General features: G+C 46.5%; 1 protein-coding gene across 7 annotated transcripts; it reads left to right on the plus strand.

Annotated features, from left to right (window-relative positions):
- Positions 1 to 19,142: 19,142 nt before the first annotated feature.
- ADCYAP1R1 (ADCYAP receptor type I) lies at positions 19,143 to 119,548 on the plus strand. Of its 7 annotated transcripts, none has more exons than XM_083406557.1 (17): positions 19,143 to 19,296; positions 47,477 to 47,582; positions 64,090 to 64,197; positions 73,931 to 73,966; positions 75,281 to 75,319; positions 77,668 to 77,792; positions 78,671 to 78,768; positions 79,904 to 80,036; positions 83,552 to 83,705; positions 83,837 to 83,897; positions 84,531 to 84,600; positions 86,899 to 86,990; positions 95,113 to 95,154; positions 102,422 to 102,505; positions 113,789 to 113,918; positions 116,700 to 116,741; positions 119,072 to 119,307. In XM_083406557.1, exons 1-17 carry the CDS (start codon positions 19,216 to 19,218, stop codon positions 119,279 to 119,281), a joined length of 1,611 nt encoding a protein of 536 aa, XP_083262683.1. In that variant the 5' UTR covers positions 19,143 to 19,215; the 3' UTR covers positions 119,282 to 119,307. The 7 variants fall into 7 exon arrangements, with proteins under 7 accessions (XP_083262683.1, XP_083262684.1, XP_083262686.1 ...); XM_083406558.1 differs by having other exon boundaries at positions 119,085 to 119,307; XM_083406560.1 differs by lacking the exon at positions 102,422 to 102,505.
- Positions 119,549 to 122,053: the final 2,505 nt, after the last annotated feature.

Here is a 122,053-nt window from a genome sequence, read left to right on the forward strand (position 1 = left end):
AAATTCAGGAATGGCCCTCGAGAAGACATGACCCTTGCAGGCCACCATACTTCCATGGGAAAAAAACATTCTGTGGCAGAATCAGCCAACATGGTGCCTTTCCGATGTTGCTAGACTTCAACTCCCAATAGCCCCCGCCACCATGGCCAATGGCAAGGGATGCTGGGAGTTGTAGTCCAACAGTGTCTGGAGGGCACCCTGTTGAGCTACCCTAGATCTATTGCTGCTCTGGCCTGCTGGAAGCCTGCTGTTATCCTTGCACCAGCCTTCACAAACCTTCATGCCACCTCGAAGGAGCTAGGCCATTTTTAGCCCATAAATCACAGCATTTTATTTTTAAAAATCTCTTCAGTGAGATAATTTATTAGTTCCACGTTCTGCGACATTGAGGAACCGCCTAAGCATTAAGTGTTTTAAAAGTTTATCCTCTGACGACTTGTCGGTTTCCGTTCTGTAATGAGTTGGGTAATTATCTATGCCTCTTCTCTGGTGACTCTTTCATTATATAATTATCATATAATGGCTTAAAATTTGACGGCGCCTGGTACTCTGAGCCATCTTTTCTCCATTTTGTTCCTCTTCAGGATTGGACTTTTACCTGCTTAAATGCACTTTAGAGTAGCCCACAGAGAAGGAGAATTAAGATGACATTTGATGCACAAATATGAATGAAAATTGAATTTACTTTTTTTTTAGTATCTCTTTTGTGAAAAATTGATCTAGCTTCTAGTTTTCCATATTGACTGAATATGTTTCAGTTTTGCATTTGATTTTCTTCCGTGAAAATGTATCCCACTGCAATGAGGCCATATCTGAAGAGCTGAAGAAGGCCTATTTCATACCCTCTAACATTTCCCCGATGAAAACAGGGATGTCATATTCCATAATAATAATAATAATAATAATAATAATAATAATAATAATAATAATTTATTATTTGTACCCCGCCCTTCTGGCTGGGTTTCCCCAGCCACTCTGGGCGGCTTCCAACAAAGATGAGAAATACACTAAAATGTCACATATTAAAAACTTCCCTGAACAGGGCTGCCTTCAGATGTCTTCTGAATGTCAGGTAGTTGTTTATCGCTTTGACATCTGATGGGAGGGCGTTCCACAGGGTGGGTGCCACTACCGAGAAGGCCCTCTGCCTGGTTCCCTGTAACTTGGCTTCTCGCAGTGAGGGAACCGCCAGAAGGCCCTCGGAGCTGGACCTCAGTGTCCGGGCAGAACGATAGGGGTGGAGACGCTACTTCAGATATACTGGACCGAGGCCGTATAGGTCTTTAAAGCTCAGCACCAACACTTTGAATTGTGCTCAGAAACGTACTGGGAGCCAATGTAGGTCTTTCAAGACCGGTGTTATATGGTCTTATTATAGCATCATCATCATCATCATCATCATTATACCCACCCGTCTGAATGTGTTGCCCCAGCCACTCTGGACAGCTTCCAACATATATAAAAAATAATAATTAAACATTTAAAAACTTCCCTATACAGCCTTGCCTTCAGATGTCCAAAGGTTGGATAGGTACTTTTCCTTGGCTTGGGGGTCACATAACTCCATATCCTCCAATGTTTTGCCAATGAAAATAGGGACTGGGATGGCTTCTGAAAATCCAGGACTGTCCCTGAAAAATAGGGACATCTGGACGGTCAGCTGTTTTTTAAGGCACCCTTCCCCAACATTGTTTGGATGTTTGGATTACAAGTCCCATTGGCCTTAGCCAGCATAGGATGGCAGAATGATTCAACTTAAAAAATCTTGTTTATGCTGTTGGTGGATTATTGTCATTGTCCTGTTGGGCTGTGTATGTGATAAAGGGGAGCCATACCGGGGTGAAGGCGTCTTCTTCTGTTTGTCCCCGTGTCAGTTTCAGTTTATTAGTTAATTTTTCTAGTAGGGCTGTTTCCCATACTATTTGGTACCATTGGTCCATGCTTACTCCTGACAGGTCTCTCCAGTGTCTGGCTATGAGCCTACAAATCAATATGGCTAACCTGATCCAAAACACCCACCCACCTCACTCACACACGAAAAGAAAGATCACCACAGCCAATCACAAGCAAACAATCACACCCTAGGCCAACCCCAACCTCTCTCACCACCAAAGGAACAGAAGTGAACATCACAAACAATGCTGACACCAAACTCTACATACATTAAACATAATAGAAACACCACCACCCGACCCCACCCCCATCCATCTTCCCTTTCTCCACCCCCCTTTCTTTTTTCTTTTTTTTTCTTCTCCCCCTAATGCCTCAACAAATGAAATGGATTTGTAAAAATGTTACATGGAAAAAAAAATACGAGGCATTACACTTACTTCTGTAAAACAAGAAAATCCTTAATAAAATATCAAGATGGGGGAAAAAAACTCTTGTTTATATCCCACACTTTTTTCCTTTATGGTTCTCGAGTTGGTATACATAGTTCCCGCTTCCCCGCCACATTTAATCCCCACAACAGCCCTGTGAGGTTGGTTAGCCTGAGAGGCAAACTAGCCCAAGGTCACCCGGTGAGCTCTGTGGACAAATGGAGACTTGAACCTTGGTCTCCCATGTCCTCATCTGGCACTCTGAGCACCACACTGGATGGGTGCATGCACAAACTCCAGGGAAGAACACCTAAGAAAAACACCTAAAGACTGAGCCGTAATCTTCATAAAAGGCAACATAATTTTCTCACTGATGAGCCAACTGAAATTCGGCATTACAATAATTTTAATTGCAGGAATTTATCAAAAGATTTCAAAAGCAGAGGTGAATGTAAAAGCTGTCCAAAAGTGGAACAGACTACCTTCTTCTTTGGCGATCACTCGTAGCCGAGTAAGATTGTCTTCCATAAACACGGTTTTTACAATGAGTCCGTAAGTGACTGTGGAGGCCAATTCTGGATCCATACGTCCTTCCACAGTGGGGACATTGGTTTCCAGGCGGGCGTTGATCACGGTGTGGATTTGCCAAGCATGCCTTCCTCTTTGCACGTTTCTCCCTTGCGTCCTGAGTTTGAGCGTCTTCAAAGCCCATGGCACTTTTGGTAAAGGCTGTTCTCCAATTGGAGTGCTCTCAGGCAAGTGTTTCCCAATTGTTGGTGTTTATACTACATTTTTTTAGATTTGCCTTGACACAGTCTTTACACCTCTTTTGTTGACCACCAACATTATGCTTTCCATTTTTAAGTTCGGAATAGAGTAGTTGCTTTGGAAGACGATCATCAGGCATCTGCACAACATGACCAGTCCAACAAAATTGATGTTGAAGAATCATTGCTTCGACACTGGTGATCTTTGCTTCTTCCAGTACAAGGTGGTGGACTCTCCTTCATTGGAAGTTTTTAAGCAGAGGTTGGATGGCCATTGCCAGGGTTTTTTTGCTGTTATTCCCATATGGCTGGAAATGAATGACCCTTTAGTTCCCATCCTGCTCTATAGTTCTATGACTTCTCTCTCTCTCTCTCTCTCTCTCTCTCTTTCTCTTTGAATTTTTCATTGGCAGTTTCAGATTTAATTTGGAGACATTGTAAATCAGCTGAAATCTTGTTGACAAACTTACATTCACGGATGCTACCCTGCCCAATCCTGTACAGTGATACCTCGGGTTACAAACACCTCAGGTTACAAACACTTCGGGTTACAGACTCCGCTAACCTGGAAGTAGTACCTTGGGTTAAGAACTTTGCTTCAGGATGAGAACAGAAATCGCACGGCGGTGGCACAGTGGCAGCAGGAGGCCCCATTAGCTAAAGTGGTGTCTCAGGTTAGGAACGATTTCAGGTTAAGAACGGACCTCCAGAATGAATTAAATTCATAACCAGAGGTACCACTGTGGCCCCATTAGCTAAAGTGGTACCTCAGGTTAAGAACAGTTTCAGGTTAAGAATGGACCTCCAGAACGAATTAAGTTCATTACCCAAGGTACCACTGTACTTATAAACAAAAAAACCCCCACAACAACAGATGCACCCAGTATCGATAACTGAGAATGCCGAAGAAAGTCTGAACCGAGACAATGCGCCACTGCCTCTTTGCAATGCAAATTTTAATTAAGACAGTTTGTTTGACGATTCCCCGCCTCCTCTGAATTTACTCACCTCTGGAACCAGCTCGCAGGTTCTCGGCAGCCAACATTTCCATGTGAAGTCACTTGTCAGTGTCAGGGAGAAAATGAAAGTCATTTTTCTCTCTCCACAAACATGCCAGGGTTGAATAACGAATTGGGAATTAAAAGCTTAGTGGTGCTAAATCAGAGTCATGGAATGCTGAACGTCTGAGCATGAATGGCTGGGGCTCATCTTCCAGGGCACCCTTTGCCAACCTGCTCCTCTCCAGATATCCGGGGCTGACAGGAGTTGTCACCCAAAGCAGCTGAATGGCACCAGCTTGGCAAAAAAAAAACACCATCTCAGAGAGTTCAACAGAGGAACTAGAGTACAGCCAGGGACATAAGACGACATCATTTTCAGTCCCACCCTGGGTTTGTTGCATGCAGCGCTGCTTCCATTCTGATGCACTTTGTGTTCCACCCAAAACTAAGTTATTTGTCCAACGTGGTGTGTCAGAGAAAATTCCCTTTAGGGCAGCGGTTCTCAACCTGTGGGTCCCCAGATGTTGTTGGACTACAGCTCCCATCATCCCTGAGCTCTGATCTAGGGATGATGGGAGTTGTAGTCTAACAACATCTGGGGACCCACAGGCTGAGAACCGCTGCTTTAGGGGTTTCAATACGGAGGGTCACAACAACTCTGTATCTGCCCAATTGGGCAGATCTTTTCTTCAGTACATGCATTACAGGATAGAGTCCAGAGAGTTTTGCATTAAGATACATGCTATATAGAAGGGATGTCCAACTGGTCGACCGCCATTGACAGGTCGATTCCTAGCTGCTAGTGGTAGATTGTGGGCTCTTTTTCCTCCATGGGGGGGGGGACAGCATCCGGCCCTGCCCCCTCGCTCTTCCTTGCATTTGTGCATGATTGGAACCACGGGAGACGGAGAAATCTCTGGTGGGCTCACTACCTTGTTAGTGGTTTACTGTGCCCCCCCCCCAAATTGCAGAACTATGGTGCCCCCCACAAAAAAGCTCAACAACTTTGGCTTGCTCCCTCCTAAAAAAAAAGCTCAAAAACTTTGGGTTCATCCCTCCCCCCAAAATGGGTAGGTTACAGAATCCCCCCCCCCCCCCGGAGTAGATTGCAGTCTCTTGGGAGCTGGACATCCCTGCTATATAGGGTAGAGAATAAGCATCATCTACTGCCCCCTGGGGGCTGCTGGAATGATCCAGGGGGGCAGTAGTAGTCTTGGGTGCAATTAGGGGGCATTGAATTTAAAAAAGGGGGCAATGGAAGCATAAAGAAAGAAGAGAATAAAATTTTTGAAAAACCTTTCATACACATTCAATAATGCTGTATTTTTCAGAGTTTTGTATAACCTTCTTTTGAAAATTAATGAGGGCTGCCATACATGCTTCCTGAAGTATGGCAACCCTAAATTAATAAAGAAGTATTTTCTGGGTTTCTTATTTATTAAATTTGTTATTTGCTTTATGTTGCTCAAAGCAAACAAAAGCATTTTCAGCCAGCCACACGGATACATTAAAACTAAGAGGAAAAAGAAAAAGAAAATTTAAAAATACCTTGCCTACTTCTCAAAGGTCACAGATAAGTAAAGACAAAAGACCATATTTTGAAGAGCAAAAGAGAGGACACATTTGCCAGCTTCTGCTTTTAACTATGGATTGCTATGATGACGCTCATTTTACAGTACGTACCCATGAAAAAGAGGACGCATCTTGGAAAAAGAGGACATATGGCAACCCTTACTTTTTGGTGGCACCTAAAGATACGTAGGGACGCGGGTGGCACTGTGGGTTAAACCACAGAGCCTAGGGCTTGCCGATCAGAAGGTTGGCGGTTCGAATCCCCGCAACGGGGTGAGCTCCCGTTGCTCAGTCCCTGCTCCTGCCAACCTAGCAGTTTGAAAGCAAGTCAAAGTGCAAATAGATAAATAGGCACCTCTTCAGCGGGAAGGTAAACGGTGTTTCTGTGTGCTGCTCTGGTTCGCCAGAAACGGCTTAGTCATGCTGGCCACATGACCCAGAAGCTGTATGCCGGCTCCGTCGGCCAATAAAGCGAGATGAGCGCCACAACCCCAGAGTCATCTGCGACTGGACCTAACAGTCAGGGGCCCCTTTACCTTTAAAGATACGTAAGAAAGGCACCAGCTGAGGCTCACTGGAGAGAGCAGTCTGCACCACAAAAAAGGCCCATTCTCGTGTTGCCACCCCCCAGACCTCTGTTGGAGGATTCACACAAAGAACACCCTCAGATGATGATTTTAGGGTCCGGTTCAGTTCATATGGGAAGAGATGGTCCTTGAGGTATTGCAGTCCTGAACCGCTTAAGGCTTCATAGGTCAAAACCAGCACTTTGAATTGTGCCTGGAAACTAATTGGTAGCCAGTGCAGTCAGAACAGAATCAGTGTAATATGCTCAAACCTTCTTGCTCCGGTGAAAAACCTGGCCTCTGAATTCTGCACCAGCTGACGTTTCCAAACCATCTTCAGAGGCAGCCCTACATATAAGCCATTGCATTTTGAGCCTGGGCCAGGGCCTTCTCGGTAGTGGCACCCGCCCTGTGGAACGCCCTCCCATCAGATGTCAAAGAGATAACTACCTGACATTTAGCAAACTTCTGAAGGCAGCCCTGTTCAGGGAAGTTTTTAATGCGTGACATTTTGATGTATTTTTAATCTTTGTTGGAAGCCACCCAGAGTGACTGGGGAAACTCAGCCAGATGGGTGGGGTACAAATAATAAATTATTATTATTATTATTATTATTAGTGGAGAGGTGGGCTCTCTTGGGATTATTGAGGCTTTCCCCATGTCCTTGGCTGTACTGGGGTCCTCCCAGCAATATGAATTGTACCCAGAAACTCATTGGCAGCCAGTGCAATCAGCCAGGATTTGTGTCATACAGCGGTACCTTGGGTTTTGAGCATCTTAGAAGCCGAGCGTTTCATTTTTTCAAAGGCCAAAAACCCAGAAGTAAATGCTACCATTTTTGAACGCACCTCGGAAGTTGAATAGTCTTCCAGAATGGATTACATTATAGAACTGAGGTACCAGTGTATGTTCAAACCATCTTGCCCCAGTGAGAAACCTGATTACCGAATTCTGCCCCAGCTGAAATTTCTGAATCGTCTTCAGAGGCAACCATGCGTATAATTTTGTTGTTGTTGTTTAGTTGTGTCCGACTCTTCGTGACCCCATGGACCAGAGCACGCCAGGCACTTCTGTCCTCCACTGCCTCCTGCAGTTTGGTCAAACTCATGCTGGTAGCTTCGAGAACACCGTCCAACCATCTCGTCCTCCGTCGTCCCCTTCTCCTTGTGACCTCCATCTTTCCCAACATCAGGGTCTTTTCCAGGGAGTCTTTTCTCATGAGGTGGCCAAAGTATTGGAGCCTCAGCTTCAGGATCTGTCCCCCCAGTGAGCACTCAGGGCTGATTTCCTTCAGAATTGATAGGTTTGAACTTCTTGCAGTCCATGGGACTCTCAAGAGTCTCCTCCAACACCATAATTCAAAAGCATCAATTCTTTGGCGATCAGCCTTCTTTATGGTCCAGCTCTCACTTCCATACATCACTACTGGGAAAACCATAGCTTTTACTATACGGACCTTTGCTGGCAAGGTGATGTCTTTACTTTTTAAGATGCTGTCTAGGTTTGTCATTGCTTTTCTACCAAGAAGCAGGCGTCTTTTAATTTCGTGGCTGCTGTCACCATCTGCAGTGATCATGGAGCAAAAAACTTTAATAATAATATTGAAGTTCGGGAGCCCCTACCCTAGAACATATTTAAGGAGCACAGAGGAGAGGGAAGTCCTGATGGACAAGTTTAATTGCTTGCGCTGACAGGATGCCATGTCGAATACAACCCATCCTCTTCACTATCTTCCTCGGGAAGAGCCTTGCCTTAACGGTTCCTTCGGAGCGGACCAGGAACCTCGGAAAAGCCTTTCCTCCCTTGAGTGACATTTTGTAAAAACAAACCTTACGCCTCATTTGTTCCATCTGGCCACTCCAGACGGAGCCAGACCCCCGGGCTGTGTGAAAAGGCTTCCTGCTGAGACGAAGGCGTTGGGGGGGAGCTGTCACTGTCATCTCGGTGGGCTTGACCTGCCGCAATGGATACGGCCTAGTGCGCCTCTTGTGTGAGCCGCCCGTCGGTTCACCTGCTGAGTCAGAGAGCCGAGTGCGAGGAAGCGCCGCCGCTATACATGCTGTTGAGCATCGTAATGATGGCGCTCAGGGGTTTTTTTGTAGGGGAGCGAATCGGGTGCATAAGCAGATTCTCTGTCAGTCTTCGGGATGCGTTTTGTCAGCTTAAAGACCCAAATGCAAATCTTCTGTCTTTCCTAAATGAACGAGTAAGTGTGCTGCGAAGTCAAGTGTGGTTTGTGAGCAGCGGTTGTGGGCAGGCTGGCAAAGGACACTTCATTCTCCTGCTTTTTTCGCCTCTTATAGAGCTGCTGCCGGTCAGTGTGGGCACTATTGATCCAGATGGACCAATTTCTGCTGGCACAGGGCTAAGCCCCCCTCCAATATTGAGGGGGGCAGAGGAGGCCTAGTGGGATGTGGCCCCGGGCTCTACAGTGTTGGGAGATGCTGTGCGGAGCAACAGGGCCTGGTGTGCAAATGTCACATTGGGATGGGGGCCTGTTCAGCCCTTCCTGATGTGACAATCATCACACACGCAACATGATGTGCATGACATTAGCCACCTCCCCCATGTGGCACACAACTCAATGCCTATTACCACCTGTCATTTGACCTGATAAAGAAGGGGCCATAGCTCAGTGACAGATTGCCTGTTTCATAGGCAGGAGTTTCCTGGCTTCTTCAGGTAGGTGTGCGGTAGGTGGTGCTGTGATCTAAACTGCTGAGCCTCTTGGGCTTGCCGATCAGAAGGTCGGCAGTTCGAATCTCCATGACGGGGTGAGCTTCCGTTACTCTGTCCCAGCTCCTGCCAACCTAGCAGTTCAAAAGCACGTCAAAGTGCAAGTAGATAAATAGGTACCGCTACGGCGGAAGGGAAGGGACAGGGTGGCACTGTGGGTTAAACCACAGAGCCTAGGACTTGCTGATCAGAAGGTCGGCGGTTCAAATCCCCGCAACGGGGTGAGCTCCCGTTGCTCGGTCTCTGCTCCTGCCAACCTAACTGTTCAAAAGCACGTCAAAGTGCAAGTAGATTAATAGGTATCACTGCGGCGAGAAGGTAAACAACATTTCCATGCGCTGCTCTGGTTCACCAGAAGCGGCTTAGTCATGCTGGCCACATGACCCGGAAGCTGTACGCCGGCTCCCTCGGCCAATACAGCGAGATGAGCGCCGCAACCCCAGAGCCGGCCATGACTGGACCTAATGGTCAGGGGTCCCTTTACCTTTATCTTTTACGGCAGAAAGGTAAACAGCGTTTCCGTGCACTCTGGTTTCCGTCATGGTGTTTCGTTGTGCCAGAAGAGGTTTAGCCCCACTGGCCACATAACCCAGAAAGCCGTCTGTGGACAAACGCCGGCTTCCTCAGCCTGAAAGCGAGATGAGTGCCACAACCCCATAGTTGCCTTTGATTGGACTTAACCATCCAGGGGTCCTTTAGCTTTACCTTCTCCAGGTAGGACCAGGAAAGGCTTCTGCCCCCAATGCTTGAGAGCCACTACGTCTTTGGTGGAGATGATACTTAGCCCAATGGACCAATGATTTGACTTGGTAGAGGGCAGCTTTGCCGCTGCCCCGATGGGTCTCCATCCCTGGGTGTCTTTGGCTCATGAGGAGCATAGGAGCCAACTCCTAGGGGCCAACAGGTCTTTAGCCCCCCACCAATAAAACATTTGAGGGGGCCGGGACCCCACCAAAGTTGATGGACATTGCCATTCAAATGGTATGCGTACGCCGTGTCATGTGATCGATTATGCAGGGTGTGGCTTACCTGCTCCCTGATATTTTATTCAAGATGGCACCCCTGGAGAGGAGGGAAGACCATGAGGAGGGTGGACCCAAGGTTAAGACTGTGTCTTGTCGTATGCTGTGGTGCAATCCTACGTCTTACGACTGGGGCACTTTTCAGATGTTAATGGACTCAGGTCACCCAGCAATTTCTGGGAACATCTAGCCTAGTCCCCATAGTCCAGGGTAGGCAACCTAAGGCCCATGGGCCGGATGCGGCCCAATCGCCTTCTCAATCCGGCCAGCGGACGGTCCAGGAACCAGCGTGTTTTTACATGAGTAGAATGTGTGCTTTTATTTAAAATGCATCTCTGAGGCATAGAAATTCATTCATTTATTTATTTATTCAAAATATAGACCGGCCCACCACATGGTCTGAGGGACAGTGGACTGGCCCATGGCTGAAAAAGTTTGCTGACCCCTGCCATAGTCCACTGACCACATGCCACCACGGAGTATGGCCATGATGGCTGGTAACCAAAGATAGTCCCCTCCTCCGTAAATTTGTATTTTAAAGCCATCTAAGTTGGCCATATGCTTTCTGGCTAACCTACCTTCACGTGAAATTTAGTGGGACCTCCTTAAAACATCTCTGTACTCTCATGTATATTTTTAGGACCTGATTTCTGTGCTTGTAAGTTGTTTAAATCTGCTTCCCTTAGGTTGAAAGGCAGATAAAACACCACCATTTAATAAAATATGTTAAAGTAAAGGATTCCTTACCGTTTTTTCAATGCTAACGCCATTGTTTCACAAAAGCGACCTAATTTGTTTTTTTGTTTGCAAGTAGCATAAATGTGCTGATTATTATCATCTACGGTGCTCTCATTAGGCTAATGCTTTTAAAATGACTTGATCATTAATTGACCGGCATTTGAGCTGTGTATGGACGGAATCTAGTTTGTTTTGTTTTACTGGGCAGAGGCCTCTAACCCCTGCGCCACTTTGAGACGTGCTCCATGTTTCGGAACGGGGAGCGGTGTGCGCCATTAAGCTCGCGGTGGGATGAGGAATTTTGAGGAAACGGAACGAGGCCGTGGATGGGATTCGTGGAATTTTGTACGGGGGTGTCTTGCACGTCTGTTGACGCGAAGCGATGGAGTGTGTGCATCTGCCTCACGCATTATGAGCTTGGATGGTGCTCTGGAGAGAGAGAGCGGGAGAGAAAGAGGGAGTGAGATAATAATTGGTAACGATTTTGGACGGCTGGTGCTGAGCTGATAGAGCAACACACTTGCATGCCGCAGTGTCCTTGGGGTGTAATTAAAGAACCTTTTCTATTTTTTAGCATTCCAGTCGAGAGCGAGGGCGTTATGGGGCGGGAAGCGTTGTCGCTGCTTGTCTTTCCCCGAGGAGGGGGTGGCTCGCTAGATTCTCGTTGTTATGTCAACCACAGCACCCTTGTGGAGAGAGGGAGAGAAGAGAGAGGGCCCCCCTTTTTCATTTATCCCCATTTCAAAATGCACCCACATTCTGACTCCGTCTCTCAGCTCCTTGTTCATGTTTGCTGTGTTAAGTGGATGTGTCCCCAACTGTCTCGCTGAACACCAGGCTTTCCAGAGGAGAAGCACCCGAGCGGGGCTTTTTCAGGCTTCCGGAGAAGCGGAACGTCTGTGGGAATTTGAAAAAAATCCTGAAGAGTTATTTACTTACTTACTTACTTACTTATTTACTATGCTTACTTGTTGCTTTTTACGCAGAAGCACCTCAAAGCCACTTGCAAAGTGAGCGCAGAAATATCAAGAAACGTTGAAACCAAATACAGCCGTACCTCGGGAGTCGAAAGGAATCCGTTCCGGAAGTCCGTTCGCCTTCCAAAACATTCGGAAATCAAACCTTGGCTTCCGACTGGCTGCAGGAAGCTCCTGCAGCCAATCGGAAGCCACAGAGGTGACGTCAGATGTTCGGGTTCCAAAGAACATTCAGAAACTGGAACACTCCATTCCGGTTTTTCGATTGTTTTGCAGCCAAAATGTTCGAGTTTAAAGGCGTTCGGCTTCCGAGGTTCCACTGTACAGTGGTACCTCGGGTTAAGAACTTAATTCGTTCCGGAGGTCCGTTCCTAACCTGAAACTGTTCTTAACCTGAAGCACCACTTTAGCTAATGGGGCCTCCCACTGTGTCCGACTCTTGGTGACCCCATGGACCAGAGCACGCCAGGCACTCCTGTCTTCCACTGCCTCCTGCAGTTTGGTCAAACTCATGCTGGTAGCTTCAAGAACACTGTCCAACCATCTCATCCTCTGTCATCCCCTTCTCCTTGTGCCCTCCATCTTTCCCAACATCAGGGTCTTTTCCAGGGAGTCTTTTCTTCTCATGAGGTGGCCAAAGTATTGGAGCCTCAGCTTCAGGATCTGTCCTTCCAGTGAGCACTCAGGGCTGATTTCCTTAAGAATGGAGAGGTTTGATCTTCTTGCAGTCCATGGGACTCTCAAGAGTCTCCTCCAGCACCATAATTCAAAAGCATCAATTCTTCGGCGACCAGCCTTCTTTATAGTCCAGCTTTCACTTCCATACATCACTACTGGGAAACCATAGTTTTTACTATACGGACCTTTGTTGGCAAGTTGATGTCTCTACTTTTTGAGATGCTGTCTAGGTTTGTCATTGCTTTTCTCCCAAGAAGCAGGCGTCTTTTAATTTCATGGCTGCTGTCACCATCTGCAGTGATCATGGAGCCCAAGAAAGTAAAATCTCTCACTGCCTCCATTTCTTCCCCTTCTATTTGCCAGGAGGTGATGGGCCCAGTTGCCATGATCTTCGTTTTTTTGATGTTGAGCTTCAGACCATATTTTGCGCTTTCCTCTTTCACCCTCATTAAAGGATTCTTTAATTCCTCCTCACTTTCTGCCATCAAGGTTGCGTCATCTGCATCCCATCTTTAGGAGTCATCAACCGATTAATCTGATTCCAGGGCTGGCTTGCTTCCCCAGAATTCGAAGCATCCGGTGTTGAAAGAAACGGGAGAAAAGCACACATCTCATGACCTTTGGCTCAATGGAACTGGCGTGCTTTGCCGTGTGCTTTTACAGGAAAGATTGACAGGCATCCTCTGGAGACGCCGATCATGTCGGCTCACTCTGTCAGAGAGCCCACTGAAGTACAGGCAATTAGTGTCCAAAAGACTGAGCAGTTTGTCTGGAAAATTGTACAAGAAAGCGGGTCAGGTTTGCTGCTCCTTGTTATGCAGTTGGGATGGGAATTTGTAGACTTGCGGTCTGGCAATCGGTCAACTGGTTGTTTGCTTAAAGCTGCCCTGTTTAAGGGCTTTTAAGAAAATCCCTTTTTGCTTAGTGTTTATGATTTCCAGATGTAATTTTGAGTGCCTCCTTTTAAGAACACAAGAAGAACTTTCTGGATCAGGCCAATGAATTACAGACCAGCATCTGTTTTCAGAGTGATTAACCAGATCTCCTTGGGGAATCTAAGGAGGATTCGATCACAGAGTGACAGCAACAGCAACAACAACAACAACAACAACAACAACAACTTTATTATTTATACCCCACACATCGGGCTGGGTTTCCTCAACCACTCGGGGCGGCTTCCAGAGCATATAAAAACACAATAAAACTTCAAACATTAAAAGCTTCCCTAAACAGGGCTGACTTCAGATGATTCCTAAAAGTCAGAGAGTTGTTTATTTCCTTGACATCTGATGGGAGGGCGTTCCACGGGGCAGGCACCACCACCAAGAAGGCCCTCTGCCTGGTTCCCTGTAGCTTTACTTCTCGCAGTGAGGGAACCGCCAGAAGGCCCTTGGGGCTGGACCTCAGTGTCCGGGCTGAATGATGGGGATGGAGACGCTCCTTCAGGTATACTGGGCCAGGGTCATTTAGGGCTTTAAGTGTCAGCACCAACACTTTGAATCGTGCTTGGAAACGTACTGGGAGCCAATGTAGGTCTTTCAGAACCGGTGTTATATGGTCTCAGCGGCTGCTCCCAGTGACCAGTCTAGCTGCCGCATTCTGGATTAGTTGTAGTTTCCAGGTCACCTTCAAAGGTAGCCCCACATGGTGCAGCATATCTCAATTAATCACAATCCTAATATTTATTCATTGCTATGGTTTAGGGGGATTCCCGCCCCCCATTTATAACAATAGTTTATGTGTTGTTTTATCTTACTTCCTCCTTCAGGGACACGGGGCCAATAGTTTCAACCGACCATGTAACAGGAACTTCCCATCAAACATGTTTCACAATTCAGCAACTTGAATAGGATATTGCGTAATACAAATATTTCGCAAGAAATTTGGTGCGGCTTAGAACCGAAGCCAGCTGTAAATTAATCTTTGTGCGGGATGGATGATGCCAATCCTTAAGCATGCAGAAATCTGGTTTCTATCAGTATGGTCAGGGGGGGGGTGTTTTATGTTTGTGCTGTCTAGAAATTGGAAGCGCCGGAATATATGCATCCTGTCTCGGACTGACTGTTCAAATCTAAGAAGAAACCACTAGCTGACACTGAATTTTAACTTAAGAACTGTCTGATGGAGATCATTGGTTTCAGGTTGGCAGGGTTCGTAAATATATAAAATGAAAACTTTGCAGGCATTTTCAGGTGTGACGCATCCAGGTTTTTTAAATCAAAATCTCTCATTAAAAACTAAACACCCCCTGAGCAGAATAAGCAAAGGCACCACCCACATACAAATTTGCTTTTGCTTTCTTCTCAAGTATCTCTGACAGTTTATCTTTACGTCAGAATAGATCAGACATGCCAGGAATGAAAAAAAAAATGCTTTTCTTCTATGCCTGCTAGTTAATGGTAACAAGTATTGCAAAAATTAATTAAAACCGTTTTAGGTGTAAGCTTTCGTGTGCATGCACACTTCTTCAGATACACTTGTATAAGCACACGAAAGCTTATACCTAAAACTACACAGCTGGTCTCTAAGGTGCTACATTATAATTTTTAAATTCTTTTGGAAGGTTTCTTTCAAAGACTTTCTTAGATCATATAACTTTTTTGAAGACTTGACACTTTTAAGGGAGTTTTTAGGTTTTTAAGAAGAGTCTTTTTAACTATCTTTTTAAAGAATTGTTTTAATTTCTTTTGACTACTGCAGACCAACACGGCTACCTACTTGAATCTTGCAAAAATTAAGCTTGGGGGAGAGGTGAACTTGCATTAGGGCTGGAAATCAGGGTCCCCTTGTGTAAAATTGGGGGCATCTCAACAGCATCCCTTGAAAACAGGCATAGGCAAACTCTGGCCCTCCAGCTGTTTGGGACTACAATTCCCATCATCCCTAGCTAACAGGACCAGTGGTCAGGGATGATGGGAATTGTAGTCCCAAAATATCTGGAGGGCCGGAGTTTGCCTATACCTGCTTTAAAACAATTATATCAATCCCAAAATGTGGCTCTCTTCATATGACTGAGTTGCGCCTGCATGCATTCCATAAAAGTGCAAAGGTCAAAGGGGCATTGTATTAAGACCCTCTGTTGTTGGCCAGGAGTTACCGTAATTTGAGCTTGAGCTGCTATGTCCTGTTTGGGTCCTTTCCTGCAATCAACCAGGCTTAGAGAAATAGTGGGGCCAAGAGATGAGTGTCCAGTGTCGTAGAAGGCAGAGGTGGAAGGGACACGGAAAAGTCTAGGATATTGGCTACATTTGGATATCACAATACACTGTGGCTTATTGTGATAGAAATGTGCTGTCAGGGGCTTTGAGCTGTCATGCTCCTTTTCCTCTGGCATGGCTGTGAGGAGGTGATTTCAAACCACTTCCTTTGTTTTTTAAAACCACAGTTTACTGTGCCCTTCAAGCCCTAAACCGTGGTTGATCTTAGCTACAGTTTGTGGAGATTGGCCAGCTTTCGTAACCCGCAGTTTGGGTTGTTAAGATTAAGCATGGCTTGTTGGATTTGGACAAACGGACCAGCAGTGGTTAATCGGAAGCAGAGAGTTTCCAAATGCTTCCTCGAACCTTCCGATGTCTCATTCAGGTCACGATAAACTGTGGCTTATTGTGATGCCTAAATGCAGCCTCTCCAAGAGAGGATTGGAGAAGAGAGTGCACTCAGAGGTTTTCTGAATCACTTCCCTTCCTCCATTCATTGAGGAGATGAGTAATGCGGTGATTTTATTTTTCATTAATACAAGTCATTCTGGTTCCCAAGCATTGCTGTTTTGCCAGAAAGCAGCAGCCAAGGTTGAAGTAGGAGGGAATACTGAACAACACTTGAATAAAGAGTAGCTTCCACTATTATTTCCATTTATTTATTTATTTTCTCTCTCATTTTTTTACTTCAACATTCTCTTCCAGCCGTTCATTTCTTTATCTCTCTCGGCTCCTGTTCCTGCTTCGTCTCCAGAGACCGAGGCACTCTGTAATGTCAAATGCGCTCACACTTATCCGGTGAAAACCAGCCTGCTTTGAACTTAACCTTGGCCAAATCCATAAAACAGGACAGAGGTGGGGAAACCAAGGGCCACATGCCAGTACTGGGCAGGGCCAGAGGTAAATTGGGAGGAGTGTTGGATGTGAGTTTTTCCACTGAAACGTAGGCCGCAGCCCAGCCACACAAAGGCCAGAGGTTTCTACATAAACCGCTGGCAGTTGTAAGGGCAGGTGGGCGTGGCTTGAGCAAAATGGCGTCACAGGTGAAACGAGGAGGCCTCTCCTCTTGTGCCTTATTAGGCCTACGGACTTGAGCTTCTTCATAGTTACCTTCGATCAATGAAACAGGAGTTGAGAAAGATTGTGTGCCCCTTCTCCCTCTAACTCAAGCTCAGAGCCAGCAGATGGCTTCTCCCATGGCTTCATTGCCCCAGCAAGACCCACCCCTCCTCAAGCTGATCTTCCAAGAAATGCAATTGGAGGTCATTGAATGATCTTGGACCATTAATGGTCTTTCTGCTTTGCTGCTGCCTTTCTGCTTACCAGTCTCTTGTGGCAGTGGGGGGAGGAAATAATGTATGACAGGCATGCCCAACTTCAAGTGGGCTGTGATCTACTGTCCAGTATATAAAAAAACTGGCAGTGATCTACTGTAGCACCCTGCTTGTGGTTAATGCTTAGCTGGAATGATATATGCAACGCAGCAATAGAGAAATTAAAATAATAATTTATTTGTCAGACAAATAAATGATAGGCACAGTGGTATATGGTTACCAAAGCTCTGCACACTCCAGCCCTGATGGCCAGCACTTATATTTCCTCAGCCCAGCCCCCTTGCTCCTCCTTTGGCTGCCTCTGTCCAATCAGCCTGGTTGAAATTCCTATTGGCTGTGTGCTAGAACAAATCTTAAAAGATACACCCATTTCCTATTACCTTTTATGGGAGACAAAGAGCTATATTTCCTTCTATCCATAAATGGCAGACAAGTAGCCATATATCTTACATTTGCCTCGACAAGGCGCCTTAATTACCAGATCACCTTTTGCCCCTGTTGCCCCTGCATTCCAAAACAAATGGCTAAAACAAATGGCTCATGGTATTAAATTCTATCTAAACAGAGATCTTGGGTTCACATTCTCACACACCATCAATGAAATAAGAATCTATCATAAGAATCTATCATTTCTTACTTTCTAAATCCTTTGCATAATTACATTAAGCCAATAAATCTCATACATAACATAGATAGCTTTTTAGAAGAAAAGGCCTTTGCAAAGTAAAAAGGAACTCAATAAAAAGAAGCCTCTTCAGTTTACACCCCCCTTTCCCAGCTAGCTGCTTTTCCCATTAGCCCTTCCCAAAATTTATTGCCGTTTAACTTTCTCAGATACCTGAAACCTTGGGAAAATATGGCTAGAATCTGATGGGAGGGAGGCACATGGTATTATTTTCTGTTAAACAATAAATCTTACTATTTACCAACTCTTAATTAGTGTTTTTGCAGCTTGATTGTATTCTGCAATATGTAGGGTCAGTATAACCTTTGCTCCCAGCCTGTAATTCCCTTTTACAACTTTGAGAAACTTGTAGTGGAGCTCTATGTAAGCAGGCTGGCTGAACCCTTCAGCTCAGTTCTGTTCTGGCCTGGGAATAAACAAGAGTTGTTTGAAGAATTGCTGTGTCGTCTGATATGTTCACCCACAACTTAACACTTTATTTCACAGATACAGTAGTTATGTTTGGATATCTTCATGCCAGATCCAAATAGTTATTGGATGGAAAAGTAATTAAACAAGTGAGAAAAGTCAAACTATATATACTTATATTAGTTTACACAGATCTGAGGAGCCAGCCAGAGCGCACCAGCTACTCTCTCTCTCTCTCTCTCTCTCTCGGCATCCCCATTCCCTCTCTCCACCTCAGTCTTTCCCCTAAAAAGGTAAAGGGACCCCTGACCATTAGGTCCAGTCGCGGACGACTCTGGGGTTGCGGTGCTCATCTCGCATTATTGGCCGAGGGAGCCGGCGTACAGCTTCCGGGTCATGTGGCCAGCATGACTAAGCCGCTTCTGGCGAACCAGAGCAGCGCACGGAAACGCCGTTTACCTTCCCACCGGAATGGTACCTATTTATCTACTTGCACTTTGACGTGCTTTCGAACTGCTAGATTGGCAGGAGCTGGGACCGAACAACAGGAGCTCACCCTGTCGTGGGGATTTGAACCACCGACCTTCTGATTGGCAAGTCCTAGGCTCTGTGGTTTAACCCACAGCGCCACCCGCATCCCAGTCTTTCCCCTACTGTTGCTTTAAATCGCAGTTGGTTCCGTGCAGCCTGCGACCGACAAAAATCAGTCCGTGATCTGCGAGTTGATTGTGACTGACGTGTTGGACACGCCTGATGTATGACATCCTGAGCTTCTTGAAGGAAATGTGGGCGCAACTATGGCTGATAAAAAAAACTCCATGCCAGATAAATACGTTGCTAGGCAAGATCTGGAGGAAGCCATGAGCTACACATCTCCTCTTCCTCTTTTGATCACTGCACTTATAAGACAAAATCTTGACACCTGCATCCTTGCTTTCACACCTCTGCCCTTCCAACAGCAAGTTCCTAGACCCTGAATGCAATTTGTTCATATGGCCAAAATGACCTTTCGTTTCTCTCACGGAAACTCTGCAGTTTATCAATGTTCCGTCGCTCGCATCTTTGATTCCATTGTACCAGAACCTTTCCTCTCTCTTGCCTCCTTTATACAACGTTTTCTCTTTCTTTTCTTTTGCATAGATTTGAAGAGCTCGTGGCAAAATCTTCTGGGCTCCTCACACTCCAGTCACAGGGAAAGATCTAAATCTGTTGCATGAAGACGGCGGTTTGGTTGCTTGTCAAGATGATCGCCTGCTGGAAAACCTGTGTCTTGGCAGCCATCTTTCTTCCTTTGGTAAGTAACCCTAGGAGTGTTGCCATCACATCAAGCTACCCTCCTACAACCTGCATTCTTTTAGGGTAGATACCCTGATTGCCTATGCAACGCTCCATTCCCACAACCCAGAGGTTGTTCAAGTGTGGAAAGGGGAAAAGAAAAGGCCAGATCCTGAATGCACGTTCATGGTATTTTCAGCTGTGAGGGAGACATTTAACCTTTCAGTTTCTGGGAGTGTGGAAGCTGTTCTTAGGTGAAGGGAGCCTCATATGAATCTAACCAGACTCATGGGTGTCCACATGAATTTTTCCAGGGTGGGGGTCAAGTTTAAAGACTGAAAGGCAGGGGTGCAGACCAGGGTGTCACCCAAAAATGGAATAACGCCTGCACATTTTCTTTCATATATCAGGTTTTACAAATTCTAAAAGCCTTTTTGTAAAAGGAACGTGGAGATTGTGTTTCATGGCAGGGCTGAGGAGGGCAACTGTAAAAAAAGGTAAAAGGTAAAGGACCTCTGGATGGTCAAGTCCAGTCAAAGGGGACTATGGGGTTGTGGCACTCATCTCACTTTCAGGCCAAGGGAGCTGGTGTTTGTCCACAGACAGCTTTCTGGGTCATGTGACCAGCAGGACTAAACAGCTTCTGGTGCAACAGGACACCGTGACAGAAACCAGAGCGCATGGAAATACTGTTTACCTTCTCGCTGCAGTGGTACCTATTTATCTACTTGCATTGGCATGTTTCCGACCTGCTATGTTGGCAGGAGCTGGGACCGAGCAATGGAAGCTCACTCCATTGCGGGGATTTGAACCACCAACCTTCTGATAAGCAAGCCCAAGAGGCTCAGTGGTTTAGACCACAGTGCCACCCATGTCCCTACTGTATCTCTTCCTCGCTGCAGATGTTTATGCCCAGATCCCTCCATTGTTTGACCCCATGGTGAAGAGATTGGAGTGGAGAGTCTCTTGACATGTAGAATTGTGTCCTGAACTCGATGACCAAATTGTCTTCCGGTATAGAGATATTCAAGTGAGATATTGTCCATGGGGGCGGGGGGTGGGATGGGGATCAGGGGATTCCCTTGGCTTGGCCAAAAAACAAACAAACAAAAATCAGATAAACAGTGAGTTAAATCTTTGATTTTTGGGGCACTGTTGCTGCAAAGTCTTAGTGGTAGTAGGTTATCTTCATTTCTTTGAAGCGGATTATATGGACTGCAAACCTATCTTTTGAAGGAGGCAATAATTGTAACTTCACATTGTAAAGAGTGTCCGAGTCGGTGAGAAATGATATGAATCTTTGGAGAGAGAGAGACACACACACAGAGAGATAATGTTTTCCCATTAACACTACTTTGCCTTTTGTTCTTTCTGAGCCACTATGTTCATTACAAGAGCAATGCTGGGTCATTAATTTTCTCTAATGTTGTTCATGGCGGCCTCCAATGGTGGCATTTGCGAAGCAGTTGCTTCTGGCTTTCAAGACAGTTATTTGCCCACAATTCCAAGAGACCTATCGGGCTTGCACAGTTTTGGAAGCCCCGTGACACCTGCTGTGTTGTCATCCTCGGTTGTCCTGCCCTGTGTATTTACAAACTCAGATTAATTCTTATCCATATATAAATGAGAGCTGCAACCAAGGCCCCAAATGAGCTATACTCGTGGCTCAACCCGCCCCCCCAAGAATCCTGGGAACTGAAGAATAAGGGACATTATATAGAATCATAGAATCATAGAGTTGGAAGAGACCACGAGGGCCATCGAGTCCAACCCCCTGCCAAGCAGGAAACACCATCAGAGCACTCCTGACATATGGTTGTCAAGCCTCTGCTTAAAGACCTCCAAAGAAGGAGACTCCACCACACTCCTTGGCAGCAAATTCCACTGCCGAACAGCTCTTACTGTCAGGAAGTTCTTCCTAATGTTTAGGTGGAATCTTCTTTCTTGTAGTTTAGATCCATTGCTCCGTGTCTGCTTCTCTGGAGCAGCAGAAAACAACCTTTCTCCCTCCTCTATGTGGCATCCTTTTATATATTTGAACATGGCTATCATATCACCCCTTAACCTCCTCTTCTCCAGGCTAAACATGCCCAGCTCCCTTAGCTGTTCCTTATAAGGCATCGTTTCCAGGCCTTTGACCATTTTGGTTGCCCTCCTCTGGACATGTTCCAGTTTGTCAGTGTCCTTCTTGAACTGTGGTGCCCAGAACTGGACACAGTACTCCAGGTGAGGTCTGACCAGAGCAGAATACAGTGGCACTATTACTTCCCTTGACCTAGATGCTATACTCCTATTGATGCAGCCCAGAATTGCATTGGCTTTTTTAGCTGCCGCGTCACACTGTTGGCTCATGTCAAGTTTGTGGTCAACCAAGACTCCTAGATCCTTTTCACATGTACTGCGCTCAAGCCAGGTGTCACCCATCTTGTATTTGTGCCTCTCATTTATAGCTCGCTGAGCATCGCCTCATCCCATTCTCACACGACTTATTCAGTCTTCTGTTTAACATAAAAAGGTAATGGACCCCTGACAGTTAACTCCAGTCTTGAACGACTCTGGGGTTGCAACGCTCATCTCGCTTTACTGCTCGAGGGAGCCAACGTTACTCTGCAGACAGTTTTTCCGGGTCATGTGGCCAGCATAACTAAGCCACTTCTGACGAACCAGAGCAGCACACAGAAACGCCGTTTACCTTCCCGCCAGAGTGGTACCTATTTATCTACTTGCACTTTGACGTGCTTTTGAACTGCTAGGTTGGCAGGAGCTGGGACCGAACAATGGGAGCTCACCCCGTCACGGAGATTCGAACTGTCGACCTTCCGATCGCAAGCCCTAGGCTCTGTGGTTTAGACCATAGCGCCACCCATGTCCCTGTTTTACACACCTTTCTTTAAAAGATGATTGGATGGATTCAAGGAGGATAGGTCCACCTGCAGGTTCTTGTCATGATGACTACATTCTCCCTCCACTGTCAGAGTCAGTTTGCCCCTGAATATCATTTGCTGGGGATCTCATGGAATCTCAGTGGCTTCTCATGAAAGCTTCATCTAATGGATTTGGAAGGAACCTTGGGGATCATCTAGCACAAGCCCTTGCAATGCAGGAATATGCAGCTGTTCCATATGGAGATCGAACCTGCAACCTTGGTATTTTCAGCATCATGCTCTAACCAACCATCATAACGTGCGGCCTAGGACCTTCATACCTATGGGACCACCTCTTCTGGTATGCCCCACAGAGGACCTTAAGGCCCACAAATAACAACACTTTGGAGGTCCCAAGCCTCAAGGAGGTTAGATTGGTTTCAACTAGGGCCAGGGCCTTTTCAGCACTGGCCCCGACATGGTGGAAAGCTCTGTCACAAGAGACTAGGGCCCTGCAGGACTTGACATCTTTCCGCAGGGCCTGCAAGACAGAGCTGTTCCGCCTCGCCTTTGGTTTTGGACTCGGTCTGACCCTTATGTTTCCCTCCCCCTATGGTCTTGATTTATCAGCTACAGTGGTACCTCAGGTTACATACGCTTCAGGTTACAGACTCCACTAACCCAGAAATAGTGCTTCAGGTTAAGAACTTTGCTTCAGGATGAGAACAGAAATCGTGCTCCAGCGGCGCAGCAGCAGCAGGAGGCCCCATTAGCTAAAGTGGTGCTTCAGGTTATGAACAGTTTCAGGTTAAGAACGGACCTCCGGAATGAATTAAGTATTTAACCCGAGGTACCACTGTACTTTAAAATGAGGCTGCATTTTAAATTGCATTTTAACCTGTATTTTAAATTGGTTTCCCCCCCTTTCCCCCCTCTCTTTTTCACCTATTATGTTTTTACTGTGATTTTATTGGTGTTAGCCACCCTGAGGCTGGCTCTGGCCGGGGAGGGCGGGTATAAATAAAAAATATGATGATGATGATGATGATGATGATGATGATGATGTTGCACTCAGTCCTGGTTTGTGGGCTTCCCATGGAAATCTGGCTGGCCACCATGAGAACAGGATACTGGACTGTGTGGGCCTTTGGTCTGATCTAGCAGCCGAGCACTTACCGTATTTTTTGCTCTATAAGACTCACTTTTTCCCTCCTAAAAAGTAAGGGGAAATGTGTGTGCGTCTTACGGAGCGAATGCAGGCTGCACAGCTATCCCAGAAGCCAGAACAGCAAGAGGGATTGCTGCTTTCACTGCGCAGCGATCCCTCTTGCTGTTCTGGCTTCTGAGATTCAGAATAATTTTTTTCTTGTTTTCCTCCTAGGTGCGTCTTATATAGCGAAAAATATGGTAGATTATGGCTGCTGTCAAAGTGTATTTGCCAGGGAAACCAAGCGAAGCCTCCACTGAGGAAACGCAGGGGTAAAACCTACAGTGCACATGTCCCCTTTAAGCAGGCTACAAAAGATGCGCGGGAAACAATTTGATTTGTGAGTCACAACGTTGCCTTGAGGGCTTTGAGCTGAATTCTAAAGCCAACTGCAATGCAGGTGTTTGAATTGCCAGTAATGATTCAATCAGGTGGATTTTTGGCGCTAAGGACTGGCACTTCCTCCAGATGCCTTTGTAGCGCTTCAAGGTTGGAGTGCGCAGATAATAAATGGTTCCTGCCTTAGGCTGCGATTAGTATGATAAGGCTGGTTTTTAAGGGAAGGCGCGAGCGGCACTCTGCTGTGCTAATGACAGGGTGTGAAGGAACACTGTGAATGGCAGAGAGGTAAATACAAGCCCGGGAGAATATTGGGAAGAGGAGGGAGGATTGCTCAGTGGTGGAGCTCAGTCGTTGCATCTGCAAGGTTCAATCCCAGACATCTCCAGTTACGAAGGATCTCAAGAATAGCAGAGCTCTCCATCAGAGACCTTGGAGATTTAGGCAGCACTGCATTCCATCTTCCTGACATTTCCTTCCCTGATAACTTTCACGTTTTATGTGACCTTTCACACAATATAAAAGACACTTCTGAAAATCCAGCGGAATCTAGCAGGAGTTTGGTGCTCATTTCCATGTCAATTGCTTCCCAGTTGACCCAGAAATTGAGGGCGTTTTGTGCTGTATTTCCACCTGCCCAAGTTTTCATAGATCATACCATCGCCCCTCCCTTCCCAAATGCAAAGGAGATAAAGGTAAAGGACCCCTGACCATTAGGTCCAGTCGCAGATGACTCTGGGGTTGCGGCGCTCATCTTGCTTTACTGGCCAAGGGAACCAGCGTACAACTTCTGGGTCATGTGGCCAGCATGACTAAGCCTCTTCTGGCAAACCAGAGCAGCACACAGAAACGCCGTTTGCCTTCCCACCAGAGTGGTACCTATTTATCTAATTGCACTTCGTGCTTTCAAACTGCTAGGTTGGCAGGAGCAGGGACCAGGCAACAGGAGCTCACCCTGTTGCGGGGATTCGAACAGCTGACCTTCTGATGGGCAAGCCCTAGGCTCTGTGGCTTAACCCACAGCGCCACCCGTGTCCCCAAATCACACACGCACACACCAGACAAAATCAACGGACCCTGCAAACAGGAGGGAGAGGCAGGTAATACAATAGTTTCTGCATCCCGTTGACTTGGTCAGTGTTCTTTGCACGAGAAGCAAATAGCATTTGGGGAGAGTTGTTGATATCGGCTTCCCCATCTTCGTCAGGTTTTTGAAAAAGCTCAGCTCAGTGAGGGGCGGGGGGTGCGGGAAAGTAGAAAAAGGAAATGCTGGAAAGAAATTGCAAGGAAATAGACTTGCCTCGAGCCACTTCAGATTCGGCTATTAATAACCAGGACGGGGAAGGAGACTATTCAAGGCTTTAATAAGCGTGTTGCTGAATTTCTGCTGCTGAATCAGCAGCTTGCTTAACTGTGTTGTCAGCTTACTTAGGCCCTGGCAGGGAAGTCTACAGGGTGCATTAAAAGCTGGAGGGGAGCTGATGATATACAAATAGGAATATTGATAAAAATTGGACAGGCATCCCTTTTGTGCTGCACTCCTTGAACATACCTTCTCTCATGGACAGATCACACTGCTCTGCCATTTCTGTTTTGGACAGTCTCGTGAGTCTACGACAGGGGTCAGCAAACTTTTTCAGCAGGGGGCTGGTCCACTGTCCCTCAGACCTTGTGGGGGGCCTGGCTATATTTTGGAAAAATAATAATACAAATTGTCAGAGCTGGCTCCGGGTCCCAGCTCACCAAGGACCAACGCTAGCCGGTAGTACAGTATCAAAGTCTTTATTGAAGAATAGTCTCCATTTCCAAGCCTCAGCGTCCCAGCACTACGTCTGGACTCTAGACCGGCGAAGCTCTGTCTGAGTCTCCGCCCCCTGTGCACCAGTTTAAGACTCTAATCTTACTCCACCTCTTCCTTCTCTCTCTCTTCCTCTGGGTCTTACTACCCCCCGGGGTCTCTTCCCTCCTGGACTCTTCTGACGCAGACGTTGACCCCTCTGACTCCTCCCCCTCTCTTCGGCGGGCTTTAGGACCTGGCTCCCTACCCGGGCTGCCCACCTTGCCGCCCTCCTGTACATTTGAACTTGGCGCGCGCGCGCGTTTAACTTTCCTGATGACCGTTTCCTCGCTCCCTGACGAGGGTGTGGTCACTCCTGCCTCACGTTCTCCCTCTGCCCGCGCGCCCCCTGATCCCGATGCCTTGGACTCCTCCCCCCTACTGCTCTCTGGGGGGGACGCTGGTCCAGATTTCCAGCTGCTACTCTCTGAGTCCCCTCTGGCCCCTTCTTCCCGAGGTGTCCCCCTTGGCACTCCCCTTGCCCTGACTATGGGGGCCCCTTTCTGTGAATCCTCCGAGTCACTGGAGAGACTCAGAGACCTCGGACTGCTGTCATAGCTGACATTTCCTTCGGACTCCTCCCCCTCGCTCTCCGTTTCCTCCCTCTCCTGTGACTCTGCTCCTGAACCCCTGACACAAATGAACAAATTCCTATGCCCCACAAATAACTCAGAGATGCATTTTAAATAAAAGCACACATTCTACTCATGCAAGAATACGATAACTCCCTCACCGTCCGCGGGCCAGATTTAGAAGGCAATTGGGCCGGATCTGGCCCCTGGGCCTTAGTTTGCCTACCCATGCTCTGCAAGATTTTGGAGATGGCACTCCATGTATTCCTGTGTCTGTGTCACTGTCTGAGCTGACAAGCTGCATTCTTTCACTCTGGCTCTCTCTTTAGTTTCCCCTGTGTCCAGAGATCAGGTTATGGCTGCTCCCTGCTGTTTCTCCCTCCTCTCTGCATTTCACTCTTATCTGCTCTCTCTCTGTGCCTGTGTTCTCATTCCCTGTCAGTGAAGGAACAGAGCTGACAACATGTAAGCTTTTGCAGATACCAATACATACAAAGCATCTCCGTTGCTCCAAATAAACTCCAGCAATTCAAGACGTAACACTGGACAAGTAACACTGACTAACAGACAGGCTGACTTCAGACTCACAGAATGATACTACCGAGTTGACTGCATTAACCACAGATATAGTTGGGGCACTGGGCCCTTACCAGAGCAACTGACCTGGCTGAACAGTAAGAAAATAAGGAGAGCCTGGCGGATCAGGACAAAGGGCGTCCAGTATCCTGTTCCCACATGCCCATGGGAAACCAGCAAGAAGCATTTGAGCACAGGAACAACTTTCCTCTCTTGTGGTTTCCAGAAACTGATATTCAGAAGCGGCTGCTTCCAGCTGGTGAGGCAGGCCATAGCCATCCTGGCTAGCAGCCATTGATAGCCTCATCCTACAGTGGCTGTTAGAATTCCTGCTCCATGATTGCAGTCATGGGATTGTCTATCACACAACGGTGTATGTTTTGACTCCACAGAGTGGGAAGTGACAGAGACAGGATGTTTGTGTTCCGTGAAGTGGGACTATTGTCCTTTGTTCTTTTTCCCTTTGCTGCCTGATGCTAGAGAGAGAGGGAGGCATATTGCAGTGCTCCGTGTGTGTTTATATGTAAATAAAGTAGATTAGCCAAAATGCTGAGTTGCTGAGGTCTGTTACGCAAGCTGCGAAGACTCTGCGGATCCCTAAGTGTGTCGGTGTCTGTTGGCATTGGTCTCTGTGATGTTTGGGCTGAAGAAGGCTTTTGAAGCTCCCGAATGAATGACCAGGAGGGAGAGAACATGCCACTCGGGCATGCGTCTCTACCAGGGTTCTACTCGAGTGTAGGATGAGCTCCTGACAGTGACTGGTATAGGCGTCATTTTTCCAGTTTGTTGTCCTATCTCTTCCTCTTCCTTTTTTCCTTTATCTCTCTTCTTTTTCTCTGTTAGATATGGCAGACATTTTGTGCTATTCCATGCCCAATGCAGCCACAGCCAGCCAACCTGGCAGACATTTTGCAACTGGTGCCCACTGCACTTTTCTTAAAACTCAAAACTCTGGCCCCCAAAAGTTGGTGCTCCCATTACCTATCAAGTGTTGTGCTGAGCTCCTGACATCTTAGTGTGCATTCACGAGATATGCACTTGATTTAAGGGGCATTGGTTTAAACTCAAGAAAATTAAACCACTGGCAACTATCCCAAATGTCTGGCTTTTGCGTGCAGAAATTGGCTTGGAGACTTTAAAAAATGGACATTTCCCCCCCTCTATTATTCTTTGCCATTCAAATTTACTCGAGTCTGAGGGACGATGTTTAGCCAAGGTCACCCTTGTCTCAGTGGTAAATTTAAACCTTCCCAGCCTTCTATCAGTGATGGCTCTCTGTCCCCTTCTGCCCTTTTTAATCAACTCACCTGACTCCTTATTTGGAAGAGCAGATGTCTCTCAGTCCTTCGGGCATCTCAGCGCCTGGGCTTTTTTGCCATCTGTTGAAAACTATAACCACCACTTCTGCTTGCAGGGCACAACTTTCTCCTGTCCTTGGAAAGTCACGGAACGTAGGCAGTTGCCGTATGCCAACTCAGTACAGGCACAAGCTGGTGTAGTTGCGTGCTGAGGTCCCCCAAAACACCCTAACCCAATAACTCACACTTCACACATCATTTTTGTTTAAGGTTTTTGGCATAATTTTGGCCACAACTTTATTATCATACAAATTGTGAGTGGTTGCTTAGGCATTGGTTATGACTAGCTGTCCCCCCCCCCCGCCTTGGGGGACAGCACTGACTCCCGGACTCCGGCGGGAGCCAGTGTGGAGGAACAGGACCCAGGGATTACTGGAGCTGCGCTGTTCAGACCCTCAGTACCATCCCTGCCTGCTCCCAGGAGCTTACGCGGCCCGCACCCTGCACCAAGGGTTTGGACGAGGGGGATGGTAAGCCCCTGAATTCCTTTAACGGAATTCCCGTGCAGCAGCAGCATTGGAGGGGTAGGCACAGCCAATCCACACCCCTCCACCAACCAATTTTAACCAATGCCTAACCGCCAACCTTACAAGTTGTGACGATTTGCTACGCAGTAGGCAAAACCCAATTGGCACGCACTAATCAGCCAAAAGGTAAATTCCTACCAGGCCCCTGCACCAATGCAGGCGACCCCTAGACAGGCAGTAGCAAGGTCAAAGCGCAAGCCCAATCAAGGGCGGGCGGGCGGGTGATCCGGTGCCCACAGCGAAAGAGAAAGGAAAATGCTGTGCACCTTGTTTAAATAAGCTCTGATCCCACCCCTAAATTGGCAACATCAAATTTACCCCAGTAACACCAACCACCAATCCAGTTCCATCCCTTTGAAACTAGCCTGCCTGTTAACCTTGGGGTGCTTTGTTTGGCCCCATCCGCAACACGTGCTCTCCTTTATTGAGAACACGCTCTATAACTTAATATCATCTACACTAACTGGCAGTCGTTTCACTCAGAGAGCACCCTGGAGATTTTGGGACTTGAACCTGGGACCTTTGCATGCAACAGAAGTTGTCAGTGTGTAAGCCTGGGAGTCCCCAACTGTTTTGGGACAGTGGGCGCTTTGGGACGTTGAGAAACCGTTGTGGGTACTAGTCAGAAAATGGCTGCCTTGGGGGATGGCATTACACTAAAGGGCTGCTTTGCGTTGTGGCATAACACAAAAGAGCTGTAGGAAAAAGAGTAGAAGAGTAGAAAAAGAGTCGTCTCTGTTTAGAATGGATGGGAGAGTAGGTGTCTGATCCTGGCATCCATTGAAACTTAGGTCTGTCTAAGGAGCTTAGTTCAATGTAGTAGTAGTGGTGGTACCTCGGGTTACAGACACTTCAGGTTACAGACACTTCAGGTTACAGACTCAAGCTAGCCCAGAAATAGTACCTTGGGTTAAGAACTTTGCTTCAGGATGAGAACAGAAATCCCTCGACAGTGGCATTGCGGCAGTGGGAGGCCCCATTAGCTAAAGTGGTACCTCAGGTTAAGAACAGTTTCAGGTTAAGAATGGACCTCCAAAACAAATTAAGTTCTTAACCAGAGGTACCACTGTAATAATATTTATATCCTGCCCATCTGGCTGGGTTTCCCTAGCCACTCTGGGTGGCTTCCAGCAGATTATTAAAATATAATGATTAATCAAATATTAAAGAAGAAGAAGAGCTTGGATTTGATATCCTGCTTTATCATTACCCTAAAGAATCTCAAAGCAGCTAACAATCTCCTTTCCCTTCCTCCCCCACAACAAACACTCTGTGAGGTGAGTGGGGCTGAGAGACTTCAGAGAAGTGTGACTGGCCCAAGGTCACCCAGCAGCTGCACGTGGAGGAGCAGGGATGTGAATCCAGTTCACCAGAGTCCACCACTCTTAACCACTACACCACACTGGCTTCCCTAAACACGGCTGCCTTCAGAGGTCTCCTAAAAGTCTGATAGTTGTTTATTTCTTTGACATCTGGTGGGAGAGCATTCCACAGGTGGGGCGCCACCACCGAGAAGGCCCTCTGCCTGGTTCCCTGAAACAGCACTTCTCGCAGTGAGGGAACCACCAGAAGGCCCTCGGAGCTGGACCTCAGTGTCTGGGATGAACAATGGAGATGCTCCTTCAATGTAGGTGATGCTGAATTATTGTAGACAGCAACTGAGCAGGAAATAGATACATTCTGTTATGGATCGTGGATGTTTAGTGAGTACTGAGATCCTCTTCAGGTGCCATAGGAGTTGGGAACCTTAGTACCTGTGGGTGCCCTGTCAGAGACCCCTGGAGGGAGCAGATAGAGACATAGATTAAGAATCCATCAGGAATGGACCTCTCATTCCCATGCTTCTGCCCCCCCCCCCCAGTGGCAATTTGGTCCAAAATTGCAACCATGTAGCATGAGTGTACAGTGGTACCTCGGGTTACGGATGCTTCAGGTTACAGATGCTTCAGGTTACAGACTCTGCTAACCCAGAAATATTACCTCGGGTTAAGAACTTTGCTTCAGGATGAGAACAGAAATCGTGCTCTAGCGGCATTGCAGCAGTGGGAGGCCTCATTAGCTAAAGTGGTGCTTCAGGTTAAGAACAGTTTCAGGTTAAGAACGGACCTCCAGAACGAATTAAGTTCATAACCTGAGGTACCACTGTACCTGTCTGACTGAGAGCATCTCGATGAGAGAGAGAGCATTCCCTGGATTTGATTGTCCACCTGCAACCAAAGTGGCACACTTCAGCAGGAGACATGCCACTGAAGACATAGGATTATTTTTCTGACAAGAGAATCTGAGGAAAGGCTCGTTGGCCAACTTTGGGCAGTGATGTCATATCCCCATGGGGCACACTGCCTAGCAGGGCACAGATTCCATAGCAATATGGATGCGACAAGCAAGAGGGCATCTCGCTTGGGCTGGTGATGTCACCTGCTGACGTCATGATGCCAGCATTCACAGATGTGTGATTCACAAGTGTGGGAGGATTTGCTGCGAGTCGTGATTCCCCTTCTCTGAAATAACTGCATTTGGCCCCAGATTGCTTGCCTTCTATGAGTGCATAATGCCTTTAAAGACGTTAGTCTTGACGTGGCCATAAAGTGATTGTTTAGGATAAATAAGTGCCTTCGGTTGCTCTGGGGAGGGGAATTTGGTGAATAGAGCACATTTATTTCCTGCGCTTCTCCTTCAGTTCTTCGCATTCCCATCTAAAGGCTTCGCAGAGACCCTGGAGATCAATTAGCAATAACAAGCTAGATGGATCAGCTTTGATCAGGACACTCCCTGCATCTAACATTCCTTTAAGGCACAAGAGTGAAATGTTGCTATGCATCGTATGGAGACTGGCAGCAGATCAGAGTGACTGGGGGAACCTAGGGAGATGAGTAGGATACAAATAAGGTAAAAAGTTAAAGGACCCCTGGATGGTTAAGTCCGGTCAAAGGAGACTATGGGGTTGCAAAGTTCAGCTCGCTTTCAGGCCGAGGGAGCCGGCGTTTGACCACAGACAGCTTTCCGGGTCATGTCGCCAGCATGACTTAACCGCTTCTGGCACAACAGGACACCGTAATGAGTGCCAGAGTGCACGGAAATGCCACTTACCTTCCCGCCACAGTGGTATCTATTTATCTACTTGCACTGGTGTGCTTTCGAACTGCTAGGTTGGCAGGAGCAGGGGCAGAGCAATAGGAGCTCAATCTGTTGTGGGGATTTAGAATAGAATAGAATAGAATAGAATAGAATAGAATAGAATAGAATAGATTCTTTATTGTCATTACACAAGTGCAACATTGCACAAGTGCAACGAAATTGGATGCCATCCCTTAAAAACAACAAAAGCAAAACAACAACAACAACCAAACAAACCACATTCCAGCCACACCCACACCAACACCCATCAAACTCCCAGGTCACACTATCGAGTTACAGCATTCAAAAAGGCCACAGCTCTTGGATAGAAACTGTTTTTCAGTCTATTTGTCCTTGACTTGATGTTTCTATATCTATTTGAACAGTCGACCTTCCGATCGGCAAGCCCAAGAGGCTTGGTGGTTTAGACCACAGTGCCACCTGCATCCCTTTTATACAGGTTCAGTCCCTGTCATCTTCAGGTAAAAAAGGTAAAGGGACTCCTGACCATTAGGTCCAGTCACGGCCGACTCTGGGGCGCTCATCTAGCTTTATTGGCCGAGGGAGCTTCTGGGTCATGTGGCCAGCATGACAAAACCGCTTCTGGTGAACCAGAGCAGCGCACAGAAATGCTGTTTACCTTCCCACTGGAGTGGTACCTATTTATCTATTTGTACTTTGACGTGCTTTCGAACTGCTAGGTTGGCAGGAGCAGGGACCGAGCAACAGGAGCTCACCCTGTCGCGGGGATGTGAACCACCGACCTTCTGTTCGGCAAGTCCTAGGCTCTGTGGTTTAACCCACAGCGCCACCAGCCTCCCTTGGCATCTTCAGGTAGAGTTAGACATATCCAAAACACTAGAGAGGTGCTGTCAACCAGGGCAGACAATGCTGATCTGCTCTGTCTCAGCATAACACATCTTCCTGTGTTCCATTTCTCTTTCAAAACCAGAGCAGCGGAATCAGAAACTGCCCAAAAAATGCTGGATCCCTGCTAAAGAATAAAATCAGAATTTAAGTGCGGAGCTCATTCGGTTGTAAATGGCAGCTTTGATAGAGGCTGCCTCTCTCTCCAATTTAAGAATCAACTTCAGTTTTTGCATACAGCCTCCGCTACGCGACGAGCTGATTTTGTTGAAACGGCTTTGTGAGATCGCATTTATCATGTGTGTGTGTGTGGCTCCGAGCTTTCGAAGGCAGCTGTCCCAAGCTCATTCATCTCCTGGGCACCCATGTTCGTTTGCAATGTCTGTTATGTCACAGAGACGTGTGAGATCCTAAGAGATTTCACTGGTATTCTTGACCCACGCTTGGCTCCTCTTCTCTTGAAGACCCAGATTCTGTCTTAATCTCACTTTATTTGGCAAGTCTTCTTCCTTGGCTGGGGCAACCCAGTCAGATGGGCTGGATATAATTATTAATAATAATAATAATAATAATAATAATAATAATAATAATAATAATTTATTTGTACCCCGCCCATCTGGCTGGGTTTCCCCAGCCACTCTGGGCGGCTTCCAACAAAGATGAAAAATACACTAAAATGTCACATATTAAAAACTTCCCTGAACAGGGCTGCCTTCAGATGTCTTCTGAATGTCAGGTAGTTGTTTATTTCCTTGACATCTGGTGGGAGGGCGTTCCACAGGGCGGGCACCACTTCCGAGAAGGCCCTCTGCCTGGTTCCCTGTAACTTGGCCTCTCGCAGTGAGGGAACCGCCAGAAGGCCCTCATACCTGGACCTCAGTGTCCGGGCAGAACGATGGGGGTGGAGACGCTAGGATGTTAGGAATAGGACATCCCTGTTTGCATCAGAGAAATGTTGAAGAGGATGTGTGTGTGTGCACTTTTTCTCTTCCCAGCTCTCTGTGAATAGGGCAGGCTGATTCAGGGGGAGAGAAGTGCCCTGGTGAGATAACAGAAGTACAGATGTGCCCACAGGCCTTAAAAATACAGTGGTACCTCTGGTTGCGAGCGGGATCTGTTCCGGAGGCCCGTTCGCAACATGAAAAGAACGCAACCCGCAGCAGCACATCTGCGCACCTGCAGGTTGCAATTCACCGCTTCTCCGTATGTTTGTGACATCATTTTGCGCTACTGCGCATGCGCGAGCGGCGAAACCTGGAAGTAACCCTTTTTGGTACTTCCAGGCCGCCGTGGGATGTAACCTGAAAGAACGTAACATGAAGCGGACATAACATGAGGTATGACTGTAGCTGGTGATCATTGAAATACCTTAAGTCTTATCCATCCGATAAAATGAATTGGTAGTGATCAAACTGATTGTTTCACTTCAAAGTGTTGGTGCTCCTCTGCATAAAACATTCACTGCATGTAGGATGATGATGATGATGATGATGATGATTTATTCATACCCCACCAATCTGGCTGGCGTTCCCCAGCAACTCTGGGCGGCTTCCAACAAAATATTAAAATACCGTAACATGTCAAACATTAAAAACTTCCCTAAACAGGGCTGCCTTCAGATGTCTTCTAAAAGTCAGATAGTTGCTTATTTCCTTGATTTCTGATGGGAGGACGTTCCACAGGGCAGGCACCACTACCGAGAAGGCCCTCTGCCTGGTTCCCTGTAACCTCACTTCTCGCAGATAAGGAACCGCCAGAAAGTCATCGGCGCTAGATCTCAGTGTGTGGGCCAAACGATGGGGGTGGAGATGCTCCTTCAGGTATACTGGGCCGAGGCCGAATCTATCTCCCATGTGTATTGGTTTCCTGTTTTCAATTACCGTATTTACTTGAAACTAATGCACACCTCAAATTTTCAGAACCTTGAAACCAAGAAAAGTATTTGCTGGCGAATGTAAATGTGCCGTTGAATCTAATGTGTCCCTTAATTTTCACAACGTGATTTGGCCAAAAAAGGGTGAGCATTAGATGCGAGTAAATACGGTATTATTTTTTGTGGCACAGAGGATAGGAAACATTCAGAACTGGTCTCTACCTCCCACCCACAGCTCAATGTGGTACGGTCTTCTTTACTCCCTCAGGATTTTACCACTGTGTTTTGCTCCAAGGGTTGAGCAGCAAGGGTGCTATTCAAGAGCCCTTCCAGGAGCGTGGGAATGGTCTCACTTTAGTGGATCTGATCCAGAGAATTATGGGAATTGGCTTCAGAGGCTAAAAGCATTACTGCACATTCATTCCTAGTTGGCATGCAAAGGACGCCCTCGTTCCCGATGCTGTCTGCCATACATTGTCCGGCACTGTGGCAGCTACTGCCAAGGTTAAATATAGAGACACAGGACTTTGGCTGGGAGTCACTGAAGCTTTGAGCACATCAGCACCTGCAAGGAACCACAGTCAGCAACCCAGAATGGTTGACTCCGTTAGCCCAGTAAAGGTAAAGGGACCCCTGACCATTAGGTCCAGTCGTGGCTGACTCTGGGGTTGCGGCGCTCATCTCGCTTTATTGGCTGAGGGAGCTGGCATACAGCTTCCGGGTCATGTGGCCAGCATGACTAAGCCACTTCTGGCAAACCAGAGCAGCGCATGGAAACACCGTTTACCTTCCCGCCGGAGTGGTACCTATTTATCTACTTGCAATTTGACATGCTTTCAAACTGCTAGGTTGGCAGGAGCTGGGACCGAGCAACGGGAGCTCACCCTGTAGCGGGGATTCAAACCACCAACCTTCGACTTCCGGAGGCGGCGCGACCGGTAATGGCTGCCTTCTCCGAGTAAGGAGAAGGGAGCTCCGCTGTAAACGGGTCGTCCGCTACGGCGAAGCGGAGACCCATTTAGGAAAACCACAGGTGGCAGAAGCCTGTGGTCTCGGGACCCGGCGGGCGCCAGAAGCAGCCCCCAAAACGTTGAAGGGACCCCGTAAGGGGCTCCGGATCGCGGAGGGGGTAGCGGCGCTGTGGGTCGTTGCGCAAACAGCGAAGTGAAGCCGCGTTGCTGTTGCCGGTCAGCGCTGTCCTTTCTTCCTGCAACTTTTCTGAATTTTGGAAACTACAACCCGTGAGTAAATTTGGACATTGAAAACTCTCTGAAACTTTTGTCAACTTTCTGAAACTTTTTGAGAACTTTCTGAAACTTTTAAAACTTTTTTAAAAAAGTTGAAATTTGGCTGAAAACGGAGTGAGGATAAGCAGGAAGCCCATCTCCCGCTATACTGAACTTTAAGCAAAGAGCAGGAGGAGTGGAGACAAAAAGTTATGCGTTAACTAAATGCTGGCACCCTGTTAAAGCAGTTTTCTGAGTGAAAGACTTTGAGCTATTGACTTTTGCTGGTCATATTGGGAGTGCATTGATACTCTTCTTCTGTGGAACCAGTGGATTACAAAATAAATAAGAATCTCTGGTGCTGGAGCTGCCTGGAAGAGCACCAGTTTGCAACTTTGGATACATTGAATTCAGGTTTTGAAACATTCTGAGTTGGAACTGGATACTTTGAAACTGTTGCAGTCAAGGCACTGTAAGAAACACTGTTTTGCTTTAAGTTTTACTCTGCTAAAAATAATACATTGTGGAGGCGATGGACATGGATTTAAATTTACAAGTTTAACTTGGATTTGATCTTTTCCCTGAAGACGTACTAAGCTCCCTCTAGAGGATTTTGGATTTACAGCAGTGACTTTGTCCTACTTTCCCTTTCCCGGCCTCTGTTTGACTATTGTATCTGGGACTCTGCTTTCTCATGGGAACAACTTGGATTGACCTTGGATTACAGATAACTTTGGAATGAGTGGCGCAAGGAGAAGAGGAAGGACTAAACAAACAACTCTAACTTTATCTGCAGCCTCACAGCGCAGATCTTCTGTGCCGGCCTTGCCTTCCACTTTGCCTCCAGACATAGAGGCGGCCTCCCTAATACAGGCAGGGGAGGGAGAGACAGAGGAGCTGCACCTGGGAGATATGGCTTCAGGGACAAGTAGCTCTGTCTTGGAGAAAATTTTGGAGAAACTGGAGGCTCTGGACAAGAAGGCTGATTTGCATACAGCTAAAATTGAACAGAACACAGAAAGCTTGAATAAGCTGACTGGACAAGTTGCACGGAATGCCCAGTCTATTGGAGAATTAAAGGAGGCTGTAGGTGAAAATCGTAAACTGGCTGAAGATACTAGTCAAAGACTGGAAGAACTTGAGAAAGAAGTAAGACCACTCAGCAAACAAGTTGGAGAACATCAGATTTACTTTTCGATGACAGAACTGCGAAACAGGGAGACCAACTTGAGGATACGGTCAATACCAGAGGTGGAAGAAGATAATTTTATTGAATTTCTAACTAAGGAATTTGCCAAGTTTTGGAAGCTAGAGGAAAAAGACTTCAAAATCGTATCTGCTTTCAGGCTTGGCAGAGTCAGAAGGACAGAGAAGCCCAGAGATTGTTTGATAACACTGAGATCAAAGGAGGAAAGGGACAAGATTTTGGGCCTGCACTACGAAAAGTCACTAGACATTTTGGGCAAGAGAATTGAAATCTACAAGGACATTCCTAAGCAGTTGCTGGACCTTAGATCTAACTACACGGAATTGGCAAGACTGTTGAGAAGCAACGTAATTATCTTCAGGTGGGAGTTCCCACAAGGATTATCTTTTACCTACAGAGGGAGAAAGATCAAAATCAAAACAGTGGAAGATAGAGACAAGTTTTTGGGAGCACACGGAGAAGACCTCCACAAAGGACTTGGATTGCCAGCGCCAGAACTTCCAGGGGAGCCCGCCCCCTCGGATCCTCAAGGACCGGAGAACAAGGTACCACCCCAGAAAGAATAACCAGACCTATCCAGGATGTCTCTGCAGCTTTTGAGCTGGAACATAAATGGCTGTAACAGTCCCGAAAAAAGGTCTAAAATTTTTCATATTTTAAAAAAGGAACAATTGGACATTATATGCTTACAAGAAACACATGTGATTAGGCTCCATAGAAAGGTGTTAATAAATAAAAGGCTTGGTCAAGAATTTATATCATCGGATACAGTTAAAAAGAGAGGTGTGGTGATCTATGCAAAAGAGAGCCTTTCACCAAAATTTCTCTTTAAAGATGAAAGTGGAAGAATCCTCGCAATAGAAGTACAGTATCAAGGAGAAAAAATTTTGATATTAGGAATTTATGCTCCAAATGAAGGAAAATCGGATTTTTATAAGAAGTTGCACGAGACCATGCTGGATTATCTGGATTACAACAACGTCATCATGATGGGGGACATGAACGGGGTAGTATCAACAAATATGGATAAGTCACAGAACCAGAACATTACTAAAGAGGGAAGACTACCTAAGACCTTTTTTGAAATGACTGACAATATGGACTGGGTTGACATCTGGAGAGTTAGAAACCCCTTGGGAAGAGAAGGAACATTCTTTTCTGAAGCTCAACTGACTTGGACACGAATCGACCAAATATGGATAACTAGAAGTCTGGCACCTAAGGTGAGGAAGGTGAAAATCTGCCCTAAAACATGCTCCGACCATAACGCCTTGAGAATGGATATGACATTGATCCCAACCGGCTCCTTTAGATGGAAGATGAATGATGGCCTGTTTAGAGACCAAAGAATTGTAAAGAAGGCCCAAAAAACTTTAAAGGACTATTTTGAGATTAACTTGAACACTACGGTGGAAAAAAGAACTATCTGGGATGCAAGTAAAGCTGTGATGAGAGGGTTCTTGATTCAACAGAACTCCTTAAAGAAAAGACTGCAAAATGAAAAGAAAGATAAAATTCTGGAAAGTATCAAAGAGTTGGAGAAGAAGTTAAGATCTAACCCGAAGTCCCAACCGATTCTGAGAGAAATTAAACTTTATCAGGCACAATATTCCAAACTGATAAATCAGGAAATAGAATGGAAGATTAAAACAATGAAACAAAAAACTTTTGAATCGGCAAATAAATGTGGGAAACTGCTAGCCTGGCAGCTGAAAAGGAGACAAAGATTAAATACAGTAACAAACTTAGAGGTTGAAGGAAGGAACATTCAGAACCCGGGAGAGATTAGAAAGTGCTTCCAGAGGTATTTTAAAAAGCTATACACTCAAGGGCCACAAGATGAAATAGAGATTACACAATTTTTGGAGAGAAATGGATTAGCAAAGCTGTCAGAAGAAAATAGAACAATTTTGAATGACAAAATAACACGACAAGAGATTGAACAGGCCATCCAGAGTCTGAAACAGGGCAAATCACCAGGGCCAGACGGACTGACCTCTAACTACTATAAGACATTGAAGGATTATTTGATACAACCTTTGTTGGAGGTCAGTAATGAAATAATGGAGGGGAAGAAGGCGCCTGAATCGTGGAAAGAAGCATTTATCACATTGATTCCAAAGTCAGAAACTGAAAAGACACAACTCAAGAACTACCGTCCCATCTCCCTTTTAAATGTGGATTACAAAATATTTGCAGATGTTTTGGCACGAAGATTTAAGAAAGTTTTAAGTGAGATAATCCATAAAGACCAGGCAGGCTTTCTCCCGGGCAGACATATGTTTACTAACACAAGGAACATCATAGACATATTGGAACTTTTACAAACAAACATAAACACTAAAGCAGTTTTAATTTTTATAGACGCGGAGAAAGCCTTCGACAACATATCTTGGAAATTTATGAAGGGGAATTTAAAAGAAATGGGAGTGGGACGGGGGTTTGAGAACGGGATTGAGGCAATATATTCAGAACAAAAGGCTAAACTGATAGTTAACAATGTGGTTACAGAAGAGTTTAAAATTGAAAAAGGTACACGACAAGGCTGCCCGATTTCCCCATTACTGTTTATTTCGGTTCTGGAAGTGCTCCTGAATATGATTAGGGGGGACAGGTTGGTGGAAGGGATTCAGGTCGGAGCGAAACAATATAAACTTAAAGCTTTTGCAGATGACCTAGTTCTGACATTACAGGAGCCGGAGTCTAGTTTGAAAAGAGTACTACAACTGATTCAAAACTTTGGTCGAGTGGCAGGATTTAAGTTAAACAAGCAAAAAACTAAAGTTTTGGGGAAAAACTTGACAGATACTGAGTTGGAACAGCTTCAGAAAGAGACAGAACTAAATGTGGTTAAAAAAGTTAAATACCTAGGGGTAAACATAACAGCAAAAAATCTGAGTTTATTTAAAGATAATTATGAAAAATGTTGGTCAGAGATTAAGAGAGACTTGGATAGTTGGTCAAGACTAAAACTTTCTTTGTTGGGCCGAATAGCTGCCATCAAGATGAATGTATTGCCAAAAATGTTATTTTTGTTTCAGACACTGCAGATTGTAGACAAGACAGAGTGCTTCCGGAAGTGGCAGAAAGATATTTCTAAATTTGTCTGGCAGGGCAAAAAGCCCAGAATCAAATTTAAAATATTAACAGATGCGAAAGAAAGAGGGGGCTTTGCCCTGCCAGATTTAAAGTTGTATTATGAAGCTGCAGCTTTCTGCTGGTTAAAAGATTGGTTACTTCTTGAAGATACGGATGTCTTGGATTTGGAAGGTTTTAATAACGCGTTTGGATGGCATGCATATTTATGGTATGATAAAGCTAAGATAAATAAGGCCTTCAAGAACCATATTGTCAGAAAATCAGTTTTCAATGTCTGGACAAAATATAAAGACTTACTGGAGAATAAAACTCCGAGGTGGCTGTCACCCCTGGAGGCTAAGGCTCGGAAAAGAGCCAATATGGAGGCCAACTGGCCAAAATATTGGGAGATAATAGAAAAGGATGGTGACAACTGGAAATTGCAGAGTTTAGAAAAGATGAGAGACAAAGTGCGAGACTGGTTACAATATGCTCAGATTAAAGAAGTGTTTAAAAATGACAAAAAGCTAGGATTCCAAGTGGAAAAGTCAAAGTTAGAAACTGAACTGTTAGAACCTAAGACTAAGGTACTTTCAAGAATGTATAACTTGCTGCTGAAATGGAACACACATGACGAAATGGTAAAATCAACAATGATAAAATGGGCGCAGGACATTGGGTATAATATTATGTTTGAAGATTGGGAAAGGTTGTGGACCTCTGGGCTGAACTTCACTGCATGTAATGCGTTGAAGGAAAATGTGATGAAAATGATGTATAGATGGTACATGACCCCTGTTAAACTGGCTAAAATATACCATTCGTCTGATAGCAAATGTTGGAAATGTAAGGAAAATGAAGGAACATTTTTTCACCTCTGGTGGACCTGCCCTAGAGTGAAGGCCTTTTGGGAGAAGATATATAATGAATTAAAAAAGGTGTTTAAATACACCTTTACTAAGAAACCAGAGGCCTTTCTCCTGGGTATTGTAGGCCAGAGTGTGTTAAAAAAGGACAGAACATTCTTTATGTACGCAACAACAGCAGCAAGAATATTAATTGCCAAGAATTGGAAAACTCAGGAGCTACCCACTGTGGAAGAATGGCAGATGCAACTGATGGACTATATGCAATTAGCCGAGATGACCGGCAGAATTCGAGACCAGGGAGAAGAAAGGATGGAAGAAGACTGGAGGGAATTTAAGATTTATTTACAAAAATATTGTAATTTGGCTGAGTGTTGAATTGGATGCCAGTGCAGATAATTGTCTACCATTAAATTAGATTTAAGGCTGAATTATATGTCAAACCAAATTAAGATTATTAATTAAGATGAGTTAAATGATAATTTGTTTGAAATAAATTTAATAATGATGTAAGTGTATGCGGGAGGTGTGGGGGAGTCCCATGTAATAATTGAGAGATGTTAAATGGACAATGATAAGTTGTGCTTATCTAATATATGCTTTATTTGAAAACTTCAATAAATATATATTAAAAAAAAAAAAAAAAAAAATCAAACCACCAACCTTCTGACTGGCAAGTCCTAGGCTTTGTGGTTTAACCCACAGTGCCACCTGCGTCCCTAGCCATTAGCCCAGTAGTGAATTGGAAAGAAGCAAGCCCACCATTTTAACACAAAACTCGATGACCATCCAACATCCACATGGAACTCCCAAACCATGCACTAGTGATGGCAAGAACTATGGTTTGGGAATTTTCAATGATACCCTGGTTTTGCAGAGACGCTCCTTCTTCCTCCCACTGAACATTCTGATTTCTGCCCTGACTTCCAAGATCATAGCCAACCATAGTTTACCATTACACCATAGCTGAACAAGCTATGTTTTGCACAATCTATGGCTTCCAGCTCTGGTTTTGTATGTCAGCTCTGGTTTGTTCTGCAAACCATTGTTTCCCAAATTTGAATGCAGTGGCAATGTATAACATGCAAACGCATGTAGAGTCATACAATAGTCTATACAGCTATTTGAATTTTGTCTTTCTCAATGTATTGGGTCATTCTAGAACCCAGTGTGTTTGCTCCCATAGATTAGTGTGTGAGACACATTTTTTGGTGTGTGTTTTTTTGGTACTGAGTTTAATTCACTTGGGTTGGAATTTCCAGCCCATTCTGTTTTCATAGGTTCAAATTCCAGTCCTTTCTGCAAAGGTTTGCTTTCATCTGATCCCAAGCCTTAGGAACACACGTATTGAGAGAGTTCATTGAGAAGGACCCTAGTGTTCAGTCTACAATTTGATTCTGGGCTCTATCCTTAGAATAATTACTCTGAATGAAGATATTTTTTTCAGCTTTGCCATTTCCCCCTTTGATAGAAAACACCAGGACTGCGGTATCTTGGCTTCCATTTTAATTTTGCTTTTCTTTCTTTTAATGGCATGAATAAAAAGTTTGTTGTGGTGTTGTTGTTTTTTTGAGATTCTGATCGCCGGCTCTCTCCAAACCCTCTTTTAGACTGCCCAGTCATTCTGCTAATTTTGATCAAAATCTTCTCACTTTCAAAAAGGCCTCTGGGGACACAATTAGGAAGAGCTCTTCATAGGACGGACTGTCGGTGCCAATATGGAGAGCTTTTAAAAGCCGAGGGCAGGATAGTTTTAATTTAATTACCGATCCAATTAAAGCTTTCTCCTTGGGTGGGTTTCAGCAGTGTTCCTTGTTCAGCTCCGAGCCAGACTGTGATCAGGAAATGTTTCAACAGAGATTTCTGTTTGGAGTTCCACAGATTGAAGAGGTTGAGGGGGCATATATATGGTGTAAGGTAATCTCACAGAGCCTAGAACTTGCCGATCAGAAGGCTGGTGGTTCGAATCCCCGTGACGGGATGAGCTCCCGTTGCTCAGTCCCTGCTCCTGCCAACCTAGCAGTTCGAAAGCACGTCAAAGTGCAAGTAGATAAATAGGTATCGCTCTGGCAGGAAGGTAAACGGTGTTTCTGTGCACTGCTCTGGTTTGCCAGAAGCGGCTTAGTCATGCTGGCCACATGACCCGGAAGCTGTCTGCGGACAAATGCCAGCTCCCTCAGCCAATAAAGTGAGACGAGTGCCGCAACCCCAGAGTCGGTCACGACTGGACCTAATGGTCAGGGGTCCCTTTTAATCTCACAGTTATGGGACTCCATAATTTCCCCTTTCTTTGGAAGAATCAGCTGAGCAAAGAAAGACCCTTTCAAAGGAAAGGAAGGAAGAAGGAGCCCTGATTAATTTACAAAGACCACCACAGGTGCGTTTAGATTTGGTGCCATCCTCGTCGAATCCTTGAGGGCTGTGCTTTTCATTTCCTCCAAGGCCTTTGAAGTGTTATCGCTGCTCTGCCTCTCTCAAAAGGCATCTGAGATGGTTACAGTCCCAGAGCAAAGGTATTTCAAAACAAGTACCCTGTCGGATGCCGAGAGATGTTACATTTGTGCATTTCTTTTGAGATGTTTGATTGAATGGTTTCCCAAAAATGCTATAAAAGGAAGCCGGCTACAAACAAACAAACAAATGAAAATCTCTAAGCAACAGCATGGAAAAATCGCAGGCAGTTGATAAACTAGCACTACAAACCTAGGCAACGCTTAGGGGTTATGCAGTAAGGCCTAGGCTTGCCTATTTATTTATTTAATCATTGGGACTCAGTGGTACCTTGGGTTAAGAACTTAATTCATTCTGGAGGTCTGTTCTTTTTTTTAAAAAAAACTTTTTTATTCAAAATTAAAACAAAACATATTATCCAAAAACATATCATCCTTATTTTCCCCCCATTTATCATCCCTCCCCCCGCTCTCCCACACAAAAAGCACCCACCTCCACCCCTGACTTCCCTCAGTTCCAGTCTTTGATTTCTCTAAAAATGCTGTTTTCTGCATGTTACACAGTTGTATAGATCCTCAAACTATTTAGCTGATTATTATCAATAAAAAGTTTGTGAATGTTTATTCAAAACCTGCCAAGGAGTCCAGTTCGCTTTGTTGCGTCTTCAGATACTTTGTAAAGGGTTCCCATTCATCCTTAAAGTCACAGTTATCCTCTGGAGGTCTGTTCTTAACCTGAAACTGTTCTTAATCTGAAGCACCACTTTAGCTAATGGGGCCTCCCGCTGCCACCGCTGTGCAATTTCTGTTCTCATCCTGAAGCAAAGTTCTTAACCCGAGGTACTATTTCTGGGTTAGCAGAGTCTGTAACCTGAAGCGTCTGTGACCCGAGGTATCACTGTATTTCCAAAGAAGTGTGCAAAAGATTGGGCTGGAAGAAGAACAGCTAGTTGAAAAAAAATATTATTAATTCACCATAGAATAGTAGAGTTGGAAGAGCCAGTGTGGTGTAGTGGTTAAGAGCGGTAGTCTTGTAATCTGGGGAACCGGGTTCGCGTCCCCGCTCCTCCACATGCAGCTGCTGGGTGACCTTGGGCTAGTCATAGTTCTTTGAAGTCTCTCAGCCCCACTCACCTCACAGAGTGTTTGTTGTGGGGGAGGAAGGGAAAGGAGAATGTTAGCCGCTTTGAGACTCCTTAAAGGGAGTGAAAGGCGGGATATCAAATCCAAACTCTTCTTCTTCTTCTTCTTCTTCTTCCTCTTCTTCTTCTTCTTCTTCTTCTTCTTCTACCTCTAAGGATCATCTAGTCCAACCCTCAGCACTGCAGCAATCACAGCTAATTAATCCCTGGCAGATAGCCACCCAACCTCTGTTTAGAAACCTCAGAGTAGTACCATTGAACTTAATGGATTCAACTTAATTACTCATTAATCTCCATGGGTCTATCCTGATTAAAACTTGGTTGAACGTCACCCGTAAATGCGTGATCACGCGTCACTCGAACTCAGACCTGTCATAAGGTCTGTTATGTTGCTTATTTATCTTCACAGCCTCTGCCTGAATCTGTCCTGCCTCCCCAGGTTTTATTGCCTTCTTGATAGAATTTGCCGGGCTGTTTTTCAAGCAAGCCATTGCTCTGTGTGCAACAGAACTCTGAATGTGCTGGCATGTTCAGCCCTCTTTTCCCTTCGATTAATTCATGCTCGGTCGTTGCGCTTCCTCCTATCAGATCCTCGTGTCTCCCACCACCAGTAGCCAAGCGTGCTGCCAGTCAAACCTTTCTCAGCCTCCTTGGGAGATTGGGGGGGGGGGAGTTTGATAGTGGGCATTTGCTCAGCTTCTGTCTTCATTGCACCATCCTGCCTCATCCATCACATCGTGCCGTGTTCTGCACAGATCGCTGGTGTTCTCTCCCGGGGAAATTGAAACCGATTCATCTCAATTGGATGCAGAAAGCTGTAAACAGGATCCTCAAGGAGAAAGGAGCGAGACCGGGAGGCTCAGGCCCGAAGAAATTCACGCTCGCAGCATCATTTTATATCACACGGTGCTAAGTGGTTGTACTCAGGAACCCCAAGCCGGTATATTGTGCTGGGGAAACAAAGAACAGACCGTGGATCCGGCTTTCCAATTATTGCAATTACCGTATTTTTCGCTCCATAAGATGCACCTGACCATAAGACGCACCGAGTTTTTAGAGGGGGAATGCAAGAAAAAAAATATTCCTTAAAGGGAGCGCTGAGCAGAGCCTGTATGCATCCCAGGCTCTGCTCAGCGCTCCCTTTCACAAGCCATGTGGAGCGTGTGTGCGGTGCTAGCAGGCTTTTCCCCAGGAGGGAGGAGGAGAAGAAGAAGAAGAAGAAGAAGAAGAAGAAGAAGAAGAAGAAGAGGAGGAGGAGGAGGAGGAGTAGTAGTAGTAGTAGTTTGGATTTGATATCCCGCCTTTCACTCCCCTTCAGGAGTCTCAAAGCAGCTAACATTCTCCTTTCCCTTCCTCCCCCACAACAAACACTCTGTGAGGTGAGTGGGGCTGAGAGACTTCACAGAAGTGTGACTGGCCCACGGTCACCCAGCAGCTGCATGTGGAGGAGCGGAGACGCGAACCCGGTTCCCCAGATTACGTGACTACCGCTCTTAACCACTACACCACACTGGCTCACCACACTGGCTCAAGAAGGGCCCAAGAACACATGTTCCACGCAGCTCGTGAAAGGGAGTGCGGCTCTTAGGGGCTTTTCCGGGAGGTGGAGGAAGGGACTGACTGGCCGCGTCAGTGACGGGCTGCCCTTCTCCCTCCTCGGGGAAAAGTCCGTAAGAGCCGCGCGGAGCATGTGTGCAGCTCTTGGGGGCTTTTCCCGCCTGCCTCCTGCCTGCATTCACTCCATAACACACACACATTTCCCCTTACTTTTTAGGAGGGAAAAAGTGTGTCTTATGGAGTGAAAAATACGGTATATAAGTTTAGGGAATCGCTTTTCCCATGGAACAGCATTCAAAGCTGCATGCAGTATGGGAAAGGGAAACTTGTAAAACACAACCAGGATGAACAAAAGCTCTCGACCGTGAAAGAGCAGGAAGAAGGAGGCAGTGGAGGCAGCAGCATGCAAGGCAGATGTTTCACCCGTGGGATAGCCATCCTCATATAACCAATGTGCTTAGGTTTAATTAATGCATGAAGGCATTAATCCCATAAAGTCCTGCCAGACTTAGCCTAGGTCACTTCCCTTACTTTGGGAGGAAACAAGTAATCAAGCCTACTGTTCGTCTACATGAGAAACTCAAAAGGTGGAGATGTTGCTCCAGCTCAGACCACATGGCTTTCACAAGCCACTCTAGTTCCTGTACCAATAATTTAGGAACTTTCACTACTACTTTGTAAGCAAGCCCAATTTCATTGCCGGTGCAACTTTTTCTGAATGCTGTATCGAATAGCACATGAACCTGACCTTTGGAGAGTTTGTAAGTAAGCCATTTTAAACTTAACAAATGTGTGGTCTTTTCCTATGCTAAGGGAAGAGGGACGCTTTGGAAGGAACTTGGAAGGGCATGCATTGCTTGGCTGCATTTTTTTGTGATTTTAAATAGATATATGTGTAGATAAGCAGAACAAAGGAAAAGGAGTCTTCTTACCAGTTAGAAACTTTAATGATCACAGCAAGAGAACAAAGAATCCATTCCAAGAAATGGAGGTGCTCCCAATTAAGGGTTCCATCCACTTCCCCTCTTGTCACCCACGTCACTTCCGCATCCTGCAACCTGATCTCGTAACCACTGTGCTTTCTGTACTGCCACCTTATCAGCTCTCCTTGACCTTCGGCTGAGCGGATCAATGCTTTCCAGAGACAGTGAATCTGTTAACTCCCTCCCTCCCACTGCTTCTTCTCCTAGCTGTCCCCCATCCAGTATTTCCCAGCTTCTGCCTTCTGAACTACGTCCGTCTGCAAGCCACTGTTCCAAATCTATACTGCCCTCCGGCTCCTGGAATGATCCAGGATCTGGAGCAGGAGGAGGGGGAGGGGGAGGCTCCCACTATTCCTACTCAGTGCAGCCCTCCTCAGCACGATCCCTGACACCAACTGAGCTACAACCCACTCCCCTTGGCATAATGTTGTTCTCTAAATACAGGTGTCTTTGCCTCTCCCTCCCCCTAATACTGGAGTTCAGGCTTCCTCCAGGAGAGTGAAAATAGACCATCCGTTGCTTAAGACGAGCCTTTTTCTTCTTCGTTTTTCAGGCTACTCCAATGCATTCAGACTGTTTCATCAGGAAGGAGCAAGAGGCCTGCTTGGAGACCATCCGGAAGCTGAACGCCTTAATGCCACTGAACGAATCGGCTCCAGGTACGTTTTTAGGGCATACCCTAACTCAGCACGCACCCTTGCAGTTTTCCCAGAACTGGGAAAGGAAGGAATCACTGGGAAACACCAGAAGGTAGGTGGGGACATGCTGGTTAATGCCTCTGTCCTTTATAAATCTCTTCTTGCACTGGCTCCCAATAGAGTATCGGGTCAGGTTTAAGGTGCTGGTTTTGACCTTTAAAGCCCTTTGTGGCTTAGGGCCTTCGTATTTACGGGACCGCCTCTCCTGGTATGCCCCACAGAGGACCTTAAGGTCCATGAATAATCATAGTTTAGAGGTCCCGGGCCCTAAGGAAGTCAGATTATCCTCCACCAGGGCCAGGGCCTTCTCAGTGATGGCTCCGACCTGGTGGAATGCTCTGTCCCCTGAGACCAGGGCCCTGCAGGATTTAACTTCCTTCCGCAGGACCTGTAAGACAGAGCTATTCCGCCTGGCTTTCAACTTTAACTTAGCCTGATCTTTTATTCCCCTTCCTTCCCTCCCCCTCCCCTTTTTATGAAGATTACACGCTCTGGGATCCCACAGCTAATTCTCCCCTGGTCTCCTCACTAGCCCAAATAGGACTAATTTAGCCAGCTAGCCCTGGTGATCATCTAATGTTTATTGGATGTATTTCCCCCTATATTGATTTTTGAATTCTGAATTTATTGTTATTCACATTTTATACGGTATTTTATGCTGTTTTTTGTTGCATCAGTTAAGTGTTTTAAATTTATTGTTAGCCACCCTGAGCCTGGTTTTCTAAAGTGCGAAGTGAAAAAAATTATTTATTTATTTATTTATTTATTCATTCATTCATTTTTCAAGAGTTGGGGGTTGACTTACAAAGTTCAGAGTGAAACTGACAATACAAAGACGCAGCAGACCTCCTAAATGTACACACTTCCACTTTTCACTATGTTCCGCTGAAGGCTTTTGTTGCAACTATGTCCTGTATTTTGGTCTTCTTTGTGCTGGACGTTTGTGGTTCATTTTGACTGGCTTCTCATGGTCTTATTTGTCGTACTTATGCTATATTGTATTTTAATTGTAGCCCACCTTGGAAAGGCTCCCCCCGTGCGCACTTTAAATATTTCCTTTCTTTAGTTCCATTTATGAATCACTTTCCACAAAATATCTTGAAGCAATTTCACAAGAAAAACACATGAGCAGTGAAAACAATTTTGCAATTTCATGGGCGCAAACACTTTAAAAAGCAATTAAAAACCTTTTGTTTATATATATATATAGAAGAATTCAAGCACAGTCTCATGTGTAAAAGCAGCTTCATATCCAATACAGACTGAAGGTCCTTATTGGATTGGGACCCTCGTAATCGGTTTCTTGTTGGCAGCTCGAAGAAATAAGGCAGATTAAATGAGACGGCTGGTAGGGGAGGGGAAAGTACTGCTTGCTCGTTTTGCCTTTGGCAGAAAACGGAGCATAAAAAACATTCGAGTCAATGGCAGTGGCAGAGAAGGGAGAAACGCTGTCGGAATGCAAAAACCACCCTCCCTTGTCATTGCAGGGGAACCTCTCAATAGGACCTTTTCCTACTCCAGGGAAAGAGAAAGGAAGAGACAGTGGCGTAGCGTGGGTTGTCAGCACCCGGGGCAAGGCAAGTAATTTGCGCCCCCTAACCCGGGGCAAGGCAAGTAATTTCCGCCCCCCCCCCCGCTGCACTGTCTCTCCCCCAGATAGTCCCTCACTCTCTCTCCGCACCGCACCGCACGCCTGGCACCCTCCCCTTCACAGTGGGCGGCAACCCGGCGGCGCGGATCGGATTCGCACAGACAGCACTGCAGTGAGAGAGAGTGAGTGAGCCAGGTAGGGGCAGAGAGCTGCGAGTGCGAGCGCGCCCCCCCCCAGATGTTGCGCCCGGTGCGGCCGGCCCCCCTGCACCCCCCACGCTACACCACTGGGAAGAGAAGCCATTCCCAAGATTCTCGAATTCTCTGCTCAGTGCAAACTCTGCCAATCAAACATTTTTGCATAATAATCTCACAGCGAAGTATTATTCACACATCATACACCAGGGGCAGGGAATGTCTGGATCTGGCCCACCAGGTCTTGGAAATTGGCCTGCCAATCTTCTTCGTAGGTGCCACACACACCTTTCTGACACCTGACATCGAATATGGCATCAGGTGCCTCAAAATTCCAGCCGCAGTGGGAAGGAACATGTGCAAGCACTTTTTGTAGGAAAAATCCTGCCACTTTTAAATGCAGCACCTTTCCTTGTCCCCCTGCATGGGGACAAAGGCTGCAGAGTGACAGAAAGCAAGGGAAAGACCCATTGGATTACCCCTGCAGTGTAAGAGGGGCAGTGTGGTGTAGTGGTTAAGAGCGGTAGCCTTGCAATCTGGTGAACCGGGTTCGATTCCCTGCTCCTCCACGTGCAGCTGCTGGGTGACCTTGGGCTAGTCACACTTCTCCCAAGTCTCTCAGCCTCACTCAACTCACAGTTTGTTGTGAGGGAGAAAGGGAAAGGAGTTTGTTAGCCGCTTTGAGACTAGGGTAGTGATAAAGCAGGATATCAAATCCAATCCAAAACTCTTCTTAAGAGTTTGTTATTTTTTAGCCATTTAGTAATGTCCGACTCTTTGTGACCCCATGGACCAGAGCACACCAGGCACTCCTGTCTTCCACTGCCTCCCGCAGTTTGGTCAAACTCATGCTGGTAGCTTCGAGAACACTGTCCAACCATCTCGTCCTCTGTCGTCCCCTTCTCCTTGTGCCCTCCATCTTTCCCAGCATCAGGGTCTTTTCCAGGGAGTCTTCTCTTCTCATGAGGTGGCCAAAGTCTTGGAACCTCAGCTTCAGGATCTGTCCTTCCAGTGAGCACTCAGGGCTCTTTCGTGTCTCCGCATTGTCACATCAGGTTACATATTTATTTTTAAGAGCTGTTCACGAGGCTTTCAATTCATACGCACATTGAATACCTCTGTACGTAACACGCATAACATTGAATGAACGAATTTTATTATTTCGGTCACAGACCAGTTCCAGCACACATATAATATCAAGGAAGTCATAAACACGATAGGGATACATTTGAAATTGCAATTAGGTATAACAGGGACAATTCAGATATAGCAACAGTTAAATATATATATATATAAATTAAAACTTAGTCACTAACATATAACCTAAAATCATCGTTTAAAGCCTTACTCATTATAATAGCACAGCTTGTTCCCTAAGTTTTATGGCAATCGCATAGAATTTGGCTACCCTTAACGTGATCTCAGGATCCTTGTCCTCTACCAGGGATTTTAGACACTGAAGTCGCACAACATTGCAATGCAATTTTTCCTTGCCTAATGCATTGTTTTGGAAGGCACCTTCACTCACCTTTGCATTTTCACACACACTTTTACCCCAGTGTCTGTGTTCTTGTGTGCGTTACTTGGCTGGAGGAATTGCATTGCAAAATTCAGAGAAGTGTGGACGGCTGTGTTTCGCTTTGCCTACTGGTTTGGAAAGCAAGAAATGGGCACCTATAAAAGCGAAATGAATTGCATTTCTCTCCCCCTCCCTTCCCTGCTCCCCCCTCATGAATATGTTGCTGAGATCCAAAGTTAAAATTAGTAGGAAAGCATCTTGGGGTTGTTGTTTTTTAGCATCTGCATTCTTGAAAACCCAAAAAGGAGAAGCCCCATTCCTCTCATTCTTTCCCAAGCAAAAAGTAACAGGCAGAAGGCAGGGCTAACTGCCCATAGAAGAAGCCTGGCTAGGACTCTCGTTTCTGATTATGGCGAGCGTCTCTCTTGGGTTCCGCAGGCTCCACACTGCCCTGAACAGTCCGCCCATCGCCTCCCCCCCCCCAGCTGTAGGGAGGCTGAATGGGAGGAGGCAGGCAGACTCCTCAGAGGCCCCGCAGAGCGTCCTGCCTCGGTTCCCCCTACCGGTACCCGATCAGCTTGCTCTACTGCTGCCTGTACCCAGCTGCAAGGGCCAGGGTTGCGCATGCAGCGTGAATCATTCCACCCCACACTCCAAGCAGGGCCAGGGGAAATGAAAACAGCTTGCTGAAGAAAGCTTTGGAAAGGCGGGAGATTGATGAGGCATTGCAATGAAAGGGCCAGGCGCGGAGCATTCCCTCGCCGCTGTGGCGCAGCCGGGAGGCACCATCTTGCTGATGAGCATAAAAGAGTTTTTTTTCCCCCTTCCAAAGCGCGCATCTGTGAAATTGTCTCTCCCACAGCGCCTGGCAATGCAAAACCTAATCGCCAGCCATCTCTCTCACCAACTGCCCCAAACGCGCATACTCCCATCCTTTGCTGAGTTTATTATTCACTTTCATGTTAGCACAACAACAAAGCTCATTTGCCTTGATTGTCATCAGAAGAGGCATCACCCCCCACCACCTCTGCTTTGCACGCTGCCAGACGTCTCATCTTCCAGAGGCAGTTTAGCGTGCTCATGTCTGCGCATGATAATTGATGCGATCCTTTGTGTGGGGAAGGGGGATCGAGAGAACTTCTTCTCCAACATGCTAGAATCCAAGGGGAAACCAGTGAAATTGATGGGAGCAGGCATCAGTTCAGGAGACATCAAGCAACAGATTGATCCACACGACAAACGTACGGAATTTGCAGCTACAAGCTGTGGAAGTTGTTGTTTTTGGCTGCCAGGTGCTTTTATTTGATCAGATATAAGGCAGACAATTGGGACGCGGGTGGCGCTGTGGGTTAAACCACAGAGCCTAGGACTTGCTGAACAGAAGGTCTGCGGTTCTAATCCCCGCGAGGGGGTGAGCTCCCGTTGCTCAGTCCCTGCTCCTGCCAACCTAGGAGTTTGAAAGCATGTCAAAGTGCAAGTAGATAAATAGGTACCACTCCGGCGGGAAGGTAAACGGCGTTTCCGTGTGCTGCTCTGCTTCGCCAGAAGCAGCTTCGTCATGGTGGCCACATGACCCGGAAGCTGTACGCTGGCTCCCTCGGCCAATAAAGTGAGATGAGCGCCGCAACCCCAGAGTCTGTCACGACTAGACCTAATGGTCAGGGGTCCCATTACCTTTAAGGTAGACAATTAATCAGCCAGAGACTAAGAACGATATGATGGACCTCTGAAGAGCTCATAACTCACCTTCTTCCAAACTGGGGCAGCTAAATGAGTGCTTGTTTGCTTTGCTTTGTACCTGGACTGAGAATGTTGTTGTTGTTGTTGTTGTTGTTGTTGTTGTTGTTACCCACCTTCACCCTAAGGTCCCGGGATGGGTTACAACGCTATAACGCACAATATTGAAAACAATTAAAAGCAGAGAGGAATGGCAAGCTAAGCTTATAGACTACTCTGAAATGGCAAAGCTGACTGGAAAACTCAGGAACCAAGAGGACAAAAACTTTTAAAAAGAATGGGGGGAAAATATGTAATTTATCTTGGAAACCACTGCAAGCAGGTGGAAACATTAGCAGGATTTGAAACCAACTTGCAATGTAATAAATACTATGGATAATTTGGATTGATTTAAAATATAGAATAATATGCAGTTGTAAAATGTTGACAATAGGATCTATGGAAGGGATGCGGGGAAGTCTTGAGAGTCAGAGTAATCTCTATATATGGATATGCATTCAGAATGTTATAAATTTATATCTGTAAAGTCAAATAAAAATGATTTCACACAAGAAGAAAACAATTTAAAACAGCTTAAATTGCAAAAATGACGTGGGTCTTTAAAATATACACCTCACGTGTCAAAAGCCAGGGTGAACGAGCGGGCATCCTACACCAGGGGTCAGCAAACTTTTTCAGCAGGGGGCCGGTCCACCGTCCCTCAGACCATGTGGTGGGCTGGATTATATTTTGAATAATACAGTGATGCCCCGCAAGACGAATGCCTCGCAAGACAGAAAACCCGCTAGACGAAAGGGTTTTCCGTTTTGGAGGTGCTTCGCAAAACAAATTTGCTATGGGCTTGCTTCGCAAGACGAAAATGTCTTGCGATTCCTGGGGTCCCCCCCCCCCTTCCAGCCTTTTTCTCAAGCCCCTAAGCCGCTTAACAGCTGTTCGCTAAGCCGCTGAACAGCTGATCTAAGCCGCTTATCAGCTGATCTAAACCGCTAATAGCCTTTTAGCAGCTAATCTGCTAATCCCTTAAGCCTTTAATAGCCGCTAATAGCCTTTTAGCGCTAATCCGCTAATGGGCTTGCTTCGCAAGATGAAAAAAACCGCAAGACGAAGAGACTCGCGGAACGGATTCTTTTTGTCTTGCGAGGCACCACTGTAATAATAATAAATGAATTCCTATGCCCCACAAATAACTCAGAGACGCATTTTAAATAAAAGCACACATTCTACTCATGTAAAAACACGCTGATTCCTGGACCATCCGTGGGCTGGATTGAGAAGGCGATTGGGCTGGATCCGGCCCCTGGGCCTTAGGTTGCCTACCGCTGTCCTACACTGATCTTAGCAGCCAAGAGGGTCTGCAGGACAGAGGGCGGTCCAACAGGGATCTGAGGCCAGAGGCATTTGGGGGCATTTAGAACAACACAAGTATCTTCAACTGGGCCCAGAAATGGACCAGCAACCAAGGCAGCTATGTTTAAACAGGGGTTTGGGAAGATCTGAAAGGCACTCCAGCCAACAATGCGTCCGCTGCATCTTGGACCAACTGAAGTGTCTGAGTCATCTTCCATGCTTCCGGAAACCAGAAGAAGCCGCTCTTGTGTTTGGGTCCTGCTTGCTGTTTTGCCATCGAAGAATCTGACCATCCCCTATGAGAACAAAGTGCTGGACTAGATGAGCCATTGGGCTGATCTAGTCGACTCTTCTTACATTCTTGTGTCACTATCCTCTCGTCTCCCCAGCATTGCAGAAGCCAAACGCTTCAAAAATAAGGTGAGATGAGAGCCAACGAGCTCATCCATTGAGACAGATGATGCCGTACTAAATAATAATAATAATAATAATAATAATAATAATAATAATAATAGTAATAATTTATTATTTGTACCCCGCCCATTTGGCTGGGTTTCCCCAGCCACTCTGGGCAGCTTCCAACAACACACCAAAAATACACTAAAATGTCACACGTTAAAAACTTCCCTGAACAGGGCTGCCTTAAGATGTCTTCTGAATGTCAGGTAGTTGTTTATCGCTTTGACATCTGATGGGAGGGCGTTCCACAGGGCGGGCACCACTACCGAGAAGGCCCTCTGCCTGGTTCCCTGTAGCTTTGCTTCTCACAATGAGAGAACCGCCAGAAGGCCCTTGGAGCTGGACCTCAGTGTCCGGGCAGAACGATGGAGGTGGAGACGCTCCTTCGGGTATACTGGACCGAGGCCGTTTAGGGCTTTAAAGGTCAACACCAACACTTTGAATTGTGCTCGGAAACGTACTGGGAGCCAATGTAGGTCTTTCAAGACCGGTGCTATGTGGTCTCGGCGTCCGCCCCCAGTCACCAGTCTAGCTGCCGCATTCTGGATTAGTTGTAGTTTCCGGGTCACCTTCAAAGGTAGCCCCACGTAGACAACAGGTGGAATTTGCTCCCAGCAGAGACAATGTCTCTCCTAGCTGTTTCAGTGGGAGGCACTGGAGCTGTCCAGGGTCCTGAATGCTCTCTGCTTGACTTTGAATTGTGATGTGGTGGTACCAGCTTCCCCTATGGATTTCAAGCAGTTGCAGAAGCAGACAAGGACCCAGAGGCACAGTCTCTGGCCACTTTCAGAAGTAACCTCCAGTTGTTCATTGAACAGGCAGGGTTTTGTGCCCACCAGCCCCACCATCTTTGCCCTGGGAGCCAGTGTGGTGTAGTGGTTAAGAGCGGTAGACTCCTAATCTGGGGAACCAGGTTTGCTTCCCCGCTCCTCCACATGCAGCTGCTGGGTGACCTTGGGCCAGTCACACTTCTTTGAAGTCTCTCAGCCCCACTCACCTCACAGAGTGTTTGTTGTGGGGGAGGAAGGGAAAGGAGAATGCTAGCCGCTTTGAGACTCCTTAAAGGGAGTGAAAGGCGGGATATCAAATCCAAACTCTTCTTCTTCTTCTTCTCCTCCTCCATGTGGCCAAGATGGAGAGCTTCTCTGTGGACAACATCTTCACCACGCAATCTGGAACCCTATGTAATTTGGGTTCCTGTCTGTGCTGAGGAGTTTTCTGTGCACATTTGCACACGCAGGGTCTCAATCCACAGCTCCTAGTGAACATGTGGCTGTCAGGGGGTGGAGTCGGTAATCACATTGCCATAGGGACTGCTCTCTGCTCATTTACCTATTGCATTTATATCCCACCTTTCAGGAGCTTGAGGTGTTTCACAAGGTTCTCCCCCTCCTCATTTCATCTCCACAACCCTGTGAGGTAGGTGAGGCCGAAAGGCAGTGACTGGTCCAAGGTCACCCAGTCAACTTCATGGCCAAGTGGGGATTTGAACCCTGATCTCTCAGGTCCTAGTCTGACACTCTAACCACTATGCCACACTGGCTCAGTGAATGTGCTTCTGAAATGCCCTTCTGGCCAATGGAGACTGCGCCCAGTTGCAAACTGCTCTGGTGCTATCCTTCTCCTCGGGCTCCTTTTTTGGTTGTTGCCAAAAATATAAATGCGTCGCACACAGGGGAGATGCCATTATTCTCACCAACCACCACCATCCGGCCGCTTACCCTCTTTGGCTTCTGAAGAGCTTAAAACTCAACCACTTAAACCAATTAATTGTATGAGCTGGAATCGATTCCACGGTCAATTAAATCTGCATACTGGTAAAAAATACAAAGCACAGTGCTTTTCGGTGATGGATGAATGCATCGCAGCAGCCGCTAGCTTAGGAGAAACCTTTCCTCCCATACGGGAAGGAAATTAGGGGTGGTTCTTATGGTGCCTACCATGCATACGAGTAGGGACGCGGGTGGCGCTGTGGGTTAAACCACAGAGCCTAGGACTTGCCGATCAGAAGGTCGGCGGTTCGAATCCCCGCAGCAGGGTGAGCTCCCGTTGCTCAGTCCCTGCTCCTGCCCACCTAGCAGTTCGAAAGCACGTCAAAGTGCAAGTAAATAAATAGGTACCACTCCGGCGGGAAGGTAAACGGCATTTCCGTGCACTGCTCTGGTTCACCAGAAGCAGCTTAGTCATGCTGGCCACATGACCCAGAAGCTGTACACCGGCTCCCTCGGTCAATAAAGCGAGATGAGTGCCGCAACCCCAGAGTCGGTCACAACTGGACCTAATGGTCAGGGGTCCCTTTACCTTTACCTAGGATTAAACCTGGGACCTTCTTCCTACAAAGGATGTGCTCTACCACTGCACTAAGGGCACCACCCCAACATATACCATGTTCAAATATATAAAAGGATGTCACATAGAGGAGGGAGAAAGGTTGTTTTCTGCTGCTCCAGAGAAGCGGACACGGAGCAATGGATCCAAACTACAAGAAAGAAGATTCCACCTAAACATTAGGAAGAACTTCCTGACAGTAAGAGCTGTTCGACAGTGGAATTTGCTGCCAAGGAGTGTGGTGGAGTCTCCTTCTTTGGAGGTCTTTAAGCAGAGGCTTGACAACCATATGTCAGGAGTGCTCTGATGGTGTTTCCTGCTTGGCAGGGGGTTGGACTCGATGGCCCTTGTGGTCTCTTCCAACTCTATGATTCTATGATATACAAGCCAGTGTGGTGTAGTGGTTAGAGTGTCAGACTTGGACCAGGGTTCAAATCCCCATTCATCAGGTGACCTTGGGTAGGTCAGGTCAGCATGGTCTACCTCACAGGGTTGTTGTGGGGATTAAATGAGAAGAGGGTGTCCAAGGACACCACCGTGAGCTCTTGGAGAAAAGGTGGACTATATATGCAATAAATAAATATACAATGATTTACCCAACTTTTTTAAAAAAAAGCAAGAAAGAATATGCCTGTATTTGGAGAGGAATTCATTAGACGGTATGTTATTTTGATCTTGGAATTTCAGAAGGGTCTTGATCAGTGGCAGCGCTGAGCCAGTGGAATCCTAAATTGCATTTCCCCCCCACCCTCCGGCTGGATATGAAAGATGACAGCCTTTGAAAAATGATTTGCATGACATATCTTTCCCCAGTCCAGAACATGGATGTGTTTTATTTATTCATTCATACACAGACGAACACCTCTGGAAAGCCTGTGTTGTATAACGGCAGCACACAAGCCGCAGCTCTGGGAAACTCAGCTGAGCAGTCGCTCTGACTCACAAAGAGAATAGTAAATGTTGTTCTAAGAGCAGACTCTTGATGAGATGAGAACAGTTTGTGTGAGCCAAAAAGAGCCCTGCCTGCCTCCCAAGCCCCCGATTTAATTAGCCAAGCTTTGCAGTTAAAGCCGTCTCCAATATATCCTGTGCCATTTGTTTCCAAACAGTGTTTCTGGTTCTGTTTGTGGCCTTGCCTGAAAGCAACACCTTTCCTTTCTCAATGTTACCTTCTCTCCACGCATCTTCTCAGCTCTCTATCTGCCCCTTCCTGCGTGAGAGACCCAGGCAGTGTCAGAACCACACATGGAAAGCTGCCATACCTGTTGTCATGAAGCTTGGTCATCCCTGACTTTTACCCTCAGCCATGACTCAACCAGGATTTTTCATGTCAGGCCTTGGAGAAACCAAGGCAAGTGGCCACATTTGGCAAGTGGCTAAATACTCCATAAAAATGCAAGAGTCCTGTTGCATCAGACCCATCTAGTCCAGAACTTCCTTCCCCATAGTGATTACCGTATTTTTCGCTCCATAAGACGCACCTTTTTCTTCCTAAAAAGTAAGGGGAAATGTCTGTGCGTCTTATGGAGCGAATGTGTGGTCCCTGCAGCCGAATTGCCAAGGGGCAAAAAGCAGATCATGCTCATTTTTTTGAAAGAGGGAAGTGAAACAAAGCCGCTGATCGTTTGCCGATTGGGGAGAGAGATAAGGGACGCTAGAGATAAAGGAGGCTGCCTGGGAGCGGGGAGGTAAAGACAGCAAACTTGCAAAGGGGAAAAACAGGAAGACTAAAGCAATAAGGAGAGAAATTAGAAGACCTCTAATGGGAGGGCGTTCCACAGGGAGGGCGCCACTACCGAGAAGGCTTGTTTCCCTGTAACTTGGCTTCTCGCAGTGAGGGAACCTCCAGAAGGCCCTCGGTGCTGGACCTCAGTGTCTGGGTAGAACGATGGGGGTGGAGATGCTCCTTCAGGTATCAAGTGAAAGAGAGTCTCCATTTTATGTGAAGCAAGGTGTTTTAGAATCCACTGTGAACACTGCTAGGTTGAATAGAGTGTTGGAGTGCTCCTTCTTTGCTTGAAAGAGAGAGAGAGAGAGAGCAAAGCTACAGGAGAAGGTAAATGTGGAAATCTCTCATAGGAGCTGCAAAGCATGGCCTCACTGAGATACAGAAGGCTGAGTGCTGAGCTCTGGAAAGAGGAAAAAACAGTTGTTTGGAAGTTAAAAGAACATACTGTAAGCCCATGTTTGGATAAATCTGCGACTGTAAATACAGTATTATGTTTTAATTCATCTACAACTATAAGCTTCTGCAAGTAAAGTTTTTGAATGCTGAAGTCTGGACATTGGTTTAATTTCCAAAGAAGGGTGTCAGTCATATTGTTTATGATTTGAGCTCCTTAGCTGCATTTTCGCTACCCTTACTTCATCATGGTCTGATCTGACAGGCTCTTCTTATGGTCTTACGTTTGCCAAGGAGCCTACATTATGGAAATCAGGTTAGTATCCAGTGAACCTCACCCCTGTATTTTATCCAGTTCTGCAATTTCCCTTTTAAGCTCTCTACCCTGATCAACTAGCTCCAGTGCACTGGAAGCCATTAAAACTTCTGCATGGTTGTGTTTTGTTGTTGTTGTTGTTGTTTTAAACCCTTTACCTATTTTGTTGTTGTTAAAAGCGAGAGCAATAACAAGCAAACTGCATCTCCATGCATGAGCTCAGAATAAACTATCCAACAGGCGGGAATAATGCGAGCAACTTGGACGGAATAAAAGGTTTCTCCTTTCCCAGTTGCAGATAAGAGATCCCATCCTTTCAAAAACCCATTTTCCCATGTGTGAAATATTTTGCTATGTAAATGACTTGGCGCCGGCGTTACCTTTTGAGACGCTATTGAGAGGACTTGAAAGAGGAGCCTCTTTTCACACTTGTGTTGTGAAGGGTTAGCTTTATGAATAAGAGCCTGGGAGAAGAAAGCGCTGTTCCTAAAGCTGGCAGAGAAATGTGGTGCAAACGCAATGCGCTGGCTACCTCTTCGCTTTCCCCGTGTGTTCAATGCACCATTGACTCACAGGGGCGCATGCTCACAACCTGATTCCGTGCGCATGATCTGGAAGTCAGTCCCAGGGGTTTCAGCGGGGATGTATTGACGAGCCATTGCATGCCCATTACCAGTGGACCAAGAAGGAAATTTAGGTCATAAGGAAAGCGGCCACAGCTCAGTGGTAGAACGTCCGCTTTCCAGGCAGAAGGTCCCATGTTTGATTCCTGGCATCTCCTGGAAAATCTCCTGCTATTCAGACATGTTTCACCAATACACAAGGACCCATTATTGATGAAGGTGGCAGGTAGAATGCAATAATATAATAATAATAATAATTTATTATTTATACCCCGCCCATCTGGCTGCGTCCCCCCAGCCACTCTGGGCGGCTTCCAACAAAACACTAAAATACAATAACCTATTAAACATTAAAAGCTTCCCTAAGCAGGGCTGGCTTTAGATGTCTTCTAAAAGTCTGGTAGTTGTTGTTCTCTTTGACATCTGGTGGGAGGGCGTTCTACAGGGCGGGCGCCACTACCGAGAAGGCCCCCTGCCTAGTTCCCTGTAACCTCACTTCTTGCAATGAGGGAACCACCAGAAGGCCCTCGGCGCTGGACCTCAGTGTCCGGGCTGAATGATGGAGGTGGAGACGCTCCTTCAGGTATACTGGACCGAGGCCATTTAGGGCTTTAAAGGTCAGCACCAACCCTTTGAATTGTGCTCGGAAACGTACTGGGAGCCAATGTAGGTCTTTCAAGACTGGTGTTATATGGTCTCAGTGGCCGCTCCCAGTCACCTGTCTAGCTGCCGCATTCTGGATTAGTTGTAGCTTCCGGGTCACCTTCAAAGGTAGCCCCATGTAGAGTGCATTGCAGTAGTCCAAGCGAGAGATAACCAGAGCATGCACCACTCTGGTGAGACAGTCCGCGGCAAACCGAACGTGTCAAATTGAAATTTTCTCTCCCATTCCAGCAGCAACTTTTTAAATTATCCTAATTAAACCAGGATTTTGGAGGATTGGTATGCACAAGGCAGAGCAGATCAGAAGCACCATAAAGAAATAAGGCTGGGGATTCCTGCCCCCCTCTAATAGTAGCACCAAAAGCTTGTCTTTTATGTTATAGCCCTGATGGAAAACTCATGCATTGAAGAAGAGGCGCCCAGGGAATAGATATTATGGCAATGTGTTTTTTTAAATGCCTTACTCGCTTCAAAGAACTCCCAGACCAGAACAATCTCGAAACCTGTTTTTACAGTTTTTGTTTGCAATTATGCGCTTTTCCATTATGCGTTCTTCGCCATCTGTGCATTTGTCATTTGTGTAACATCTGTAATGATAAGGATAACCTCCTTTCATAGCAGTTTCTTCTGCATGAAATTAGACTCCTGTATAGAGAAGCTTAAGGACAAGAGTGACGCTGTGGGTTAAAACACAGAGCCTAGGACTTGCCGTTCAGAAGGTTGGCGGTTTGAATCCCCGCGACGGGGTGAGCTCCCATTGCTCGGTCCCTGCTCCTGCCAACCTGGCAGTTCGAAAGCACATCAAAGTGCAAGTAGATAAATAGGTACCGCTCTGGCGGGAAGGTAAACGGCATTTCCATGCTTCTCTGGTTTGCCAGAAGAGGCTTAGTCATGCTGGCCACATGACCCGGAAGCTGTACGCCGGCTCCCTCGGCCAGTAAAGTGAGATGAGCGCTGCAACCCCAGAGTCGGCCATGACCGGACCTAATGGTCAGGGGTCCCTTTACCTATAGAGAAGCTTATTCACAGAACCCATGGCAATACATGAGCTTATGAAGAGTCATCAAGAGTACCCTTTGCAGACAGACAGCTTCTCCTCCTCTCTCCTCCATCAACTGCATTTTTAATTGGGTTTCAAATACCTAAGTAAAAACTGTGCAAGGCCCATGATTCAGTTCAGGGCCTGGATCCATGTCAGATCAGGGCCATTCCGTTGCACCAGACTGGAGGGGATAGATGGACATTCACAGTCCCTAGTGGAAATTGTCAGCATATTGTCAATAATAATAATAATAATAATAATAATATTCCCCAGTCACTCTAGGCGGCTTCCAATGGAACACCAAAATACAATAACCTATTAAACATTAAAAGCTTCCCTAAACAGGGATGCCTTCAGATGTCTTCTAAAAATCTGGTAGTTGTTTTCCTCTTTGACATCTGGTGGGAGGACGTTCCACAGGGCGGGCGCCACTATTGAGAAGGCCCTCTGCCTGGTTTCCTGTAGCTTGGCTTCTCGCAGAGGGGAACCGCCAGAAGGCCCTCGGCACTGGACCTCAGTGTCCGGGCTGAACAATGGGGGTGGAGAAGCTCCTTCAGGTATACTGGACCAAGGCGGTTTAGGGCTTTAACGGTCAGCACCAACACTTTGAATTGTGCTCGGAAACGTACTGGATCTCAGGGATCCAGGATCGGCTGCAGCTAAGAACATCAACTTGTGGCCTCTTGTGGTTGACATCAACTGGTATTCAGAAGCATGGCTGTCTGTGGAGGCAGAGCGTAGCCATAAAGCCTAGTCGCCTTCAATAGCCCTTTCCTCCATGAATTTCTCTAATCCTCTTTTAAAGTCACCTACCTGTAGGTTGGTGGCCCTCACTTCTTCCATAGTTCTAAGCTTTAATTATGTGCTGTGTGAAGGACTTTCTTCTACGTGTACTGACAGCTACCTGACTGTGTCCTGACAGTCAAGTGTCTTGCTGCTAGGAAACCCGGGTTTCTCAGTACTGCTGCCCACGAGGCTGCCTGCCTGCATCTAATTCACTTGCCGGTAGCTCACTCTGGTAAAATTAAATCATGTTAATCCATCCCTATCATCTGAGTGCTGGAGGGGATGCTCAGAACAGACTTCCCACTTCCACATGGAGCGGTTGTGGCATTTGGGATTCGATTGTAAATCTGAGATGGCGAACCAGATGGTCCCAACACAGCCTGTGTAACTCTTATTTCTGTTTTCACTGGCTCCTTCATAAATACCTTATTCACTACCTCTTGGTTGCAGCCATATCAACAATAGCTGGAAGCTGGGGAAAAACCCCTGGTTTTTTCAACTGCAAATTGGTATGGGTGCATTGGGTGGCTGATTCTCATTGAAAGATTAATGCACAATACCCAGAAAGCGAGGGGCTAAACAACATCTAATCAATTTGACATGGTACAGTTTCCATTCCTGACATTCCTAAATGCTTCTCCCGAGGGTTTGTGACCTCCCATGACCCATCCTGAGCTTTGGAGAAGCTATATAGCTGTTTTACCCATTGCTTCCCTGATTTCCGTGCTTGATACGTCTTTCCAGATATATGGAAATAATATACTGTAATCACAGCATGTGAGAGACCTGCAATTGTTTGTTTTGTTGTTGTTGTTCTTTATTGTAATGTGATTTCCAAATTCAGCAAACAAACCATCCATCATTCTTAGTAGCCTTGGGTTTTGCCAGTAGAGAAACGGCAATGAAATAATGGTAAAAAACAGAGGTGGGGAAGAACCGCAGCTCCAGTGGCTGAATTTGGCCCTTCAAGCCCTCTTTATGTGGCCCTTGGGACTCTCCCTAGGCAGCACACCATTCCCAGCCACACATCCTGCTGGCCTTGGTTTGCATCCTCCTTGAGTGTTGTAGCCTGGATGGAATGGAGCTGGGCATGTTTAGCCTGGAGAAGAGGAGGTTAAGGGGTGATATGATAGCCATGTTCAAATATATAAAAGGATGTCACATAGAGGAGGGAGAAAGGTTGTTTTCTGCTGCTCCAGAGAAGCGGACACGGAGCAATGGATCCAAACTACAAGAAAGAAGATTCCACCTAAACATTAGGAAGAACTTCCTGACAGTAAGAGCTGTTCGACAGTGGAATTTGCTGCCAAGGAGTGTGGTGGAGTCTCCTTCTTTGGAGGTCTTTAAGCAGAGGCTTGACAACCATATGTCAGGAGTGCTCTGATGGTGTTTCCTGCTTGGCAGGGGGTTGGACTCGATGGCCCTTGTGGTCTCTTCCAACTCTATGATTCTATGATTCTATGAATGTGTCCTTGAACTATGATAATTCCTCTTGCTTTCCTGGGTGAAGGACAGAGAGGAGTTTGTCAATGTGTCTAGAAACTAGCTTGCTGTACAAAGGTGGGGTCTACATTCATTGCTGTGACCACCATTGCCTCTTCCATTATTTGTAAGCGGCCCTGGAAGTTTGTCCTTGGGCTGAGAATGGTTCTTCACCTCTGGCATATATGGAGAGCAAATGGGGCGGCTTGACTCAGCCTGCAATGCTTTTAATCACTTGACCTTTCCCCCCCTTTCACAGGATGCCCAGGGATGTGGGATAACATTACCTGTTGGAAGCCTGCCTTTGTGGGTGAGGTCGTCTTCGTCAAATGCCCAGCACTCTTCACATTGGTCAACTTCGATGACGGTAACGTTGCCTTAATCTTCATTGTTCTTGTGCCATACATTTGCTTTACCTTTCCCGCCCCGACCTGGCCACAGTGATCCATGCGACGGTCACCTCCAGGCTTGACTACTGTAATTCGCTCTACACGGGGCTGCCCTTGAAGCTGTCCCAGAAACTCCAGCGGGTGCAGAATGCTGCAGCGAGGCTCCTCACGGGGTCTCTGCCATGGGAGCATATTCACCCACTGCTTTTCAAGCTGCACTGGCTCCCGGTGGAGTACAGGGTCAGATTTAAGGTGCTGCTTTTGACCTTTAAAGCCCTTCACGGCCTAGGACCCTCGTACCTACAGGACCGCCTCTCCTGGTATGCCCCACAGAGAGCCTCAAGGTCCATAAATAACAACACCCTAGTGGTCCCAGGCCCTAAGGAAGTTAGATTAGCCTCAACCAGAGCCAGGGCCTTTTCAACACTGGCTCCGGCCTGGTGGAACGCTCTGCCTCATGAGACCAGGGCCCTGCAGGATCTGATTTCTTTCTGCAGGGCCTGTAAGACAGAGTTGTTCTGCCTGGCCTTTGGCTTGGAGCCAATTTGATTCCCTCCCCTCTTTCTTTTTTCTTTTCCTTTCTCCTCCTGCAATGAGGTTTCAATATTTTAATGTTGTGTTTTAATTTTGTTTTTAAGTTGTATTCATTCAATTTGTTTTTATTATTGCTTGTTAGCCACCTTGAGCCTGGCCTTGGCTGGGGAGGGTGGGGTATAAATAAAAATTATTATTATTATTAAATGAGAGCTTTGCTTCTTGTATGGTGGCCTGGAATGCTCAAACCAAGCAAGACGCAACTGCGCACAGGCAATAACACACCTGTCAGGGACAGGGCAGAGGAGGAATGGTAGAGACCACCTCCCCATCCTGACTCTTCCAGGGAGGAGGAAGAGGAAGACAGTATAGATTTACAACAGGGTTTGAGGGAGGTCACAGCTCAGAGGCAGAAGAGGGGGAATGCTGGGAAATCATGGGAGAGCTGGAAAAACACCCGGCTGATACATTGTCATTAGAAAGCATTCCAGACCCTCCATCTCCCATAACCCGGTGAGCCTTGAAAGTAGGAGAGCAAAGAGCTCAAAGACAGAGGGCACGTAGCAGCATCCATAGAAGTGACGAATGAGGAATTGGGAGAGATGGGGGTGGAGATTCACTCAGGACAACACCATTATCCAAGAGGCTGAGTTCTATAGCCCCTCTCTGTGAAGATTGAAATAAAAAAACTTGTCCTTGTCTTTATACTTTCCTGAGCAACCAGCCGGGACCTGCTGACAGCATCCTGACAATACCTGAAACACTAAGACAATGGTTCTCAAACAGTTGTTGTTGGACTACAACTCCCATTATACCTGACCACTGGTCCTGCTAGCTAGGGATGATGGGAGTTGTAGTCCAGCAACAGCTGGGGACCCAAGTTTGAGAAACACTGCACTAAGACCTAGGATTAATCCAAGGCCAGTATTCACAGAACGTGTCCTGGGAAAGGGCCATAGCTCAGGGGTAGAGCTTTCGATTTGCCCACAGAAGGTCTTGAATTCAGTTGCAGGGATCTCCAGGTAGAACTGGGGAAGACTCTTCCTGAAACCCTGGAGAATCACTTCCAGTCTGTGTAGACAACACTAAGCTAGATGGAGCAATGGTCTGACTCAGTATAAAGCAGGTTCCTTTGTTCCTGATCAGGAGCTTACCACAACATGGACCACTGTGATACTTCTGGCCATCTGTCATGGATGCTTTAGTTGAGATTCCTGCGTTGCAGGGGGTTGGATTAGATGACCCATGAAGTCCCTTCCAACTCTACAATTCTATGATACTTTTGCTGCTGGTGGTGGTGGGATTACAAAGCTATGGTACTACTAACCTGACTGTATGCTTGTGAAACGTTGACCACTTATAAACGCCATCTCCAACTCCTCGAAAAATTCCATCAACGGTGTCTCCAAAAAATGGTACACATCACTTGGGAAGACAGGCAAACTAATACCAGTGTACTGGAAGAAGCAAATATCACCAGCAATGATTCTTCAACATCCACTTTGTTGGACTGGTCATGTTGTGCGGATGTCTGATTGCCGTCTTCCAAAGCAACTACTCTATTCCAAACTTAAAAATGGAAAGCATAATGCTGGTGGTCAACAAAAGAGGTTTGAAGACTGTCTCAAGGCAAATCTAAAAAAATGTAGTATAAACACTGACAACTGGGAAACACTGGCCTGAGAGTGCTCCAATTGTAGAACAGCCTTCACCAAAGGTGTCATGGGCTTTGAAGACGCTCGAACTCAGGACGCAAGGGAGAAACGCGCTAAGAGGAAGGCATGCTTGGAAAATCCACACCGTGATCAACCTCTGCCTGGGAACCAATGTTCCCACTGTGGAAGGACATGTGGATCCAGAATTGGCCTCCACAGTCACTTACGGACTCATTGTTAAAACCATGTTTATGGAAGACAATCTTACTCAGCTACGAGGGATCGCCAAAGAAGAAGAAGAAGAAGAAGAAATCACCCCATCAGCTGCTTTATGGATGTGCTTATGTACAGCATTTATACCCCACCCTTCAGCCAAAAATGGGTCTCAGAGTGGCTTGCAGAAATCAATATTACGACAGTCCCTGCCCTTTGGCTGTTCATTCACACCAGGCCGAAATTCAGTTTTGGAAGGACAAGGCCAGAATCAATGGCCTCTTTTTTTCCTTTTCTTTGATGAGGGCAAATCATGAAAGAAAGTAATATTTTCTATCCCGGCCAACAGCTGGTGAGGTGGGACTGATCCGCAGATACAATCGCCAACATGTGTTACATTTTTTTCTTATCAGTTCCTCCCTGATAACCAACAGCAGGCCTGGAGTCTCCATGGCAACGGCTGGGATCTTTTGAAAGCGATGAGCAGGCTTGTTACCCATGAGGCCGGCGGCTCCGGTAACATCAATCAAAGCCTTGGAACGAAAAAGAAGCAAAATATATAGAAACTAGTCCAAGGAACAAGAGGAACTTGACGCAGAAGAGGAATTTGGTCCAGAACTAAGGCACCACATTATTTGGTGGCTTTGTCTATTTTTAAAACCAGGGGTGGCTAACCTGTGGCCATCCAACTTTGGCTGAACTACAATTCCCATAAGTCCCAGCTAGAGCATGGCACATGGTGAGGGATGATGGGAGTTGTGTGTTATGGACTGGTTGGATGCAGAGGAATGGTGGGAAGAATTAGCTGGGGAACCCCCAAGGGGAGAAGGCTCAGAGTCCAGGGACTGGGGGGTGGGACAACAGTGAGTGAACAGAGGGAGAAGACTGGGAATAGAAGGCATCAGAAGCTGACTGTGCTGGAACTGAGGGTCAACCGTATGGCGAGGTCTGAGTCCAGTCCAAGGTCAAGGGTCTGGTATGGAGGCTGTCCGTCAAAGGTGAGGCGGGGTCCAAGGCAGGGAGTCGGGCAAGGTCAGGAACTCTGGCAGAAGAGCAGGACAAGGTGCAGGCAGGAACAGGCTACCAACAATGTTGCTTCCGCAGCCTGGGACTAGGCTTTTATCTGCCCCAAGGCATAGGGCGGCCCTGGTCCACAGGTGACTCGCCTCTCCGCGCCTGGAGGCGAGCACTCCTCCTGAGAGAACTTAGTTCCCTCCGCATCTCTGCCCTGAGCCTCTGCAGCTCAGGAGAGGCTGGAGGGTTACTGGACCCAGAGGCAACCTCCTCTTCCCCTGACAGGGCTGAGAGTGGAGCACCTGCAGGCAATGGGTCCTCCATCACCTCAGGGGCCAGAGCAGACTCAGTTGGTGTCTGTACCTGAGGATCCAGCACAGGTGAGGACCCTTCAGGCTCAGGCCGCAGCCCCGGCTCAGCTGGTTCTGGAGGCGGGGACTCTTGTGCAGGCTGGGATTCTTCAGGTTCAGCCTCTGAGTCTGAATCCCAGGCCATCACACTGATGAGATGATGGGGCTTAGTGAGCAGGGAGAGTCTGTGGCAGAGAAAAGTCCAAAATCAGGAACAGAAACAGGATAGTGGGAGGCGAGGCCAAGAGGCAGAGATGAGTCAGGCTGATGAGGAAGCATGGATGTCTCCCCCTCCTGCTGCGACAAGCTCCCCTCCTCCCTGGTCTCCCAGAACCAGGAGAGGCATGAAGAGGGCGGTGGAGAAGTCAACGTCACATAGGCATAGTCTCAGATTGCTTGGGGGGAAACCCTGAAGAGGAGGAGACACAGGTAAATCTGGGGAGGTGGGGACCTTTAGTCTCTGCAACTGCTTCATGGGAGCAAGACCTGACAAAGATGAGTTGCTGTGCTCATTAGGGCTGACGCTCCTTTGTGGATCCTGTTTGGTAATAAAGAGAAACTTACTCTGTGTGATTTTCTGCTGCTCATTGTAGTCCAGGAATGTCTTGGGGCCCACAAGTCAGCCAGCTCTTTGAAAACAGCAGCAGCAGCAGCAGTAGCAGCAACCACCCATATTGGCCATCTTCCTAGAACATTCCATTTGAGGTTTAGACGTTCCAAACCCAATGAAATATTGCTGTGTGTGACCTTCAGGCCTATCTATTTTCAGGGAAGTCGTTCTTCTCTCCCTCCCACCCTTTGAGAGTTAAGAAAGATTTGCGAAAACAAGTTCTTCTTGTCAAAAAGGGATGAAGGCACATCTGTAGCTCATGACACAGGACTTGTCACCTGAATAACGCACTGTCACCGGTTCCTTTTAACAGGAGATGGCAGTCCCTGGCTCTCACTCTCTCTGTCTTGAGCAAGCGTGACAGTACCCTGGCATCTTCATCCTCATTAAAACTGCTTCGGGAGGGGTTTTTTCAGAGCGTGAGGCATCTTGGGAGAGGGAAGGCTTCGCTTCCCCGCTCCTCCACATGTAGCTGCTGGGTGACCTTGGGCTAGTCACACTTCTCCGAAGTCTCTCAGCCCCACTCACCTTACAGAGTGTTTGTTGTGGGGGAGGAAGGGAAAGAAGATTGTTAGCCGCTTTGAGACTCCTTTGGGTAGTGATAAAGCGGGATATCAAATCCAAACTCTTCTTCTTCTCCTCCTTCCTGTGTTTGATGTTTTCATTTGTTGAAAGCTACCCAGAGTGGCTGGGGCCACCCAGTCATATGGGCAGCATATAAATTATTATTACATTGTCATTATGTTGGGCACCTTGTGCACCCTTGATTCGCAGAATCATGGAACTGTAGCGTTGGAAGGGACTCAGGTGTCATCTAGTCCAACCCCCTGCAATTCAGGAATCATGGCTAAGTCATATGATAGTCATGTGTTTTAAAAAAGATTATTACATTTATATCCCACCTCTCGTCCAAGGAGCTTGTTGTCAATGGTTCTCCTCCTTCCCTTTTTATCCTCTCAGCAACCTTGTGAGGTAGATTCAGCTAAGAGACAGTGACTGGCCCAAGGCCACTCAATGAGCTCCGTGGCCAAATGGGGAGATTTGAACCCTGTCTCGCAGGACCCGACCCAAAACTTTTAACCACTACACTTCCATCGCCCATTTGTATCTGATAGTTGTCACTTGATGGTGCTTGACCCCCAACTGAGGGTTTTCTCTCTTATTCACTGGTTTCTTGGGTAAAGTGGAGGTTCTGATCCTTGACTGTAACTGCTTTGCATGGCGTGGGGTATTGCGGATGAATAACGTGGCCTCCGGGTGTGATCTTCTGTAAGCCGCATGGGAGACGTGAGTTTGTTGTTCGAAGCTGCGAAGTCAGCATGCGGTGAGCAACTCCCCAACAATTACGTCTACCAAGAGACTTCAGGCAATTGGTATTGACGTTGATGGTCAATAAAGAGTAGGGTGAATCCAATTAAACGTCCAGAGGCTTAATGTATCAACCCAAATCAGGCTGATGGAGAAATGCTAAAAGCTCCAGATACATAAGTAGCATCTTTCGGAGCACTTCCCTTCTCCGGGAACCGAAATCTGAGTGACATGGAGGAACAGACCAATGCATTGTTACCTGAGTAGCGTATTGGCCTGAATATAAGCTGCACTCCCCCCCCCCCAAAAAAAATCCCAACCGTGAAAAGTTAAAGTGAGGCTTAAATTTGCGACCTTACAAAAATTGGCTTTTACGATAACACTGCTGAAACAGACCAAAAAATGTTTTATTGCCGATTTGTGAGCTTGAGACTGTTGTGCAATCAATTCTAATGTCATTCATCACTTTCCCTGTATTTTACAGTGCAGTGTTGATTTTGTATTTGCATTTACGGTGCTACGAACAGGTGTTTAACCCATTTGCGGGTCCTCTCTAGTACCCATAAGATTTTCTTCTGCATTTGCCATTTACGGGTGTGAGTGCCTGCAGAATTTTAAGGGAGCAGCTTATATTCGGGTATTGTCTCTCTCTCTCTCTCTCTCCCCGCCCCCTGAATTTTAAAGGTGCCGCTTATTTGCGTGTGCGTCTTATATTTGGGCCAATATGGTAGAAGGGGAATGAACATGATTGAGACATAGAGATTCATTCACTTGGGGGTTTTCAAACTTCCTTCTTTCAGGGTATTTTTTCCAGTCACCTGTCTCCCAGGGAGTCCTACCACCAGTGGCATAGCAAGGTCAGGTGGTACCCGGTGTGGAAAATTTCTTGTCACCTCCCCCCCCCCCCACTGAAATCTAGTTGGACTCTCAAGAGACTGCGATCTACTCACAGTATAAGAAGACTGGCCATGATCTACCCATTGTCATTGCAAGGAGGAAGGCTTTTTTTTTAGGGTTGTAGGGTTTGTGTCCTGAGTGGAGAGAGCTTCTGCTTCTCTCCTTTCCTCCATCCTCTACTTGTTTGCTCTCCTGCCTCCTTCCCATCCCTTCCCTGCCTGCATTACTCCTCCATGAACACACAAGACGTAACCAGCTGTACTTTTGAATAAATAAGGTATACTATTCATTGTGTCAAAGCAAGACATCACCTTGCCGACAAAGGTCCATATTGTTAAAGCTATGGTTTTCCCAGTAGTGATGTATGGAAGTGAGAGCTGGACCATAAAGAAGGCTGATCGCCGAAGAATGGATGCTTTTGAATTCTGGTGCTGGAGGAGACTCTTGAGAGTCCCATGGACTGCAAGAAGATCAAACCTTGCCATTCTTAAGGAAATCAGCCCTGAGTGCTCACTGGAAGGACAGATCCTGAAGCTGAGGCTCCAATACTTTGGCCACCTCATGAGAAGAGAAGACTCCCTGGAAAAGGAAGACTCCCTGTTGGGAAAGATGGAGGGCACAAGGAGAAGGGGACGGCAGAGGATGAGATGGTTGGACAGTGTTCTCGAAGCTACTAACATGAGTTTGACCAAACTGAAGGAGGCAGTGGAAGACAGAAGTGCCTCGCGTGCTCTGGTCCAGGGGGTCACGAAGAGTCGGACACGACTAAACAACTAAACAACAACAACAACAACAACAGTGAAAATATTAGCAACTGGTGGTCAGCTCTCACTTCCATACATCACTACAGGGAAAACCATGGCTTTAACTATACGGACCTTTGTTAGTAAGGTGATGTCTCTGCTTTTCACTAAGGAGAAGCAAATAAAACCGAGTGCTTTTGGAGTAGCATGTAAGAACCACCGCCTTATGGCTGAGCCAACAAAGTTTTTTTAAAAAAATAATCATGATTTGGAGGTGAAAATGAAATGAGGATCTGAATCTACTTCGAGTGGAAGAATACTGTGTGGGGTTGGGAATTCAGGGCACCTTGAAGTCCGGACCAAACACTGGCTATTTACGAGCTCCCTGCAACACAAAACGTATCATCAGAAAATCAGAAAAGTCCACAGGGCCATCTAGCGGCTGAATTAAGCACAACAAAGAAATAGGTTCACCATTAGCATCTTGTGTGGTGCAATAAAGTTTCAATGGGATTTCGCTGGGCATTCCTTTAAAGTCTCTCATGATGAAAGCTGGGCCTATTCCATATGCCACCGCCACCTCATCTGAGTCCCGTTACATGCTCACATCCAGAGAACACAATAGAGATGTGAATTTGCAGGGTAGGGAATGGCCGCATCCATCATCTGTAGCCCTGCACACATCATTAGACTACGCCCTCCTTCATCCTTGACCATTGGGGTTGGTGGGAGTTGTCGTAGAGCAGGCAGAAAGTCACAGGTCCGATACCCAGTATTTTCAGATAAATGTAGGGAAAACTCCCAGGCTGAAATGCTGGAAATCTGCTCCCAGTCAGATAGACAATACTGAGGTAGGTGGACCAATGGTCAGATGGTGTGCAGCAGTTTCCTATGCTTCCCATCTCCCCTGGACTCAGATACCTCCTTCTCAACCTATGCCTGTGGGGTCAGAGCCAGTGTGATATAGTGGAATGGGACATGGAAGACCAGGCTTATATAATAATAATATAATTTATTATTTATACCCCGCCCATCTGGCTGGGTTTCCCCAGCCACTCTGGGCAGCTTCCAACCGAACATTAAAAACAATCCAGCATCAGACATTAAAAACTTCCCTAAACAGGGCCACCTTCAGTTATCTTTTAAAAGTAAAATAGCTGTTTATTTCCTTGACATCTGCTAGGAGGGCATTCCACAGGGTGAGTGCCACTACCAAGAAGGCCCTCTGCCTGGTTCCCTGTAACTTTGCTTCCCTCAGCGACGGAACTGCCAGAAGGCCCTCGGTACTGGACCTCAGTGTCTGGGCAGAACGATGGGGGTGGAGATGCTCCTTCAGGTGTACAGGACTGAGGCTGTTTAGGGCTTTAAAGGTCAGCATCAACACTTTAAATTGTGCTCAGAAACGTACTGGGAGCCGATGTAGGTCTTTCAGGACCGGTGTTATATGGTCTCGGTGGCCGCTCCAAGTCACCAGTCTAGCTGCCGCATTCTGGATGAATTGCAGTTTCTGAGTCACCTTCAAAGGTAGCCCCACATAGAGCGCATTGCAGTAGTCCAAGCAGGAGATAACCAGAGCATGCACCACTCTGGTGAGACAGTCTGCGGGCAGGTAGGGTCTCAGCCTGTGTACCAGACGGAGCTGGGAGACAGCTGCCCTGGACACAGAATTGACCTGCGCCTCCATGGACAGCTGTGAGTCCAAAATGACTCCCAGGCTACACACCTGGTCCTTCAGGGGCACAGTTACCCCATTCAGGACCAGGGAGCCCCCCCCCCACAGCCCGCCCCCTGTCCCCCAAGAACAGTACTTCTGTCTTGTCAGGATTCAACCTCAATTCGTTAGCTGCCATCCTTCCACCAACCGCCTCCAGACACTCACAGTTGGAGTCTTCAAATATCTGAGGATAGAGCAAGCTTGTTTTCTACTGCTCTGGAGGGCAGGACTCAAACCCACGGCTTCAAGAAAGGAGATTCCAATTAAATACCAAGAAGAACTTTCTTACAGTAAGAGCTGTTTGGCAGTGGAAGGGACTCCCATGAGAGGTGGTGGACTCTCCTTCCTTGGAGGTTTGGAAGCAGAGGTTGGATGGCCATCTGTCATGGATGCTTTAGCTGAGATTCCTGCATTGCAGGGGGTTGGAGTAGATGACCCTCAGGGTCCCTTCCAACTCTGCAATTCTCTGATTCTAATATTGGAAAGCCACAAACTGTTTACCGGGAGCCTGCCATACACACACAGTATTATTATTTATTGAAGTAATGAAGTATTTCTTAAAGTAAGGCATGGGGATTCTTGGCCATTACGATTTAACCATATGGGATTTCTTCTCTCTCTCTCTCTCTCTCTCTCTCTCCCCCTCTCCCTCTCCCTCTCCCTCCCCGTACAGGCTGGGATGTGAATAGCTTGGCCTACGCACAACCAGGTAAGGCCAAATTCTGGTATTTCAGGGGCTGAAAGAGGCATTGGCCTACTCAGATTTTTCAAATTCCATGGATGTGCTCTTTGGGGTCCAGTGCTGGTAGCTGGACTAACCCTGCAAGGAAAGCACTCTTGACCCCTCCAGGGCCTCTTACGTGCCATACCATGTTTGCATGCCCTCCCTGAACATGCTAAGAGAGAGGGCCTAGATATCCCCCTCGTGCCTTGGGCTCACCTCCTGGGCAGCCCCTCTGCAATGGGGCCCGGAGGGAGAGGGCAAATAAATGGGCCATGGGGACATCAATGAGGAGGGAGGATCTTCCAAACCTGGCACAAAAATAATGACAGATTTGAATTCCTCACACCTCAGAAAAGCCACATTTTAAAGACCTTCCATTGAAGAAATTTGCAAACATTAAGTTTCACCCCCTAAATTGGCATTCCCTAAGTGGGACCTCTGACCTTTCTGTGGCTGAAATATACCGTATTTTCCGCTCTATAACACACACCCGACCCTAAGACGCACAAAGATTTAGAGGAGAACAAGGGGGAAAATGTTCTCTCCATTTCTGCTCAGCGCCTCTCCAGCAAAGCGGGAGGAGAAATAGAAGAGGCTCCGTTTCTCCTGCCGCTTCGCTGAAGGGGCGCTGTGTAGAGAGGAAAAGCTGTGCAGCGGCTCTCCAGTGAAGCGAAGCCTCCGGAGCGCAGTGGGAGGAGCGCTCCCGCTGCGCTCAGGAGGCTTCGGGCAGCTATCCCTGAAGCCAGGAGAACAAGAGGGAAAGTTGTGCAGCCTGCATTCTCTCCATAAGATGCATACACATTTTCCCTTACTTATAGAGCGAAAAATACAGTAGTCTATCGTCGATAAGAAGAGTTCCACAGGTTGAATTGCTCACTTCTTCCCTCTGGCCCTGTCCAGCATTGGCATGTGGCTCTTGGATAGTTGCCCATGGAGTAATGCAGCCCCCAGGCTTAAAAAGGCCCCCCACCCTTGAACTGGAGCCCACTTCATCAGATACACGAGCCTCACCCTGGCAACTGGGTCTACATGTGGGTGTTGGTAGGGAGTTCACATGACAAAGAAATGCAAAACAGCTCTATGACAATGGCATTAAAGCTTAAATATATGCAGAATATATTTCCAAGAGCTTATGGTGTAATAAATTTGCCGGTCTGTGACAATGGCATGAGACTCTGTCATTTCGGCTGCAACGGAAGAACAGACCCTCTCGACGTTCCTTAAAGGTTTCCCCCAAACAAAGTTGCCCTCTCTGTCTCTCAAGATGACATTCTCATGATAGCCGCCCTTCTTTCGCAGGTGACCTCGAACTCCTGGACAACGCAGACGAAATTCTAGGTAAGGGAAAAGAGGCTGGGTGACAGTGCTCTGGCACCCTCTGAACTGGGAGACGGAGGGAAAGGGATTTGAAGCTGAAGCTAAATGGATATTAATTTCCTAATCAATTCTAATTATAGTGGTACGCGTGGCAGCCTATTACTGTGCATGGTATTATGAAAATGTATTCTCAAGTGCTACCATCTAGCAGGGACATAATTATACATTATACTTATTGCCGTAACAACAATTACTGAGCGACGTCAAAGAACAGACGCACACTCCCCCCTTCCAGCCCATTCGCAGCGACGTCTCGAGTGGGAAGCCAGTGCGTGGCAGGGAGTTGCGCATTGCGCCAACGAAGCCCCTGGAAGGACCCTGAGCACTGCACACTCCTCTGGCGCTCAGAGAGCTCTCAGGAAACTGTGAAACCCAGATTGCTGTGGAAATGCACCGACTGGTATCGGTCCAAATACTCTGCGTCTTGCATCATTCAGACCACAATGTGCTCCACACGAGGCCATGTTGCAATAGGACATGGAAGTGATGTCAGAGAATCCCTTCCGCCCCTTTTGAGAGCCAGTGTGGTGCAGTGGTTAAGAGCGGTAGTCTCGTAATCTGGGAAACCGGGTTTGAGTCTCCGCTCCTCCACATGCAGCTGCTGGGTGACCTTGGGCCAGTCACACTTCTTTGAAGTCTCTCAGCCCCACTCACCTCACAGAGTGTTTGTTGTGGGGGAGGAAGGGAAAGGAGAATGTTAGCCGCTTTGAGACTACTTAAAGGGAGTGAAAGGCCGGATATCAAATCCAAACTCTTCTTCTTCTTCTTTTCTCCTCCACCCAAATGAGCCACCTTGTCCCCACCATTGAGGGGGCCAGCCCACATGACATAAGCATGGCCGCTGCAGAATTTTAAGGGGTCCCTCCTTAAGGGGTACCTCATTCCCCCACCATCTCCCATCCAACACCAGTTCTTGAAAGCACTTACTCAACCGAAGTTTTTTTGCTATACAGTGGTACCTCGGGTTAAGAACTTAATTTGTTCTGGAGGTCCGTTCTTAACCTGAAACTGTTCTTCATTATATTATACCAATTAACTCTATACTCTATGTAACATATTATATTGCGGGGATTAGTCAAAACATGTTAAAGGTTTCATATGGGAACAATGTTCTTTTAAATATAATCTATAGTTATCCCAGTCTTTATTGAACTTGGATTGTCTGATTCCTAATTTTCCCTGTCATCTTTGCCAATTCTACATTTTCAAACATTTTCACCTGCCATTCTTCTTTTGTTGTCAAGGTCTCTCCCTTCCACTTTCTAGCTATCAACATTTTCGCAGCGATTGTTGCATACATAAATACCCCCCTCAGCTACAATAAAGCATGTTCAATTCCACACTCACCAAAGTCCTGAAGAAATCCAAAATAAATTCTAAATCACTCTGAGAATAAATAAATCCTCTTTCACAGGAAGAGAAAACTTTAGAGAACATAGCAATATTCTTCACCATAGCAATAGTATCAACAGTACCAATAGTGTCTCTATTGCCATGATAAATGTAGGAATAGGGTCCAAGCTCAATACAATTTGCATTTAAAGGTAAATCCACCTAATTTGTAATTTCCAAAATAATTTATGAACCGAACCCCAACCATCCTTCACAATTTGCACTTCTCCAAATTTTGCAGCACCGTTCTCCAGCCTAGCAGCCTGTAAAGTTTGCATAAAACAACACGTGTTAGTAAAAAATAGCAGGCAAATACATCGTATCAGGGAATATTGTGTTTGCAAAAATGTATGCATTTGGTGAAATCGGATGCAAAGGAGAAATTCGCATTAAAATGCTGGCAAATTTTCCTAAGGACATTAAAATAAAAAGGAACAAGCTGGCCATATGGTGAAGTGTAAAAGTTTTAGGTAAAGGTAAAGTTACCCCTGACCATTAGGTCCAGTCATGACCGACTCTGGGGTTGCGGCGCTCATCCCGCTTTACTGGCCGAGGGAGCTGGCATACAGCTTCCGGGTCATGTGGCCAGCATGACTAAGCCTCTTCTGGCGAACCAGAGCAGCACACGGAAACACCATTTACCTTCCCGCCGGAGTGGTACCTATTTATCTACTTGCACTTGACATGCTTTTCAAACTGCTAGGTTGGCAGGAGCAGGGACTGAGCAACGGGAGCTCACCCCGTCACAGGGATTCGAACCACCGACCTTCTGATCGGCAAGTCCTAGGCTCTGTGGTTTAACCCACAGCGCCACCTCACAATAAAAGAGAAGGCAGTAGTGATTCCTTTGCATTAGAGCATGTGTTCCACTGGCAGAACATTTACCCAAGATGTTCCATGTTAATTTTAATTATTAGGTGGATCTGCAGATTTAAAGGTTGTCGGTAGGAACTGCACTGAGGACGGCTGGTCAGAATCTTTCCCCCATTACTACGATGCCTGCGGATTCGATGAGAATGACACCATGGGAGATTATAACCAGGTAGGCTGGAATTTAGAGATGCTTAAGAATTTCTGGGAATTCTGACATGAGCTACCTTGATCCGGCTCCTCTGGAAAAACCTGTAGATTGGAATCCTTCTGGTTTTGTAGTTCTCCAAATTTTGTGATTAAGTTATTATCTCAGAATTCACCCCGCTAAAAGGAAATGTGTATTTATTGACAACGTGCATTTAGAAACACATACCTTGATAAAACGTCAAACTAAATACTGCTTTTGATAATAGGCATATTTAAATATGGATCTGATGGGTGTTTTTTAAAAATAATAATAATGAGTAAACAGGATGGAGCAGTTATGAATAAACACATGCAAAATTGAAATGAACCAGATATAGGCTGATCCACCCATCCCTCGCTGGAAGCAGTTGAATATGAATACTGTTCTTTTCCGTGTATAACACTATGTTCTTTTCTTTAAAAATCATGCTTAAAAAGTGGGGGTCGTCTGATAACATGGGTAGTGCATAGTGTGGACATTTGATTGGTTGCTGCCACAGCTGTCAACAGCTATTGTGCATGTTATTGGTTGCTGCGTCAATGGGTGGTGTTGATTGGCTGACGCTCCGGCAGTTGGGCGGGCAATTGGCAGCTTCTGCCAAAGATGGGGCAGACAGAAAGTAGATTTTGTGATGTGTTTGGGTGAGCGATTTTCGGCAATCCCCCCTAAAACAAAAAGCTCAACAGCCCTGTGCCATCTCCCCCCATTTTCTTAAATTTGAGTCCCCAAAAATAGGGGGCGTCTTATAGACAGAAAAGTGTGGTACTCCTCCCAAAGCAAAAATCTGAAAATGGTTTTTGCATCTCAGATCTGGATTTCATGATTCGTAGTAATGAGCACATTGTGGTTTGTTTTCTCAGGATTACTACTACCTCTCCGTAAAGGCTCTGTACACAGTGGGCTACAGCACTTCCCTTGTGTCGCTCACCACTGCGATGGTGATCCTGTGCCGTTTCAGGTGAGTTTGGCGAGAAGAAGAAGAAGAAGAAGAGTTTGGATTTGATATCCCACCTTTCACTCCCTTTAAGGAGTCCCAAAGCGGCTAACATTCTCCTTTCCCTTCCTCCCCCACAACAAACACTCTGTGAGGTGAGTGGGGCTGAGAGACTTCAGAGAAGTGTGACTGGCCCAAGGTCACCCAGCAGCTGCATGTGGAGGAGCGGAGACGCGAACCCGGTTCCCCAGATTACGAGACTACCGCTCTTAACCACTACACCACACTGGCTCTCTAGCGCGAGAGAGGTTTTGCGTCTGTGCCGACCGGGGGCGAAATGGGGCTTGTGTTGTTGGGAAGCAGAACAAGCAAACCCCTCCATAACCCAGCCACTGCAGTTTTGAGATACCAGGAGCCTCATACGCAGCGGTGCTTGGGAATGCTAAGAATCAAAACAAACCAGATGCAGATTTGAAAGGTTCCGTCAAAATGATTTGAGGCATTGTATCAAAACATGACAGAAGCCTGCTCCTTCGTTCCAGGGACCATCAGGCGAAATTTGGTTATGATGCCTGAAGAGGGGTCCAAACGCATAAAGAACGGACCATATTTAATAGACAAGAAATCCCTCCAAACCAAGAATTTCTGAGAGTGATTCACCTTGCGTACCCTGTCAGTGGAAGTCCTGTGCAAGGACTTCCACTTGTGGAGTGAGTGGGGCTTTCCCAGATGCCTCCGCCCTCTGTACCCCCGAAATTGGCTCCTGCGGGGTGAAGGGATTTGGAGAACACCCAGAAAATTGAGGGGGATTTGTTCCACCTGGCAAGTGTAACACTGAATTCCACTACAATATACAGTGGAACCTTGGTTCTCGAACGGCTTAGTTGATGAACAAATCAGCTCCCGAATGTCAAAAACCCGGAAGTAAGTGTTCCGTTTTTCGGAAGCCAAACATCTAATGCGGTTGTCGGCTATTGTTTCCGAGGCACCTGCACCAATCGGAAGCCACACCTTGGTTTTTGAACATATTGGGAGTCGAGTGGCCTTCCGGAATGGACGACGTTCGAGAACCAAGGTTCCACTGTATATAGAATAAATAGGTTGCAGATTAGACATGGCCTTTCCTCCTTGGTGACTTTTCCTTCCCTCTCACCCCCAGGAAACTGCACTGCACACGGAACTTCATCCACATGAATCTCTTTGTCTCCTTCATCCTGCGAGCCATTTCGGTCTTCATCAAGGATGGAGTTCTGTACGCTGAACAGGACAGCAACCATTGCTTTATCTCAACGGTAAAGTGGGCTTTACAGGGACGCGGGTGGCGCTGTGGGTAAAAGCCTCAGCGCCTAGGGCTTGCCGATCGAAAGGTCGGCGGTTCGAATCCCCGCAGCGGGGTGCGCTCCCGTTGTTCGGTCCCAGCGCCTGCCAACCTAGCAGTTCGAAAGCACCCCCGGGGGCAAGTAGATAAATAGGGACCGCTTACTGGCGGGAAGGTAAATGGCGTTTCCGTGTGCTGTGCTGGCTCGCCAGAGGAGCGATGTCATGCTGGCCACGTGACCCGGAAGTGTCTCCGGACAGCGCTGGCCCCTGGCCTCTTGAGTGAGATGGGCGCACAACCCTAGAGTCTGTCAAGACTGGCCCGTACGGGCAGGGGTACCTTTACCTTTACCTTTAAAGTGGGCTAGAAATCAAAGTCTAGCACTTTCCAGGAAGAGAAAAGAGGAATAAGAATAGATACAGAAATATAAATCATTGATGTAGTACGTATGTTTACAACAGGGGCAGAGAACGTCAGGCTTGGGAGCCGAATGAAGCCAGAGATTCAGATCCATATTTGTCTTAGAGTGAATGTCTACCTCTGTGCCACTAGCTATAATATATTATTATTGTTTCTTATTTATACCCCGCCCATCTGGCTGGATTTCCCCAGCCATTCTGGACAACTCCCAACAAAATATCTAAACCACAATAAAACATCAAACATTAAAAACTTCCCTATACAGGACTGCCTTCAGATGTCTTGTAAAGGTCAGATAGTTGTTTATTTCCTTGACATCTGATGGGAGGGCATTCCACAGGGCGGGCGCCACCACCAAGAAGGCCCTCTGCCTGGATCCTGTAACCTCACTTCTCGCAGGGAGGGATCTGCCAGAAGACCTTCAGCACTGGATATCAGTGTCTGGGCTGAACGATGGGGGTAGAGACGCTCCTTCAGATATACTGGGCCGAGGACGTTTAGGGCTTTAAAGGTCAGCACCAACACTTTGAATTGTGCTCAGAAACGTACTGGGAGCCAGTGTAGGTCTTTCAGGACTGGTGTTATGTGATCTCATCAGCCACTCCCATGGCTGCCTCGTTCTGGATTAATTTTAGTTTCAGGGTCACCTTCAAAGGTAACCCCACATAGAGCACATTGCAGTTGTCCAAGCGAGAGATAACTAGAGCATGCACCCCTCTGGCGAGACAGTCTGCGGGCAGGGAGGGTCTCAGCCACGTACCAGATGGAACTGATAAACAGCTGCCCTGGACACAGAATTGACCTGCGCCTCCATGGACAGCTGTGTGTCCAAAATGACTCCCAGGCTGAACACCTGGTCCTTCAGGGGTGCAGTTGCCCCATTCAGGAGCAGAGAGTCCTCCAAACCAGCCCACCCCCTGTCCCCCCAAAACAGAACTTCTGTCTTTTCAGAATTCAACCTCAATCTGTTAGCCGCCATCCATCCTCCAACTAGCTGGCGCTACTTCTCACTTTTGTTGTGAGTGGCAGGTTCTGCAGGCTGCGAGGACAGGCGTGTCTCTGGGTCGCCCAGTGGGGTGCATCCTTTTATAAGCTCCTTAGCAATTTGTCCACATTTTCTCCTCCATTCTTATCCCCACTTCTTCCTTGAATTACTCCGCGCACGCACATGCATTATACACACAGCTGGGTTCTTTTCTTGCATTCAGGAACGGCCTGGAGGATTTCAGTCTGCCAATTAGCAGCCATTGTTGTCTCTCTCCCGGCCTGCGCTAGAAATCCGCAAGCTCCCTGCAACCTTTCATCAAACACCTCCTAGCACCCGGAATTGCTTTTTCTCTGCTTTTAGAGTGACAGCATCTAGGTGGCAGTGTTTATATTCCTCCCCCCTCACTCCCCGCAAATGCTTTTAGTCATATTTTAAAGTACAGGTCGTTGGGTTAAAAAATAATAATAATAATCCATGTTTTTCCTAAGAACTTAAAAATGCCATGGCTGACTTTGAGTACGCTTTAAAGACCAGCTTTCTAGAGCAGCAGTGTAAAAGCTTTTCCAGAGGGCCGCTTTCCAATCTGGGAAGCCGTCTTGGGTCTGCATGTTCACTGCGGGAGAAGCCAGAAGCAAAATTGGGTAGAGAGACAAACACAGATTTTATTTTCTGTACGGTGGGCTACACACCTTCTATCCTTCAGGCAGGGAAGACAGATGATCAGAGTTTAAGGATGCTTTTCAGGCAGGTGAAACACTTGGAAGTTGGGTTGCATCCTTTGTTTTGGCAACATACAGGACAGGACAAAATGGGGCAGGGCACTTAGGTGGGTGTGATTTTTTTGGTGCTGAAGTGACTTCAGAGCAATTCATTGCTAATAATAATAATAATAATAATAATAATAATAATAATAATATTTATACTCTGCCCATCTGGCTGGGTTTCCCCAGCCACTCTGGGTGGCTTACAGCACATAAAAAAATTTGTAAAACATTATTAGATATTAAAAATTTCCTGATACGGCGTTGCCTTCAGATGTCTTCCAAAAGTCAGATAGTTGTTTATCTCCTTAACATCTGACGGGAGGGTGTTCCACAGGGCGGGCGCCACCACCGAGAAGGCCCTCTGCCTGGTTCCCTGTAACCTCACTTTTCGCAGTGAGGGAACCGCCAGAAGGCTCACAGTGAACGATGGGGTGGAGAGGCTCCTTCAGGTATACTGGGCCGAGGCCAATTGCAGTGTAACAAGGTGACCCCCTGGAATTGCTACACTCATACACAAACATAGGCATGAATTTGTACATCTGTCTGTGCTTTGCTACCCAGAGCTTAAATACATGATCTTTCACACGCCTTTTCAAACACCTGCATTTGGAGAGGTTTCCTAACTGGCGGAGGAAGGGGAGGGGACACCTGAAATACAGGACAAAACTGTATCAGTACAGGACGTAGCATTTTCCATTGAAGTACGGGACAATCCTGTACTATACAGGACAGGTAGCAACCCTACTTGGATGTGTGAGGCTGGGACAGGGAAGGCTGCAGCCTGGGCAGAGTTTTGTTTTGTTTTGTTTTGTTTTTTGTTTTGTTTTGTTTTGTTTTGTTTTAATAATATTTTATTAAGATTTTCCATAACATTACAGAAAGAAAAAAGAAAAATACAAAAATTATAAAGAAAAACAATTAAAAACAATTCATTTTTTCATAACATATCTTGCATTTGCTTGTTTCCCGGACCTCCCCACACCTCCCCTCTTTGTATTCCAATTCAATTTATTTATTCAGCAAATCCTTTCCCTCTTTACTTTATCCTTATCTTGATCTTAATATATTATGCCTTTAAATTTTCACCTGTTAACATTCCGTTTTTGCATATTCCTTCGTACTGTTGTTACTAAAAACCCCTTAACCTCAATCCAACGTCATTCTAACATTCATTAATCTTATAATATTTCTGTAAGTAGTCTTTAAATTTCTTCCAATCTTCCTCCACCAACTCTTCTCCCTGGTTAGCCTGGGCAGAGTTTTGACAGCCCAGCTGGGAGGCGGAACAGCAGGCTGAAGTTCTTTTCTCTTCCGCAGGTGGAATGCAAGGCCGTGATGGTCTTTTTCCACTACTGCGTCATGTCCAACTATTTCTGGCTCTTCATCGAGGGGCTGTACCTTTTCACCTTGCTGGTGGAGACTTTCTTTCCCGAGAGGAGATACTTCTACTGGTACACCATCATCGGCTGGGGTATGTGTGTCTCCTTCCGTCACTTCTTTTAGGAGTGTGTTCATCTTACACACCGTCTGCTTGTAAAGGGCAAAGATCACGTACCAACACCTTCTTCTTCTTCTTCTTCTTCTTCTTCTTCTTCTCTGCAGGAACTCCTACCATTTGCGTCACCATCTGGGCTGTCCTTAGACTTCACTTTGATGACGTTGGGTAGGTGTCACTGTTGTGGTCTAAACTACTGAGCCTCTTGGACTTGCTGATTGGAAGGTCGGCGGTTCGAATCCCCCTGATGGAATAAGCTCCCATTGCTCTGTCCCAGCTCCTACCAACCTAACAGTTCGAAAGCATGCCAGTGCAAGTAGATAAATAGGTGGTGGGAAGGTAAACGGCATTTCTGGTTTCCATCACGGTGTCCTGTTGCACCAGAAGCGGTTTAGTCCTGCTGGCCACCTGGCCCAGAAAGCTGTCTGTGGACAAACACCGGCTCCCTCGGCCTGAAAGCAAGATGAGCACCACAACCCCATAGTCACCTTTGACAGGACTTAACCATCCAGGGGTCCTTTCCCTTTCCCTTACTTTTGACATCAACAAGAAAGTCCCAACCGCATTCTGCTCGGTTGCAGAATTGGCTTTTCTAAGAATTGACCTGGCTAAGGAAGTCAGAGTAGTTGGTTGGTGTTGCCTGCTACTAAGGATTAAATAAGCAGAGGTTAAGTGGGGGTTCATCATGGCTGAACTCATGTCAGGTAGGTCTGTGGCCTAGGTCCAGGTCACACCAGGGGCAGAAGTGTTTCATCTGGCCTCTTAACCTTTCTCCTTTATCTCTATGATTTCCGCTCGCAGCTGCTGGGACATGAACGACAACACAGCCTTGTGGTGGGTGATCAAAGGCCCTGTGATTGCATCAATAATGGTAAGTTGGAGAAGACAAAGGATGGCTCAGGAATGAGCCAGACTGGTAAACGTCTTCAGTAACAGACCTTCCAGGTGTCCCTATTTTCCAGGGACAGTCCCAGAATTAAGAAAGTTGTCCCGGTTTCTGATTTGATTCCGGAATGCCCCGCTTTTCCTTAGGACATCCCTATTTTCATTGGAGAAATGTAGGAGGGTATGGAGCTATGCGACCCCCCACCCCCAGCCAAGGAGATAAGTAACTATACAACCTTTAGAAGACATCTGAAGGCAGCCCTGTATAGGGAAGGTTTTTTTTTAATGTTTAATGTTTTATTGTGTTTTTATATGTTGGAAGCCACCCAGAGTGGCTGGGGCAACCCAGCAGGATGGGTGGGGTATAAATAATAAAATTATTATTATTATTATTATTATTATTATTATTATTATTATTATTATTATTATTGAATAGGATGGCCCTATTTTCCTCGGAGAATTTTTTTTTGGGGGGGGCATGCAATAAGAGTCTTCCAAACATGTTTGAATCCCAAAATGTTATCAGTTGATGGCTACAAGAAATTAGCAAAGTGACCTTGAGAATTGCTATTCTTGAAAAGGTATATCGTAGCCGAAAAGCATCTAAAGGGAAGCGCATTAATGACCATTTTTTAAATGCATGCCATGATTTTATTTCTTATACAGATATTTGAGGCACATGGTCACTCGGGACTTATCCATACTTTCTCTTCTCCCAGCGCTTTCCCCTGGGGAAAACAGCTCTGTGGCACTGAGTTGGAACAAAGGGCAAACTGGCGGTTTCCCCAGATTGCCATTTGTTCCGATCTAACACTAAAGACCAGGTTTTCCCTTGGAAAAGGGAAGGGCAAGGGGAAAACTGCTTGGATCCTAGCGTTCTAGGCATGGCACAAGCCGAACTATAGAAGAGTCCTCAGTGCCATTAGTGTATGCAAATGTCTGGCTCAGTTGAAACTAACCTTTGTTCTCAATAATAATGGAACTTAAAGATGGAGAAAATCACTGAATTGTAGAATTGGAAGGAGTCCTGAAGGTCATCTAGTCATCTAGTCCAACCCCCTGCAATGCAAGGAATCTCAGCTAAAGCATCCATGACAGATGGCCATTCAACCTCTGCTTTAAAACCTCCAAGATACAGCCGTACCTTGGTTTTTGAACAGCTTAGTTTTGGCTCCCAAACATTGCAAACCCGGAAGTGACTGTTTCAGTTTGCGAACTATTTTTGGAAGCCGAACATCTGATGGGGAAAGCTCCTGCAGCCAATCAGAAGCCGTGCTTTGCTTTGCGAATGTTTTGGAAGTTGAACGGACTTCCGGAACAGATTCCATTTGACTTCCAAGGTACGACTATATTTTTTTAATAAAAGAAAAACAAAGAATCAGAAATTTTAACCAGAAAGAATCACAGCACGGAAGAACCAAAGTACAAAGATACATTGCAGCGCCAAAGGGATAGTCAAGTATTAACTCATAAAAATATTCCTCTTACAAAAAATAAAGATTTATAAAAAATAAAAGTGTTTATAAAAATAAAAGGACTCCCTTTACTTGGAGGTGTTCAGAGGGAGTTCCCCACTTTATGCGATTTCACGTATGTGCACAGGCACCGTAAACATAAGCCTGGTGGAAGTGGGAGAAAATCTCATTATTTTATTATTATGCTGTCTGTTATTATGCTCTTATTATACTTTTATTATTATTATTATTATGCTCCGTAAAATGTGTTCTTTAAGTTGTACACTGCCCTGGGATCTTTTGATAAAAGATGGTATATAAATTGAATAAATAACTAAATTAAATATTTGGTGGAGGAGGTTTAAGTGGAGGACAGTCGATGTTGGATTGAAGTTAAGGGGTTCATAGCAACAAGGTTTGAGGTATTAGGGAAAATTGGAAAGTTAAATAGAGGGAAAGGTAAAGTTAAAATATTAAGATAAAAATTAAGACAAAAGTAAGGAGGGAAAGGATTTGCTGAACAAACAAGTAGTATTGGAATACAAAGGAGGGAGGTGTGGGGAAGTCCAAGAAACAAGCTAAAGCAAGAATTGTTTTGAAAGATGTAATTGTTTTTTAATTGTTGTTATTTTTCTTTTTGTGTTTGTTTTTATTTGGTTTTTTTTATTCTTTGTTTGTATTACATTGTGGAAATCTTAATAAATATTTATATATATATATATATAAAATTAAGTGGAGGACAGTCAGCCACAGATCTGGTTAACTGAAGCTTCATGCTCCTGTTCTTTGGTGATTCATGGGTCCCTTTTTTTCTTTACCCCCCTCCCCAGATCAACTTTTTGCTTTTCGTGGGCATCATCATCATCCTGGTCCAGAAGCTCCAGTCGCCTGATATCGGAGGCAACGAATCCAGCATTTACTTGTAAGTACAGGGCACAGCTGTCTAAGGAGCCGTAGTTGGTTTTGAGCTCTGACATACACATAGGAAAAAGTGAACATGTGGCTTGGGAGGGTTTCAATTTGGGAAGGTCGGACCGGGAGAAATGCCTCTCTCTAACTTGGATAGCCACCCCCGGTCAGCTTGGAGGTTGTGTTGGAATGTGTGTGTGTATTCCATTTAAGGACAACATAGCTACCGATGTTCCTAAATTTCTGCTTTTATTTTGTTAACAAACACAAAAGCTGATCCAAAGCACCACCTCTTGCAAACAGCCATGGCGGAAATCTTCTGCTCATATAGATGATGTTTCTAAATTTATTTCAAAGCTAGAATGCCTTTTTTTTCTGGAGTAAAACCCTTTTTAACAGGAGGCACAAGGAACAGGAGCAAGGGGGAAATAAGCATGTGGGAAGCCTCTTGCCATGGCTGTCACCACCGATTGCAGGAGAATGCAGATTTCTCTAACTTCAGTCAACTCTGCAGTTGTTACTGGACTATAGCAGGTGGCACTGTGGTCTAAACCACTGAGCCTCTTGGGCTCGCCGATCGAAAGGTCGTGGTTCAAATCCCCGCAATGGGGTGAGCTCATGTTGCTCTGTCCCAGCTCCTGCCAACCTAGCAGTTTGAAAGCACACCAGTGCAAGTAGATAAATAGGTACCGCTGCGGCAGGAAGGTAAACGGCGTTTCCGTGCACTCTGGTTTCCATCACAGTGTCCCATTGCACCAGAAGCAATTTAGTCCTGCTGGCCACATGACCCAGAAAGCTGTCTGTGGACAAACGCCGGCTCCCTTGACCTGAAAGCAAGATGAGTGCTGCAAACCCATAGTCGCCTTTGACTGGACTTAACCATCCAGGGGTCCTTTACCTTTTACCTTTACCTTTATAGCTCCTATCATCCCTGACCATTGGCCACATAAGCTGGGACTGGGGAGTTAGAGCCACCCCCCCCAAAAAAATAGGAGAATACCCCATTGGCTACCCTGTTTTGTGGCATTGCACTCATTGGATGACAGTTTCACCTCCGCTAGGTGGGATTATAAAGGAGGAAATACATTTTCCAGTCTGGATACCATTCATCTAAAAAGACTTCTGGACAGAGAGTTTTCCCAGTGTTCTGAGCATTGAATCAAATTATCTGACACCTCCGCTTCTGTGTTGCTGGCTGGTACCCCAAATATTAGGTCAGCATTCCAGTAGAAAAATTATTGGTGCTGTAATTCGGGATGAAGGGATGCAGGTGGCGCTGTGGGTTAAGCCACAGAGCCTAGGACTTGCTGATCAGAAGGTCAGTGGTTCGAATCCCGCGACAGGGTGAGCTCCTGTTGCTCGGTCCCTGCTCCTGCCAACCTAGCAGTTCGAAAGCACATCAAAGTGCCAGTAGATAAATAGGCACCACTCCGGCGGGAAGGTAAATGGTGTTTCCGTGCGCTGCTCTGGTTTGCCAGAAGTGGCTTAGTCATGCTGGCCACATGACCCAGAAGCTGTATGCTGGCTCCCTCGGCCAATAAAGCGAGATGAGCGCCGCAACCCCAGAGTTGGTCACGACTGGACCTAATGGTCAGTGGTCCCTTTACCTTTACCTAATTCGGGATGGGCCTTGCTATACTATCTCTCTGTAGGTCATGCCTACTTCCAACGTCACAGCTCTCGCCAGTCATAACTCACACCATTGAGTGCTTTTTACTACCTTAGAAAGCCCGCTAGAATGAGACAGTCTTTGCCATGCAAGGAATATGCTTGTCTAATCCCTGTTGGGAATTTTATCCAGCCTGGGGTCGCAGCATTCACACACAAGAGAGTTTTGTGGTGTTCTTTCCAACTTGGCATGGCGTATTTCTGCTTGAGGCTGTGCTGCTATGGAAAGTGAAAGAACTCACCCCCTCCCAAAATGGCCATTTGCTGCATGTTCACCGTAGAGTTCACAGGGGAGCATCTTCTGTCAAGAGATTTGTCTTTAAAACAGCTCACAAGGGATGATTCAGGGGGGGGAGGGGGACCATAGCTCAGTGGTTTGTGTGTCTGCTTTGCATGTATAAGGTTTCAGGTTCAATTCCCAACATGCCCAGATGGAGCTGGGAATTCCCCTGACCTGTAACCATGGAGACCTGCTGCCAGTCTTTGTTCAGAATACTGTACTAGATCGAGGAAAGGCCTGTCTCAGTACAGCCGTACCTTGGAAGTCGAATGGAGTCCATTCCGGAAGTCTGTTTGACTTCCAAAACATTTGGAAACCAAAGTGCGGCTTCTGATTGGCTGCAGGAGCTATAATCGGAAGCCACCAAAGCCCCGTCGGACATTCGGCTTCCAAAAATAGTTCGCAAACCGGAACAGTCACTTCCGGGTTTGTGAGAAAATGTTCGGGAACTTAGGTGTTTGACTTCCAACGTATGACTATATAAGGAAACTTCCTCTGTCCCCAAGCACCACATATCAAATGTTCTAATGCTCCCATCAGCTTCCAAGATTGCACAGCCTAGAGCCCACATGGTGAACACATCTGCTGTTGATTTTTTTCCTATGTGTATGGTTAGCAACAGCAAAACAGAGACAGGCGACGTCATTTTCCCCTTTTCATTTGCTGCCATTTTTTATTTCTGTTCATGTTGGTTTGCTGCTTCCTGTCCGGAGTCCCGCAGAAATGTCCAACGTTGATGTCTGTGTTGCAAAGAATTGTCGATCTCGGTGCTACTTAGTGACCTTAAGCTGACTACTCTTGCAAAATATTCACGGCGCCTTCAAAATGTGCATGGTTGTCAATATATGTAACCTGTGGTCATGCAGAGATCCTGGATACGGATTGTACTGTCAATATAATAATGTGTGCGTGTCTTGAACCCAGAGCTCCAGTGCATGTGCAGAGTTCCAAGGGAGTACACACTGCCCTATTCCTCTAACATCAAGGCAGAAAGGAGACCCCATGAAACAAAATGAGGGACATGCATAAGTGTTGGTTTGCAGCTGTCTGCTCCAGTCAAGGTGTTCTTTTTGATCATGTGAGATCCAGGGCATGTACAGAGCTCATCTCCGAACAAGGGTTTCCTTCGGTATAGCAAGGAAAGGTTGTGTTCACAAAGGGGTACAGGATCAGAGCTTTGTGGGAATGTTCAGGGAGGCAGGAGAGGATCTATTGTTTATTAATATCCTTCCTAACTTGCCTTAGCAAGTTCCTTTACTTAGCAGAGTTTTACATTCCCCTTTTAAACACACTGGTTGCAGGCTTGTGTAAGCCTCTCAGTACTAGATTCCTGGTATATCCCTCTTAAAAAAAATAAACACATGACTATCTTATTTAAAGTCAATAAAAGAAGTTTACTCACATCATCAGTTCACAGTTGGAACCCTGAAGGCAGACTTAGTTACAGATATATAGCTGTGGATCTATCCCATATGGGGATAATCCAGAGCATTTCTAGCTAAAAAGCTGCTCCAATGATGGAGGAAGTCAGAAAGAGAGTGTGCTGCGTGCCTTGTCCTTTTTTCACCTGGACAGGTAAGGTCACACCCACCTCTAGTCACATGCAAAGGAAGTATGTCCCAGCCAGGAGGAAACAGGAAGTTTTTGACTGGCTGCACCAAACATCCCCCTGCATGTCCACTCTAGGAAAACAAGAAATGTTGTACTTGACTGCTACCTATGTATCACATCCCACAAGCTTCTCGACATTGGAGGTAAGGAGGCAAGGTGGGGAAACACCGAGGCTATTTCAGTGCTGTGAGAACATCCAGACACAAAAAAATAAATTTGATAGATCGTATACCGTTGCTTATTTCTACCATAAACGCTGACTTTTGAAGAATGTGGAAAGCGGATGGGAATGAGGAATGGGGGTAAGAATATTATATATTATCCAATATATGAGAAGGAATACAGAATCCTGAAGGGTCAGAGAAGCCGCAACATCAGAAGAAGAAAAACCCACTATCCATTCCAATCTAAAATATTTTACAGAGTGTTTCCACATTTTCTAGCAATGCATTTCCCCGCCGCAGTCCTAAGGATTAGAATCTCTGTTTACATTTTGCTGCTTGATTTGGCACTGCAGAAACTGGATTCAATCGCCAGTAATATTCCCTTTCCCCCTTTTGAAGATGGGGACAACATTTGCCACAGGAGGGTGGGAACGATTCGTCACTAAGGAAGATACCAGAATTCTACCACACAGAAGACCCTGCGGCTCAACTTCTGGCATCACCAGTTACAGGACTTCGGGGAGCAGATGCTGGGAAATGCTTTTTTAAAAGCAGAGATCCTCCTGGGCAGGGTCATTTGAACCCAGCTGTATTCTGCAACCAACACTTCTATCTCTTTCTACCTCTCTGCTTAGCAGCAGACATGAACCTCTTCTTCTCTTAGAAGGCTCCATTACAGAGAGCTGCTAAGCGCAGTTAGCATGGCTGCTTGCCACAACTCAGCAAATTAACTGAGGGTTTCAACATGGGTGGCAGATACTCCAGCTCTGGAAGGTTTCTATGCTTATGCAATTAGAGCTGTCCTGGGCAGAAGTCCAGTGAGGCTAAATGGGGGGTTTTGCATCTTGATTTCTCAATGTCTAAATGCCACCTGTAAAGAGCTGCCCTCCCTAAACCAACTAGCAATGGCTTTACTTATACTGTATCATGTGGAAGATGTAAAGTGTTTATATTCCTCCAACTAGCTTAAGTATTGACATTGATAGCAAGTGGGAAAGATTAGAAACCTTTGTTAAGTTGCTGATTTCGGATTATCCGGGGGCAAAGGTCCTACTGGTGGATGTGGGTGATCTCAACACAAGGCTAGAGCCAGATGACTCCAGTTTAGCAACCAAACACAGGTGCAAAATCGGGTTTCCCAAGAGGTCTAGCCCAGAAGCCCGCCAGACCCCAAGGCTATCTAAGGACCAATATTCAACCTACACCGGTGCCTGCCTTTTCAATTTTTCAAGGCAGCTAAGTTTACACATTCTAAATGGCCACACAAGAGGCGATATCCCTGGGGGAATATACATTCCTGTCAGGGTCAAAAACTAGTACAATTGACTACATATTGACCAATAGCGAATTATTAGCAAAAACTGAGCGATTAAAAGTGCTCCCATATGTAGAAGGGGATCACTTCCCATTACACCTGCAGGTATCCCTCAAAAACAAGACAATCTTTCTGAAAACAATTCCTGGAAGCAGATTTTCTGCTAAGTCATCTCAGGTCTACAGAATTTTTGATTATGGAGGTACAGTGGTACCTCAGTTTCAGAACAGTCCTGTTTACGAACTATTTGGTTTACGAACTCCGCAAAACCAGAAGTAGTGTCCCGGTTTGTGAACTTTACCTCGGTCTAAGAACAGAATCCGAATGGTGGAAAGGCAGCGGTGGTGGGAGGCCTCATTAGGGAAAGCACGCCTCGGTTTAAGAATGGTTTCGGTTTAAGAACGGACTTCCAGAACGGATTAAGTTTGTAAACTGAGGTACCACTGTACTAATGCAAATATCCTGGGGCTAAGATATGAACTCTGGCCCATCTACAAGTGTTGGTATTAGTGGCAGGTGAGCAGGAATTGGACAGTTCTATGGCTGTGTATCCACCATGCATTTAAAGCATGCAATCCCCCCCTGGTGAATTCTGGGAATTGTAGTTTACCCACTCACAGAGGTGCACTTCCCTGCACTCTTAGCAAACTACATTTCCCAGGATTGTTTTGGGAGAAGCCACGTGCTGCAAATGTCTAGTGTACGTGACCAATCTGTCCATCAGGTTAAATAGCAGGGGATGTTGTTTGCAAGTCAAAGCATAATAAATAAAAGTAACTGCAGTCCATTGTTTTCCCATCCAGCCTTTTTTCGCTTGTGCACTGCCCATGTGGATGTTTATTTGCTTGCCAACCCATGAATGCAAAAAGGGGACTTTCGCTTACTGCAAATCAAGCCCACCCAACGGTTCAGTTAGCACAAGGCAAAAGCTTGAAGGTTAAGCCAGGCAGAGCTTGGCTTGTTAGTCTGGTGCACTGAAACTTGACCTGGCATGAACTGGGACTTCCTGAAGATGGTTGAGTGCATAATTCATTTTGGCAATATTTCCAGATTATAAATGCTGTTGTATTTAGAGGTATTAGAATCAATGGAAACGATTGGTCCTTAGCACAATTCCCTGCAAAGTCATCAGCCAATCTTAAGACTTGATTTTCCAAAAGCAGCCTTCAAAGACTTCATACGACTTTTTTAAAAAAAGAATTACGAAATGTTTGCATTTTTTTAAGTGAAAATGTTCATTTCATCTCTATTTATTGATACACACCAGCTCCGATCATATGTAGCAATAGGGTTGCACAATGCACTGCTATTGGGCTTTATTAAGTGGCACATTCATTTTGTTACCTAAATATATTTCTTGCTCACCAATGGGATGATGTGCATCTATATGATCCGGTGTATCAAATTCAGGGTATCACGGTATATGTCAACTTCTGATTCCGTAGGTCGCTTTGACGTCTTTTCTTTAAAAAAAAAGTGATTAATAAATATAATTAAAAATAATAAGAACAACAAAAACTACACATGCAGTTCTCAGTCCAGAGAGGGATTTGCAAATGGAAGGTGGCTGCATCAGAGCAACTCTGTTTATCATCTGCAGAAGCTGCAACTCAGGCTGAACAAAAACCCCTCACCACTTTCATGCAGGGCACCTACTTACACATCACCAGAAATAAAGTTTATGATGTCACCAGATTGCATAAAATTTGCATATGCTAATCCATATGCACCTGGGACTCGAAAGGTGCCTAATTGCTCATCCAGCCTTGGGGATCCAAGACAAGATGTGTGTACAAGTTTTTAACAACCTGCTTTTATCGCCACTGGGACGCGGGTGGCGCTGTGGGTTAAACCACAGAGCCTAGGACTTGTCCGATCAGAAGGTTGGTGGTTCGAATCCACGCGACGGGGTGAGCCCCTGTTGCTCTGTCCCAGCTCCTGCCAGCCTAGCAGTTCGAAAGCGCACCAGTGCAAGTAGATAAATGGGTACCACTCCGGCGGGAAGGTAAAGTTTTCGTGTGCTGCTCTGCTTCGTCAGAAGCGGCTTAGTCATGCTGGCCACATGACCCGGAAGCTGTACGCCGGCTCCCTCGGCCAATAAAGCGAGATGAGTGCCGCAACCCCAGAGTCGGCCGTGACTGGACCTAATGGTCAGGGGTCCCTTTGCCTTTACCTAATCCATATACATAGGTTCAAATTTGGAAATATTGACTATCATTTAAATAGGAATTGCAGCACATCTCACCTTAGTGAGGAAGACCCCACGTGGCATGTATGGGCAACCTCAAGACTTCATTTCCTGATTCCTTCTCTTTAAACCAGACTTGGACTCAGGCAGAGGACACTCTCAAATAGCAGGCTTACAACCCTTCAGAACAGAGGTAACTCTTACCCCAAATAAGTCCTGCACATCTTTAGCCTGCAGTCCAATATGGTAAGATGTAACAAAACCATCTGATTTTTGTAGCCAGTTGGGTCTGATTCAGATGTGGCATTTGATGGTCACTGCTTCCAGGTGGGCAGGATTCCATGCAGTCAGTACCACGTGCAGCCAAAATGACAATTTTTCACTGTTTACAGATGAGACCATGTCCACATAGTACCTCACCCAAGTGGAACGATTTGGGTCTCACTCATACCCAGCTTCAAACCTTATTCAAAAGTCTCCAGCCGATAGGCTCCAGTCTTCTGTCTATGGCACCAGGAGGCAGGTCTGCCCTTTGTCTTAGAGTCCTGGGGTTGCACCGTGTTACGTGCCTTCCAGGAATGTTGGAATACAACTCCCATCATCCCTAACCATGGGATGATGGGAGGTGGAGTCCAACAACATCTGGAGATCATTACGTTGGCTACCGGTCCATTTATTATCACTGTAATTAGATTTGGTTCAATGCACAAAATCTCGTCACCACCTGTCATTATTTTGACAGCTGTGCAGTAAGCCAACGTCCCTGACTATCACCTTGGTTTTATTCTGGCTTGCACCCTCCTTTTCTTCCTTTACTTTGTCACCTTAATAGCACCTTTTGTCATCATGCATGTTGAAAGCATGCATATATATTTAGCTAATGCAGGTGTACATCATTCCTCCAACTAGCTTCATGGTGGAAAGAGAGGAGAAACATGGCATATCCCATCGGTAGGTATAATTTTACCTCTAGGGGGAAAATGAATAAGACTTAGATCAAAGGATCCCAATGTTCTAAAGTTTTCTGGGGGTGGGGGGTGGAAAAACAATTCTTTTTAAAAAAAAATCACGAGGCAAAATGTGTATAAATTATGCAAATAAAGTCATTTCACCTGTGTCTACCTTGCATAATTTATTCTGCTTTTGCAAATCCATGGGAAAGGACAGAGCAGGGAAAGAGACCTGTGTTCAAAGAGGACAGAAGCGCACACAAAGGGTCCTTTGCTTTTCTTCGCTGCTGAAAAGACAAGCCATCGTTCGGTTTCAAAAGAGGCTTGTCTCTTCAGCATCTAAAACTGCCCTGGAGAAAATAGCCAAGCAAGGCTCCAGCTGTGTATGCAGTTCTCTTAAGAGTATAGAAAGCTGCCTTACACCAGATCAGGCTACTACCCAAGTTTGGTCAACTCTGACTGGCAGCGGCCCTCCAGGTGCTCAGCCAGAGAAAGGTATTTCCCATCACCTGCTACTTTTTAACTGGAGATGCCAGAGGCTGAACCCAAAACCTTCTGCATGGAGAGGATCCGTTCTACCTGTGGCCGATAGCCCCAAAACGTAGGTGATTAAAAACAGCCCACTTTGAAAATGAAGCTTTGATATTCCAGCTATTTTTTTAACCATGTCATGTCCCGGTTTTTGGAGTGCCTAGTAGGTTCCCAATTCAACAAACTTTGCTTATATATTGGCTGTTCCATAAAGGGCAGATTGGGTCATTGCAGGAGCTAAAAGCTCCGAATGTGTTGTTTGAAGACAATTCGGAAGCTTTGTCTAGTGCAGAATACAGCTCCCCAGATTTCGATAGAGACCAGGCTGTTAAGAGATGCAACACCTTTGTTGCGGCAGTTGCGCTGATTGCCAGTTTGCCTCTGGGCTGTTGTTGTTTAGTCGTTTAGTCGTGTCCAACTCTTCGTGACCCCATGGAACAGAGCACGCCAGGCACTCCTGTCTTCCACGGCCTCCTGCAGTTTGGTCAAACTCATGCTGGTAGCTTCAAGAACACTGTCCAACCACCTCGTCCTCTGTCGTCCCCTTCTCCTTGTGCCCTCCATCTTTCCCAACATCAGGGTCTTTTCCAGGGAGTCTTCTCTTCTCATGAGGTGGCCGAAGTATTGGAGCCTCAGCTTCAGGATCTGTCCTTCCAGTGAGCACTCAGGGCTGATTTCCTTAGGGTTGCCATATTTCAAGAGGTAGAAATCTGAACACAAAAAGTTGTTGAGGTTTTTGAGGGCAATCGCCCAATAGCCCCCCTCCGCTGCTGTCAAGCCCGAGCCACCCACACCCGACTCAGGGGAGCCTGCGCCAAAACCAGAGCTGGCCACACACTTTCTTTTTTAAAAAATCCAGAATCGAGGACATTTGCTAACCCCCTCAGAAGATGGTCATGTAGGACCCCTCAGGGCAGGGTTTAGGTTTGATGAGGCCCTAAACTACTGAAGGTAATGGGGCCCTTTGTCAACAACAAATTGTCACTGGTTTTTTGTGTGTTTAATATATGCTATACGGTAATTTATGGACCTCATAGGCATCTCAAGCCATTTGCACATCACAAAATGTGTATTTTATCAAAGTAATTGATATAGAAATGAGCAAAGCAGTGGTATTTTAGGGAGCAGGCTAGCAGGCGGGGCCCATGACTTACATCCTAGGAGCCTACACAACACAAAACACCGTTGCTGTATGGAGCTTTTACTTTATTTGTTTTTTAGCTTATATTTTGGAAATGTACATCCAGGGTTTTTTTCCCTTTAATTTTTTTGGGGGGGGCCCAAGAGAGTGGGGCCCCTAAGCTATAGCCTGTTTAGCTTATACGTAAACCCGGCACTGGGACCCTCAAAAGAAAACATGTCTGGGAATTCCCAGACGTACGGCAACCCTACTCTGGGCCCAAATCTAAACTTGGATTTAAAGCCCAAACCAGGGTGGGGAACCTGAGAAATGGGTGTATCTTTCTAGGCTGCTTTCTCTGTCTGGTCTCCATCTTCCCAGGCCACACACACACACACACAGGCCCTGTTTTGCATCCCTGAGTGCTTTTGCCTGGCTGGACTATGCCCTTCAATTCTGATAGTGTCTCAGGTTTGTCTGGGCAGAGGATAGAGAGGGGTGCTTGAGTTTGTGTTTGGAACTGGCTTGCTTTGCGAGGATAATATTTACATACACTCCAACGAACACGGAGTGAAATATCTCTGGAGGGATTTGAGTGCATTTCCTTTTCCTCCTGAGTAGCACCAGATTTAAGCTACAACATGGAGCCTCAGCTTATGAGAGGCCAGTTAAGAACAAACAAACATGGTCCCTTTGAAAAATCATGAAAGAAAGTGTTTTACATTTTATGTTAGGGGCAGAAAGCTCACGGGGTACGCAGTTGCCTTGCCCCTTCCATTTAGAAATTGCTAAACCACAGAGCTGTTTGTCTGTTGCTGTACATCAAAACGTTTTCAGGAATGCTTAATAAGAAGTCAGAAGGCATTTTCATTGAAAGGTGTCTTGTATGCAGCTAGGCGTATTGCAAGACCTATGCTTTAGTTGAATGCATTACAGGGACTTTGAAATATACTCAGAGTCAAGTAGTAATTTCATGCTCTTTATTTCAGCTCATAGGAACAGTGATTGAATTTTCCCCAAAACCTCAGGCTTTATATACATTATTTACACAATGAGTACCGTCTGATTGGTTGATTATGTTTCCCTCCTGGACCCTGATTGGGCTGCTGCTGCAGGCCAATCAGTTGTTGCATCTTAGTATCCTACCAGCCTAATAGGCTGATCAACTTCCTCCTAGGGTCTGATTGGGCTGCTCCTGCAGGCCAATCAGGTTGTTGCATGTTAGGATCCTAGCTGCCTATTGTTCTAGGATCCAAGCTTAGTACATAACAGACTTCATGACCGTTGGGGCCCATTCCAACTTTAGAAGTCTATGATTCTATGAATTGTTACTTTTCAGTTGCGCCATGACCTACTTATTGATACATGAACAACTATTACTTCTATTATTTCTATTTTCCATTCTTCTGTATTTTTTTCTGTAAGAATACTGCACTTCTTCTTATTGTTGTCCTGTAATGCCTCTTAAATGTGACAATGTTTAGGGCAGGGATAAAGAACCCTTTTGGCTGCATGGGCCAGAAGCTTATCAGGATTCTCCTTTCAGGACAAACTTGACAGGCGTGTGAGGCTGCCAACCTGCCAAAATCACTCGCACAGCTTTGCAAGTCCCCCGTTTATACTTGGGACCGTAAGGGTTCCTGTCAGAGACTGGGCAGAGGAGAAATGATGGAGACCACCTCCCCAACCTGACCCTTCCAGAGAAGGAGAAAAAGACAGTTCAGAATTACAACAGGGGTTTGAGGGAGGTCACAAGGGAGGGAGATCACAGGGAAAATTGGGAAATAATGGGAGAGGAAGAGGAGGAGCTGGCTGATGTATTGTCATTAGAAAGCATTCCAGACCCACCATCACCCAGAACCCAGCAAGCCTTAAAAGTGGTGCATGCTCTGATTATCTCCCGCTAGGACTACTGCATGGGACTACCTTTGAAGGTGACCCGGAAACTACAACTAATCCAGAATGCGGCAGCTAGACTGGTGACTGGGAGTGCCTGCTGAGACCATATAGCACCGGTCCTGAAAGGCCTACATTGGCTCCCAGTATGTTTCCGAGCACAATTCAAAGTGTCGGTGTTGACCTTTAAAGCCCTCAATGGCCTCGGTCCAGTATACCTGAAGGAGCAACTCCACCCCCATTGTTCAGCCCGGACACTGAGGTCCACCTCCGTGGGCCTTCTGGTGGTTCCCTCCCTGCGAAAAGTAAGGTTACAGCAATTTAGCGCTTCTGCACATGCTTGACCACCAAAACCTGAAAGTAACCCATTCTGGTACTTCCGGGTTTCGGCTGTCCATAACCCGAAAAAATGCAACCTGAAGTTTCTGTAACCTGAAGTATGACTGTATGTACAAAATGGAATTCCTATTTTGTCAGTCCCATAGTGATGGTGGGAAAATGACCCCATGGGCCAAATTTGACCAGCGCCCCATTCACTCAAGATTGGCCCACAAGCCAGAGGTTCCCCCCCACCCCAAGTCAGGGCTTCAGCAGGTTTAATCCAGCCCTGTTTATGAGTGCGATTTTGTGCAAATGTTTGCCATACTTTCATAAAAACTTGGTAGAGCTACAAGGAACCAAATAGAACTGCTTAGGAGGGCCAGATTGTGGGCTTACAAGGTAGTCACCCCTTCTGAAGAGCAACGCTGGGGAACCTCCAGCCCTCCAGATGTTGATGGACTCCATCTCCTTCATCCCTGACCACTACCACTCATGTTGATGGGAGCTAGAATCCAGCAACATCTGGAAGACCAGATGTTCCCATCCCTGATCTAGAGGATAGACCTCCTTAATAGCCTTTAGCAACCATAGCTAAGACTACAGCATCTACCTCCACAGGTGCTGGACCTCCAGTTCCAGATGTTAGAGACAATACCTCCATCACAGCCTGTTTGTGATCTTCCCAAGCCTGATGTTCTCACGTCACTGTTTGGTTGTGGTTCAGGTTTAGCATTGCTCTTCTGTATTTATATGCTTGGATACAGAGAAACAGAGGAGTGGGTGATTTTGAGAACTGGGAGAATGAGCACTTAGGAACAGAAACCTTTGCCAACATTCAGTCTGTTGAAATGTGTTGCTTATATCCACCAGGGCTTTTTTAATCCATTAAAATGACCTGCGAATTCCCCGTTGATTTATCCGATGTAGCTTTATGCAAAAGGGAAAGATAAAGTATCTGCTTCCCAATCTTCACCTGTTGCTTCCACAGAAATTGCAACAGCGGTGGCAATTGCTCTCAACTTTGCCGCTGACAGTGACAGCTAGAAACCCATTTCTCCCTTTCCCGTTCCCCATTATTACAAAGGAAGACTGTGAAAGCAAAAGTCCCTGTTGTGCAATTCTTTACCTGCCTTCAAAGAAGGGAGTCTTATTGAGGCCAGTGTTGTTTGCTCCCAGGAGACTGGGCATAGCCTTGTAGTCTCAGGTGTTCAGAACTAGAATCCGCATTCCATTTCCAGGTTTGCATTGTGGGATACAGAAACATGCAAAAGGGACCTCTGAGAGCATCTCTCCAGTGGTCGCATATTGCAGACCCCCACAGGTGTAATGGGAGCATGTTGCAGAAATGTAGAGAAATACCAAGAATAATACATTATCAATGGTTGAGTGTGTGTGAACTCCATTCTCCAAGAGTAGACAGGTTCAATCTAATCTGGGCAGTGGACAGTAACATGAATTTTGCTATCTAACAATACCAGTGTGGTGTAGTGGTTAAGAGTAGTAGACTCATAATCTGGTGAACCGGGTTCGCTTCCCCGCTCCTCCACCTGCAGCTGCTGGGTGACCTTGGGCCAGTCACACTTCTCTGAAGTCTCTCAGCCTCACCCACCTCACAGAGTGTTTGTTGTGGGGGAGGAAGGGAAAGGAGAATGTTAGCCGCTTTGAGACTCCTTAAGGGAGTGAAAAGCGGGGTATCAAATCCAAACTCTTCTTCTTCTTCTTCATTGATCCATAGAATGAAAGCAATAAACAATGTACTATAAAATAAATAAGACAGTATTATAGATGATAAATATTTAAATTATTATTTTTCCCTACTTGCACTGATGATAGTCATTGTTTGGATGGGGGGCTTTTATCCATTTCTGCAGTCACACAATCAATCAGCTGAACTGGATTCCACACAGTCACAAAAACAAATTAACCAAAAAAGCCTTAAAAAAAAAAAAACCTCACACAAAATAAATAGCAAAAACAAAAGTGCCAACTACAGTGGTACCTTGGTTCTCAAACTTAATCCATTCCAGAAGTCCATTTGACTTCCGAAATGTTCGGAAACCAAGGCACAGCTTCTGATTGGTGCAGGAGCCCCAGAAATAATAGCTGACAGCCGCGTCAGATGTTTGGCTTCCAAAAAACATTCAAAAACCGGAACACTTACTTCCGGGTTTTCAGTGTTTGGGGAAAAAGACGTTTGAGTACCAAGGCATTTGAGAACCAAGGTACCACTGTATAAACCAAACGTACTGTATGTATTTAACATTATGACTCACTGAATATATATAAACCAGGGTTGCACAACATCTTTGGCAGTCCTGGGACTGCACTGGACAAAAGAGGGGTTTTGACCTTTTGAAGATCTACCAGTTTGAAAGATTTCAAAGTTTCAAGGACATGGTATGGAAAAAATATATCAGGTGGGAGGATTTGCCCTCTATCCTAACACTCATGGAAATCCAAAGAAGCTGAAACGCTGGAAGATTCAGGGCAAATTAAAGAAAGGACTTGTTCATGAAGCGCACAGACTGTGGAACCGCCTGCCACAGGAGGCAGAGATTGCGACCAATTTAGATGGCTTTAACATTGCTAAAGTTATTATCTCTGCTGATGAGTTTGGTTTAAAAAAGGCTTGGCTCTTCCTCACTGAGAACGACAGGAAAAAATAGCAATCAAATCATTAGCAGCTGATGTGTTCGTGCCTCTTCTGTGGAACCTGCCTCGGACTTCCAAAGGATCTCTTTCATCTAATGTATTTTCTTAGTTCCACATAATCAAGAGCAGGCCTTTAAATCTTGACGAGAACGTCCAACAAAATCTAAAATGGCTCCCTTGGGCGAAACCTCAAACAGATTTTCTGCCGTGAATATTTTAAACATTTGTGTTCATTGTTCCTCTGCTCCTCTGTCATTTGAATCTGCCAAGTGAATATTTTGAAAATCTAAACAGCTGAGCAGATCTCCTTATAGTATATTTTCAATTTGCAAGGGGACTCCTTTTGCTAGCTTTGTAGCTGAACCCATCAGAATCACAAGCTGCATCTAAGATGTGTTTTGTTCAGTTAATTCGCCATCATTTATCGATTGGCTGCACCATCTGCTTCTTTGCAAGCTTCTGCCGGTTGCTGAATGCAAAAAAAAAGCCTCTTCTCCTGTCTGTCCTCCTGCGTCAATCCAGTATCCTTGCAAAAAAAAAAAACCCCCAAAAAACCTCCTTCCATTTCCATGTGCCTGCCATGACGCTTCTTCCTTTTTTTGACATCTTAACCTATCCAAAATGTGTTCTGGGGTTTGACATGCCTCTTGGCCTTGTTGTGTGATAAGCTGAAAAGAAAAGAGAGAGAGAAATCTATTTTCCTTTTTTATTATTTATTTTCTTTGTTTGCTGATCTTGTCACATTCAGCAGCTGCGTTCAGAAATGCTACTCTAAGTCCAGCAGGGCTAATCAACACGCTTGCAGGATGTCTGAACTGTCCACCATTACCTTGTAAGTTGTACGCGATTCTGTGGCAATATCTCTGTGTGTGTGTGTGTTTTGATGCATGTTTGCTAAGACGTGGTCATAGCTGTAGCCGCCGCTGAAGGTAGCGTCTGTTTCTCGTCCGCTGCATGCCGGCTTTGTCTGTTACTTTGTGTGTGCTTTTTGCTGATAGCGTCCCAGTGAGAGGAACGTCCATGTCTGAATGGTGCTGTTCCATTAGGGCAAAACAACAACAGCAACCCAAAATATGCAGGCTGTAGATTCAGGCAGATAAAAAAAAAGTATTCATTCACACAGTACGTAGTTAAACTATGGAACTCACTCCCACATGAGGCAGTGAGGGCCAACCATCTAGATGGCTTTGTAAAAGGATTAGAGAAATTCATAGAGGAGAAGGCTATCAATGGCTACTAGTCACGATGGCAATGATGCTTCTGGGACACGGGTGGCTCTGTGGTCTAAACCACTGAGCCTCTTGGGCTTGCTGATCAGAAGGTCACGGTTCGATTCCCCGTGACAGAGTGAGCGCCCATTGCTCTGTCCCAGCTCCTGCCAACCTAGTAGTTCGAAAGCACACCAGTGCAAGTAGATAAATAGGTACCGCTGTGGCGGGAAGGTAAACGGCATTTCCATGTGCTGCTCTGGTTTCCATCACGGTGTCCCCTTGCACCAGAAGAGGTTTAGTGCTGCTGGCCACAGGACCCGGAAAGCTGTCTGTGGACAAACGCCGGCTCCCTTGGCCTGAAAGCGAGATGAATGCCGCAACCCCATAGTCACCTTTGACTGGACTTAACTGTCCAGGGGTCCTTTACCTTTTACCTTTCTGATGCTTCTGAATACCAGTTCCTGGAAGCCACAGGAGGGGAGAGTTGCTTAGATCCTGCTGGTGGGTTTCCCACAGGAATCTGGCTGGCAACAGTGAAGACAGAATGCTGGACTGGATGACCCATTGGCCTGACCCAGCAGACTCTTCTTAAAGTTCTTACGGAGTTTATACCCTACTCTCAAATAAAGAATCATGGCTTTGTTTCCCTATCAGGAAGTGCAGTCAGCTGATGAGGCTTTAGAGTGCCAGCTAAATGTTTAGCAAAGAGAAAAAACACACCCATACACTGCCTACAGACACCTCACTCCATAAAATCAGAACAATGGCCCATCTAGTCCAGCATCTAGGCCAACCAGATGTCTGTGGGACACTCATAAGTGGGATTCAAGCACAGGAGCACAATTGCTATTCAGAAGCATTGCTGTCCAGGGGCATTGCAGGGGGGTGCGGTCTGCCCTGGGTGTCATGCCTGGGTCATGTCTGGGGTGTGTGTGAAAAAATCAACCTGGGCGGATCAGCGTGGTGGTGCTTGCACCCCCGGCAGGAGGATTTTCACGATTGGCGGGATCACCGTCGTGAAAATCCGCCCGTTGATGGTGCAAATACGCCCAGTGTGCGGCGCTGGCCAACAGGGATGCGAGCACCACCTGCTGGCACCCTCTGGTGGGTGGCGTTCGCACCCCCCTAGTGGCTGGTGCTCACTTCCCCTGCGCCCAGTGCCACACGCTGGGCATATTTGCGGATTCAGTGGGTGGTGCTGACACCCCTGGGAGGATCGGTGCATCACCAATGGCACCCCCGGGAGGATCGGCGTGCTCCCATGGGAGGATTGCCCTGCCTCTGTGGGCAGATCACCCCACCACCTGGGTGGATCGCCCCGCCTCCGTGTGCCCCAGCAGCTTCCTCCACCACTGTTGCTCCACCAACTGTGGAGACAGGGCACAGCCATCATGGTTAGTAGCCATCAATAGCCCTCTCCTCTGCAGCCGAGGGGTGTTTGTGAATTTCTTTTCTTTCATTCTACAAACCATCTCACCAGCTTTCCACTCTCTGCAGCCCTCCAGGGTGTTCACACTTCAGCTTTAAGCCCAGGGGAAGATGTCATAAGGCAGCTCCTTCTGTGGGACATTTCTCAGATCGAGAAATGTGTGGGCACCCAGGGAGGCTGCAGGGTCCTGCAGAAATGTTGACGGGGAAGGAAGGAATACACATCGCCCTTCACCCTTTCGCAATGATACAGTAGGCGCAAAACCCCACATTCACAGACACTCAGAAGTACAGTGGCACCTCGGGTTTCATACGCTTCAGGTTACAGACGCTTCAGTTTACAGACTCCGCTAACCCAGAAATAGTGCTTCAGGTTAAGAACTTTGCTTCAGGATGAGAACAGAAATTGTGCAGCAGCAGTGGAAGGCCCCATTAGCTAAAATGGTGCTTCAGGTGAAGAACAGTTTCAGGTTAAGAACAGACCTCCAGAACAAATTAAGTTATTAACCCGAGGTACCACTGTACTCTGAAAATGAGAGAGAGAGAAAATGAGGCCTCTTGTACGGGGGGGGGGGATTTTTGAGAATCAGAGGGCAAATTCTGACATAGGCACAGCCCTCATCAGGACAAAGGAGAGAGAGAAGGGGAAAGTATATAACCTTCTTCTCCATTGCTACTGTCCTTCTTCCCATTCATTGAAAGGGTGGGTGATGAAGGTGGATGGGAGATGAGAGAGGTGCTTGGGGCGGGGAGCATTCAGCTGTCTCCACTAACCCTCTGTTGCCTATAACCACTCAACAAGCTGGTCATTGTAGCTTGGTTGTCTGAATGGGCTTGCTTTTATCCTGCTCCCATGTGGCAAGAAGCAGAGTTTAGAAATTCCCCCTCGCTGCTTGGCTGGAGGACTCATATGGCAAGCTCGCTTGGGTGAAGTGTCGCCTAGAGAGGCTCCGGGTGTTTCCCTACAAATTTCTCTGCAGATTTTGGATTTCGAAATGATCTACTCTTCTTCCTGAAGTCGAACCAACGTGGTTTTGCCCTTCTGGTTTCTACTCCCTTGCTTCTTCTTCTGGTTTCTACTCCCTTGTTTCTTCTTTCTCACATGGAGGAAGTGGACAGAGGAAACATTTTCCTCCCCCTCGCTTAACAATAGAACTCGTGGATATCCAATGAAGTTGAATGTTGGAAGATTCAGGATGAATAAAAAGAAAGCATTTCTTCACGCAACTATGGAACCAACCTGGATGGCTTTAGAAGAGGATTAGACCGATTCATGGAGAAGAGAGCTACTGGTGGCTACTAGCCATTACCTGCCTCCACAGCTGCTGGAAACTGCAGCAGGAAATACCGTATTTTTTGCTCCATAAGATGCACTTTTCTCCTCCTAAAAAGTAAGGGGAAATGTGTGTGCGTCTTATGGAGCGAATGCAGGCGGGAGGCTCTGCTCAGCGCTTCCTTTAAAGAGCCGCGCGGAGCGTGTGTGCGGCTCTTGGGGGCTTTTCCCCGAGGAGGAGGAAAGGCAGCCCATCAGTCCCTTTTCCCACCTCATGGGAAAGCCCCCAAGAACCACACACACACACTGCGCGGCTTTTTAAAGGGAGCGCTGAGCAGAGCCTGGGATGCATATAGGCTCTGCTCCGTGCTCCCTTTAAAGAGCCGCGTGGAACATGTGTGCGGCTCTTGGGGGCTTTTCCACAAGGTGGGAGAAGGGGCTGACGGGCTGTTCTCTGTCCCTTCCCACACCTCCCAGAAAAGCCAGCAAGAGCCACTGCTGGGCTCTGCTCAACGCTCCCTTGTAAGGGCCCTTTCGTCACTCATCCCACTTTGCTAGGAAGCCAGAAGAAGAGGCACTGCGCAGCTATCACTCTTGCTCTGCTGGCTTCAGCGAAAGCTGCATAGCTGGCTCTGCTGGCTTCTCAGCGAAGCGGGAGGAGGGACGGAAGGGTTTAAAGCAAGAAAAGCAAGAGCCACTTACATGCTCTGCGCATAATATTTTAATTTTATTTTTTTGCTTTCCCCTGCTAAAAACTAGGCATGCCTTATGGTCAGGTGAGTCTTATGTAGCAAAAAATACGATAGTTATTCTTGTGATCAAATCCAGCTTGCAGGTTTCCCACAGCCATCTGGTTGGCTTCTGTGAGAACATACATTCTTAGAAGTGTTTTTTTTCAAAATAGTAAACACCGTGGCTTGGCTCCAACCAAGTTCTACTCAGAGAAAGTCCATTGAAATTAATAGACTTAAGTTAGTCACATGCATTTGTTTCAGAGGGTCGGCTTTTGTTCAGACTAGCAATGAGCGCAACCTCGGAACTCACCTTTGCTTGAATTTCCAAATTCGACACAGAGGGCAGCACCTGCTCAGCTTATCACAGCTTTCAGTTACTTCATTGCATCATCAGTGTCCATGTATCCAGGGATAAAGTGTGCACACAAAAACCTATACAGTCCTACCTTGGATCCCAAACGCTTTGGTACTCGGACGTTTTGGCTCGCGAACGCTGCAAACCCAGAAGTGAGTTTTCCGGTTTGTGAACGTTCTTTGGAACCCAAACGTCCCTACTCAACTTCCGCAACTTCCAATTGGCTGCAGGAGCTTCCAGGGCTGGGTTAGGTTTGATGAAGCCCTAAGCTACTGAAGACAATGGAGCCCTTTATTTGTCCAGCTGTCCTTTGTCAACAACAAATTGTCACTGTTTCTTGTGTTGAATATACAGTGGTACCTCAGGTTAAGTACTTAATTCGTTCCGGAGGTCCATTCTTAACCTGAAACTGCTCTTAACCTGAAGCACCACTTTAGCTAATGGGGCCTCCTGCTGCTGCTGCACCGCCAGAGCACGATTTCTGTTCTCATCCTGAAGCAAAGTTCTTAACCCGAGGTACTATTTCTGGGTTAGCGGATTCTGTAACCTGAAGCTGATGTAACCTGAAGCGTATGTAACCGGAGGTACCACTGTATGCTATATGGTAATTTATGGACCTAATAGGTAGCTAAAGCCATTTTCCCTTGTTGCCACGCAACCAGTGCATGCAGAATGTAGGCACCCGATATATAGAAATGAGCAAACCAGTGATATTTTAGGGAGCAGGCTAGCAGGCGGGACCCATGAGTTGCATTATAGGAGCCGACACAACACAAAACACTGTTGCTGTATGTAGGTTTTATTTTATTTGTTGTAATTATTTTTTCCTTTAACTTTTTTGGGGCCCCCAAGAGAGTGGGGCCCTAAACTATGGTTTGTTTAGCTTATACGTAAATCTGGCACTGGGAGCTTCCTGCAGCCAATCAGAACCAGTGCTTTGGTTTCTGAACGTTTTGGAAGGACTTCCAGAACGGATTCCGTCTGATTTCCAAGGTACGATTGTGTTGATGTGATCATAGCACATGATTGTATCACACGTTTTTTGGTGTGGTGTTTTGCCAACACACATATGAGGTTGTGTGCACTGATAGAACACTGCCAAATGTAAAATGAAATCATTAGAGGTTGGGTGGCCATTTGTCAGGGTGTTTTTTTTATTAGCTGTCATTCCTGCATTGGAGGGGGTTGAGCTAGATGGCCCTTCCAACTCTATAATTTTATGGTTCTGTAAGATTTGGGTCATTGTGATTCTTAATATCATTCAGGAGCACATGTTTGCCTTGCTAAATTGTTACACAAAAGAAGAACCTGGGTGCAATCAAGCACATTCAGATTGCTTTTGCAGTATTTTGCACGCATGGCAGCGTTAATATAGAGCTGGAGGAGGGGATGTAAATAAACAGAGGTTGGGGAGAGAAAAGAATGGTGTGACAAAAATGCCTAGACTCCAGTTTCAGCAGAAAGCTTGGAGATTTTCCTAGCTTAACATAGGAGTTGATTTCATTATTTAGAACATTACTGCCCTTCCTTTCCTTATATAATAGAACCTTGATTTACCACCGCCCCTACTTGCGAACAATTCGACTCACATCCACGGCAAACCTGGAAGTAAATACCAGGTTTGCCGTGATTCACGTACGTGTAGAAGCAGCTTCTGCTGACTGCACATGCGCAGAAGTGGCTGCCGCCATCTGCACATGCACAGAACGGCGCTGCCGTCGAATGCGCATGTGCAGAACGGCACTTCTCCCAGCGACCTGGATCGACTCACGAACGGACCTTTGGAATGGATTCTGTGCATGAGTAGAGATTCCACTGTACTGTTCAAGGTGCCTAACATCAGAATAATAAACTACAGTGGTGCCTCGCAAGACGAAATTAATCCGTTCCGTGAGTCTCTTCGCCTAGCGGTTTTTTCGTCTTGCGAAGCAACCCCATTAGTGGATTAGCGGATTAGCGCTATTAGCGGTTTAGCGGCTATTAGCGGCTATTAAAGGTTTAAGGGATTAGCGGATTAGCTGCTAAAAGGCTATTAGCAGCTTAGTGCCTTAGAAAAAGGGGGTGGGGAGCGGGGGAAAAATCACAAGAATCGCAAGACATTTTCGTCTTGCGAAGCAAGCCCATAGAGAAATTCGTCCTGCGAAGCGCATTGAAAAATGGAAAACCCTTTCGTCTAGCGGGTTTTCCGTCTTGCGAGGCATTCGTCTTGCGGGGCACCACTGTATATTTTTTAAAAAAAATTAAACGCCATTTTGTCACCCCTCTCAGTGGTGACACCCGGGGCGACCCACCCCCACCACACACCCCTTCATCTGCCCCTGTTTGCAACACGCTTTACGGCTTGCAGAACTTAACTTGCTGATCCTCACTATGGCATATTGCCATTTTAAAGTTGGAGAAGTAAGACAGTAACGAAGGCCACTCGGGAGCCTATCATTTCCAGAGAATTAGAATCTGGGCCTCTATAGTCTACAAGTGACGCTGTTTCTGCTCCACTACATAATCTCCTGTTGCTAAGTTTTCCTCAAGAATCCTGTGTTTGGCATGGGACATGAAGAAGCCACTGCACTGGTTTGCTTGCTGTCAGTAGCAGGGGATGCAATACCTCTTAACTGTCCTCCTGGCAGTTGGGTCGCTGGTGCTTACTGGGAAGAAGAGCAGGAGGGGCAAGGAGACAAGGAAGTCAGCACCGTACAAAGGCACCAGTAGAGCCACAGCTTTTGCCCAGCACCAACCTCCTCACCACCTTGCGTCTCCTACCGTACCTCTTGGTACACAACAGCGACCCACCTGTGCCAGGAAGTCTGCTAAGCACCAATGCCACCCCTCCATCTGCCACCACTTGCTGTTTTTCTCCCTGGTTGATCTTGCTGCTGAAGAGAAAAGCCACTCTGCGGCTTGCCTCTTCAGCAGGAGAAATTAATATGAACAAGATAGCACATGAATCTCCATCTGCCGCCACTTGCTGTTTTTCTCTCTGGTTGATCTTGCTGCTGAAGAGAAAAGCCACTCTGCGGCTTGCCTCTTCAGCAGGAGAAATTAATATGAACAAGATAGCACATGAATCTCCATCTGCCGCCACTTGCTGTTTTTCTCCCTGGTTGCTCTTGCTGCTGAAGAGAAAAGCCACTCTGCGGCTTGCCTCTTCAGCAGGAGAAATTAATATGAACAAGATAGCACATGAATCTCCATCTGCTTATGGTTCGCTCTCTTGCTACATCCACTAGAAATTACCTAGCGTCGTGAGGTTTAGGAAATGAATCTGTTTTGCTTTTAAATGGGTGCATTGTAGGGATAGTGTCTGTTTGCCTGACTTCAGCTTGCAACTTCCTTTTCGTTTATTTATAAAGCCGGTGCCACTCATACTAGCATGTTTTGAGCTTTCTGCTAATTTTCCAGTGGTATTTTTGTGCTTCTGCCATAGCTGTCCATCCCTACCCTGAAAAGACTTTAATGGTCAGTGGTAAAATTCTTTTGTAATGCTACATATTTCTACAGCATAATTCTCCATAGACTTCAGTGCAAACCTCAGTTATCCTTTTATCAAGAACAACACTTTAAGGCAGATCCCCATATTGCAGACAGGAGCACTGAGGGCAAGACAGAGTGGCTTACTTAAGCTCTTGCATAAAGTTCCTGTCTGAAGCTGGATTCAAACTGGGATTTCTTGGCTCATCAGCACTCCTCTCCATCGACTCTCCCAAAATGCTATTTTGCCACAGCTTGCAGATGCTCATCTTCAAAGTTTTCAGTGTGTGATGTTGTATTGTGTTTTTACTGTTTTAATACAGTCATACCCCTTGTTGCGTTTGCTTCACATTGCGGCTTTTCAGGTTGCGAATGCGGCAAACCCAGAAGTGTATACTTCTGGGTTTCACCACACACGCATGCGCAGAAGCATTCTGTGCACTTCGCACATGCACAGAAGCGCTATCACGCTTCGCACTTCCACAGAAGTGGCACTCTAGTTGCGGACTGTTCAGGGTGTGAATGGCACCTCAGAACAGATCGTGTCTGCAACTAGAGGTACCACTGTATTTTTGTTGGGAGCTGCCCAGAGTGTCTGGGGCAACCCAGTCAGATGGCTGGCATTTAAATAAATTATTATTATTATTATTATTATTATTATTAATTCAAAGGGCAGTGGTCATGCAAACTTAGTAATTAGAATGCTTTCACAAACAGGGATGTCTTTCCAACCCATCCTAAAAACCAAGAACACACACACACATAAATGCAAATTTCTTTGTCCAGGAGGCAGTGGCGGAGCAAACCAATCAGGCGCCTAGGGTGGTGCACATGCTGTGTACCCAGGGGCAGGGCCAGCCACACATGGGGGTGGGACACTCTGTGGGGCCTCCAAGAAGTCTGCCTGCCTCCTCCCACTCAGCCGCCCTACATGCATGGCAGCGTTAATATAAGATTTCTTTGGGAGGAAATAAGACAGTAAATAACATAACAAACAAAATATTGATGTATGTAATTTTTATTTCTCAATTATATTTTGTGGTAGTATGGTTGTAATGTTTTTTGTAACATAAAATTATTCACTAAAAATTATTTTTTAAAAAAGAAAGAAAAAGGTTTCTTAGCCTTGCAGTAGGACCTCCTGGCAGGGGCGGAGGAAGGGGGGTGCAGTGGGGGCGTGTTGCCCTGGGTGTCACCACTGGGGGGGGGGTGACAAAATGCCAGGCGGCCCTCACTGTGGGGCCTGCACCGCACCCAAGCCACGTGTCTCTCCTGGGAGTGACGCAGTGGCTTGGTTGCCTGCAGGCTCCACTCTGCCCCAAATGGTCTGCCCGCCGCCTCACCACCAGTCTGGATCCAGACATTATCACAGCTCAAGGGCACATTCCAGCCAGGCCAAAGCACTCGAGGTGAGTGTGGAGCAGGGCTGCTGGTGAGAGTCCCAAGGGCCAGATACAAGGGCCCAGGGAGCCACATTCACCCCTCAGGCCCTGAGGTTCCCCCATCCCTGCTCTGCTGCCACTTGAGGAGCTTGCACAAGAGAGATCTCCCGGTAAATTGCACCAAGGCGTCATTGATGGTTTACTGGATCCGTCTGCATTCCTGGTTCATGAGAAATCTGCTCTGAAGTGCAGTTAGGAGCACCGCTTATGTTTTGGTTGTATTGTTCCGTGGCTTGTTTTCCTGTGCTGAATCATTTTGCTTTCTCCACACTACTGAGAAAATAGAATACCGACGAGGATGTTGATGAGAATGAATATTCCCCAGGAGAACAGCTGGGTTTTCAAAAGCATTTCATGCACTTATTGCAACTCTGTATCAAGAACAACATGGGCAGAGTTTCAGGACAGAATCATTAGCAGTTGCGTACAGAAGTACACAGTCCTTGAGGAGAATCCATAACTCAGTGGTAGATCCTAAGCTATGTTGCAGGTCGTGTCCCAGGCATCTCCTGTTAAAAGGATCTAAAGGATCAGGGCTGAGGAAAACCCTGGAGAGACACTGCTATTCAGATGAAACAATATTGGCATAGAACAGTCTTCCTTTACCCTAGTGTTTTGGACTACAACTTCCACCAGCCCCATCCAGTATGATCAAGAGTCAAGGATGATGGAAGAAGACGAGTTTGGATTTGATATCCCGCTTTATCACTACCCTAAGGAGTCTCAAAGCGGCTAACATTCTCCTTTCTCTTCCTCCCCCACAACAAACACTCTGTGAGGTGAGTGGGGCTGAGAGACTTCAGAGAAGTGTGACTAGCCCAAGGTCACCCAGCAGCTGCACGTGGAAGGGCGGAGACGTGAACCTGGTTCACCAGATTACGAGACTACCGCTCTTAACCACTACACCACACTGGGAGCTGTAGTCCTACAACCTTCAGAGAGCCTTCCCTAAGTTGAAACTATGCTGGCTGGGGCTGATGGGAGTTGTAGTCCAGAACATCTGGATAGCACTTGGTGAGGGCTGCCCTAAAGGGACTCCGCAGAAACTAGTTTCATATGTTTTATAGCAGAGGTCACCAATGGATGTGGTTTCACTGCTGAGATCTTCCCCCAAAGTGCCTGAGCTTTTCCACCCACTGCCCCCTTGGCCATGAGGGGCTGAGGTTACCCTTTCCTCCCTACATTGAGATGAAACAGGAAGTTGGAAAATGGACTAGGGTTACCAGATGTCACCGGTTCCCGGGGACAGTCCCCAGATTTGCAAATCTGTCCCCGGGAAACGTGGCAGTGGCAGCCTCAGCAGCCTCAGCAGCCCAGAGCCAGCCTGGTAGCACAGTTGGCACTGGCTGGCTTCAGGAGCTGCTCACTACCCACTGACATGGCGCCCGCCATTTTTACTTGCTGGAACTTCCGGCGAGGGAAAATGGTGGGCGCCACTCAGCGAGCAGCTCCTGAAGCCAGCCAGAGCCAACTGCGCTACCAGGCTGACTCTGGGCTGCTGACTGTAGTTGCCGCCACCGCTGCCGAAGGGGAACCGGGGACATCTGTTGGTACAGATCTCCTGCCCCTTCCCTCTTTCTTTTGACTGATCGGGGGAGGCTCAGGAGTTGCAGGCGGCCAGCCGTTGCCCAGTTTTTTAAACAAAACCTCTGTGCATTTATGTTTCACAGGGTGCGAAAGAAGGGCTTTGCACCTTTATACAATATGTATGTGTGCTTGGGCCCAGGGTCTTTTGCCTCACCATCCCCACTGCTGACTCCCTGTTGCTACCCAGCTTCCAGTGTCCCCAGATTCATTGAAAAAAATCTGGTAACCATACCCTTACCCACTTCCTCTTTCAGCTCTATGGCTCTGTCCAAGGCACAGATTGAAAAAGTTTGTGTGTGTTAGCCTTCCATCTTCCTATCTCTTGTGGGGTGTGGGGGCTGACTCAGAAGAGGTGGGTGAACCAGAGCAGGTGACACACCCATGGAAGTTGCTCAAAGTTCCAGATCTTCCAATGGGCCCCCAAAGATCAGTGACCCATGTTTTCTGTGTTTCTTTGTGCCTGTCTAGTAAAGAGCAGTGGAATCAAATGCTGATGCTAAATATTAGGTCTCTCTGTCCTCATTGGGCTTTTCGCTTCCTTGCCAAACGGGAACAGATGCAAACTAGTGGGGCACCCGCATTGTTTCACGAAGGGCACTTTCTCTTTATCTCAACAGGAGACTGGCTCGCTCCACCTTGCTACTTATTCCACTGTTTGGGATTCATTACACGGTGTTTGCCTTCTATCCAGAGAATGTCAGCAAGAGGGAGAGGCTGGTCTTCGAACTGGGACTGGGATCTTTCCAGGTGAGTATGTATCAAAATGGGGATGCGGGTGGCGCTGTGGGTTAAACCACAGAGCCTAGGACTTACTGAGCAGAAGGTCGGTGGTTCAAATCCCCACGACGGGGTGAGCTCCCGTTGCTCGGTCCCTGCTCCTGCCAACCTAGCAGTTTGAAAGCACGTCAAAGTGCAAGTAGATAAATAGGTAGCGGTCCGGCGGGAAGGTAAACGGCGTTTCCGTGCGCTGCTCTGGTTCGCCAGAAGCTGCTTAGTCATGCTGGTCACATGACCCGGAAGCTGTATGCCGGCTCCCTCAGCCAATAAAGCGAGATGAGCACCGCAACCCCAGAGTTGGCCACGACTGGACCTAATGGTCAGGGGTCCCTTTATCTTTACCTTTTATGCATCAAAATAGCCTGTGTCCATCTGCCTGCCTGCTCATCCACCCCAGATAAGGAGAGGGGAAGGACATATCTCAGTGGTAGGATTATGGTAAATGTAAAGGACCCCTGGGTGGTTAAGCCCAGTCACATTTGACTATGGGGTGCAGCGCTCATCTCCGCTTTCAGGCTGAGGGAGCCGGCATTTGTCCACAGACAGCTTTTCCAGTTCATGTGGCCAGCATGACTAAACCACTTCTGGCGTACAGACCGCTGTGGTAGAAGCCAGAGCACACGGAAACACAATTTACCTTCCCGACGCAACGACATCTATTTATCTATTTGCACTGATATGCTTTGCACTACTTGCACTGCTAGCTTGGCAGTAGGTGGGACAAATCAATGAGACCTAACCCCATAGTGTGGATTCGAACTGCCAACCTTACAGTCAGCAAGCCCGAGAGGCTCGGTGGTTTAGACCACAGTGTGTCTACTTTGCATGCAGAAGGCCCCAGATTCAATTCCTAGTGTCTTTCGGCAGGTTGGAGATAAGTAACTATACAACCTTTAGAAGACCTCTGAAGGCAGCTCTGTATAGGGAAGTATTTTTTTTAAAAAAAAATGTTTAATGTTTTATTATGTTTTTATATAAGCATTGGAAGTTGGAAGTCGCCCAGTGTGGCTGGAGTAACCCATTCAAATGGGTGGGGTATAAATAAAAAAAATCATTATTATTATGGAAAAGGACATCCCTATTTTCATTAGAGAAATGTTGGCTGGTATGTAAGAGTAGACCCATTGAAATGAATGGACACAGCTAACTTGGGCTTATGAGTTTCAGCAGGTTTGCCTTAGTTGGCTCTTGTTCTCCCGCAAAGAAGAAAATGGACATCAACAGGGGGTTTCTGCTGTGTGTGCAATTTCCCCCCTGCTAGTGTGACGTCAGTTAAGCTATAAGTCTGCGCACAGCCACTCCACTACCTTGTGGCTCCCTGTTCTCTTCCACCTAGGCTATGTTCATAGCACACATTCAAAGCACTATGATACCACTTTGAGCACTTGTGGCTGCCCCAAAGGATTCTGGGAGCTGTAGTTTGTTAAGGGTGCAGAGAGTCTTTAGGCAGGGGAGACCTCTATTCCCCTCCCAGAGCTACAATTCCCAGAGTTCCCTTGCAAGAGGGGTTGATTGTTAAACCGCTCTGGGAATCATAGCGCTGGGAGGATAATTATGTTTAATGTTTAATAGACTATTGTATTTTAATATTCTGTTGAAAGCCACCCAGAGTGGCTGGATAAACCCAGCCAGATGGGTGGGGTATAAATAATAAATTATTATTATTATTATTATTATTATTATTATTATTATTATTATTATTATCATCTCTGCACCTTTTTTATACCACAGATGCTCTCAGGATGGCAGGGCAGGGGGCATTCCTGGTCTTGCTGCTCAACAGCAGACATTTCAACTGAATTCTGATGTTATAGTTTTAACTGATTTTTTTTACCTTTATTGTATGGGGTTAAAGGTACACTGCTTAGGAGGTCCCAGGAACCAAGCGGCATATAAATTGTCGAAATAAAATAAAGAACGGTCCGCTGGGTGGCAATAGTGCTGTGACACTGAAGCATCGCAGAACAACTAATGAAGTGGAATGATGTGCAAATCCATCAGTGATGCTCTACTATTGCGTCAGTGAAACGTTGCAGAATACGCCTTCTCCCCCCCCCCAAAAAAACAACAACAACCCCAGCAGTTTGTGCAGAGTGAGAACCTGCAATTTTCACTGCATCTGTGTGGGAATGTTCAGGGACGCAGGAGAGGATATATTGTTTATCAATATCCTTCCTAACTTGCACTAGCAAGTTCTATAACTTAGCAGAGTTTTAACATTCCCCTTTAAAAGTACAGCGGGTAGCTGGTTGCAAGCTTGTTTGAGCTTCTCAATGTAGATTCCTGGAAAGACCCCTTATTTCCCTATTAAAAGAATAAACACACCACAACCTTATTTAAGATATATAAAAGTAGTTTACTCACATCATCAGTTCACAGTTGGATCCCTGAAAGCAGACTTAGTTAGAGATATATATACATGTGGATCTACCCCATATGGGTGGTTAATCCCAGAGACTGCAGACTGCAGACTGGCAGTTCACACAACGAAAGGAAAATGGAGAAGAAGGGAGGAGGGCTACGTGCCTTGTGCTTTTGTTACCTGGACAGGTAAGGTCATGCCCACCTCTGGTTACATGCAAGAGGAAGTATGTCCCAGCCCAGGAGGAAACAGGAAGTTTTCGACTGGCTGGTCCAAACATCCCCTTGCATGTCCACTCTAGGAAAACAAGGAATGTTGTACTTGACTGCTACTTATGTATCACATCCCACAATCTGAACAGCTGCCTGTTCCTCTACTCTTCCCTACAGGGCTTCGTGGTCGCTGTACTCTACTGCTTCTTGAATGGGGAGGTAAGACTTTTGATAGAATCATAGAATTGTAGAGTTGGAAAGGATCCTGAGTGTGCTGGACCCGGGGGTAAACCCAAGCAACGCCATCCAGGTCCGGTCCCGAATCCGAGGGTTCCGTGAGGAGTCAGTCTGACAGGGCCAAGGCAGGAAACAAAACAAGGCAATGTCAGGCACAGGGTCACAGGCAGGTTCTAGCAAACAGCAATGTTGCTCCCGCAACCTGGGGCAGGGTCCGACAGCCTTTTCTCTTTGTCGGGGTAACGGCCGGTCCTGAACCCCCGGTGACTCACCTCCCTGTCTTGCCCAGAGGCGAGCACTCCTCCTGCAAGTACTCAGGTCTCTCCTTCTCTCAGACCTGAGTCTCTGCAGCTCAGGAGATATTGGTGGGTTACTAGACCCAGGGGCCGCCTTAGCCTCTCCTGACCCAACCGGTAGTGGAGCAGCTGTAAGTGATTGCCCCGCTGGAGGCAATGAGGTAATCTGGAGTCAGGGCAGGCTCAGGCTCAGGCCCCTGGTAAGCTCAGCTCAGCTGGTGCTTGTGGCAGGGGAACCTGTGCAGACTGGGGCTCTTCAGAATCAGGCCTCAGACTTGCTTCAGGTGCCACCTGAGCAGAGGATCCAGTGTGGACTGAGACTCCTCTGGTTCTGAGTCTGAGCCCGAGTCCCAGGCCATCACATTGAGTGTCATCTAGGTCAACCCCCGCCCTACCCCCCGGCAATGCAAGAATCTTGAAGCGTCCATGACAAATGTCCACAAACTTTTTCCTCCTTCCTTCTCCAAATGCATAGCCTGGTTCCTGCTTGCATCTTCCCCTTCCATTCTGGGTCTCTACAACCATTCACTGCCTAATCTACCCCCGGTGGGCTGTGACCCACCAAGCTTTGGTGGCCCTCTGGAGAGGCATCATCCATTGCAATGTACAAAGCAATAATACTAAATGAGAGATCGTCCAAAGCCCACAGTGTGTGTAGCAAGTTGCACGGGACTCTTTGGGTCCTGACCATCGTTTAGCACCTTCTGATGCTTTTGTTGGAGGCTGTAGGTCTCTTGGAATCAAAGGGGAGAGAGCACAGTTGCACTCAGATCCTGATTTTGGGCTCCTTGTAAGTGTTGGAAAAACACCTGGGAATGGCTGCCAACTTCCCAAGTTTTTGGGGCGTCTCTCCGGTGGTCCTCTCTGGCTATAAATCTCCCTCAGTCCAGAGAGACCAGTAATAGGCGATCCTTCTCTCCTGAAAAGAGCACGCCAGTCTTCTGGCATATCATAGCAGAAGAAAGACTCAATCGTAGTTCTAAAACTACTTTATTTACAGTCTTATATACAGAGACTCCATCAGTACGTCTGTGCCTTCTGAACACCAGTACAGAAAACCAGCGACACACACAGAAGTGAAACTAGATTTCCAATAGTACTCAGAAGGAAGAGATTATACAGACTTCCTTTCTCACGCTCTCTCAGACACTAACATGATGTATACAATCATAGTACCACTCGCTGGAGCAGCTCGGATAGATAAAAATCCTAACAGTAAGCACCTAGGAGACTGTCTTATCCCTTATCCATTCAGTAGATCACTGTGGCCTGCAGGAGAGCTTTTCTTGTAAGCTTTTAAGATCTCGGAAGCTCATTCGGCAGTAACTCTGAGCAGGGCCTTTAATATGGCTGCCCCAGTGCTGTGGAATAACAGGCGCCCTCTATCTGCACTTTCCAGAAACCATGGAAGACATGCATGTTCCAAGACACTAAATGAGGCTTTACCATAAGTGTCTACTTGTTAGAGTTTAAGACTTGCTATTCACGTATATGCTGATTTTGTGTTAAATTATGTTACGCGTAAATCGCCTTGAGATGGTGGTTTAGAAGGCAAGTAATAGATCAATGATGATAAAAATTGATTTTAAGAAAATATGGTTGCCCACTGTGAGCATAAGATGCTGGAATCGGTAGTGGCGCCCGCCCTGTAGAACGCCCTCCCATCAGATGTCAAAGAGATAAACAACTACCTGACATTTAGAAGACCTCTGAAGGCAGGCCTGTTCAGGGAAGTTTTTAATGTGTGACATTTTAATGTATTTTTAATCTTTGTTGGAAGCCTCAAAGAGAGGCTGGGGAAACTCAGCCAGATGGGCAGGGTACAAATAAATGATGATGATGATGATGATGATGATGATGATGATGGAATAGGTGGGCCTTTGGCCTGATCCAGCCGCAGAGCTCTTCTTTCATTCTTACCGCTTCTGCGTTTTGTTGAAAGAAAATTAAAAATATAGAAACTTCTGCCAGCATGTTCCCAAGCGGCTAAGTACATTAAAAAATGACCTTTTAAAGTTTCTCCCTAAAGGTGCAGTCAGAAATAAAGAGGAAATGGAGGAGCTGGAAAGTCAACCGGTACTTTGCTGTGGATTTCAAGCATCGCCACCCCTCCCTAGCAAGCAGCGGTGTGAACGGGGGGACCCAGTTGTCCATTCTGAGCAAGAGCAGCTCACAGATTCGAATGTCGAGCATAAATGCGGAGAACCTGGCGACATGAGCGCATAGGCCATCTTCCTTCCCCTCCCCAAAGCAGGGGAAACAAAACAACATCAACAACAACAAAAAGGTCATAATTAATTTTGATGGTGTGGGGTGGTTGTGTCTGTCTCTGTGTTTTGTTTTAAAAGAAAAAAAACCCACCTCCCTTTTATTAAAAAAAAGAGAGAGAGGGAGAGAAACAAAGTTGTTCTGGAAGCATGAGACGTCATCCCTGAGGGGTGGAAGATAAGGCATTGGAAAGGATTGTAAATATGCAACTGAGATCATCCGGACACACACACACAAAAAAAAGGCATTCAACTCATCCACCATCTCAGCACGCTGCAAATAATTCCATTGTTGGCCTGCCATTTTTGGTGATTGTCCTCTGTCCCATTGTGAATTTTGAGTGCCAAGCTGATACCTGTGAATGAACCATGTCTATTCATCTCCAATGCATCTCCCTCTGTCTTGGGCTAGTCTCCGCATCCTCTTTCATGACATAGAATGTAGCCTAAATTCTTCAATGGATGCAAGACCAACCTCAATGAGATGATGGTCACGATGGATCCCACCAGAGGCTGCCCAAGTGTGAGGCATCCAAGGAGGTTCTGCAGAACTGTGCCATGTGGACAGCAGCCACTCGATGGATGGAAAAGCCATGCCGAGCGAAAATGGAGCCAACCGGTGGATTCCGTCCTCCAGGAATGTATTAGAAAGCTTGTGTTATGCTGTGAATTTTCTAAAAGGGTCGTCCAAGTTAAGATAGAGCTATATTTTTGAGATTGATGGGGGGGCTTCTTTTTTTTAAAAAAAAGTGGAAAATATCTATCTATATATCCCCCACATGAATTCCTTGAAGGTCAATTCCTCCGGACTACATGCAAAACCTTCTCCACTGATACATTTCCACAGAAATAAGGATGTAACTGGTAGTTGTGACCCCGGACGGCGCAAGTTGGTTGCGTGCCGCACAAAGTGTGGGGGTTTTGCTCCGCCAGGGTTCACGTCGAAAGGGCTAGGCAATTTTTGTGGGTTCTACATAGCTAAAACAGGGGGGTCCATTTGGGTGGGTCGCAGAAGGTCCAAGATCCAACGCTGTGGCCAAGAAATAATATAGACTTTGGAAGTGGGGAAATGTGTCTTTAGATTGAGGCACTTCCCTGCCCCCCCCCCCCAGGGGAGAGTTTAGTTTGTTTAGGAAATCATTAATGCCTTCAATATAGGTTCGAGTGAAGTGGGGAATTTCTTCCTCGCTCCCTCCTACTAGTCAGAGCCACAACCGAAACATAGCTACTTCAGCCGAATTAAAACAATGATGTCAATTCTCAGGAGACTTTGTGCATTGCATGAAGGCCTCTGGACTTTTTATCGTTCCTCCGTGGATTGTATGAGCCTGTCTTAGATGTTCCCGATCCTCTCTAATCTTTTAATGTGAGTGTGTGAGCTTGCCTGTGTGTGTACATTAGAGGGGGGGCGGGGATGTTGCTATTTTGTTAATGAATGCAAGCTGAGGCCAAGAAAGTTGCAACGAAAGGGCTGGTTCTTTCTCCTTCCTTTAAATGAACGGGGTTTTTAAATAATAAAATAAAATAAAGTGTTTCAGTGGGGGTGGGGGGTGGAGAAGAAGAAGTGGACCATAAGTTGGAGCAGGGGGGGGGGGGGGTTGGGGAATCTGACTCTGCAGATGTTGATGGACTACAATTCCCATCGTTCCCAACCTGCCTGAGGTTGATGGGAGATGGAATCCAACCACATACAGATGATCATCTAGAACAGGGTTGGCCAACTCCCGAGAGACTGCGATCTACTTTCAGAATTAAAATCTGGCAATGATCCACCCCCCACTTTTGGGGGGTTGAGGTCTAAGTTGTTGAACTTTTTTTAGGGAGGAGGAAAGCCCCATTTTTATACTTCCTTAGGAGGGAAGTTCTGTTTTGGGGGTGGGGTTAAAGGCAAGGGTCAAAGGGGGGAAAGTCACTCACAATAATATCACTTTGAATGAAAACAGCCACAGAGAGAAAGCTCCATCTTCCCTTCCACTGGTCAGACAACAATGGAAGGTGGAGCAAGCTGGTGGGACAGGAGTCAGTTCCAATGACACTGAGGAAAGGGAGCCAGAGATTGACCCGCGATCTACCAAAACCTCGCAGGGATCTGCCAGTAGATGGTGATCGACCTGTTGGACATCCCTGATCTAGAACATATAGAGGACGCTCCTCATCCCTGAGCTAGAGCTTGGTCCGTACATGTTGAACAACACAATCTGCTCCTTCATCATACATTGGGGAAGGGCCATAGCTCAGTGGTAGAGCATCTGCCTTGAAAGCAGAACGTCCTGGGTTTGATTCCCAGCATCTCCAGGTAGGGCTGGGGATCTCCAAGACCCCTTGCCTGAAATCCTGGAGAGTCGCTGCCGCCCAGTGTAGACAGCACTGGGCAAGATGGAGCAGTGGTCTGACTCAGTTCAAAGCAGCATCCTGTGTTCCTAATCTCATGCCATGCATGGACCAGTTTGTCAGTTGTTTGTTAGCTGCCATCTTGGCTCCAGTGTGCATGGAGAAGAAGCTCCAGGAGAAACAGCTTTGCACACCTTGTGTGTCAAGATATCCAGCACAGCCTGCTGGCTAAGCAAGGAACAGCCGCAGTGGTGCCCTCTGGGTGTTAATGGACTACAGTGACCATCATCCTTAGCCATTGGCTGTGCTGGCTGTGCCCACTGGGCATTGTAGTCCAACCATACTTGGAGGGCACCAGGTTAGCTGCTACCTCTGGGCTGGACCATGTATGGTGGCCCAT

The sequence above is a fragment of the Podarcis tiliguerta genome (genome assembly GCF_965153285.1).
Source record: "Podarcis tiliguerta genome assembly, chromosome: 12".
NCBI lineage: Eukaryota > Metazoa > Chordata > Lepidosauria > Squamata > Lacertidae > Podarcis > Podarcis tiliguerta.

Bases quoted from the DNA above. Each gene is read 5' to 3' on its own strand.
- ADCYAP1R1 (XM_083406557.1), top strand. From the start codon at position 19,216: ATGAAGACGGCGGTTTGGTTGCTTGTCAAGATGATCGCCTGCTGGAAA. The intron at 75,320-77,667 runs GTAAGGGAAAAG...TTTAATTATTAG, and splicing joins CAACGCAGACGAAATTCTAG to GTGGATCTGCAGATTTAAAG. The intron at 80,037-83,551 runs GTAAAGTGGGCT...TCTCTTCCGCAG, and splicing joins ACCATTGCTTTATCTCAACG to GTGGAATGCAAGGCCGTGAT.